General features: G+C 32.5%; 21 protein-coding genes and 3 long non-coding RNA genes across 36 annotated transcripts in view; 11 read left to right on the plus strand and 13 right to left on the minus strand.

Moving 5' to 3' along the window:
- Positions 1 to 1,785: 1,785 nt before the first annotated feature.
- Positions 1,786 to 4,136, plus strand: LOC103495276 (cinnamyl alcohol dehydrogenase 1-like). The gene is made up of 5 exons (XM_008456775.3): positions 1,786 to 2,104; positions 2,208 to 2,321; positions 2,433 to 2,660; positions 2,759 to 3,198; positions 3,661 to 4,136. Exons 1-5 carry the CDS (start codon positions 2,013 to 2,015, stop codon positions 3,855 to 3,857), a joined length of 1,071 nt encoding a protein of 356 aa, XP_008454997.1. The 5' UTR covers positions 1,786 to 2,012; the 3' UTR covers positions 3,858 to 4,136.
- Positions 4,137 to 5,775: 1,639 nt separating this feature from the next.
- Positions 5,776 to 10,970, minus strand: LOC103495277 (uncharacterized). The gene is made up of 10 exons (XM_008456776.3): positions 10,625 to 10,970; positions 9,958 to 10,025; positions 9,801 to 9,826; positions 8,933 to 9,023; positions 8,449 to 8,544; positions 7,235 to 7,303; positions 6,654 to 6,712; positions 6,451 to 6,573; positions 6,292 to 6,363; positions 5,776 to 6,209 (listed from the first exon to the last, which is right to left on the minus strand). Exons 1-10 carry the CDS (start codon positions 10,712 to 10,714, stop codon positions 6,145 to 6,147), a joined length of 759 nt encoding a protein of 252 aa, XP_008454998.1. The 5' UTR covers positions 10,715 to 10,970; the 3' UTR covers positions 5,776 to 6,144.
- Positions 10,971 to 11,495: 525 nt separating this feature from the next.
- Positions 11,496 to 16,618, minus strand: LOC103495279 (protein TIC 21, chloroplastic). The gene is made up of 4 exons (XM_008456777.3): positions 16,125 to 16,618; positions 13,373 to 13,630; positions 12,545 to 12,748; positions 11,496 to 11,971 (listed from the first exon to the last, which is right to left on the minus strand). The coding sequence occupies exons 1-4, from the start codon at positions 16,449 to 16,451 to the stop codon at positions 11,858 to 11,860; spliced, it is 903 nt and encodes a 300-aa protein (XP_008454999.1). The 5' UTR covers positions 16,452 to 16,618; the 3' UTR covers positions 11,496 to 11,857.
- Positions 16,619 to 19,253: 2,635 nt separating this feature from the next.
- LOC103495282 (probable carbohydrate esterase At4g34215) lies at positions 19,254 to 20,720 on the plus strand. Its single transcript, XM_008456779.3, has 2 exons — positions 19,254 to 19,887; positions 20,241 to 20,720. Exons 1-2 carry the CDS (start codon positions 19,333 to 19,335, stop codon positions 20,436 to 20,438), a joined length of 753 nt encoding a protein of 250 aa, XP_008455001.2. The 5' UTR covers positions 19,254 to 19,332; the 3' UTR covers positions 20,439 to 20,720.
- Positions 20,721 to 22,186: 1,466 nt separating this feature from the next.
- LOC127148979 (uncharacterized) lies at positions 22,187 to 23,977 on the minus strand. Its single transcript, XR_007820161.1, has 4 exons — positions 23,289 to 23,977; positions 23,113 to 23,205; positions 22,976 to 23,039; positions 22,187 to 22,370 (listed from the first exon to the last, which is right to left on the minus strand). It is a non-coding gene; the product is annotated as an uncharacterized LOC127148979 (long non-coding RNA).
- An 884-nt stretch (positions 23,978 to 24,861) lies between these two features.
- LOC103495280 (uncharacterized) lies at positions 24,862 to 52,429 on the plus strand. Of its 6 annotated transcripts, none has more exons than XR_001763360.2 (7): positions 24,862 to 25,180; positions 25,278 to 25,421; positions 25,521 to 25,647; positions 25,730 to 25,855; positions 26,510 to 26,665; positions 27,326 to 27,427; positions 52,066 to 52,429. It is a non-coding gene; the product is annotated as an uncharacterized LOC103495280 (long non-coding RNA). The 6 variants fall into 6 exon arrangements; XR_001763361.2 differs by lacking the exon at positions 52,066 to 52,429 and adding an exon at positions 49,205 to 49,402; XR_007820163.1 differs by lacking the exon at positions 52,066 to 52,429 and adding an exon at positions 47,198 to 49,158.
- A 1,502-nt stretch (positions 52,430 to 53,931) lies between these two features.
- LOC103495283 (transcription factor bHLH113) lies at positions 53,932 to 55,720 on the minus strand. Its single transcript, XM_008456780.3, has 5 exons — positions 55,011 to 55,720; positions 54,809 to 54,910; positions 54,651 to 54,713; positions 54,423 to 54,545; positions 53,932 to 54,332 (listed from the first exon to the last, which is right to left on the minus strand). Exons 1-5 carry the CDS (start codon positions 55,335 to 55,337, stop codon positions 54,192 to 54,194), a joined length of 756 nt encoding a protein of 251 aa, XP_008455002.1. The 5' UTR covers positions 55,338 to 55,720; the 3' UTR covers positions 53,932 to 54,191.
- Positions 55,721 to 58,303: 2,583 nt separating this feature from the next.
- LOC103495284 (uncharacterized) lies at positions 58,304 to 61,195 on the plus strand. 5 transcript variants are annotated; one of them, XR_007820165.1, is made up of 4 exons: positions 58,304 to 58,514; positions 59,385 to 59,923; positions 60,387 to 60,534; positions 60,612 to 61,195. XR_007820165.1 is itself a non-coding variant. In XM_008456781.3 (3 exons), exons 2-3 carry the CDS (start codon positions 60,403 to 60,405, stop codon positions 60,933 to 60,935), a joined length of 456 nt encoding a protein of 151 aa, XP_008455003.1. In that variant the 5' UTR covers positions 58,311 to 58,514; positions 60,387 to 60,402; the 3' UTR covers positions 60,936 to 61,195. The 5 variants fall into 5 exon arrangements, 3 of the variants coding, with proteins under 3 accessions (XP_008455003.1, XP_008455006.1, XP_016901682.1); XR_007820166.1 differs by having other exon boundaries at positions 58,314 to 58,514; positions 59,826 to 59,923; XM_008456781.3 differs by lacking the exon at positions 59,385 to 59,923 and having other exon boundaries at positions 58,311 to 58,514.
- Positions 61,196 to 62,131: 936 nt separating this feature from the next.
- On the plus strand, positions 62,132 to 65,175 carry LOC103495285 (uncharacterized). Of its 2 annotated transcripts, XM_008456786.3 has the most exons (3): positions 62,132 to 62,375; positions 63,690 to 63,808; positions 64,889 to 65,175. In XM_008456786.3, exons 1-3 carry the CDS (start codon positions 62,227 to 62,229, stop codon positions 64,894 to 64,896), a joined length of 276 nt encoding a protein of 91 aa, XP_008455008.1. In that variant the 5' UTR covers positions 62,132 to 62,226; the 3' UTR covers positions 64,897 to 65,175. The 2 variants fall into 2 exon arrangements, with proteins under 2 accessions (XP_008455008.1, XP_008455007.1); XM_008456785.3 differs by lacking the exon at positions 64,889 to 65,175 and having other exon boundaries at positions 63,690 to 64,202.
- A 3,743-nt stretch (positions 65,176 to 68,918) lies between these two features.
- Positions 68,919 to 69,542, plus strand: LOC103495286 (zinc finger protein 4-like). Its single transcript, XM_008456787.3, has one exon. The coding sequence runs from the start codon at positions 68,919 to 68,921 to the stop codon at positions 69,540 to 69,542; it is 624 nt and encodes a 207-aa protein (XP_008455009.2).
- Positions 69,543 to 72,792: 3,250 nt separating this feature from the next.
- LOC103495288 (TIP41-like protein) lies at positions 72,793 to 76,721 on the minus strand. Its single transcript, XM_008456788.3, has 8 exons — positions 76,407 to 76,721; positions 75,502 to 75,687; positions 75,221 to 75,311; positions 74,843 to 74,956; positions 74,136 to 74,195; positions 73,993 to 74,034; positions 73,655 to 73,783; positions 72,793 to 73,004 (listed from the first exon to the last, which is right to left on the minus strand). Exons 1-8 carry the CDS (start codon positions 76,667 to 76,669, stop codon positions 72,894 to 72,896), a joined length of 996 nt encoding a protein of 331 aa, XP_008455010.2. The 5' UTR covers positions 76,670 to 76,721; the 3' UTR covers positions 72,793 to 72,893.
- A 1,008-nt stretch (positions 76,722 to 77,729) lies between these two features.
- Positions 77,730 to 81,192, minus strand: LOC103495289 (cyclin-A3-1-like). 2 transcript variants are annotated; one of them, XM_008456790.3, is made up of 8 exons: positions 80,713 to 81,192; positions 79,766 to 80,010; positions 79,603 to 79,678; positions 79,189 to 79,262; positions 79,059 to 79,092; positions 78,835 to 78,984; positions 78,577 to 78,711; positions 77,730 to 78,208 (listed from the first exon to the last, which is right to left on the minus strand). In XM_008456790.3, the coding sequence occupies exons 1-8, from the start codon at positions 80,986 to 80,988 to the stop codon at positions 78,119 to 78,121; spliced, it is 1,080 nt and encodes a 359-aa protein (XP_008455012.1). In that variant the 5' UTR covers positions 80,989 to 81,192; the 3' UTR covers positions 77,730 to 78,118. The 2 variants fall into 2 exon arrangements, with proteins under 2 accessions (XP_008455012.1, XP_050939398.1); XM_051083441.1 differs by having other exon boundaries at positions 77,829 to 78,203; positions 80,713 to 81,166.
- A 1,117-nt stretch (positions 81,193 to 82,309) lies between these two features.
- Positions 82,310 to 87,941, plus strand: LOC103495290 (uncharacterized). Its single transcript, XM_008456793.3, has 6 exons — positions 82,310 to 82,880; positions 83,807 to 84,012; positions 84,366 to 84,657; positions 85,038 to 85,145; positions 86,464 to 86,708; positions 87,514 to 87,941. Exons 1-6 carry the CDS (start codon positions 82,677 to 82,679, stop codon positions 87,626 to 87,628), a joined length of 1,170 nt encoding a protein of 389 aa, XP_008455015.2. The 5' UTR covers positions 82,310 to 82,676; the 3' UTR covers positions 87,629 to 87,941.
- A 1,936-nt stretch (positions 87,942 to 89,877) lies between these two features.
- LOC103495291 (pentatricopeptide repeat-containing protein At1g08070, chloroplastic-like) lies at positions 89,878 to 93,256 on the plus strand. 2 transcript variants are annotated; one of them, XM_008456795.3, is made up of 2 exons: positions 89,878 to 90,342; positions 90,449 to 93,256. In XM_008456795.3, exon 2 carries the CDS (start codon positions 90,508 to 90,510, stop codon positions 91,912 to 91,914), a length of 1,407 nt encoding a protein of 468 aa, XP_008455017.2. In that variant the 5' UTR covers positions 89,878 to 90,342; positions 90,449 to 90,507; the 3' UTR covers positions 91,915 to 93,256. The 2 variants fall into 2 exon arrangements, with proteins under 2 accessions (XP_008455017.2, XP_050939403.1); XM_051083446.1 differs by having other exon boundaries at positions 89,879 to 92,627; positions 92,847 to 93,256.
- A 729-nt stretch (positions 93,257 to 93,985) lies between these two features.
- Positions 93,986 to 95,269, minus strand: LOC107991337 (uncharacterized). Its single transcript, XR_001763339.2, has 2 exons — positions 94,989 to 95,269; positions 93,986 to 94,389 (listed from the first exon to the last, which is right to left on the minus strand). It is a non-coding gene; the product is annotated as an uncharacterized LOC107991337 (long non-coding RNA).
- A 3,272-nt stretch (positions 95,270 to 98,541) lies between these two features.
- Positions 98,542 to 100,311, minus strand: LOC103495292 (classical arabinogalactan protein 9). The gene is made up of 2 exons (XM_008456796.3): positions 99,698 to 100,311; positions 98,542 to 98,941 (listed from the first exon to the last, which is right to left on the minus strand). Exons 1-2 carry the CDS (start codon positions 100,253 to 100,255, stop codon positions 98,858 to 98,860), a joined length of 642 nt encoding a protein of 213 aa, XP_008455018.2. The 5' UTR covers positions 100,256 to 100,311; the 3' UTR covers positions 98,542 to 98,857.
- Positions 100,312 to 104,684: 4,373 nt separating this feature from the next.
- On the minus strand, positions 104,685 to 105,709 carry LOC103495672 (uncharacterized). Its single transcript, XM_008457299.2, has 2 exons — positions 105,374 to 105,709; positions 104,685 to 105,037 (listed from the first exon to the last, which is right to left on the minus strand). The coding sequence occupies exons 1-2, from the start codon at positions 105,593 to 105,595 to the stop codon at positions 104,906 to 104,908; spliced, it is 354 nt and encodes a 117-aa protein (XP_008455521.2). The 5' UTR covers positions 105,596 to 105,709; the 3' UTR covers positions 104,685 to 104,905.
- Positions 105,710 to 109,862: 4,153 nt separating this feature from the next.
- On the plus strand, positions 109,863 to 111,877 carry LOC103495293 (SWI/SNF complex component SNF12 homolog). Its single transcript, XM_008456797.3, has 2 exons — positions 109,863 to 110,287; positions 111,527 to 111,877. The coding sequence occupies exons 1-2, from the start codon at positions 109,976 to 109,978 to the stop codon at positions 111,641 to 111,643; spliced, it is 429 nt and encodes a 142-aa protein (XP_008455019.2). The 5' UTR covers positions 109,863 to 109,975; the 3' UTR covers positions 111,644 to 111,877.
- A 1,386-nt stretch (positions 111,878 to 113,263) lies between these two features.
- On the plus strand, positions 113,264 to 116,122 carry LOC103495294 (pentatricopeptide repeat-containing protein At5g02860). The gene has a single exon (XM_008456798.3). It carries the CDS (start codon positions 113,286 to 113,288, stop codon positions 115,833 to 115,835), a length of 2,550 nt encoding a protein of 849 aa, XP_008455020.2. The 5' UTR covers positions 113,264 to 113,285; the 3' UTR covers positions 115,836 to 116,122.
- A 1,748-nt stretch (positions 116,123 to 117,870) lies between these two features.
- Positions 117,871 to 120,664, minus strand: LOC103495295 (probable protein phosphatase 2C 63). Its single transcript, XM_008456799.3, has 4 exons — positions 119,965 to 120,664; positions 119,288 to 119,661; positions 118,518 to 118,754; positions 117,871 to 118,428 (listed from the first exon to the last, which is right to left on the minus strand). The coding sequence occupies exons 1-4, from the start codon at positions 120,221 to 120,223 to the stop codon at positions 118,150 to 118,152; spliced, it is 1,149 nt and encodes a 382-aa protein (XP_008455021.2). The 5' UTR covers positions 120,224 to 120,664; the 3' UTR covers positions 117,871 to 118,149.
- Positions 120,665 to 124,130: 3,466 nt separating this feature from the next.
- Positions 124,131 to 126,809, minus strand: LOC103495299 (probable E3 ubiquitin-protein ligase RHY1A). Its single transcript, XM_008456804.3, has 3 exons — positions 126,247 to 126,809; positions 125,212 to 125,402; positions 124,131 to 124,697 (listed from the first exon to the last, which is right to left on the minus strand). Exons 1-3 carry the CDS (start codon positions 126,463 to 126,465, stop codon positions 124,319 to 124,321), a joined length of 789 nt encoding a protein of 262 aa, XP_008455026.1. The 5' UTR covers positions 126,466 to 126,809; the 3' UTR covers positions 124,131 to 124,318.
- Positions 126,810 to 128,804: 1,995 nt separating this feature from the next.
- On the minus strand, positions 128,805 to 130,392 carry LOC103495298 (uncharacterized). Its single transcript, XM_008456803.3, has 2 exons — positions 130,210 to 130,392; positions 128,805 to 129,320 (listed from the first exon to the last, which is right to left on the minus strand). Exons 1-2 carry the CDS (start codon positions 130,254 to 130,256, stop codon positions 129,035 to 129,037), a joined length of 333 nt encoding a protein of 110 aa, XP_008455025.1. The 5' UTR covers positions 130,257 to 130,392; the 3' UTR covers positions 128,805 to 129,034.
- A 3,693-nt stretch (positions 130,393 to 134,085) lies between these two features.
- Positions 134,086 to 137,429, plus strand: LOC103495297 (leucine-rich repeat protein 2-like). The gene is made up of 7 exons (XM_008456802.3): positions 134,086 to 134,655; positions 134,786 to 134,918; positions 135,033 to 135,104; positions 135,687 to 135,830; positions 135,915 to 135,986; positions 136,087 to 136,158; positions 136,920 to 137,429. Exons 1-7 carry the CDS (start codon positions 134,577 to 134,579, stop codon positions 136,984 to 136,986), a joined length of 639 nt encoding a protein of 212 aa, XP_008455024.2. The 5' UTR covers positions 134,086 to 134,576; the 3' UTR covers positions 136,987 to 137,429.
- A 689-nt stretch (positions 137,430 to 138,118) lies between these two features.
- The window catches only part of LOC103495296 (probable polyamine transporter At3g19553), a 2,910-nt gene continuing 2,437 nt past the window's right edge, over positions 138,119 to 138,591 (minus strand). Inside the window, exon 2 of the mRNA XM_008456801.3 lies at positions 138,119 to 138,591. This exon is cut by the window's right edge and continues 324 nt beyond it. Coding sequence (XP_008455023.2) covers positions 138,411 to 138,591 — 181 coding nt within the window. The 3' untranslated portion in view covers positions 138,119 to 138,410.

Raw genomic sequence — 138,591 nt, forward strand, 5'->3', positions numbered from 1 at the left:
TTACGGTATTAATTATTTGCAAAATTAATGGGTGACTAAAATACTAGTTAAGATAATAATTATGATATAATCACAATTTTTTTCTTTCTAAAATTAAACCAATTATTAATCTTGAGATACACTAGAAAAATTGCATAAAATTTACAAATATAATATTAATTCATCAATTATCATTTGTAAAATCATTAATCTACTAGAAAATCACTAAAGATAAAATTATAAAACAAATTATTTTCTGCAATTTTGTTACTTGTAAAATTATATTTGTGTAGTTTCTTTTAGTATAAGAAATTATGACTTATCGATGAATAATTAACAAAACTTATTCAACCATTACAAATTTTTATTTTGAATAAAAATAACTTATTCAAGATCAACCACAAGAAATTGTTATTTAAAATACTTTTTTTTTTTTTAATTAAGATGTAATTTTTTTATTAAAAATATTTCTTACAAAAAAAAAATCTTGAAACTACTAAACATTCCAAATTATATGTTTCATTTTTACCCCTCTTATGGGATGGGAAAAAGGAGAAAACATATATACAAAAAGTCATTAATTGTGCACTTGTAATAAGTTTCAAATTTTCTCATGAGAAAAATGATTTCTAAACCTAACCCAAATTGCAAAACAAGAGAGTTAAGAAATATAATTAATACTCTAAAATCCAAAAAAAAAAAAAAATTGCCTAGTTTAGTAATCAAAATCAAATTAGTTTCTATTTTCCCAAATAGGAATTTTGGAAATGTATTTCTAGAATGTAAAGGCCAATATATTTTTTTTAAATTCTTTTAAACAAAAATAATAGAGACGGCTGCTTTATAAAAATAATATGAAAAACTACCACGTGGCCTTAATTCATTTTTGTCCTTTTTTAAAAAAGTTTTAAAAACTAATAAAAATTTTGTATCCTTTTTTTTTTTTTTTTAATTTTTTAGGAGACGAAAATGAAAAAAATAAAAACAAAACAAAAGGACAAAAAATTCAAACAATTCAGATTCGTTTTCTCCACTCTCCGCCGTACGATCCGGCGATCCGCCACATCGGACTTCCGCCAACTTAGGTTTCCACCTACTACCCTTCTTCGTTGCTTCTCATCACTTCCATCTATCAAAAATTTAATCATCTCGACTACCTCGTTATTCCACACATGTTTAAATCTCTATTTTCTTAAAAAAAAACTGTTTTTTTCCGAGGGGTTTGGGGTTCGATGTGAGCTTTACTAGGATCAAGATATTTTCTCCGTCCTTGAAATGGGGTTGCTTAATTGACACACACTTATTAAATTAAAAGTTTAAGTTTTTCTTACTACACTCACCTTGTTGTAATGAAAGAAAAGTGAATGGGATCGATGTAGCATCTACTTACTATCATAAGGAGAATACTTTGGTTTCTTCTACCAAATTGTTCGATTCTAACATGCCATGTGACAAGATATTTTAATATTTTTTTAATGTATATACAAAGATCGGTTATATATTCAAATAGTTAAACATTTTCCTTCTTTTTATTAATTAGGAACCAATCTTTTAACATTTTGGTTGTACATACAATGTCTTAAACAATTGATTACGTTTGAGTTGCTTTTAATAACTAATTGATACACAGATTTAATTAAATTAAGATGTATTCTCGATTAAAAGATAAAATTGTTCAAGAGAATGTGATGAATAAGTATGTATGTGTGTATATATATATATATATATATATAATGGAAAAAGAAAACAAACACAATGTTCATAAGGTAAATAAATAAACATGTGGAATGTAGGCAACATTATTGAAACTATTTATGAAGCAAAATAGATTAGCGTGTGTTAAGAGAAAAAGAAGTATTAAACTAAGAAAGTTTGAAAGGAAAAATTGTGAACCCCATGGCCTCCACTAATTCCTCCCTATTTATAGCCTTCATCCATTGCCATCTTCTTCCTCAAAAAATCATCTCTTTCTCCATTTCTACAACAAAACCCTAAACCTACTCCCCCATCTCTGTTTCTCTTTTCTCTCTATAATGGGTAGCGTTGAAAGAGAAAGAAGAACAACCACAGGCTTTGCTGCAAGAGACCCATCTGGGTTTCTCTCTCCTTACACTTACGAACTCAGGTTAGGAGGACAGTGAAACAGAGCTCAAGCTCCTCTGTTTTTAATTCTTTTTGTAATATCTTCATTCAGTAATAAGTAAAAAAAATGAATTATGAAATTGCAGAGAAACTGGGCCAGAAGATGTTTACATAAGAGTTATATGCTGTGGGCTTTGTCATACTGATGTTCATCAAATCAAAAACGATCTTGGAATGTCCAATTACCCCATGGTTCCAGGGTAAGCAACAAACAAATAATAAACAAACCCAATTTTTCTTTTTAATTTAATTACTCTGTTTCTTGAGACTAATAATAATGGTGTTTTTGTTTCTTTTTTGGGATATTGAAGGCATGAAGTGGTTGGTGAAGTGATGGAAGTTGGGGAGAATGTGAAGAGATTTAAAGTGAAGGATATTGTGGGAGTTGGATGCATAGTTGGCTCTTGTAAAACTTGTGAGAGATGTGAAACTGATAGGGAACAATATTGCAATAACAAGATTTGGACTAATAATGATGTCTATACCGACGGCCGGCCTACGCAAGGCGGGTTCGCCGCCGCCATGGTCGTCGACCAAAGGTAAGCTCTTTGCCGTTTCCTCATAGTTTTCTGTTGCTTTCTCGTAATTTATGATAGAAAATGGTCCATGTCTAAAAAACTCAACCATATGTATGTAGGTTTGTGGTGAAAGTACCGGAAGGAATGGCACCGGAGCAGGCAGCGGGGCTGCTATGCGCGGGGGTGACGGTGTACAGTCCTCTGAACCATTTTGGGCTAAATAAAAGTGGGCTAAGAGGAGGGATCTTAGGGCTCGGAGGAATTGGGCACATGGGGGTGAAATTGGCAAAGGCATTGGGTCATCACGTCACAGTCATAAGCTCCTCCAACAAGAAGAGGGAAGAAGCTCTAGACCATCTCGGCGCCGACGACTACCTCGTCAGCTCCGACGAAGCTCGGATGAAACAGGCCGTCGACTCTCTTGACTACATCATCGACACCGTCCCAGCCTTTCACAATATCGAGCTTTATCTTTCGTTGCTCAAGCTCGACGGCAAGTTGATCTTGTTGGGCGTTATTAATAACCCTCTCCAATTCGTCTCTCCCATGGTCATCCTTGGTGAGTTTCTTTGTTAATTATCTTCAATAACTCCATAGCTTTTCCTCTAAATTTGATTTTTGATATCATTCATTATATATATATATATATATTTCTATCTTTCTAGTTAGGAGGTTTCAAATTTTTTTTGACTAAACTTTCTACTCGCTTGATTTTCAATATTAATTAAATCGTAAATGACATATTTTGTAATAATTATTAGATATGGATTAAAGAATTTGCATCTCTATCCGAACAATTACTTTTTATGAATTTGAGATACTTTATTGTTTTTATCTCATAAGTTTAACGATATAAAACTGTCAGTCACATTGAAACGACTCTTCAAATAATAGAGATTTTTTTTAACAATTTAATTGCATGCTTACACGTGTAATAAATAAATTTAGTTAAATGTTCGAAATGAGTAATAAATTTATTCTTTTATTCGTATTCTTAACACACATATGATTGTTCGAATAGGGAGGAGGACGATCACGGGGAGTTTCATCGGGAGCATGAAGGAAACACAAGAGATTCTTGAATTCTTTGAAGAGAAAGAATTGAGTACGATGGTGGAAGTGGTGAAGATGGATTACATAAACAAAGCCATTGAAAGGTTGGAGAAGAATGATGTTAGATATAGGTTTGTGGTGGATGTTGAAGGAAGCAAGTTTTAAATTAAAGAGAAGAGATAATTAATTAGACTACTTTTCTTCTTCTTTCTTTCTTTTTTTTTTTTTTTTTAAATAATCTTAGGGCTGCTTTTTTTTTTTTTTTTTTTTTGTCTTATTAATTAAATCTCTACTTTTTTGGTGATAATTCTAGAAATTTGAAATGTAGTAATTGGTGTATGAATTTTGATGTGGGAAAGTTTGAGTCTATAGTGTTTGAAAAGAATGTGTTCTTTATTAAAGCTATGGAATATACCTTTTTTAAGCCAACTTTTATAGGCTATATATTATTGGTCCTTAAATCTTGGTTGGATAATCAATGAGCATTTTCACATCACACATAAAATAGTCAAAAAGGGTCTACAAGATAATGAATTAATGTGTAATTTCTTTCTATTTATATTAAGAAAAGAGATTTGATCTTATGTAATCTGAAAAGGTACATAAACTTCTATCTAATTTTAAAAACGATCCATCCAAAATTTCCTTTAGTTTAATCGGTGTTAATTAATGTAGTTGAATATCATTTATAAATGAATCGTAACGAACCTCATAATTTGTTTTACCTAAAGTTAAGAATTTTATCAAATTTAATTATTGTTATTGTTATGATTACCTTTACATCTAAGGATCTTATTGTTGTTGGGTCAAGTTGTAGCCGTTAACGGATAATATTTAAACAGTTATTAGAATCTTTTTTATTATAATTTAAAAAGTTACATATACGAATAATATTTAAACGTATAATTATATATACGGGTAAATATGTATATACGAGTAAATAAATAATCAAATTATTATTTAAAATATAAGGAGTATATTTAAAACATACATATGCACTCACCGAAAATAGATGTAATATAATTATATCACAGTATTATTTAAAATATATACAAGTATATACTGTTCTAGTTAAACCGAAATCAGTTTCTAACACTGTAAAAATTTATCAAATGAACTTTCAATATATAGAAAACAATGCAAAATGGGTGTAATATAATGATTATAAATCAGAAATTAGTAAAGTACGTGATATATATGATAAGCAATGCAAAACAGAAAGAAAAGAAAGTATGTGACATATGTACTTCATTCACTGTAAATTTTCTAAAAACTTTACCAGCATACTATAATTCACAATTTCATGAACAAAATTAATATTATGAAACAAATATGTACTACCAAAAAAACTTGAAAGAGATGAACAGAATAAGAAAGAATAGACAGAGAGAACGGAAAGAGTATATTGGAAGAAATTTTGACTAAAATCAAAAAAGAAAAATAATTGAGAAATTTTTTTAATTAAAATCTTATCATAACTCAATTAATTATTAACATATTGCATAACATATCTAATAAATGATAATCTTTAAATTGAATAAAAATAAATATATTAAATAATTAATAAACTAAATACGTAAATTTTAATATAAATAATAAATATGGAATAAAATATTTATGGCAATGGATTATATATATTTGCAAAATATAGATGTCTCAACTTTTTATATTTTTTTCTTTAATATTAATATTAAATGTAGGTAGTTTTGTTATTTGGGTTCAATATTTGTGTAAATATATAGTCCATTAGGATTTTCGTGAAAATTATGGTAATATTATGTCGAATAGGTAAATAGAAATCCCTATTTAGGCTATTCTAGTTAAGTCCATAATTTTTCATCGACGATGAACTCTAGATAAGACATCCATTTTTCTAACGATGAACAAAAAAAGGGGAAAAAGAACCTACATATTTCTTGTTTTTTTAGTACATATAATTGAAAGAACCTGACACCTCTAAAATGGAAATTGTCGGAGCTAGCTAAACCCAGTTTGACAAATGAAAAGCAGTATTAAGCGAGCCAAATAAATGGTCTCTGAACATAAACAAAGGAATCTGCAGATACATATTCAGAAAGGCTGATGGAATTAAATTTCTTTTTCGAAGTATATATATATTTAAACTGCAGAAACAAAATGTATATTGTAAAAATCATTACATTCAAACAGATCTATTTCATCAAAAATTCAGCCGCATCACCTCACTTGCAGCCGTGACGCACAAGATACCAACATCCTACCCTACCATTCCTGATGGTATCTCCGTTCAAAGGCCGGAAAAATTAGCCACTGAGGCTTTAACGACCCGAACGGACATTCCTCGTTTTCTTTCAAGATGCAAGTGAAAATAAATGCAGTCATTAGTAACTTTGTGTGGATGAAATCTCTTTTGATCTATCAATCGTCCTGCCTCAAGATAAGCAAGCTGGAGTCGAATACGTACGTCGAGAGATTATAAGTTCTGACTAAAGTACATGTTCATGAAATATCTTGAAGGGTTGAAGCCGATCAGTATAACTGCGGGGAAAAAAGGGAAACCAAATTTAATTTAAACACAAGAGCTTTGAAAGGGGGAGTTGTAGGTTTCATTATGACTTACAGATTGGAGTAAGGACAAAGACCACACCAATTGGGTAAAGGAAGAATGTAGTTTTCTCCAAAAATGGCAGTACTGCATTAAGGCATTACGGAAGTTATTTATGGAATCAACAAAAAAGTATAGAGACCAGATAGGAACATGAAAGAAAATATAGCTTACCGTCATAACCTAAAAAATTGACATAATGGTAATACGAAGCGCCAATCATGAAAAGCAAATTTGATAGCAATAATGGAATGAAGCCATGGGCTACCAGAAGCGGTGAGATAAAGTAATGGATCACTGCAACGAAACCAAGAATTCAGACAAGTATAATTGATGCAGGAAAACAAAACACAAACAGAAGCCCTTATCATACTTACCGTAAAGCAAAACAAACATTGGGAAGAAAGAATTGCAGTGCACATCAAATGCGTAGAGCCTAGAACCAACCAGTGAATAATAAATAAACCATATATCAATCCACTAGTTTAGAAGGCTCCAAGGGAAGACATTGTGTAAATATAATATAATATTAAAACCCAAAAGGCTACTAAAATGCTAAAATAAGACCCCCATCTGATGTTCGAGTTTTCTGTTTTTGAACTTTATGCTTGATTCTTTCCAATTTGTCTATTAGTTTCCACCTATCTTGAAAACTCTTGAATTCCTAATTAAATTCCAAAAACAAAACAAAATGTTTTTGGAAACTACTTCCTTAAGTTTTCAAAAGTTGGCTTGGTTTTTGAAAACATAGGTAGAAAATGTAAAACATAGAAACTCTTGAGTGGAGGTAGAGTGTTTCTAAACTTAATTTGAAAAAACCAAAAACCAAATAGTTTCCAAACCAAGCCTAAAAAATTGTAAAAATGCAGTTTAGTTTGAAAACTGATGCTCAACAGAAGTTTGATCGAAGATATAAGCAATCTTGAATAAAGCTAAAAATGAGAGTTGTAGATCTTGCCATTCAACCCGTTGCTCAACTACATGACTGCCTGGTGTCTCTTCTCGAAGGTAAGCATTGGTTAGTAACCTGAAAATATGTTCAAGTAATGTAAATGTTAACTATAAATTACATCAGCAAACAGCATACTTATATTACCAATAAGAATTATATCAGCACACTGAAAAAGTATTTGAACAATAAAAATTGAGGAAGTGTTTGAACTTCATACAAATGCTGAAGTGGTCAACGGAGATAACAATTCAGCATCAACAGGTTGTTAATAAAGGTTAAGAACCATAAAGAAATTGTATCAGAGTTCAAAGGACCTCAACAACGAAAAGGGAAACAGCAAGATTCCCTATTCTAAGCCACATCTCTTTAGCTGATAATAAAATGCACAAATTTTTATTTATTGATTTTTTGTTTTTGTGAGAAAACTTTGTTTTTATTAAGAAAATATGAGAGAATACACAAGCTAAAATAGTCCACAAAAAAGACCAACGAATTACAAAAAAAACCCTAGAAATCGCAGCCTAGAGAGAAATAGAGAATCTAAGTATCTAACAATGGACCAAAAGAAAGAACTCTCACATCCTCTGAGATTTTGTTGTTTCTCTCACTCATAAAATAGCACACACACCCTAAAAGAATGCATAATTGTACAAATTCATGCCCAACATGCGATAACAAGAAAGTAATAGATTTATGGTGTGTTTGGATTACATTTTCAAGTGTTTAATTTAAAAAATAAGTTATTTAAAAAAAAATAGAGTGTATGGAAGCTACTCAAAATAGTTTTTTAAATGTATTTTAAACAATTTTAACAAAAATGAGTTTCTTGAAAAACATTTTTTTCTCAAGTCAATCCAAATGGACCCTTACTGTACCAGCATCAAATTGGGGCCATACCCTCGGTGCAATCATTCATTGTCTAGGAGATATGATCCACCAAAATACATGAAAAGAGAATTTTATTCATATGCCTATACATATCACTGAGTGCAGAAACAAATATCTGAAATTAAACTCAGGGGAGCCTTAGATAAGGCACATCTTATAAGGACGGTTCAAGTCCTAAGAGAAAATCAGGGCACGCGAGAACAATCAGTCAATATGTAGAACATAAGCATTCGAGATGATAGCAAAAGATGAATAATTTTTGTGTAGATAGAAAACAAATTTGTTTGTAAAATCATGTAGTAACATGCACATACAACAGAGAAATAACTTACCAACAACAAGTTGCCAAAATCGCTCCAGTTATTAGCAAATGGAAGATCAGTACAGAAATAACTACAAAAGAGGCATGTGCAGCACTATGATCATATCTGAAATTATTAACAAATTTTGACAATCAGAAAACACAACTAAGCCATAAGTTAGCTTAATATCTTAATAGACAACGTCATACAAAGAAGTTTATAAGAAGAAAGAAAGGTCCAATTATACCCATCAAGAGAAAAGATATCGATTATCACCTTAAGTGTACAGGTCTACATATTTCTTTCATTTTACCTCTTGTTTCAGTAATTTTGAGAGTGTGTCTATTTATTCTTGGTGAGAGAGAGGGAGAGGCTGAACCACCATCTCAAGACTTTCAGTGACTCTCTCACACAGAAACAAATATTTCGGGAAGGCCCTACCATAATAGATGTGTGCTTTTATAATAAAATAAACCAACAAAGTGATAATGCATGGAAGCATGGCTACACTTACGCAGCACAGTAAGCCAGGGTTGCAACAGCCAAAAGAAGACTGCAGATCACAACAAAAGCAGGATCATCACGAGCCCACTGATTCTTAGTTTCTGACACAAGAAAACAGCAAAGAACTTTTCATTCGAGTTTTAATACGGGGAAAACCTTCGTACTACATACATTAGATCTATTGTTAAAAATATAAATATTCTTCTTTCTTTTCCTTTCGGAAAGGGAAACAAATCTCATTAATGCAATGAAATACACGAAAGGGAGGAAGACATCCAAGGCTAATGTGGGTTGCACAAATCCCCTCCTAAAAAATGTTTCTAACTTACACCAATTGCCAATTGAAAATCCTAACAAAACAGAAAGAGGATATGAGAAATACCCAACACAAAGGGGAAAGGAAAGGCCTAAAAACAAATAGGAACTAGGAATAAAATCCTCGGCATAAAAGGTCCATCTCTATGTAAAAATTTAAGAATCAGTCTCCTAAAATTTAATGGTCACCTCCATGGCTCCATCACCTATTTCACCAACTTATGTAAAAATTTATACTATAGCAATAAGCTTCCCCTATGTAAGAACCTGAATATAAAACCCTGCATTTTTAAGAAAAAAATCTGTCTTGAATTTAAGTATATATTCACTACCTTCATCTAGTAACATGTTACAATGGCAGCGATAATCTATGAGAGGAACTAACAATAAAGTTAAAGCGTACAGTGTATATAGGAAAAGATCTAAACAACTTGTAAACTGGATTACACATAAGCGTAAATCCCTTGAGTACAATAACAGATTCTTAAGCACCATTACAATCAGCAAACACACGCACACAAAAAGAGTAAATAAATAAACTATTTGATGTTAGATGTACTTACGCTTGTGATACTTGGTATGCTGATAGCTGCGTCCATAGCAAAATTTCAACAAAAATCCAAATAACAACGATTAGGAAAGGGCTAAAATTAAACTTGAGATATAGTTTGCTTCAGCTCTTACTGAGTGACGACAGGAAAATAAGAACCAATTACTTACACAACTTTTGGTGACGTGCAGAGATGAAGCATTTGCCAGAATGTATATTCGATGTCCATTTGTTGCCACTGCAAGCAGCCAGATAAAGGGATAACTTGTTAAATTCAAGCTACATCAGATGAGAAGATAATTGAAATAAAATTCGTTTCATTTCCGAGGACAATTTCCAACATTTTATTTTGTAACCAAGAATATGACAAAATTTCAAGGACAGAACTAGCCAAAGCATGTTGAGGAAGCAATAAATTATGTTACAAATCCAGAGAACAACTGAAACTTGTTCTCATCACAACCAAGCTCGGAACTATCCAACTATTACTGCTTGAATTCACAAGATCCAAGACTCCACGTGGCACCACGCCGAAATCATCAAAGGATCAAACAGAAATCACGAATAACGAAACAACAAATGATCTAACCAAAAAGAAGCAGGTAAAAATAAATCGCGGAACAAAATTTCAATAAGAACTTTAACAACACTGCTCCAATGTTTACACTGAAGGCATAAAAAATCCTCAAACAACAATAACACGAAATCAGACAATCTCATACAACCTGAAGATGAATGGTTTAACAAATTGGATACGAAAAAGTAGGAGTCTGATTAAGAAATGAAACGGATCTGCTAGAGAATGAAAATAGAGATAATCTAAGGGAGTGAGAGAACCTTGACAATTCGACGAAGGTACTGTAGATACATGGGATTAGTTCGAGATGTAGAGGACGAGGAGCGCCCTCTGGAAGCTGTGGGCAACATCTCTGTGTTGGTACAAATTGAGCGTTGTAGTTTCACCGGCGAAAGTTGAATTGTTGTATAGCCAGTAATTTGGTCTGAGATCTGAGAATTCTCCGAACAAACTATCTCTCCTCTTCTCCGTCGACGAGTTTCAGAAAACGGGCGAAGAAGGTGGAAATGACCCCTCTCTCTCTCTCCCCCCTCTACACTCTTCTCTCTCTCCTCAAATGTTACTACAAAAATGACTTTGGCCCAAGTTTATAAGCATACTCTCAAATTGTTATTTTTTCTTTACAACTATGGGAAAAGTCTTTAGAATGGCCAATCATGTTGACACCATTTGTTCCTTTGTAAATATTTTGATTGAATATGCTTGAAATAATTAATTTTTTTTAGTTCTACTAAAGAAAAGTTATGAAACTTTGGCATCCAAACTCACCATCAACTATTAATTAACTTAGAAAATACAGAGAATAAGCCAAAATGGTTGAATCGAATTTTGAAAACTATTAGTAAAAATTAAATTTAAATTTTGATGTTTGGTTAGAATTATGAAAACGGTATTCAAAAGCTTCTTTTGTTTTCAAGTCTTGTTTTTATTTTTGTTTTGTTCCATCTTTTAAAATATTTTCAACAACTTTACGATTTACAAAATTCTTCATTATTTAAAATAATGGTGAAAAATACATTTAAATATAATAAGAAAATAACTACAATTTAAAATAACATAAAAATAAAAACGAAATCACTAAGAAAGATTAGAATTAAATTTCATAAAACCAAGAACAGGAAACACCAAAGATTCACGTAATTATTTTTCATTAAAGAAAGAAAAAAAGAGGTACATAATAAAATGAATGAGATGTAAAACTCATAGACAGAACCATATTTGAATCTATACTTAATAAATAGAAGAGTTTGAAATGGCCTGCCTAGTCTTCTAATACAAAATACATTAAACTTCCTTTTAAGCTACCCGCAGCAAAACATCTTCAAGGACCAAGTCTCATACAAGAGTACCCCAAGGGGATGAGCGAAACAAACATTCAAATGCCTCTGATTACGCTTGAAAATGAATACTAAACCCGCGAGCTATTCATATCATGTCACCTCTGATGCCGAATTGATTGCTGCATTAACTGGCTAGAAGGATGATGGTGGAGGTTATGCTATTCGGGGTATAGGAATACTATCCGTAGCAGGTAATGTCACTGAGCGCAGTAGCTCTAAGGAGAAAACGAGCCCCAGGAAATGAGAGAGAATAGTGTTTGCAGAAGCCTACAAATATGAAAGTTTGAAAAAGTCATTCGATGGCATCAAGAATCAATGTACATTTTGATATGCCTTATACAAGTTTGATTCATTGGTTCTTTTCTGCACAAGGCTCTTTTGGTTCTTTCCAAAAGAACACATATTTCCTTTATACTCTCATGACTGCCATTAGTTAAAGGAGAAGTAGAATGATATGTTCTAGCAATAGCAATCAATAAAGCATACATAACATTCACTGTTGCCATTGTTAAAACCCCTATAAACTTCTAAAGACACAGTAATGATATTCTAGTTTGAACAAATAACTTGAGTTGAATAATCAGCAAAGTATTTAGATAAGAGAAAAATCATATTTAAAAGTGTACTGTTAAATGCTAAATAAATTTTGATTGATTAAGGACGTGTTTAAGAGTGATTAGAAACATGATGAAAGTGATTTTTACAATTTCAAAATCATTCCCAAACATTTTTTAAGCATGCCAGTTCAACCAATTTTTTCACCTTAGGTTTAACAGCATTTGCCATCTGAAAATCTTTTGGGTTCTCCAGCAAAATAACAATTGAGGGAAAAAAACATACCTGTACTAGGAATACATCCAAAGCAAGAACAGGGCTATTTCCAGGGGAGGCAGCCTGGTAATATGGAATTGCTGAGGAAGTAAGAGCCTTAGCAACTAACAATCCCACCGTTGCTTGCATCCCCAGAATGGCAGCACCCATGCCTAACAAGTTTACTACTATTCCATTTCTTAGGCTATTCACAACATCGGCTCGAGGAGGAGCCTGAAAATGGGATCAATCAATAAGAGGAAGCTTGAGTTCAGTCAAGTTGCTACTTTATTTTGCACGTGCTCATATTTAGCAGATAAAATTATATCAAAATAGCTACTCCAATTATAAAATAGTGCAAAAATAAATGAGGAAAAGAAAGATGCCAAAAGCTGGATGTATAAACAAGTTACGTTTCTCAAGTAAAAGAAAAAAAGAGGATTTGTAACATGAAGGAAATCCGCTGGAGATGAAGTGCCCTGCCCATTTAGATACCAATTTCTCAGCAAGGTGCCAACTTCATGTCGGCCTAAAGTTCGTCATGTTTATGTATAGATAGAGAAATGGTAAGGGAATTGATAAAGCCTTTTGAAATCTTTGCTAGAGTAAAGACGAAGTAATTCAAGTAGTAATGTACAGGTTATCTTGTTTCAAATTTCAAATAGATAAATCCCATAACAAATAATAAGATCTCTTTTTACAGCAAAGAAATCATGTTTATTGGCAGATTAAATTGGATAAGTGAACATGGTCTTGCGGTGTAGAAGGCTGAGGAAACAAATAAAGATTTCTTGCATGCAAAGCCGTAAGTAATCGTGGGAAATCAATTAACAGTTAGAAACACAACAATTATAATACCTTGGAGGGTTGATTTGCAGTACGTTGAAGTTTATCAGAAAGCCGAATGTAACCAAATGACCAAAATACAGAAATGAAAGCTGCCACAATACCACCAGCAGTAGCATAAAAGGTGGCAGGTGATGCAATTTTCCCAGTGATAACAACAGAGAATGAAAGAATAACAGCAGCAACAATTGTGCACACCAACTGTCCCCAAAATCCAAGACTGCCCAACCTCTTGAAATACCTCGATGTCTTCTCTAATCTCTTTGCCACCTAGACCATCAAAGTGACTTAGGTCATTATATGATTAGTAATAATGATAGTGATGCAGTAGTCTAGGAACCTCTCGAGAGAAATCACAAGAAATCATAATTCAAAAGTAGTAAGAACAAAGGTATAGAACTTAACTAAATATGCTGCCAAGTAATCAAAAACTACACAGTAAACCACTTAACTAACCACAAACCAACTCAACTAACAGTATCGACAAATAACAGTCAGAAGCCATGTGAACCAACTTACCACATGGGAGATACAATATTAGCCTAGATGACATGATCAGATAGTTTCTGTTTGTAAGAGTTGTAAAGAACGTGGTAGTTTTGAAGTTTATAATTTGGTGGTCCAATTTAGTCTATTCTAGTCTACTTTGATCTTAATAGTATACATATTTTTGAATATTATAGGCTTACTATAATTTCCGGTATATAACTTCCAATGGAAAATCTTGGTGTTCTTGAGTTTTTCCTCTCCATTTCATTTATTAATGAAATCATTTACCTGTTAAAAATAAATCAATTAATTTTTAGAAAATATATATAACCATCTTCCCTGGTACGAAATCACTCTGTTAGGTACTTAAGCATCTTGGAGAACCACACCCCAAAAGCCTGGCTACTGGAGTGGGAGAGCTAAGCCACTTAAGTACCACATTGGTCTTCCCATTCTAACCAATATAGGACAGAGTCATCCCATACTACCTTGATTCCTGACAATTACCCATCCTCGAAAAACGACGTCTTGGTAGCTACTCCGACGGTACTTCACTCAACCACTCCTGGTTAGAACCCTTCACCGGTTCCACTCCGAAACATCAACAATAGTCTCTGATACCATTGTTAGGTACTTCAACACCTTCGAAAACCACACCCCAATAGTTTACTTTTGGGGTGGGAGAGCAAAGCGACTTAAGTACCACATTGGCTAACCAATGTGAGACAAAGGCATCCCATACTACCTTGGTTCCTCACACACACCTCTTTCACTACTTGGACTAATGCTAATTTGCCCTACAATATGTCAAACGCCCAGACCACTTTCCACAGCATACAGAAATTGATAAGAGCTAGCCTTCAAGAAGATATGGTAATAAGGCAGGGATAATTTTATTATGGACTTCCTCGAGAAGTCCAGAGTATGATGTAATGTACTTAGTATGGAAATATGCTCAGTTTGATGGTCTCAATCATCCTGACACTGTATATGAAATTGATAGGAAAGTATCATGCTCTTTGCAGACCTTACAAATACCACAACATGGGCCAGATGGCTGTCATAGGATCTTGAAGGCTAGCTCTAAAGGTAAATATGAAGGGGCACCAACTGCTTTATTCTCTAGTTCATGCCAGTAATGAATTTAGATATCATAATCCCATCAACTTTGTCAACCACATGTGAGACTCATATTCACTAGCCTTCGTTCAAACAAATATTCAGTCTTATTCAATGTGGGCATCAAACCTCCATCTAATTGAGTAGGTCACAAGTTCTGAAGTAATGATAGTTTAAAAACCATCCCCAAAGCCCAGCAAAACGCTAAAATTTGAAAATTGAAAAAAAAGAAAAAAAGATATTAGTTTTCAGCATTCTCAAGTTCACAAGAGTAAAAATAGTCCTAGTTCAAACTGTCATAGCTCGAACCTCGATATCTTTTAAGAATGTGCAAATCACTATTACTTTTCTAATCACTAGGCGAGGTATAAAGATTTTAAGCCCCAGTGCAATTTTCGCAAAGGCGTAAGTCTCAAGGCTAAAAGTTAGAGCCTTGCCTCAATAATTTTTTAAAACATTGACCTTACCAAAGCCCAAACCCCTCCCAAGGACTTTCCTTATCATTAAAGTAAAGACTCATATTTCTTTCAAGCCAAATCTTCCATAAGGACGGAAAGAAACAGTCTAGCATAAACTTGCCCCTCTATCACAAAAAAGGGGGTGGAATAACACCTCTTCCATCATAGCCCTACACAACCTTTTGCAAACCATCTGAATACCAAAAGACTGCAGGAATCTATCCCTAGTCACTGTACCATATATACCAACAATCCCATAAAACATGGTCCAGACTCTCCTCAACCTCCTTACATACTCTACACCACTAAGGACCGACCATATCAGAAGAAGATTATTTAATACAATCTATAGTGTTACTGCTCCCATGGGAGAACTGCCAGGCAAAATGTCTGACCTTCTTGGAAATTCAAAGCTTCACAGCAAGAAGAACAATGACGAGTGGGAGATTTAGACCCACGAAAGAGAAGAGTTAAATAGTTAAACAGCTAAAACCTTCGGTAGGAATTGCCATCCATAGTTAATCCAATTAGAAAAGAAAAGATCACGAAAATAGTAAACACAAAGGTTCATCTATGACTAAGCATTTCACCCAAAGAAATTAAAGCAAGGGCAGCCTAATTTTCAATTCCACATTTCCTGGTCAATTAAACATCAGAACCAGAAGGGTTGAACCCAAAAGCATTAGAAGAAGGAGAACCTGAGCCAGTTTTGCCTTTTCAGCCTCATCATTTGGGGGAACAGTTGGGGAAATGGGACTAGAAGAAGCGCGTGTTTCCGAGCAAAGCTGTCCTCTTCTATGCTCCAGAGTACCAAAAGTCTTCAAAAGCAACAACGAAGAAGAAGAAGAAGAAGATGATGATGATGATGATGATGAAATGGCACTAAATTGAGGGAGGGAATTGAAGGAGTGGCGGACAGAGAAGGGCCGGCGATGCAAGCGGCTGAGGTGAAAATCCGATGAATAAACTGCGGCGGTGGGCGGGAAGGGACCAGTGCGAGCCACCGGGGAGAGTAGGGACTGCATGATTGAGGATCAAATGCAATTTTGATAGAGCTGCAGGCAGAGAGCCCACAGTGGATGTTAGAGGAGTTAGCCTTTTGCTGGGCTTTGGGGATGGGTTCTAAACTAAATATTTAGCTCAATTGCCTTTTTCTTTTTCTCTTTTATCTGAGGTCTCAGTAGAGATAAACATGATAGACCGAAAAGTCGAATCGACCGAACTGAGGGTGATCGAAGATAAAAAGGGCTTTGGTTGGTGTCAACCAACAACCTTTTTTTCTTAAAGGCTTAAACTTACCTTGACCGACCAACCAATTAATAACCAGCTTGTACTACTTTTGATCGATATTGGTTTGAACATTGAGAACATGCTTTTAAGTCATGGACCTAGGTAGTTATGGGTCATTCTAAAAAAACCTTGTATGCTAACAAATGTAAAACAAGAATAAAAAAAGACTTGAATTCAAAGGAAAATTAAAAATAAATGTGAATCCTCACAACATTGGAATTGAAATACAACTAACAATATCTAAATAGGAAACGTGAAGCTCGACCACTCATCATGACTGTGCAACCACAACTCGACATGGATTTAAAAAACTAGCCTAAAAATTGCAGAGAAGACTAAAAATGGTATGCCCTAAAAATCGAGACAAAAATAAACATATATCAAAAAAATTGTTCTAAAATTGTTTCAAACGTGCATGTACACGACAAGTTTTGTAAACCTTTGTAGCATCATGACACTATAAAATAGCATTTTTATGCCTTAAAGGGTCGTATGAGATGATGTTGATGCTCTCAAGTCCTTCCTTTAATTTTAATCGTCCATAATCCTCAACCAAATTAACTTTTAGACTTTGAATTGCTTAAAATGACGATATAAAAATGTAAAAACATGAGGATGAGTTCCAAAACTAACAATAACACTTTTTGTATACTAATATAGATCTTATCGAATATCAACTCCACAAATAGGTTGATTGGAACAATAAGTAATCTTAATACTATTGAATTCTTTATATAGTTTTTTATAGTATTATAACTCTTATCTTAAGGTAAAAATACCACGATGGCTCTTTTCTTGACTTTCAAGAAAACTAACCTACTTTGTTCACTTTCTCCCTTTTCTTTTCTTCTTTTTCTTTTTCCAATCTTACACTTTTACTTTTCTTTTTCTTAAACGAATGGACTATTTTGAAAATTTGCATAAAAATCTCCCAAATTTGGATGATATTTATACAAATTTCCCGAAAGTTGAGCCAATTTTTGAAAGAAATGTCATTATGCTAATGTAGAAGAAAAGTTAAGATTTGTGTTTTCTTCTAGTATGGTGCGATTTCCTTTTATTTTTCGATTCTGATGCTTTTTTTTTCTTATTTAACAAGATTTCACCCTTTTGCTTGAGAATTGAGCACAACCTCTGTTCAATGATTTCCATGACTAATCTGTCCTAATCCTTAGCGAGATCTAGTCGAAATTGATGGCACTTTCATGTTCCACACCCAAGTCTAGGATAGGAAGATATGGTGTTGGATTCCTCAGTAAGAGTGGAATACATAGTATCCACAGTGTTTGCAAATGGATCAGATGAGTTTTTCTATAGATACAAGTTTGTTTTGGTAATTTCACTCGAACCTGATGTCAACGAAGGGTCATTTGACATTTGTTTAAAATTTTGGATTCAATTCACATTCTAAACCCATTTCTTATAAATGAGTTGAGATAACTTGACTTGGAACTATACATACAAACGTAGAAGAAGAATATCATAGCTTGATCACTTCAATGACGATAGAAAAGACTGGAATAAAGATTTAACATAGTTAAAAATTATCTTAGTTATTGATTCTTTTATTTTTTTTATTTTTTTTATTTTTTGTGAAAGTGGCAAGCCTAAAAGTATAATTTGGAATATTTATTCTTCATAGTTTATCTTTCACATGCTAACTTGGTTTAGATGGAGCATGGTATAGTCTAATATTAATAACAACAACAAAAACAAACAAATATTTTTTTTTTAGTTTTTTTTCTTGTGTTAAACTATATTAATTAATTTAGTTATACTAATACTTTTTTTTGGGACATTTTAAATATTCAAAAAATTAAGAGTACTTGAGAAAAAATTATTTTCTAAAAAATGCATTTTTATTTAAATATTTCTCCTAAAAACTCCTTAAAAGAAAAATAACATATATGTTTGGTAATTTTTTTTTTCAAAAGTATTCTTAGATAAAAACTTGTTTGATTTGTTTTATATATATGTTTGTGGAGATTTTATAAAAGTTCGACAACGATCATCAATGATGGTAGTTTGAGGTGGTCGGAGATAGTCACTGTAAAATGATAATTAGAGGTTAGCGACAATAGTAATTGAAAGTCAAACGATGACAATCATAAGAAAATAGTCGTTGGCAGTTAGTCGATAATAGAAAAACGATTGACAAAAGTTAACCAATAACAATTATCATAAAACAATAGACAGAAATAAGCTAACAATGGTAAAAAAAAAAAGACCAACAAAAGTAGATAGACAACAGCCACGAGAAAATAGTAAAAGAAAGTTGGTCGAGGATAGTTGATAGAGATGGAGCTGAAGGTGTTGGTCAAATTGTTACATACAAATTAAAAAGATCAATCATTTAACACACAAAATTTATTTTTCCAAGAGTTGGTTTTAAAAATTTATCCTAAAAACCACCTTATTTTATAAATTTATTTTAGTTAGTTACCAAAGGTTTTCTTTTTTCAAAACTAACTTATTTTTTTCAAAACAATTCACACGCACAAAAAGCCAAAACACACGTTTCCTTTCAACAAACTCATCCATCATTTAACACCCAACCTCCATGGTTACGGAATATGAATTTAAAACACACCACCACCACATCCTATCATCAAAATCATGGCAACGACGACCGACACAGATCCCATCCACGCAGATCCACCTCCAAACAAGCAGATCTTCATCCTCTCCGGACAAAGCAACATGTCGGGACGCGGCGGCGTCTTAAAGAAGCTCCGCCAATGGGACGGCGTGGTTCCACCAGAAGCACAGCCACACCCGTCGATATTCCGTCTGAGCGCGAAGAAGCATTGGGAGGCGGCGCGTGAGCCACTACACGCCGACATCGACACAAAGAAGACGTGCGGGGTGGGGCCGGGGATGGTGTTCGCGAACGGAGTGAGAGAGCGGGTGGGGACGGTGGCGCTAGTGCCGTGCGCAGTCGGAGGAACGGCGATCAGGGAGTGGGCGCGCGGGGAGAAGCTGTATGAGGAGATGGTGAAGAGGGCGAGAGAGAGTGTGAAGGGCGGTGGGGAAATTAAGGCGATTTTGTGGTTTCAAGGGGAAAGTGACACCACTACTGAACATGACGCTGATGCGTATCGGGGGAATATGGAAGCCTTTGTTGCTAATGTGCGCCGGGATTTGGCCTTGCCTTCTCTCCCAATCATTCAGGTTAGTCACTAATTATCACATATTTGTTCAAATTTGGTTTAATACATTTCTTGCTTTTACATTTACACTCCTCATTTACATTGTGCATATATATATATATGAAATCATAAAAGATATTTGTAAATACACTCTAAAGAAATGCTACAGTTCACCAGTGCCAATTGATGACACATGATATAAAAAAGATTGCTTAGTTTTTCCAACTTTTACCATATAAAAATTACTTAATTCTAAAATTGGTTAGACCCTAAACCTAAATCCTAAGCTGTAGAAGTTTATGTTAAAGGAAAATGAGGGATATAGGGAAATATCAAAATTTGAAAAAGTGTTTATGTGTGGAAATGGGGGAACAGGTTGCACTGGCATCAGGATTGAAGTACATTGAAAAAGTGAGGGAGGCTCAATTGGGGATGAAAATGGAGAATTTGGTGTGTGTTGATGCAATGGGATTGGAACTCCAAGAAGACAACCTCCATCTCACAACTCCTTCTCAGGTCATTTTAGGGCAAATGTTGGTTGATGCCTATTTCACCCACTTTACTTCACCATGAGTAGTTATCTTTGATAACTATTTGGTTTCGTAATGTGTCGCACTTCCAAAGCTAAAGTTTAAGTGTTTAACAATAATTTTGATCAGCAGATGAGTCTACTGTAGATCGACTTCAAGAGCAAAAGTGGATCTCAACTTTGTTATATTCGAAAATTCTTTTGCAATGTGCTATATGTTGTTAACGGTTTTTGCATCTGCTTGCTGTATTTGTAACTGTTCATTTATTTTTAATTTTTTGGTTCCTTAAAAATCACTTATATATATTACTTTCACGTTTGATGTTTTTTTCTCCCTTCTTCTCTTTATCCTCTACTTATATGTATGTTCAAAATTTAAATCAAGTTTTACTAAAAATAAACAGTGTGTTTGGATTATCTATGATAACAAATGCTTTTCAAGAATAATGCATTTTATTTTGAACACTTTATTTAAAATGAATTTACAACTTAAACACTTGTATGTTTTGTTAGATTTTTTTATAAGTATTTATATGCACAATTAGGTTTAAAAACCTATTTTTTGAAATTTTTGTTAGGGTGTTTTTCTAATGAATTATTTTTCAATCTCATTTTTAGTATGTGTTTTGGAAAATTACCAAACATTTGACTAATGATTAAAATAGCTGCAATTAATTGAAATGGCTATATCATTTTTGTTCCTGTATTTTCCCTCCTATTTTCTTTCTTTGTTCAATTCTTTATCCTTTATTTATTTGTGTTGTTTCATCAATAGAATGATATCTAATTATTAATCGTAATTAAATGCAAATGAGTAGATTGGGAGTAGTTTTTATCCATTTATTTTTCAAAAAACTACCTTATAAATAGTCATAATTTAAAATTGGTATCAATTTCATATTTTATAGATTGAAATTAGGGAACTTACCTAAATATAACTAAACTATTTACGGTTCGGGTAACAAAGTCGTTAGCTATTTTAGGTTTGTCATTCCATTTTTTTTTCTTGCGATTCATCTTCCTCTTCTTATTTTGTCTTTCTCGTCTTCCTGCGGTTTCGTCTTTTTTCTTTTTCTTTTTTACGATTTCTTTCCTATCATCTTTCTTATTTTTCCCATCATCTTTCTTATTTTTCAATTATTTATTTATGTCGTTTAATCTTTCTATCGTTTTTCTTCTTTTCCTCTTCATTTTTTTCACTTCAATTTCTTTCCATTGTCTTTCTACTTTTTTTTTGCTGCGATTTCTTTTCATCATTTTTTTACGCGTTTACATTTGGATAACCAAATCTAGATGTGTACAACAAAATAGCAAAATCTAAAAGATCGTGTATAAAGAATTTTGAAAAAAATCATTTAGATTGGAGTAACGAGATGTAGACGATTGTGTAAAAATAATAAAAGAGTGTGTATAAAGAATATTGAAAAAAAAATCATTTAGATTGGAGTATGTCAAATGTAAAAAAATAAATAAACGATCGTATAAATAAATCTAAACGACGGTGTAAATAAATCTAAAGGATTGTGTACCAAAAAATTAAAAAGATCGTGTAACAAATTAAAAAAGAAGCATTTAAATTTGGGTATCCAAATTTAAAAAATTAAAAGATGAAATTGAAAAGATAAATTATAGTCATATCTAAACGATCGTGTAACGACCCAACTCCTTATACTGAATCGAAGTCATTACTAAATATAGAACAAGTGGTTTAAGTCATAAAATTTATTAAAAACGCGTAACGTTTAAGAAATTTTATTTATGAAAATTTAAACAAGGTAGTTAGGCAAAAAGGTGTAATGCGTTCTAAAGTCCTACTCGGGCCCTATCTACATAAAAAGATGATAAGTAATGAAAAGTACTCAAACTCAAATACGAAAGTCTAAAATAAGGATAAGCGGAAGCAGTAGCCCCTATGGCCCTCCACGGTCACTTCGGGTCGCTCGCCAGCTTGCCCTTGCCCTTGCCTCGTCCTCTACCTGAAAATATAAAATGAAGAGAGTGAGTATAAAATACTCAGTAAGGGACCCACTACTAGTCCCACTAGGTGCCTGTTAACTTCCTGTCAGAGTCCTGTAACTGGTACCCAATTTCTGGCACGTTCCCGAACACGTGCAACATGCGCTCCCGTAGGAACGTAACTCTGGTCTTCGGTGCCCCGGCGGACACCTAGGACAGTCGGGATGCGAGTACCCCGTCGAGTCACTCGAGTCATATTTATATCCATGCTAGACTGGTGTCCCGTCGGACCACACAGTCCTCAATAGGTGGTGATCCCGAAGGACACCCATGCAGGTACGACTCTAACAAATTAAGCTAACAGGTACCCTAATTGCAGTACACATACACATGGCATCAACATATAACATATCACATAAATCGTCTCTACACTCTCCGTCTCGACATTCGTCGTATAGCCATAACAGCTCTCGCCACACATAACAGGCTATAGTATAACCATATCGTCAGTTGCATCATACTAACATTTATTTCAGGCATCGTACTGTCTAATTCTTAACATGAAAAATTGGAGCATACATAGTCTCATACCTCTAAACATGAAGCTAGTAGTAGAATCTCTTACCTGGAGATTTACTTGACGAGTCCTAACCGCGAGGCAGTATGCTTTCCAAGCGACGAGGTCCTAACTGTGTAATATGCCAAGATTCGTAATTAGGTCACCAACGACTAACGGTTCAAGACTCATTTGAAATGACTTACCCTAGAGAGAGGTTGCAGTGCTCAAGCCCCTACTGAAGAAATCCCCCGCTGCAGCAGTTACTTGGTCCAGGACGTCCCTTAAGGAGAAATAATCTAATTTAATTCCAAATTAAATCATTTAGTGCCCAAAAATATTGAATCTTACTGGATAATGCCAAAATAGTTGATTTAATTACCAAAATTAGGTGGAAGGGGCCAAATTAGGCTTGGCGGCTTGGCTGGAAGGAGAACAGGGATCGGCTCGGCTCGGCTCGGCTTGGCGCAAGGATCTTGCGCGTGCGGCTCGGCTCGCGACAGTAAGGAGGCGCGGCTCGGCTTGCAGTGCAGGCGGCGCGGGGAGAGCTGGGCACGTGTGGGCACGGACGCGGGTTCGGTTTCGGGTTCGGGCGAGTGGGCGTGGAGCGGTTCCGGGTTCGGGTTCGACGGCTGGAGGCGCGCGAGGCTTAGCTGCTGGATTTCAGTCGGCGCGACGGCTGGCTGACGAACGTTCCGGCTGCGCTGCGTCGGATCTAAGCGGCGCGACGTGGCTGGGCGTGTGAGCGACGGCGTTGCGGACACGGCTGGCTGACGAATCGGCTGCGGCTCCTCAGCGCTGGATCGGAGCGACGCGACGCGGCTGGCTGCTCTTCCTCAGATCGACGCGGCGCGGCGAGTTTCGGCTGCAGACACGGTGCTCGGCTGCGCGGACCGGCTTGGACGATTCCTCCGACGCGGCTGGAAGCTCGGCGACGGCTCGGTTTCGACTGCAGGCTCGGCTGCGCTGCTGAACAGAGAGGGGGGATGCTTGGCGGCTCGGGTTCGCGGCGGCGTGCGGCGGCTAGGGTTTCAATAAAAAAAAAATTTTCCTTTTTCTTTTTCTTTTCCCCTCTTTCTTTCTTTGATTTTTTTTTTCTTCCTCTTTACGCACGAGTCCCAAGGCCTTTTTATAAGAAAAAATGACTCTTTTCTTTTCCTTTTAAAATCCCAAAACAACCCCTCCTCTCTCTCCCCAAATCTCACCAAAACAACCAACTTTAGTTTAATAAGGCTTCCCTAATTATTTCCTATAAAAATAAAATAATAAAATAAAAAGTAATACTTATTATCCTAAACAAATAAGGATTCCCAACCTTAATTACTCGAGAAAATCAAAATGGTAAGGTTCTTCCAATAAATTTAAAAATTCCCATAACCACACTTAATATATCAGACAATGGCCAAAACAAAAAGAAATATCGAATTTGTTGGGCGTTACAGATCGCGTATATATTGAACCATATCTAAATGACGTATATATTGAACCATATCTAAGTGACCGTGTATAAATGGTAGAAATATCTAAATGACTGCGTATCAAACAATAATCAAATCTAAACGATTGCAAATATATTATGCACGCATTATTTATAACATAGTTGACGGAATATTTTAATATACATATTTTATCGTTTTTTTTATATTTTTGAGAACACTCCTTAAATTTTTTAATTTTTATGTCAGGTACATCGTAAATTCGTAGCAGTTAGTATTTATGTTTTTTTCGGAAATTTTACAATGAAAAGCTAAATCTGAATCAATATATTTTTCCAATAGTTCTTGACGGCACCCAAATTAACTATTATCATTTATAATTAATAGGTTTTGATTTAAATTATTATTATTTAGCATTAGTTTTGTTTTATACTTTTAATTTCAAATGAGCAGCCAGCTGTCGACGGTAAACAGCAAGCAAATTGCGTCATAAGCACGCACCCTTTGACCACGGTCTCAAACCATGGCTTTACAAATTATCTCCCTCGCCAATCTCTCCAGCATTGTCTTATTCCGTCTCCATGCACGGTGGTCCGTGCACGAATTAGGGTTTCGTGTCTCGCATCGTGGCTATGTTTGAGAGGGGTAGAGAGATATTGAGAAGGGCAGAGAAATTGATGGCAATCCTGATTTTTCGAACAAGGACGTTGGAGCATCTCAGACACAGATGTTAGCGGAAGTGAAATCCGGCATAATGTCTTCTTTAAATCAAGTGGAGCTCCCGCTAGAGGTTGCAACGCCATCAAATTCTGGAAATCATACTCACCTGTTATCTGAGGTTCGTTAGGTCCTTTATTTCTTGAGGCTTTTCTTATCAAGGAGACAAGGATTAAGTGACAAATTTAATTAAAACATTTTATAAATTGGAATGACAGAGTATCGTTAATCATGATTGTTGAGTGAGGGTGTTAATACAACCTTTTTTGACACTGGCATGGATGCTCAAGAACCTCTTGATGTTGTGCCTGACGCTCTCCGCCATAAACTGGGACATCGTTTCACAACAACGAGTTTATGAGGTTTGCTCCCTTCTCATTGCTTGTAATTTTGATATTTACAAAACCAAACAGATAAGAAGATAGGGTAAACGAGTGTAAATTCTTTGGCATATCCTTCAGGATTTTGTTAGGCTTCCGTTGTAAAATCAAAATAGCCAAGCTGCACAGTCTATTGGTTGTTCCTTCTTTCCCCTCGGCTGCTTCAGCCCCTGAGCTACATGCAGTTGACACATCTGACAGTATAAAGGTTGGACAATTACTATTATTTTTCAATAATAAGTTTGCTCCCGGGTGACGTAATTCTAATTTTTTACGTGCTTATGTTTTAGGAACCTGTATCCTCTACCCAGCACTTGCCCTCACCAATCACTATCGATCGGCTTGCAACTTCTATGTCTGAACCCTCATTTACTACTAGAGATGCATTGGATAAATTTCAAGTTATTTCTCAGAAGGTTGGCGCTACTCTTAAGCCTAACTATGCTGCTTAAACATCCAGTTCCAGTTAACGTAGTTCATCGTCTATGAATAATGCTTGTCTATACCTCATTGTATTTTCATTTGAACAAAGGAGATACAAGGGCTTGCATTCATTTTCGCTAAATGTTTTTGACCTTTCATTTTGATTGGGACCCTTTTCTCATAACGTAGACTTTTGGCATTCAAGGGATTGTTTAGGCCAGGGGATGATAGATATATGGAGAAGGGTGATTTGAGTTGTTTGCTCCCTCAATTTTTTTGGATTTTTCATTGAGTGTTACCTTGTTTTTTTTGGATAAGAGACAAAGAGACCTTTTCTGTCAAGCTTAAGGGATAAAAGTTGTTCTAGTTTCATTTTCCTAGTACCTTAATATTTCCTTGCTTCTCTAACTGAAGCTTGGATTGCACATGAGAACTGTCTTCTTTTTTATGTTTGTAAATTTAAAAGTGTTTTGACTCCTTAAGATGGAAACATTTTAGTTCTTGTTGGATAACGTTTCTTCCAACCTTGTTGACAGTGAACTACAAATGGATTCTTAAGTTTCATTCTTCTCTATTATTACTTATGATTACTTATTTATTCTTCTCTATTATTACTTATGATTACTTATTCAATAATTTTCTTGTAGAAAGTGCTAAGACTTTGCAAGATGTTGAAGAGGTTCCTGAACATAAAGGATTATTACTTTCAAGGACTCCTATTGAACTGAAAGGCGCATGTTGGTCAGTTAAAGTAGTTCTGTGGATTGGGGGTAGAATACTTTCTATGACCCACCTTCCTTCAGGTAACAACTTTATAATTATTTTAATATTTAGCAAGTCAGATAACACGACAGAATATTACTCTTTCTTTTCGTTTTCAACCTTTATTCTTTTGTCATTTTAATAATTGGGAACTGACTCAAATATTTGTATTTTCTCCCTCGCTAAGAATAGCTCTTTGTTCTAAGAGTCTAACCTACTTTCCACCAACGCAGCTGTATATGTTCCATCCCCATCCCCAAGCTACTCTAATGCTTATCTCATCTCTTCAACTCCTTAACTAAACATTATTTTCTCTTAATTTTATCCTTTTATATTCCCAAATTTCCTCAGCTACGCCCTTGCATATCAACGTATTTTTATCATTTCACCTAGCTAACATGGTTGTGTCTAATCACCGAAGTTGTCAAATAATTACATGATTTCGAACATCATTGTTTAAGCTATAGCTTTGTTGTGTTCTGAAAATGATGATGTTTACTCTGACATACTTTTCTAGTTATTTCTTAATCTGAGCACAATTGAATTGGTATTAACATATTATATTTTTTGTGACTTATAATTAAAGTCAAATTCTCACCCATGTTCAACTTAAAAAAGTTTACCATCAGAAAAATATTATTTTAACTGTGTCAACATATGTAACAGAAGAGGTTGACCTCATTTTATATTTGTGAGTGTAGGGATACAATGGCTCCAAGGCATAATTGAAATCAATGGTATGAAAAGTACAGTGGTGCGAAGTACTCATCTGCTGGATTTACGAAGTAATATAGCATCATTAAGTAAATTCTCAAACCCTTGCGTGAATAATCTCAATACTTCATTCTGAATATGAACTCGTAGTATAGAAGTCTATGTTTGTTGACAAGTGAAATAATTGATAAATGTTTTTCTTAAACTTTAGGGGAGTATTTGTTTATAGAATTCAATAAATTGAAATGTATACTTGAGTGGTATTACTTATACATTCTTAAGAGTAGAATAGGAATTTACTCCCAAGTCAAAGCTACATAAATGTTCAAGTTAGCTTTTGTTTGTTTTGTTTTTTATAATGAAAATCCTAGCTTTCATTTGAGATCAAATGAAAGAAAACAAAGTAACATAAGAAAAACCAAAAAAGGGGTCCGAGTAAGCAACAAAGAAGACCTAAAGGGTAATTAATAGACACTTTTATATAACTTTTTTTAGAGAGAAAATAGAACTTTTCATTGATAAAATGAAAAGAAAACAATAAGAAAAAGAAAGACAACAATAGATAAGCGACCACAACCTAATATAAAACAAAGATCAACCATGAAAGATATAAAAACTCCCAATTCAGACAATAGAGTAGCCAACTAGATTAAGTTTAATATAATGCATGAAGAGATTTACCATGGACAATAAATGAATGTTGCCTTGATGCGTGACATTGGACTCAAAGTATTTCATTGAAGAAATTTTGTCATTCTTTAGATAAAGGATTATCAATGTGAACTAAGTGCTCAAGTATTACATTAAGTGATATGTCATAGGCATGGACAAGGGAAGATAGCATTGGATTAAAGCGTGAATTTGGACTATAGTTCTTTATTAAAGAATTCTTCTCATTCTTTGAATAAATGATTAGCCAATTGAACAAAGTGTTGAGATAGTTCACTAAGTGATTTGCCATGGACACGAAGATGGGAAAATAACAATAGACCATGCAACTGAATTAGGAAAAGGACACTTGTGAAGGACTATTAAGTAGAATGATGTATGTAATGAGAAAGGAAGATAAGTTGAGATACATGAATTTTGGATTGAGGAGTGAGATTGGACTACAATTTTTCGATTAAAGAAGTCCTTTCATTCTTTGAAAAAAAGATTAGTCAATTGGGTTAAGTGTTAATAAAAGGCACGAAGTGATCTGCTTTGTTCATGAATTTGGGAAAAGAAGATGATTTATGGAAATAACATTTAGAAAAGGGTCATGGAGATCTATTAAATGGAAGAAACATAAGTTAGGAATGAGAATTTTCGATTAAAGTGTGACATTGGACTTTAAGTTTTTGATTGAAAAACTCTAGGTCATGGATTTGGATATGGTAATATAATACTAGACTACATAAGTTAAATAGAAAAAAATGCACATGGAGGACTATTTATGCCCATGTATGTTGTGAGGAAGGAAGATGAATTAGGTTACAAGAATTTTGGATTAAAGGTCGAGATTAATGAATTGGATGAATCGTTTATATAAGAGATGAAATGTTTTGCAGTGGACATGGATATGCGATAAAAAAGTTTGGTTATACATATGAAATTGGAAAAGGACATGGATTACTGTTGATTGCACAAACAAAAGAAATTTTAGAATACATAAGTTTTAAATAGAAGTGTGGCATTACTTCAAGTTTTGTATTAAAAATCTCTTGCAATTCTTTGGGCAAAGGATTATCAAATTGGATTAAGTACTAAGATAGTGCATTAAGTGATTTGTCATGGACATATGAGAGGATAACAATACACCACGCCACTGAATGAGGAAAAGGATACATATAAGATTAGCTTTTATTCAATTATAAGTTTTTGATTACACAAGTCTTTTCATTTATTGAAATAAGATTAGTCAATTGAGTTTAATGTTAATATAATTCACGAAGTGACTAGCCTTAGTCATGGAAGAAAAAAATGGCTATAGAAATGAAATTGAGAAATATAAACCAAACCAAGGACTATAGACAACAAAAAAAAAGAGAAGTTAGGATAAGAGAGTTTTGTATTAAAGTGTGGCATTGTGTGAGCTTCAAATTTTGGATTAAAGAACTTTTGTCATTGTATGGAAAAAGGATTATCAAATTGGATTAAGTGTGAAGACGACACATTAAGAGTGAGATTAACTAATTAAATTAAGTTTTTACTCGGGATTAGGTAAGATCCTATAGACATGATTATACAAAAAAAGATTTGCTATGCAAACATAATTGGAAAAAGACACATGGATAACTATAAACAACACAAAAAGAAAAGTAAGGATATGCGAGTTTTGGATGGACATTGGATATAATGTTTTGTATTAAAGACTCTTGCCATTGTTTGGAAAAAGAATTACCAAATTGGATTAAGTGTTGGGATGGTGCGCTAAGCTTAAGTTTTTACTTAAGGGATTAGATGAGATCCATGGACATGGTTATAGGAAAAAAAGTTCAATTATGCAAATATAATTGGAAAAAGAGACATGAAGGACTATAGATGACACGAAAAGAAAATGTAGGATACGAGAGTTTTGGATTCAAATATGGTATTGGATGTCAAGTTTACATTTGAGTAACTCTTGGCATTGTTTGTAGAAATGATTATAAAATTGGATTTAGTGCTGATATAGTGCTGTAAGAGTAATAACCAATTGGATTAAGTTTTTGTTTGACAGATGAGGTTATTATTTACCATGGACATGGATATAGGAAGAAAAGTTCGGCTATACAAATGACATTGGAAAAATACACATTAAGGACTATAGACATCACAAAAAAGGAAAGGATAGTGGATTAAGAGTGAGATAAACCTATTACATAAAACTTTTATTTGAGGAATAAGGTGTTTTGCCATGAAGATGGTTATAGGAAAAATGTTTGGTTATACAAATGAAATTGGAAGAAGACACATTGGAGACTATAACTGACACAAAAAAAAAGTTAGAATATGAGTTTTGGATCGAAGTGTGGCATTGAACTTCAAGTTATAAATTAAAGAACTCTTGTCATTTGGAGAAAGGATTATTAAATTGGATAATTCTTAAGATAGGGTATTATGAGTTAGTTTAGCCACTTGGATTAAGTTTTTCGTTAAAGGATGAGAGTGATTTGCTTTGGACATAGATATATGAAAAGAATTTTGGTAATAACATTGTGAAAATACATATAGAGGGCTATAGATGACAGAAAAAGGAAAGTAAGGATATGAGATTTTGGAATGAAGTTTGACATTGGACTTAAAGTTTAAGATTAAATAACTATTGTCATTGTTTGGAGAAACAATTATTCAAATTGATTAATTATTGAGATAGTGCACTAAGACGAAATTTGCCTATTGGATTAAGTTTTTATTTGATGATGAGATGATTAGCTACGGACATGGATATAGGAAAAAACATTAGATGTTCAACTAAAATTGGAAACAGATGCATAGAAGATTGTTGATGATGCAAAAGGAAAAGTTAGGATATAAGAGTTTTGGATTAAAGTGTGACACTTTACTTCAAATTTAGGAATAAGGAGGTGATTGTCATCTTTTGGAGAAAAGATTATCAAATTGAACGAGTGTTGAGGGAGTAGGGAAGGAAGAAAAGTAGAAATGAGAAAATACCAAAATAAAAGACAAGAAATATCAAGAAAAGTGAGACGATGGTGATGGTTATTGATCCGGTTTTTAGCATAGTATTGTACCAAAAAGTCTATATTACCCATCATTACCCTAGAGCCGGACTAGGGTAATGATGGGTAATAAATACATTTTGGTACCATCATCTACTAAAAGCCAAATCAATAAACATGACCGCCTTCTCAATTTTCATGTTTTTTCTTGTCTTTTATTTGGGCATTTTCTTTTCCAGTTTCTTACTTCAACTAGCCAATTGGATTAAGTTTTTATTTAAGAGATATTTGATTTGTCATGGACAAGTATATAGTAAAAAAAGTTTGGCTAGACAAATGAAATTCGTGAAAATCAAATGGATGACTATAAATGGTACAAAAATAAAAGTAAGGATATACGAGTTTTAGATGAAAGAATTCTTGCCATTGTTTGAAGAAATGATTATTCAATTTGATTAAGTGTTGAGATAGTGCATTAAGAGTGAGACTTGCCTACTAGATTAAGTTTTTATTTGAGAGATGAGGTGAATTGTCATGGACATGAATATAGGAAAAAAACGTTTGGATATACAAATAAAATTGGAAACAGTTACATGAAGGACTATAGATGACACAAAATGAAAAGTTAGTATATGAGAGTTTTGGATTGAAGTTTTGCATAAAATAAGTTCTTGCTATTGGTTGGATAATGAATTATTAAATTGGATTAAGTATTAAGACGATGAACTAGAAGTGACACTATCCAATTGGATCGAATTTTTATTGAAGGGGTGTGGTGTTTCGTCGTTGTAATGGATATAAGAAAAAAAGTTTGGCTATACAAATAAAGTTGAAGAAAGACACGTTGAGGACAATAGACGGGCCAAAAAGAAAAATATGGTTTGAGGTATGACATTGGATTTGAAGTCTTGGATTAAAGAACTTCTACAATTGTTTGGATAAAAGTATGAAATTGGATTAAATGTTGAGATAGTGCACTGAAAGTTAGATTAGTCTACTGGATTAAGTTTTAATTAATGGAATGAGATCATTTGCTTTGGACATGGTTATAGAAAAAAACATTGTACAATACAAATGAAATTGGAAAAAGACACATGAGTGACTATAAACGACATAAAAAGGAACTATTGGATATGAGAGCTTTTGATTGATGTGTGGCATACGAGTAAAAATTTAGGATTGAAGAACTCTTGCCATTATTTGGAGAAAGGATTATTAAATTAGATTAGTGTTGAGATAATGCTCTAAAAATGTAATTAGCCAATTCAATCAAGATTTTATTTATGGGATAAGGTGATTTTTCGTAGAGATGGATATAAGACTTCAAGTTTTGAATTAAGGAATAACTCTTGCCATTGTTTGAAGAAATGATTATCAAAAGACACATGAAGGACTATAAATGACACATAAAGGAAAGTAAGGATACATGAGTTTTTATTGAAGTGTGGCATTTAACTTCAAGTGTTGCATTAAAGAACCCTTGCCGTTTGGAGAAAAGATTATTAAATTGGTGTTAAGATAGGTACACTATGAATCGATTTAGGCTTTGTGATTTTGAATTAAAGTGTGATATTTGACTATAAGTTTTGAACTAAAGAACGTTTGCCATTGTTTGTCGAAACAATTAAAAAATTGGATTAGGTGTTGAAATAGTGTACTAGGAGTGAGATTAGTCTACTAGATTAAGTTTTAATTTGAGGGATTAAGTTTTTTGCCATGGACATGGATATAAGAATAGAACGTTTGACTATACAAATGAAATTGGAAAAAGACATGTAGAGAACTATAGACAGCCCATAAAGAAAAGTTTGCACATGAGTGTTTTGGATTAAAGAACTTTTGTCATCCTTTAACGAAATAATTATCAAATTGGATTAGTGTTGACATAGTGCACTATAAAGTGAGATTAGTCAATGGAATTAAGTTTTTATTAAAGGGACGAGGTGATTTGTTGTGAACGTGGATATAGGAAAAAACATTCGACTATACAAATGAAAATTATGAAAAGACTCATGGGGGATTTCCGGTGGCACAAAAGGATAAATCAGGATATGCGAGTTTTGGATTGTAGTGTGACATTAAACTTTAAGTTTAAAATTATACATCTCTTGTAATTGTTTGGAGAAAGGATTATCAAAGTTGGTTGGTTTTGATATAGTGCACTAAGTGTCAGATTAGCCAATTAGATTATATTTTTATTTAAGGGCGAATGATGATTTGTTGTGGACATTAATATTGGAAAAATTATTTGGTTATACAAATGACATTGAAAAAAGACACATGATGGACTATAAAAGGCTCAAAGAGAAAAGTTGAGATATGTGACTTTTGGATTGAAGTGTGAAATTGAAGTTTAATTTAAAATTATCTCTTGCTATTGTTTGGAGAAAAGATTAACAAATTGGATTAGTAATGTTAGTACACTAAAAGTGAGAGGAGCTAATTGGATTAAGTTTTTTTAAGAAGGTGTTTCGCATGGGCCATGGATATACAGAAAAAAGTTTGGCTACACAAATGACATAGGAAAAGGACACATAGAGGACTCAAAGACCAAACAAAAAGAAAGTTAAAAAGATGAATCTTGAATTGAAGTGTGACATTGGATTCTTAGTTTAGGATTAAATGACTCATGCCATTTTTTTTTAAACATGTGGAATGTGGCATTAGCATCACACTTAAAGCTTTTAGTGAAGTATGACATTGGCCATTTAGTTTATGATTAAAGTCTCTTTTTAGTTGATAGTATATGAGACTTAAAGCTCAAAGTACAAGAATATTGTACTAAGAGCAAATGAACTAGGGGAATACAAACTAAAATGAAAACTTAGGCAACAACTAGAAGAAAGCGTGCAAAAACAAAGTCAAAGAGAAATGTAACAAACGACATAAAGCATTTTCAAGACAAAACAACTGTAGAAAGCTAAAAAGATAGCAAAAATTTGACAACTCTTCAAGAGGAAACCATTTGAATATAATAACTTGCACGCTCAAATCTTCAATATGAAAGGAAAACGAGACATGCAAAGGAGAAGCTGCTGGTTGCGTTAGAACGGTTCTTGTAAGTGTCATCCTGAACTCAAAGGAAATCCAATAAATATTTTAGAACAAACAAAAATTGATTCCTAAAGAACTCCCCCGAAAAAACTTCCCTTGGGCAAACAATAAAAATGAAGACCAAAACATAAAAGCCATATCAAGTAAGTTACCATAATCCAGAAGGCTTAAATTTATCCATCCACGCAAGAGAAATTTGGATTAAAGAACTTTTGCCATTATTTGGAGAAAAGAGTATCGAATTGGATCAAGTTGTTATTTAATGGATATGTGTTTTTTTTGTGGATTTGGATATAGCTATAGATATTTGGCTAGACAACTAAAAAAGAAAAGTTAAGTTATGTGATTTCTGTATTGAATAACATTTCTCTACATGTTTTGGATTAAAGAACTTTTGTCATTGTTTGTCGAAAGAATTATAATATTGGATTTGGTGTTGAGATAGTGCACTAGGAGTGAGATTAGCTATAATTGAATAAAGTTTTTATGTACGAGATTTCCCATAGACATGGATATAGGTAAAAAAGGTCAGCGATACAAATGTAATTGGTAAAAAGATACAAGGACGACTATAAACAACACAAGAAGAAAAGTAAATATATTCAAGTTTCAGAATGAAGTGTGGCATTGGACTCCAAGTTTTGGATTAGAGAACTCTTGCAATGTTTGGAGGAAAGATTATTCAATTTGTTTAAACTGTTGAAATAGTGCACTAATAGTAAAATTAGCCCATTAGATTAAGTTTTTATTTGAGGAAAAACGTGATTTGTTGTGGTTGTGGATATAAGGAAAAAAGTTTGGCCATACAAATGAAATTGAGAAAAGACACAAGGACTGTGGGTGGCAAAAAATGATAAGTTAGGATATACGAGTTTTGGATTGTAATGTGGCATTAGACTTCATGTTTTGGATTAAAGAACTGTTGCCATTGTTTGGAAAAAAAATTATCAACCATTATCAAATTGGATTAAGTTATGAGATGATGCACTAAGTGTGAGATTAGCCAATTGGATTAAGTTTTTACTTGAGGGATTAGATGAGATCCCATGGACATGGTTATAGGAAAAAAAAAAAGCTTCGTTATTCAAATATAATTGGAAAAAGCGACATGGAGGACCGTAAACGACACAAAAAAGAAAAAGTAGGATATGAAAGTTCTGGATTCAAGTTTGGTATTGGACGTCAAGTTTACATTTAAGTAACTCTTACCATTTTTTGTAGAAAGGATTATCAAATTGCATTTAGTGTTGATATAGTGCACTAAGAATAATAGTCAGTTGGATTAAGTTTTTATTTAACAGATGAGGTTATTTATCGTGCACATGGATATAGGAAGAACAGTTTGGCTATACAAATGACATTGATAAAATGCACGTTAAGGACTATAGACAACACATAAAAAAAGAAGTATATGAGAGTTTCGGCTTGAAATGTTGCATTGGAGTTCAAGTGTTTGGAGAAAGGACTATTTAAATTTGATTTAATGTTGAGTTAATGTACTAAGAGTTAGATAAACCTACTGGATAAAGTTTTTATTTGAAGAATGAGGTGTTTTGTCATGGAGATGGTTATAGAAAAAATGTTCGGCTATACAAATGAAATTGAAAAAAGACACATGTAGGACTATAGGCGTCACAAAAAGAAAAGTTAGAATATGAGTTTTGGATTGAACAGTTGCGTTAGACTTCAAGTTTTGGACTAAAAAACTCTTGTCGTTTGGAGAAAGGATTATTAAATTGGATAATTCTTAAGATAGGACACTTTAAGTCAATTTAGCCTTTTGTATTAAGTTTTTCGTTAAGAGATGTGGTGATTTACTTTGAGACATAGATATGAGAAAAAATTATGGCAAATAACATTGTGAAAAGACACATAGAGGCCTATGAATTAAGTTCGAGTCAATTTAGCCTTTTGAATTAAGTTTTTCGTTAAGAGATGAGGTAATTTGCTTTGGGACATAGATATAGGGAAAAATGTATGGCAATAACATTGCGAAAAGACACATGGAGACCTATAGACGACACATAAAAGAAAATTAGGATATAAGAGTTTTGGAATAAAGTGTGACATTGGACTTGAAGTTTATGATTAAATAACTTTTGCCATTGTGTGAAGAAACAAATATTCAAATTGAATAATTGTTGAGATAGTGTACTAAGATGAAATTTGCTTATTGGATTAAATTTCTAGTTGAGGAATGAGATGATACGAGAGATTTGGATTGAAGAGCGACATTTTACTTCAAGTATATGAATAAGGAGCTGGTTGCCATATTTTGAAGAAATAATTATCAAATTGGATATGGGTTGAGGCAGTAGGAAAAGAGAAAAGGAGAAACTGGAAAGTGGATAAGTGTTGAGTTTAGGAATAAGGAGCTGGTTGTCATCTTTTTTAGAAATGATTATCAAATTGGATAAGTGTTGAGGTAGTAAGGAAGGAAGAAAAAAGAAAGTAGAAATGGGAAAATACCAAAGTAAAAGAAAAAAAAGCAATAACAGTGAGATTGTAGTGATGGTTATTGATTTTGTTTTTAGCATATGATTTTACTAAAAAGTCTGTATCACCCATCATTACCCTAGAGCCGGACTAGGGTAATTATGGGTAATAAATACTTGTTGGTACCATCCTCTACTAAAAACCAAATCAATAAACATGACCGCCTTCTCATTTGTCTTTTATTTGGATATTTTCTTTTCCACTTTCTTACTTTGACTAGCCAATTGGATTAAGTTTTTATTTAAGGAATATGTGATTTGTCATGGGCCAAGTATATAGTAAAAAAAAAATTGGCTAGTCAAATGAAAGTCGAGAAAATCAGGTGGACTATAAACGATACAAAAAGAAAAGTAAGGATATGCGAGTTTTGGATTAAAGAACTCTTGCAATTGTCTGAAGAAAAGATTATTCAATTTGATTAAGTATTGAGATAATGTACTAAGAGTGAGGTTTGCCTATTAGATTAAGTTTTTATTTAAGGGATGAGGTGAATTGTCGTGGACGTGGATATAGGAAAAACGTTTGACTATACAAATAAATTTGGAAATAGACATATGAAGGACTATAGATGACATAAAATGAAACGTTAGTATTTGAGAGTTTTGGATTGAAGTTTAGCATTGGACTTAAAGTTTTGCATGAAAATTCTTGCTATTGTATGGAGAAAGGACTATCAAATTGGATTAAGTATTGAGATAATGAACTAAAAGTGAGATTATCCAATTTGATTAAGTTTTTATTGAAGGGATATGGTGTTTCATCATCGAAATGGATATAAGAAAAAAGTTTGGTTATACAAATAAAATTGAAAGAAGATACATTGAGACAATAGACGAGCCAAAAAGAAAAGTATGGATTGAGGTGTGGCATTGGACTTGAAGTCTTAGATTAAAGAAGTCTTGCAATTGTTTGAATAAAAGATTTATCAAATTGAAATTGGATCAAGTGTTGAGATAGTGCACGAAAAAGATTAACCTACTGTATTAAGTTCTAATTTTTGGAATGAGAATATTTGCTTTGGACATGGTTATAGAAAAACACGTTGGACTATACAAATGAAATTGAAAAAAGATACATGGGTGACTATAGATGACATAAAAATGAAACTTTCTATGCGAGCTTTTGATTGATGTGTGGTATGTGATTACAAATTTGTGATTAAAGAACTTTTGCCATTTTTTGGAAAAAAACGTTGGACTATACAAATGAAATTGGAAAAAGATATATGGGTGACTATAGATGACATAAAAATGAAACTTTATGTGCGAGCTTTTGATTGATGTGGTATGTGACTACAAATTTGGGATTAAAGAACTTTTGCCATTTTTTGGAGAAAGAATAATCAAATTAGATTAATGTTAAGACAGTGCTCTAAAAGTGTGATTAACCAATTATATCAAGATTTTATTTAAGGGATGAGTTGATTTGTCGTGGAGATGGATATAGGACTTCAAGTTTGGGATTAAGGAGGAACTTTCCATCGTCTGGAGAAAGGATTATCAAAAAACTCATGGAGGACTATAAACGACAAAAGAAAAAGTAAGAATATATGAGTTTTTATTGAAGTGTGACATTGAACTTCAAGTGTTGGATTAAATAACCCTTGCCGTTTGGAGGAAGGATTATTAAATTGGATAAGTGTTGGAATATTGCACCATGAGTTTAGTGTAGACTATGTGATTTTTGAATTAAAGTGTGACATTTGACTACAAGTTTTGGATTATAGAACGTTTGTCTTTGTTTGTCGAAAGAATTATAAAATTGGATTAGTTGTTGAGATAGTGCACTATGAGTGAGATTAGTCTACTGGGTTAAGTTTTTATTTGAGGAATTATGTTTTTTTGTTGTGGACAGGGATATAGGAACAAATGTTTGGTTATACAAATGAAATTGGAAAAAGATACGTGATGGACTATAGACAGCACAAAAAGAAAAGTTGGCATATGGGATTTTTTAATTGAAGCGTGAAATTTTACTTCAAGTTTTGGATTAAAGAACTTTTTTTCATCCTTTAACGAAAGAATTATCAAATTAGATAAATGTTGAGATAGTGCACTATAAGAGTGAGATTAGCTATAATTGGATCAAGTTTTTATTTAGGGGATTTCCTATGAATATGTGTATAGGAAAAAAAGGGTCGCAATACAAATATAATTGGTAAAGACCCATGGAGGACTGTAAACAATACAAGAAGAAATGTAACTATATTCGAGTTTTGGACAGAAGTGTGGCGATCGGCTCTAAGTTTTGGATAAGAGAACTATTGTTGATGTTTGGAGGAAGAATTATTCAATTTGTTTAACTGTTGAGATAGTGTATTAAGAGTGAAATTAGCCAATTGTATTTGGTTTTTTTAAAGGGACGAGGTGATTTGTTGTGGACGTGGATGTATGATAAAAAAGTTTGACCATACAAATGAAATTGGAAAAAAAACACATGGAGGACTACCGGCAACACAAAAGGATTAGTTAGGATATGTGAGTTTTTTATTGTAGTATGGCATTGGAGTTCTAATTTAAAATTAAACATCTCTTGCAATTGTTTGAAAAAAAGATTATCAAAGTTGATATAGTGCACAGAGTGAATATCAATATTGATTAGTGTTGATATAGTGCACCAAGTGTTAGATTAGCCAATTGGATTATGTTTTCATTTAAGAGTGATGGTGATTTGTTGTGGACAATACTATAGGAAAAATTATTTGGTTATACAAATGACATTGAAAAAATACACATGAAGGACCATAGACGACTCAAAAACAAAAGTTAAGATATGTGACTTTTGGATTAAAATGTGACATTGAATTTCAAGTTTAAAATTAAGTATCTTTTGCTATTGTTTGGAGAAAAGATTATCAAATTAGATTAGTGATGTGATAGTGCACTAAGAATGAGAGTAGCCAATTGAATTATGTTTTTTTAAGGGATGAGGTGTTTTGCCTAGCTATGGATATACGGTAAAAAGTTTTGCTACACAAATGACATAGGAAAAGGACACATGGGGGACTCATAGACAAAACAAAAAGAAAATTAAGAAATGAGAGTTTTGGATTGACGGGTGCCATTTGGACTCTTAGTAGAGGATTAAATGACTTTTGCCATTGTTTTTCTTTTTTTGTTATTTTAGACGTGTGGAGTGTGGCATTAGAATTGGACTTAAAAGCTCTTAAGGAAGTGTAACATTGGCATTGGCCACTTTGTTTAGGATTACTGACTCTTATTTACTGATAGTACAAGAGACTTAAAGTTTAAAGTACAAGAGTATTGTACGGAGAGCAAAGAAACTAAGGGAATACAAGCTAAAGTGGAAACTTAGGCAACAACTAGAAGAAAACCTAAAGAAACAAAGTCAAAGAGAAATCTAACAAACGGCGTAAAGCCTTTTCAAGACAACAAATGTAGAAAGCTAAAAATATAGCAAAAATTTGACAACTCTTTTAAGTGGCATTGACATGGGACTTAAAGCTCTTAGTGAAGTGTGACATTGACATTAGACTCTTAGTTTAGCATTAAAGCCTCTTGGTGAAATGTGGCGTTGGCATTGGACTTCTAGTTTAGGATTAAAGCCTATTTTTTAATGATAATATATGATGCTTAGACCTAAAAGTAAGTGTTGTACTAAGAGGAAAGAAACTAGAGGAGTACACACTAAAGGGAAAACTTTGGCAACAACAAGAAGAAAGCCTAAACAAACGATGTTAAGAAGGAACGTTACAAATAGAATAAAGTCTTTTCAAGGCGAAACAACTATGGAAAGCTAGAAACATAAAGAAAACTTGACAACTCTCTTAAGTGGCATTGGCATTGGACTTAAAGCTGTTTGTGAAGTGTGGCAATAACATTTGAACCTTAGTTTAGGATTAAAGCTCAAAGTACAAGAGTATTGTACTTAGAGCAAAGAACTAGGGAAATACAAACAAAAGTAGAAGTTTAGGCAACAAGAAGAAGAAAGTCTAAACAAACAAAGTCAAAGAGAAACGTAACAAACAGAATGAAACCTTTTCAATATGGAACAATTGTAGAAAGCTGAAAACATAGCAAAAACTCGACAATTCTCTCAAGTGGTATTGGCATTGACTTTGGATGTCAAGCTCTTAGTGAAGTGTGACATTGACATTGGACTCTTAGTTTAGGATTAAAGCTTATCTTTTTAATGATAATATATGAGACTAAAGCTTAAAGTACCATACTATTGTACTAAGAGTAAAGGAATTAGGGGAATAGAAACGAAAGTAAAAACTTTGACAACAACAAGGAAAAAGCCTAAAAAAACGAAGTTAAAAGACAAATGTGACAAACAAAATAAAGCCTTTTTAAGAAAAAACAACTATAGAAAGCTAAAAAGATGTCAAAAACTTGACAACTCTCTCTTAGTCAAATGTGGCATTTTCTTTGGACTCTTAGGTTAGCATTTAAGCCTCTTTTTTAATGATAATACATGAGACTTAAAGTTCGAAGTACAAGAAGAGTATTGTACTAAGTGCAAAGGAAATTAGGAAATACAAACTTAAGTGAAAACTTAGGCAACATGAAGAAGAAAGCCTAAACAAAGCTTGTCAAAGAGAAACGTAACAAACAGGATAAAACCTTTTCAAGACGAAACAATTGTAGAAAGCTAAAAACATTGCAAAAACTTGACAACTCTCTCAAGCGGCATTGGCATTGGACTCAAGTTCTTAGTGAAGTGTGACACTAAAATTGGATTAAGTTTTTATATAAGTGATTAAATGATTTGTCAGAAACAAGTATATAGTAAAAAAACTTTGGCTATACAAATGAAATTGGAAAAAGACAAATGGAGGACTATAAACAACACAAAAGGAAGTGTAAGGATATGCAAGTTTTTTATTGAAGTGTAGCATTGGACTTCATGTTTTGGATTAAAGAACACTTTCGATTGTTTTGAGAAATGATTGTTCAATTTGATTAAATTTTGAGATAGTGCACTACGAGTGATATAATGACATGATTAAGTTTTTATTTGAGGTATGAGGTGATTATGAACATGGGTATAGGAAAAAATGTTTGCTATATATATGCAATTGGAAATAGACACATGAAAGACTATAGATAGCACAAAAAGAAAAGTAAGGATATTCGAGTTTTGAATGAAAGTGTGGTATTGGATTTCATGTTTTGGATTAAAGAACTCTTGCCATTTTTTTGGAAAAAGGATGATCAAAGTGTATTAAGTGTTGAGATGATGCACTAAGTGTGGGATTAAGTTTTTACTTAAGGGATTAGATGAGATCCCATGGACATGGTTGAGAAAAAGAGTTGTGTATGCAAATATAATTGAAAAAAGAGACATTGAGGAGTGTAAATGACACGAAAAGAAAAATTGGGATATGAGAGTTTTGAATTGAAGTATGGAATTGGACGTCAAATTTAAATTTAAGTGACTCTTGTCATTGTTTGTAGAAAAGATGATCAAATTGGATTTAGTGTCGATATAGTGCACTAAGAGTGATAGCGAATTGGATTAAGTTTTATCTAACGGATGAGGTTATTTACCGTGGACATGGATGTAGGAAGAAAAGTTTAGCTACACAAATGACATTGGAAAAATACACGTTAGGATATGAGAGTTTCACATTGAAATGTGGCATTGGAGTTCAAGTTTAGGATTAAATAACTTTTGCCATTGTTTGGAGAAATAATTATTAAATTTGATTGAATGTTGAGATAGTGCACTAAGAGTTAGATAAACTTATACAAGTTAAGTTTTTGTTTATGGAATGAGGTGTTTTACCATGGAGATGATTATAGAAAAAATGTTTGGCTATACAAATGAAATTGGAAAAAGACACATAGAGGACTATAAGTAGCACAAATAGAAAAGTTAGAATGTGAGTTTTGGATTGAAGTGTGACATTGAATTTCAAATTTTAGTTTAAAGAACTCTTGCCATTTGGAGAAATGATTGTTAAATTGGTTAATTCTTAATATTAGGGCACTATGAGTTAGTTTAGCCATTTTGTTAAGTTTTTCGTTAAAGGCTGTTGTAATTTGCTTTGGACATAGATATGGAAAAAATGTTTGGTGATAACATTGCAGAAAGACACATGGAGGTCTACAGACGACAGAAAAAGGAAAGTTAGGATATGAGAGTTTTGGAATGAAATGTGACATTGGACTTAAAGTTTACGATTAAATAACTTCTGTCATTGTTTGGAGACTTTGGTTATTCAACTCAAATTGGAAACAGACACATAAAGGATCGTTGACGACAAAAATGTTAGGATATGAGAGTATTAGATTGAAGTGTGACATTTTACTTTAAGTTTAGGAATAAGGAGCTGATTGCCATCTTTTGGAGAAAAGATTGTAAAATTGGACAAGTATTGAGGCAATAGGATAGGAAAATAGGAAAGGAAAATAAAGAGAAAATGGAATATGAAAATACCAAAATAAAAACCAGCTCTTTATACCAAAAACTTGGAATAAGGAGTTGTCATACTTTGGAGAAAGAATTATCAAATTTGATAAGTGTTAAGACAGTAGGGAAGGAAGAAAAGAGAAAGTAGAAAGGGGAATATATCAAAGTAAGAAAGTGGGAAAAGAAAATACCAAAATAAAAGACAAGAAAATAAGAAGAAAAAACAACAAAAGTGGGATTGCATTGATGGTTATTGATTTGGTTTTTGGCATAGGATTGTACCAAAAAGTTTGTATTACCCATCATTTCCCTAGAGCCGGACTAGGGTAGTGATGGGTAATAAATACTTTTTGGTACCATCCTTTACTAAAAACCAAATCAATAATCACCACCGCCTTCACACTTTTTTGTTTTTGTTGTCTTTTATTTGGGTATTTTCTTTTCCATTTTCTTACCTTAACTAACTAATTGGATTAAGTTTTTAGTTAAGGGATACATGATTTGGACAAGTATATAATAAAAAAAGTTTGGCTATACAAATGAAATTGGAGAAATCAAATGGAGGACTATAAACGACACAAAGACAGAAGTAAGGATATGGGAGTTTTGGATTAAAGAACTTTTGCAATTGTTTGAAGAAAAGATTATTCAATTTGATTAAGTGTTGAGATAGTGCACTAAGAGTGAGAGTTGCCTACAAGATTAAATTTTTATTTGAGGGATGAGGTGAATTGCCGTTAATATGGGTATAGGAAAAAATGTTTGGCTATACAAATGAAATTGGAAATAGACAAATAGAAGACTACAGATGGCACAAAATGAAAAGTTAGTATATGAGAGTTTTAGATTGAAGTTTGGCATTGGTCTTCAAGTTTTGCTTAAAATAAGTTCATGCTATTGTTTGGAGAAAGAATTATCAAAGTGGATTAAGTATTGAGATAATGAACGAAAAGTGAGATTATCCAGTTGGATTAAGTGTTTATTTAAGGAATGTAGCATTTCGTCATCAAAATGGATATAAGAAAAAAATTTGGCTATATAAATGAAATTGAAAAAAGACACATTGAGGACAATAGACGACCCAAAAAGGAAAGTATGGATTGAGGTGTGACATCGGACTTCAAGTTTTGGATTAAAGAATTCTTGCAATTGTTTAGATAAGTATTGACGTAGTGCACCAAAAGTTAGATTAGCCTACTGGATTAAGTTTTAATTTATTGACAAAGATCATTTGCTTTGGACTTGGTTATTGGAAAAAACGTTGAACTATACAAATGGAATCAGAGAAATACACTGGGTGACTATAGACGACACAAAAAGGAAACGTTGGATATGGGAACTTTTAATTGATGTATGGGATGAGACTACAAATTTGAGATTAAAGAACTCTTGCTATTGTTTGGAGAAAGGATAATCAAATTAGATTAGTGTTGAGATAGTGCTCTAAAAGTGTGATTAGTCAATTAGATCAAGATTTTATTTAAGGGATGAGGTGATTTGTCGTGGAGATAGATATAAGGCTTCACGTTTTGGATGAAGAAGGAACTCTTGCTATTGCTTGTAGAGTGCACTAAGAGTGACATTAGCCTATTGGATTGAGTTTTTATTCGAGGCATGAGGTTATTTGCCATGGACATGGATATAAGATGAAAGTTTATCTATAGAAATGACATTGGAAAAAGACTCATAGAGAGCTATAGTAAGACACAAAGAGAAAAGTTAGGATATGAGAGTTATGCATTAAAGTGTGATGTTGGACTTCAAGTTATGGATTAAACGAGTCTTGAATTGTTTAATGAAAGAATTATCAAATTGGATTACGTTGAGATGGTGGACTATAAGAGTGAGATTAGCTAATTCGATTAACATTTTTTATAAGAGATTATGTGATTTCGTATGGACATGGTTATAGGAAAAAAAAAAGATTGACTATACAAATGTAATTGGTAAAAAGACTCATAAAGACTCATAAAGACTGTAAATCACAGAAAAGGAAATTAAGGATATTGGAGTTTTAGATTGAGTGTGACATTGGACTTCAAATTTTGGAATGAAGAACTTTTGTCAATGTTTGGAGAAAAGATTATCAAAATGGATTATGCGTTAAGATAGTGAATTGAGAGTAAGATTAACTTGTTGGATTAAGTTTTTATTTAAGGGATGAACTTATTTGCCGTGGACATGAATATAGGAAAAAGAGTTTGGCTATATAAGTAACATTGGAAAAGACACATGAAGAATTATAGACGACACAAAAAGAAAAGTTAGGATATGAGAGTATTGGATTGGAGTGTGGTTTTGGAATTTAAGTTTTGGATTAAAGAACTCTAGCCAATTTTTTGGAGAAAAAATTATCAAATTAGATTTGTGTTAGAGATAATGCACTAAGAGTGAGATTAGCCAATTGGATTAAGTTTTTTTTCAATTGTTGTGATGATTTATCGTAGAAATGGATATAGGAAAAAAGGTCTTGGTATGTAGATAAAATTGGTAAAAGACACGTGTAAGACTATGGACGGCAGAAAAAGAAAAACTAGGATATGAGAGTTTTGGATTGAAGTGTGTCATTTTACTTCAAGGTTTGAATTAATGAACCTTTGTCATTTTTTATTTGGATGATGTTTTTTATTTAACGAATTTAGTGATTTTCCATGGACATGGTTATTGGAAAAAAAAGGTTGGCTATACTAATGTAATTGGTAAAAAGAGACTATAAACGACACAAGAGAAGTAAAGATATTCAAGTTTTGGATTGAATGGTGACATTGGACTTTAATTTTTGGAACGAAGAGCCAATGCTTGGATAAAGGATTATTACAATGAATTAAGTGTTAAGATAGTGCCTCAAGAGTAAGATTAGCCAATAAAATTAAGTTTTTATTTAAGGGATGGGGTGATTTGCCATGAACATGGATATAGGAGAGAACGTTTGGCTATACACATTGGAAAAAGACACATGGATGACTATAGATGACACAAAAAGAAAAGTTAGGATGTAAGAGTTTTGGATTAAGTTTTTGTGAGATCTCCTCTCCTTTTTGGGTGTTCCATTGTGCCTGAAGTGAGCATTGACTTACTTTTGTTGCACCTCTATATTTTGTTTGGACTAATCTTGATGTGTTCAACACTGATCATAGCACAAATATTGTAGTTTCTTGTTCTGCCATGTGTGTAGGGAAGATTACATGAGCGGAAGTCGGTAAATGAACTTTTGAGTGTTGGGAGAAATGGCATCAATGCTATGATTTTTATTTTATTTTATTTTGGAGATCATTTTGCTTAAAACCTAAAATCTTTACTGAAAATCAGAGAAAGGAGGAGAAGTTTGACGAAAAGGACAATATTTGCCGGTATTGCTCTGTGTCTTGAAGGATCTTTAAAAAGGGGCAAGCAACAAATAGCTTAGCTACTAGCAAACCACCCCACATGTATTTATGCGGGAGCTTTCTCTTTGCTTGATATAGGGCTATAAAACTAAGGTTGGCTTGAGGAGACATAATTTTCTCCATCCAAAAAGAACAGAAAGGTTGGTAGAAAAGGCTCTTGAAAACAAAAGAAAAGCCATACTTGAAGGGTGGCTAGAACAAATGGTGTGATGAGGATGTGTGAGAATGTAACTGCCCATTTATTTTATAGATGCTCTCAAACGCCTTAGGAAATGTGGATAGAATATATAAAAAGGGGAGAACCTCAGTTCTAAAGGAAGTTACATTAAAACTTTCCAATTACATAAAAGTTGTTCGGACTATAATTTATGAAATGCCAGAAGAAGTCTAATAGATTCTCCGTTTCTTCCTTCAAGGGTTGGGCCAACAATTGATAGGAGAACATCCATATTGAGCTTCTCCTTTTTGTATTCAACAATCTGAGTTTTCCAACCTTACACTTAAAAAAGAATCACTCTCCTCTATATTACCTTATATGAAGGGATCGAGTCCGGTGAATGAAATGGACCATTTGATGAAGGAAAGTCATTCACCATTTGATGAAGGAAAGAGATGAAATTTTGGGAGTATTGAAGGCTAATTTGTTGAAAGCACAATAGCAAATGGTCAAATATGCCAATGCCAACGACGAGAGGTGCAATTTGAGGTACACGATTGGGTTTATGTGAAGTTGCGCCCATACTGGCAATTCTCTCTAAGCCGTTTTGAGCACCCCAAATTGGCCCCTAGATTCATTTGTCTGTTTATGATTGTGGCCAGAATTGGTCGGATTGCATATTGCTTGGCTCTTCCCAATCCATCGCTTATTCAATTGGTTTTTCATGTTTCTGTTCCTCGCCAGGTAGTGGGTTCAAACAGACCAGTCTTCTCAATTCCAAAAGATTTGGCCGTTAATTTATCTATGCAATTGTCGCTTGTAGAAGTGTTGGGGGTTTGCAAAACAGGAGAAAAGGAGGGAGGACAGCTTAGAAGTCTTGATTCGTTGGGGCGATGGTACACCAGAAAGTGCAACATAGGAACAGGCCACTCTTATTCGAGAACAATTTTCCTGAATTGCACCTTGAGGATAAGATGGCTATTTGGGGGCAGTTAATGATAGACTCCTCATAGAAAAGGTGTATTTACGTCGGGATGAAAGTGGGAAGAAAGAATGATTGAGAGTTAGTAATTTTCCAGATGTGCAAGCCCTTAGAGTGTATTTGTTAAAGTGGGGCCAAGTATCTTAGTATTTGCCTATTTTGGTATAGAATTCTCATTTCTCAATAGAGAAATGTTGAGAGATTGGGGATCTCTCAAATCCTTTCCCAACTGATAAATAAAATTGAGGTTGAGGCCTAACAACTTTCTCACGGTTTAAACTAAACCGTGAATCAAAATCCAAATGGAACGGAGTTTGACTATTGAATCAAAATCCAAAGGCCCAACAATTTGACTTGATGTTTGACGCAGGTATATGGGCTGGTGATGGAATTATTAGATGTCATTACCATTATTAGATCTGTCTTATGGCCTTTCTCATAAATTTCTATATAAATTGCAATGGTTGTATAACAGTTATTGTGCTAGAAAAACATGTATAACACCTCACGTCATGCCCCAATTCGATAACAATTTAGTTTTTGTTTTCTTAATTTTTTTAAAATTGGGTCTATAAATGCTCATTCTACCTTTTAATTATAAGTGCTAAGTTTCTTTTCTAACCGATTAATTTCTAATTTTGATTGATCATTCTTTGTTGGCATATGGCGCTTTATTATTAAAATTTAATACTCTATACTTTAAAATTTTCCTTTACCTCTTTAGACAGAAATTATGGATTTATTTTTTTGTTTACTTTTTCTTCGTACATTTTCCTTTCCTTCTCATCATTTGCTATTTTTTTTTTTAAAAAAAGTAGATTATTAATTTTTGTTTATTTACTATTGGTGGATGATTTTTTGGAGTTGGCTATTCTTCAATTAAAAAATTTCTTAGACCCAACTGCAGGGTATATGTAGTTTGTTATTATAATTGAACCTTAAAAAGAACCTATTCCAAATCTGTCTGCTAGTGTACTTTCAAGTCTCCACAATTTTGGATCGAACATTTCTAAACCCTATACTTACTTTTATCATATAAGCATTTACAAACAAAATTAGAAAAAAGAAATATTTATCAAACAAGTTTATGTATTTTTCAACAAGAAATATGGGTCATTAAATGGGGACTCTAAACAATGTTTGCCAAGTTATCGTTATTATTATTATTATTTGAATTTTCCAGTTTCGTAAAGGAAGAAATATAAAGTCTGAAAATGGGATTTATAGTCAATGGGTGTATGAGTAGGTTATGTTTCTCTTTCTTATTTAGACAATACAAGCAAAATAGAGAGATGGACAAACTAGGACTACGTATAATAGAGGGGTGCAGTTGCGACGAAAATGAGCATGAGTTCGAGGATGGAAATATATAAATATTCTTCCTCGTTCTTGTTTAGCCAACAAAGGAAAAAAATCTACTCCCACCCTCCATTTATCGTCTAAAATTGTGGATTTTCCATCCTGTTCGGGACCCAATCCTTGCAAGATTAATGGACATCTCCACAGTGATACCTACTTAATAAGATATCCTAATGAAGTGTCGAACACATGTTTGACTAAAACATGTTGCCCAAAAGTCCAATTCCATACTTAGTTAATTAGGTAAAGGTCTAATTAATAATATGATTCTTTTGCTTCGTAATCTAATTATAGGTTGGTTTTTGCTTTTTTTGTGTATTCCCTTTTCTAAATGGCAATATATGATTATCATGTTGCGTAGTTCCATTGACTGAAGTTTGAGAATACTTAATGCTTCATTATTATTGTAGATAGCAAATGCGAAAGCTATGGTACAAGTGTGTGTCGTAATTTGAGAAAGCATTACTAGAAATATGAATCATTTAATTTTAGTCAAAAGGAAAAATATTGGTCGTGTCATATGAGTCATGTGGGTGTATCACACAACTTTATTTAATTTATTGAGTTTGGTATATGAAAGGAATTTTGTGGTCTTTTTATGAGCCGAATTGATAGTTTTTGTTTGGTAAATTCCCTATTTGTGACCAACCTTTTTATGACTCATTCATATCTTCCCCTCATCTCCATAATCCAAAATTAATAAATAAGACTTTGGTCTAATTTTATTTTTTTTGATAAAAATAACCATTTAGTCTTTGTGGATCTTTTTTTTTAATTTTCAAAATTTTGGCAATTTAGTATTCTAACTTTAACAAACCAACTTTGTTTAATTAGTATATTTAACCATTTGTAATGATTTAGTTCCTATAGGAATTAAAATTTATTACACATATGTATCGATGAGATTGTTTGATATTTGATAAATAGATGATTCTTGAGGTAAATCATAACACGAGAAGTCTTTTGATTCCCTTATGAAAATTTAGGGGTTTGATCGATAACATTATAAGTTTTACAAGAAGTTTTCTCAAACGAAACATAATAATAGATGGTAACTAATACAACCTTCTATATAAATAACATATTTGAATGCATTTCCTAAGACCCTCTAATTTTTGTTAGTTAGAAGAATAAATACTTCATGAATATTTTTTGTATTGATTGATAAGTATAGTCTACAATGAATGGGAGATAGTTGGGGGAAAAGGATAGGAATTTGGTGTGTGGATAGGTGGAAATGGACGTGGCAATGAATGGTTTGATAAGTGTTGATGTGTGTGTCATTTTTTGGGTTCGAAGGTGCCTCACTTTTTCTTCATTTGTGAGTGTAACCCTTTCGTTTCTATTTCCATTTTTTGTATATAATCTTTTATTTCACACAATTCTATTTGGGTTAAAATCTTTTAGTTTCAATATTTTTGTGTTTTGAGTGCAAAACAAGATGTATTGATTTGTTTATTTTCTCATTGTGTGTACTCTTTTGTTCTACCGATTGCTCCATGTAGTTGAGCTGGAATTGCTTATTTGTCATTAGCTTTACACTGATTTTCCTTTTTGTTTGGAGTAAAAATTGAAATTTTGAAAAGGAAAAATGTTAAGATTTGAAAAGAAAAATATCTATTTTTCATGAATAAAGTAAATAATAATAATAAATAGAGGATTTGATACATTTTGTTGAAATTCTGAACGGATTCCGTAAAATCTCGTGTTTTTATGATTTTCTTAGCTTCCTTTCTTTTTGTCTTGTTGACAGATTTTTTTTTAAGGTAGAAGGGTGTTAACGTTCATTAATTTAATGGATATTCAATAATTTGATTATTATGTTTGTTTTGCGTCCTTATAAAATCATATTATGAATTTTGGATGCTCTCTTTATATACAACACATACACAATTATCTAATGATGTTAGACGTTTGTAATTCTGGACACCTATAAATTTGAGCATTCAAAGGTTACAATTACCTATATTCTAAAGAAATACCCCTAATTCCGTAATTGCATTATCGCATTTATAAAAAGATGTTAATTATTCTCATTATTATAAAAGACGATGTAGTTAATTAGAACATGTTAATTATTCATACTACCCTTTGAATTATCTAATATTAAGGTTATCCCTACAATAATATTTGCACACAATAAATTACTAAGTCAACCCTCATTCATCTCTATGATTATTTAATTTATATCTATATGGTTGTGTTGGGGAAAAAAGCACAAAATTTTCATCTTCAACTCTTTGCTTTTCTTTCCTTGCGTCAAAGAAATAACTCAAAATGAAAGAGAGAGAGAGAGATGATGATGTAATTAACATAAGAAAAGTGAGTTTAGTCCTAAAATAAATAACCCAACTACTCATATTCTATATTTCCTTTACATCCATTGACTAATTAAATTGTTCCCTCAATTCTAACCATATTCTGTATAACATTATTATTTTGCAAATAAGTCTTCATGTATAGTTTCACATCCAAATATTATTCAGCCTTTGTTCATGTGCTCCCTTCCTTTCTCTAATTTTTCAACTTTTCTTTATTTTCAAACCAAAACTATCAAATCGAATTTGAGATAAAAACCACCACAGTGTTTATTTAATTTTCATCATCATTTCACCTCGAAATAATTAACAAAGCAACTTCTTAAAAAGTTTTAAATCGACTCCTAACTCATGCCAACATCGCAATTGACATTAACTTTTATTGTCAACCAACTCCTTGAACCGATCAAAACTTGGACCTCCAAACCACCAAACCAATACGAAATCTTTTAAAGACATTTTTCTAAGATCTTATATCAATGGTAGGAAAGAGAAAAAAAAATTAAACCCTTCCCCACTTCTAACCAAATTGATGTGAAATTATATGTTCACATTTCCAACACCAAAAGAATCAACTTTTTCATCCTTCCCATTGTCAAACCTCAAGAATTTGAAGCTTTTTCAAACCCTAATTTTCAAAACCTCAAATAACAATAAATAATATATATATGAGATAACAAAAGTTGTGTCCTCCGCCAACTTCGGCTCACCTACGCTCCAAAGTCAAAACACCAAACCTTACCCTTTTCTTTTACTTTTTCTTATATAAACACTCATTTCCTTTTCCTCATTTTACCAAACTTATTTACAAATTTCTTCTTCTTCTTCTTCTTCTTCTTCTTCTTCTTCTTCTTTCTCTCTTAAAATTAATATAATGAACTCTAAATCTCTCCTTCTGGGTCTCAATCTCACTGCCATTTTCATCTTCTTCCTCTTGCTTTCCTCCATTCAAGTCCACTCTTCAAGGCCTCTTAAACATCATCATCCTTCTTCTTTGGGAGTTTCTCCGGTCACAAAACTTCACGTATACAAAGATTATTCGGGCCCGAGCCATAGAGGCTCTGGCCATTGAATGACTCGCCGAAATCAAGGATATGAAGATTGCTTGTCTTCTTCACTTTTAAGCAAACTCTTCGTTTTGTAATATTTTTGTTTGTTTTGTTAGAGAAATGATAAATGTGTTGTGTATAGATACAATATTTCATTTGGACTCCTAGCTTTTTCATTTTTTGTTCATTTGTTAGATTGTATACTTAGATTATTCAAGTGTAATTTATTGCCAAGGATATATATTGATATATTTCTATATTGAAGAATCGGAAAAACGATGTATTTGATCTATTATTTTGTAGGGGTGATATGAATATTAAAAATCATGTCACAAAATTAATAATACAAATTTGAACATGCAATGTTGTAAAAAAAATTTATATAGGTTTCATAGTTCTTAAGAATATTTGTTGACATTGATAATTTCATTAAAAAAAATTTCTTGAGATTTTTGTCAACTTTTTCAACTACTCAACTTCCAAACTTTATTTTTATTCAAATATTTGGACAATCTATTACATATTGTTTATTTTATGGGTTTGAACTGTTTATTATATTCTAAGTCTTTGTCTAAAATCAAATGCATGATCTAATTGAATTTACTATATCTAAAGGACTATATTGAATTGATCTAAGAAAAGAATTTGATTACATTATTCTATACTTCCATAAAAAGACTAAGAGCTACAAAAATGTCTCAATTGAATCTCTCATTTGTTTTATTGTTGACCCCAACCAAATTTTGGTTAAAAAAAAACGCATCTAACCTTCACATGACAACAACAATAAATTTGTGATTTAGGAAGAGAGAAGATGCAAAACAAAGAAAAAGGGTGTTGATGCCTAGGTGGTGGTTGTAGTTATTTTTGAAGAGTTGAGTTGATAATTATTACCGAAGAAAGTAATTAAGAAATGTGGAAAATATGAGAGTGACGCAGATAACGAGATGAGAAATGTTAAATAGGGATAATAAACATCTTCAATTATTGATGCATCCAAACGATGGATAATTAACCCTATTTCAATTACATGTTGGTTGTCAAACGTTTCCCAAAAGAATTATATATTATGAAAGAGAAATCAAAACTTCTAAGTTTGAGATCTCATCTCCCAAATTTACATCATATGAAGTTATAATGAAGTATATATATGGGAAGGTGAGATGGACGTATAACTTTTTCTCTTATGGATATGACGTTCGTTTTCTATTCCTAATAAGTTAGGATTAGATCTAAAATTTAGAACATATTACTTAAATTTTGTTTTGGATGGTTAATATGAAAAATGACCCTTAAACGTTGTTAGAGCACTAACATTTTGTTAGTATCCACGTACCAGTTGTGAAGGTTTAGAGCACAGGCACGAGCGCGTCTAATCGCAAGGGAGAACGAGAGCGAGAGTGAGGGAGTAAGAGAGGAAGAGCCTTGATGTGTTAGAACAAACGCTAGAGCAAGGGATGAAGGTGGAGCACAAGCACAAACACAAACACGACGAAGAAGGAAGAGGCGTAGGATTTTTGAACCACCGGGAGGGAAGATATGAATAATTAACACAGTCTAACAATGACAGAGGACCATTCTTCGTTATTTTTTACCAACTGTAAACAACGTTAGGAAAGTAAAAAGTAAAATTAAGGTCATTCCCTATTCTTCTCAAACAAACAAAACCCAAAAGGCAGAAGTGTGGCTTAACCAATGATCCAAATAACAAGTTTTAACAACTGAAACCCCTAAAAGCAGGAAAAAGAACAAACAAAAAACAAAAGAAAGTACAAAAGAAAGCTAACAGCTTTTAACATCTATTTCTTTCCCATCAAACAAAAAAGAAAAAAGAAGAAGAAGAAGAAAAAGTGTTCGATTTACATCTTCTTCACACATCTTCTGCTATACTTACTGATTCATTTTTTAGTCAAAAGTTACAAGTCAAAAAAAAGACAGTACCCCAAGACAACAAACCCAAACCCTCTTCTTCAGTTCTTTGTACACATCAAACTTCAAAATCCAACCATCCATTTCCTCTCTTCTTCTTCTCAAAACTTCTTCCCCATAGCCATGGCTGGAGACCAAAAATCTGCTACTGTACAATTAGCCAAATGCAAACTGCAATCCACTGGAATCAAACACAATCCTCTGCTTTTCAGATCTCCCTCTGTTTCCCCATTTTCTTTTCCCTTATAAAGAAAACAAAAGGGTTTCTTTTTTTAATAAATAATAATAATAATAATAATAAAGGTTCGTTTTTTTAGTCAGAAAGTTCTTACAGTGGCTGATTGAGAAGAAAGCAGCTGACTTTTTTGCAAGTAAGGGCTGCACAAGACTTGAACTTGTTCATGTAGAAATTTGATGTAACCCATTGCCTCGTGAAGTACTGATGCTGTATCTGTCTGTTTTTTTAAAAAAAAAAAAATCATTAACATCCAACAAAATTCATATCAAATTCTCAAAATAATTGGAAGAATCAAAATTAGATGTTCTGTTATTTTTACGACCTTTCCAAAGGGTGAAACCAATTGTTGTAATGCTGTGATTCTTTCTCCTAATTTCTCCTTCCTCTAAAATAAAACAAACAAAACAAAACCCATTTCAGAAATAGAGTAAAAAGAAGAAGAAGAAGAAGATGATGATGAAAGTTATGGCAAAAATAAACCTTTGCATGTCCAGCAGAACAGGGAGCTTCAGGCTTGGTCTTTTTCGAAGCTTCTTTAATGGCTGCCGTTTCTGGGTTTGACCCATTTCTCCTTTTCAATTTCTACAAATACCAACAGTTCAACTTACAATATAAAAGAAATAAACAAACAAACAAGAAAAACAAAGGAAATTAGTTAAAAAGATTCAATTTTTGTATTTACGAATTCAAATTTAAGGCCATTCCCAGAAGAATTTGAAGAGGAATCACTGCATGCGTGGGCTGATCTTTGACGAGATTTAAAACCCAGCTGTGGATGTTCTTGGTCTTCTTCTTTGGTACCGAAACAGAGCATCTTGGGTGGGTTATCAATGGCGAAAGAAGAAGAAGAAGAAGAAACAGAGTAATCAAAGATTTGATGATGATTTTTATCAACATCAACATCATTATCATCATCATCATCATGGTGTGGGGAAAACAGAAGCTGAGAGAAAGTAGTAGCTGTTGTTGGTCGGAGGTGGTCCCCAGCAAAGGATTGATTTTCCGCCATTAATGAGAAGGTTTTGCTTGAAAAATAACCAGAGTGAAGAAGATCAGTGGGAGAAAAAAACGGAAGCTTTTTGTTTCTTTTTTAGTGCCTCTCTTTCTCTTTGTTTTATGTGTGAGTGAGAAGCAGGAGATTACTGTGGCTTTCGGTTACAATGGAATGAGTGGTGGAGGAAGAGGAAATCAATTTTTTCCTTTCTTTTTCTTTTTCTTTTTCTTTTTCTTTTTTTGGTTGGAGAGTTTCGAGGTTTTGGTTTTGGATTTTTATGGGTTTTCGGAGCTTTCTTTGGTCAAATGTTTCGGACCCGAGAAGCCCGTGGGTTTCGATGTCCGAAGCAGAAGCAGAAGCAGAAGCCATTGCCATTGCCATTGCGCTATTGTCACCGTACTCTGTTTCTGAAATGCAAGTGCCTCCTCCTTGCTTCCCCTTATTATTCCAAACATCTTCCACTAAGATTATCCAAAACAATACCTTTCTTTTGATATTTTATAAGAAAACGAAAGAGATTAGCATTTGAGCATGGAATCAAAATAACATCCCCAAGCTTCGCAACAATAAAAAAAGAACATAGAGTTTGGTTAAAAACCTTTTGTATTACGAATTCGGTCCAATAAACTTAATCCAAATATAATTTTATATTAGGTTACATTATAAACTCATCCTATTACAGTTCACCAAATACCCTAGTAGTTGTTAATGTTGTGACGTTTAAATTGGATTGAAACATCAAATTTCACGATGATGAGTTTAGCTTGTGCGGTTGACATGACTTTACTCTCTAAATATAGAAGGTTCATTCTCTCAATCTCATAATTGTTGTACTGAAAAATCAAATTCAATTCATTAATTTTGTACCGACACTTGGAGTCTGTATCCAAACCTGTAGTGAAACAATATAATTTGATTGATGAATTAAAAGTGTTCAATCTAATTGTTTCTGAAAATTATGTCGTATTGTTATAATTACGATTGTCGTTTTTTGTAATGATATAATTAAAAAATTACATTTTTTAACATCTTTGTTTTTGTTACCATTACCGTTATTGTCATATCCTCAAAGAAAGAGGTAATGGTAACAGTATAAAAAAAAATTGACAAAATTCATAATAGAAAAAACAATGTAATTACATTCGCAATTCAAACTTATTACAATTGAATGATATTCCAACTCGAGTGTATCCATTTTTAATACGCTTTGATGGTCTTAAATCAATTTAACTTTGGTCGGAATAAAGTGACAAATATATGGAAGGAAAATTAAAAAGAAAACAATGAAGGATGAAATATAAACATTTGGTGGATTAAATTCATAGGATGCTGTGTTTCCCCGACACCTCGACGGTGGAATGCTCTTTTTATTTGCCTTAACGCCATCCCCCATGTCTCGGCCACTGCCACCACCACCACCACCCCCTCTTCTCTCTTTTCTTTTTTCAATGCAACAAAATCTATGTTCCTATATGGGACATATTACGTCTTTAAATTTTAATTTATTACATCTACTCTTCTCATCTTTAGTTCTATTAAAAAATTATTTTATGTTATCCACCCCCAATAATTATTAAAAATAGTAAGAATTAAGTATAGTTCAACAGTAATTAGAGTGACCCTTCGATCTAAATGTCGGAAATTCGATTCTCCTTCTTTATAATTGTTGTACCGAAACGAGTAAGACATCAATAAATTAATTGGAATAAAATCTATACAACTGAAACAAATAAACTAATCGTGTTTGTAGGAAGAGGAAAAAAGTCTATTAACATATCTCTGGAAATTTAGGGTTATTTGGCACGAAGAGGATCACTTTAAACGAGTAGTGGTTAAACCAAACAACAAACATGTTTTTATGAATTCTATCACACACACATGCATACAATACTATCTAATTGAATGATTGAACAAAAATATAAGCAAACAAAAACAGTCACCATAAATTCGAACTTAAGTTTAAAAAAAATTACATCAGATACTTCTAACGTAGTAACTCATGCACCTCAAATATAAACTTTATAACTTAGACTTAACTTTGAAATCCTAGACACAAATGTTCTAACTTCGAAAAACATATTAATTCTAGACTTCATAATTCAACTTAGTGCTCTAAACAATCTCTTAAGAACTAGTTGGACATTCTTTCCGCACACATAAATGATACTTCAACAAACTGGGTCACCAATTTCTGTGTATTTCTATTTCAGTTTTGTTTCTTTAGTTGTTGCTTGTGCTACTATTGCATTAGATTCATTTGTTTTTCATTAATATAATACATCATCTTAAAACGTTCCCAAGACACACAAATCACAATTATCTAACAAAAATTCTTACAGGGTGTTTGGAATAAGAAGTTGAACAACCAGGAGCATGTAATTATGAAGTCTACGAAGTTGTAAACTCCTGGAACCCACAGTGTAAAAAGTTGATAAGGTATAAAATTGATGTTTTTAATGTGAGACCCACAAACTCCTTAAACTAAACTAGGAATGGAATTCATAACTCCTTAATTCTCTACTCTTACTTACAAATTCCTTAGACCCAACACACCTTTAAAGATTATTATTTCAAAACAAATACAATCATTTAGGAGGATGGATATCTACTTTTCCAAAATTAACCTATTTTTCATTATCTAGATTTCCAAATAAAATGACAAATTATAAAAACAAACTTTGAAGTACGATGATAATTACAATTACATTCATAAACTTTCAATCGTAAAAATTGAACCTTTAAACTTATCGGAATGTTAACATTTGACTCTCAAACTCACGATCATCCTAAAAATTGAACCGCAACTCGAACGAGAGCAGATCGACTACTTGGTTTGTGATTGGAATATTAAAATTAAAAAAATAGAAAAAAGAAAAACTCACATGTGAAATGTGACCAAATCATTGCCATGAATTATTGATAAAATTTTATAAGTAACTTGAGGGATAAGGTTAGTGTCGTTGTCACTGTCAAGAAAAGCAAAAAAGCAAAAAGCAAAAAGAAAACACTACAAAACAAAGAAGATTTCGATCATCTTAGGAATTGCTTTTGTAGTTTGGTCTTCACTCGATAAGCTTCAAACTCCTCGATCTCTTCATTCACAAACACTCATTGTTTGTTGTATTAATGCAACGAGGATCTTCCTTGGCTTCTTCAATCGATTGCTCCAACTTACCAACCACGCTCTTTTAGGTTTTCCACTCTGTTCCCTTTTCCTATTCGATTTCGAGAATTGATCAGAATTTGTTCGTAATTTCTTTCCAATCCACTCAAGAACTATCTATTCATTTTCGTTGCTTTGAATTTTATCATTCGGTGTGATCCATGCGTTCTTCGATGAATTGAAAGAAATGTGGCTAGAACTTTTGCATTGGTGGGTTGGGAAATTAGTGCCAACAAAATAAAGAATGTAATGCTCCTTTTGATATGGTTTTGTGTTTCTAGGTTTTCTCTTTTGCTATTTTAGATTTGAACTTCTAACATTTTCGGATCATTGCTATATCATTGAGAAGTTTCGATTTCTTTGAAAGATTTAGTAATGCGCAATAATTAGGTACATGCTACGATGAACCAAAGTTTTTTTTTTTTTTTCTTTAGTAATTGCTTTCTTTATTTATTTGTGGTAGTTAAAAAAGGTGTCGTTGTAATGTCCATGAGTTTGTTTAATTTAATGTTTTTTTTCTTTCTTGTGCTTTGAGAAAACCTTTTTATCAATTCGATAATTGTTTTGGGGTTTTTTTATAATTAATTTATTGGGGTTCCTATCATGAAGAAAACGGCTTTTGGAAGTTCACATGTTCCGTTTTATGTTTAGCCAATTGAGTGAAAAAAGGAATAAGAAGATTTTCAGTATAATGTCGGGATTTTGAAAATGTTTTGGATTGAATTTCATTCTTTGCTTACTGCTGGTAGAAAATGAAAAACCTTTTTCCTTTGAGATTTTAGTTTTATCCCATGATATCGATTGCTTTTATTATGGTTAGCAGATTTTGTTAATGTAATGTTGAATCCGTGTTGTATAAATGTTGAATTCTTAATATGTCCAATTGTTTGGTTCTTTAGGATTAATGCCGTGAATGAGTTATTGTTGGCATTCTTCTTGGATTACTACCCAGAAGACAGCTTCAAACTTGAAGACTCTTAATTCTGTTGTAGCGAAAAATTGTCAGAAGTCTTGGTCTTGTATATAGGACTTAGTTCACACCATCCCTGGATTAGGATTCTTCTGTTTTTTCGCCCCAAACTCATTGTGTTTACACTTTTTCAAGCATCTTTACATCCTATAATTTTGGCTATAATGATTGGTGATGCTTCTAATATGTCGTATCGAACGGTGTAAGGAGGGGAAATGAACGATAACCCAATGAAATTCTCAGAAACCGGTTATTCATGTAGTTGCTTGTGTTAGCATCTTGGTGGCGAGGGCTACTTTTCTTCCAGGGTCTATTTTAAAGATCCTAAGGTTAAATAATTCTATAATTTTAAACTCTTGTTGTCTTTTAGAATTGGTCTTGCGGTGGGCAAAGCCTTGCCCGGGATTAGCAAAATATGGAGGAAGATAAGAAAAGGCAAAAGCTTTGTAGCTTTTTGTTGGTGTAACGGTAATGATTATTTCAGGTTTAGCTTAACTTAGCATTTCATGTCCTTGTATGGTTTTATAGTTTTATAATCCTATCTTTTTCTTTGTAATTGTCTCTCATTTATTTTAAACTTTGACAATATTTCAAGGTCAAGTTATCTATCTTTCTTGACCTCCTGATACTGGTTAGGAATTAGGATAGTGTTTGTTTAAAGGGACCTTGTGAAAAGTGACTAATGCCGTGTAGTGCAACTTTGTTGAATAGCCTAGATTGTCGACTTTATCAAAAGAGTGCAATCAAGTTATAAGTTGAGACTCCTTGATTGATGTCTAACACTAGACAATATTAGTAGCTGGAAAATACATCAGTTTTGGAGAATTGTCTGTTCTCACGGTCAACAATTTCATTACTTGTATGATACAGAGCTGTAGGAAATTTTAACTTTCTTCTCGTTTGTATGGTTTGATTGGTCGATTGATTTCAGGATCCATAGTTAAACAATGTCTTCATCGGAAATTTACGAGGAATCATATCTAGAATGTTACTGTGGAGCGGCGGCAAAACTAAGAATGTCTCATACAGAAAAAAATCCATTCAGGTTATTCTACAACTGTCCAAAGGAGTTATCTCAAGTAAGCATATACAAATTCATATGCTCTCTGCTTAGTTTACCTTCACTTCTTTATCTTTATGTTCTGAACACTGCCAGCAATGTGGTTTCTTTCATTGGGCTGATGAACCTGAACCATCCGATGATAGACATGCCAATGAACTAGACTTGATCAGAAATGTGTGTATTCGTCTAACAGAAAGGTTGGATGAAATCATAGAGGAACATGAGGATGAGAAAGAAGAGTGGGAAAGGGAAAAGGCTGAGCTAACATTGAAACTGTCAACTCTGCAAACTCAGCTTGATGATATAAATAATAGAATAAGGATTACGAATGAATCGTTTTCAATGCCCCCTTTTGAGTCACTTTCCATTAGGGACGACGACGACAATAACGACACATTAGTTGTATATGCTTTGTAAATAGTTCATCGTAGATTATATGAAGTGAAGCATGAGATCATGTAAAAGACTTAGCTATCTATTTTTGGTACTTGTTGGAGTTTGACTTTTTTGTTTTTTTGGATGACCCCTCAAAATGTTGTTGTTTGAAAGGTAGGAGTTTTCGACAACAAGAGAGGATAGGGTATCTATAGTCTCGACTCTTGGTTGAGTATTAAGACTTTGTTTAATAACTATGTTGTAAATTTTGTTCTATTTTCTAAGAACCAAATATCTTTTTTTCTTTTTTAACAACAATTGTGGGATGGGAATCGTTTAAATTATCTCTAAACTCAAACGAAAGTCCAAACTACAGCCTACATTGCATGAGAGACAAAATGTTGATGTTTTTTTAAGAGGTTGAACTTCTAGCATCAACATTATTGTACACGATTGATGTCGGTTTGTGAATATTGCTCATCTACCCGAATTTTTTATGTTTTTAGAATGTCTTATAAAAATGGACAAATACCAAATTATGTTATACCCTTGAATATTAGGAGTGATATCAATTTAAACCCTAAACCAATAACTGTATCGATTCAAATTCTCAACTTTGTATTAATATTTATGTAAATCCTAAAGTAATAATTGTATCCAATTATTGTCTTTTAATCTCACTCCCTATATTTTTACCCAATTATTTTTAATTCATATGAATTCCCTACATGAATGTCGATTTATATAAAAATTAAAAAATATAATTTTTGTGAACACTTTTCAAATAAATCTTGATATTAGAAAGTCTAAATTGATTCATTTATTGATCTTTAAACCGATAAAGTTATAAGTCTCACACAATATTATCAAATAAATTATGATATAAATTTTTAATTGATAATTGATATATTTATCAAAGTTTAGATTTGAATCAGTATAGAGTTTAAACCGTACGACCCTCAAAATTTATAATCTAAATTTGATACAAATTATTAGTTTATAGTTTGAATTCATAACCGTCCAATATTTCAAAAGTTTAGGAGAAAAAAATCACAACTAAGGTTGGATATTAAAGTCTCTCTTGAAATTTGAAAAGAGTAATGTAAATTCTAATAATAATAATTGAAAAAAAAAGTACAAACCATTTTTTTAAAATAAATAAATAATAAATAATTGAAAAGAATCTACGAAATAATCAACGGACGAAAACTGAGGACACAGGGTAACTATCGTACATCGCACGGCTCCGAATTGCCAAGAAACTAAAACCCTCGAAAAGCCCCAACACCGCTACCGTCCTTACAACATTCACAGCGTTGAATCGGAGAAGACGATGGCTTGGCGATCTGGATCGCTTTCTCGGACGCTAGTTTCCACTGTCCGCTCTTCATCTTCCCGGTTATCTTCATCGGCTCCTCAACTGCGCCCGCCGCTCACCGCTCCTCGCCGCCTGCCCGGCCGCCATTTCTCTGCTGCTTCCAGGTTCCCTCCGTTAAAACCCGCTAGCCACGAATATTTTCACCTACCTCTTTTCGTGGCTATTTGATGCTTAACTGGGTGTGAATTTCGCTTTACAAGTTCTTGCAGTTTTGGAATCTCGTAAAAGTTTTGTTGTTCTATAGTTCAATTATCTGATTAGAAATTGGAGAGAATTCTCACAGCTAAGATATTTTAGGTATATAGACGGTTCTTGATTATAGATATGTTGGCTTGCTTTCTTGTAGTTACTTGTGGAAAGTAGATGAAAAGGAAATGACCTCTTCTATTCTATTTTCCTGCACCATGACTACGGAATATGTTATTGGCTGAAACTAGTTGGCGTATTGTTATGGACAACTTACCTTCCACATATCTTCACAATTGTCTCATATTGTCCACTTTGGACAAAACCCATATACCTTTGCTTTTGGTTAATACCAAACTGTCTCACAGAGATAATTGTACTCATTTATATACCACAATTATCCCTTGCCTAACCAATTTGTAACTTTGGTTACATTTACAATGCATAATTTTTAGTTTGAGGAAATTGATGTCAAAATAATTTATGTGGAAAGTTATTTAGGTAAAATTTTATTTGTTGTTACTTGAATTTTTAGGGGGTGTTTGAAGCAATGAATGATTCATTACAGTTGAATGCTATTATAGTTTGTATTTAGGGTGTAAATTATTTTAGCCTTGGTTATAATAGTATGTGTTTGGTGTGTAAACTATTTTAGTTTAATAAACACAATAGCAAATAGTAAAATAGTAATAGGTGGGCTTAGAAATAGTGTTTAATGTAGCAATTGAAGACTTTTAAAATAGTATTTACTATAACAAGTGGTTATTATAGTCTTAGATAGTTCTTGCCCAAACGGCCTCTTAAGGTTTTCGTCCTTAAACTCTTAGAGATACTTGTACTTGATAGCTCTGAACTTTAAAAAGTGTCTTATAAGTTTGAATTTTGAAGTGTATACTTAATAAATCTTTGATCTTCCAATTTTATATTTAATAAACCTTTAACTTATGAAACATTTTTCTAAAATTTCAATAACTCACTGGCACAAAATTGAAAGTTGAAATCTTTATTAGACATGCCATTATGTTCTTCTTGGCTGTATTCCATAATCCGTATTGACATCTTTCTCACATATGATATGCATATTTCCAATTTATTCCTATGAAGAAAATGCAATTTCCCTTTTCTCTAGGTAAAATTAATAATAGAAAATTTTCAGGTGATTCATTTGATATTATTTGTAAATCTGTGTTTCTTCTTACGTTTACCGGTGTTTTATTGTTTTCGTACTCTAGGAGCTTGGGAGAATTGGGATGCGTACAATCATTTTTGCCAATTTACAGCATGACAGCAGCTTCCTGCCTGACATCCCACCTCACTGTTAATGTTAGGGCTTTTTGCGAGCTGTCTCATGGTACCTTCTGCCGAACTTGTCAAGATCGCTAGTGGTTACTTTGTGAGTCTTGCTTGTTCTAGGACACACTATCTGCACAATACAGTAGATTTTCGCTCTTATTGTTGTTACTTGTCCGCAGCAATGGTTTCTGTTTATGGAATGAAAGGTCAAAATAATCAAGAACACTAAATCGATATGATTAGCTTCTCCCACACATAGCATTTGAGTTTGTTTGGTTGATAAAATCTTAAGAAGAATTTGGGATTGAATTGATGAGCCGAGCGGGAGTGGGGAAGATGTATGGTGCTCAAGGACATTCACTTGTAGGGTTTTTCTTATTACTTTCTATTTTATTCATTTGTCCTCTTGTGCTTTTGATTTTGAATAATACATTGGTCCTAGTATTTTCCAAGGAGACTGAGAGCCAGGAAATCTAGCATCTTGATCCTTGACGGCGATTGGCAGAAAAGTTGCAATGCTAGTGTTAATTTATAGTCAAATTTAAATAGTATTTTGTGCCATCATAATTTCGAGAATATGAACACAATGCACAATTATTCAAGCAATGAAAATGGAGTGAAAACTTTGGGACCACTTAGAGTGTGTCCTTTTTTCTTTTCCCGGAGAAGGGGTTCCCAAAGTTGTTTCTGAATGGACTAAATTTTGAAGTAGGAGTTTTATGTACATTTTCCATCATTTTAAACTCCTTGAGTTTATTTTGCTACACGTTATCTATTTGCTGGGACTTTCTCAACTTAATATTTGAGACACGTAAAAATGTTATATAATCATAATAGTTGCAAAAAAAATTGGAAACCTAAGATCATTTAAATAAATTGCGGACTACCTTAACTCAACTAGAGTCTAGAAGGTCTTGCATTTTTATATTATTGCCTCTTTCTCTCTTAAGACAAAATAGTGAGCATATCATGCTTATTTTAAGTACTTATAAGTTATAACCAAACATCATGTGTAAAATTTTTCTCCAATCACGACATCACGTTAGGTGTTAGGTGTCTGTTTCATGGGTTCAATCAAGATAGAGATGATGTAGTTAAACTTTTTTATTTCTTCTCACAGCTGCGTTGTCCCTTTCAGGTACTTAAATTTCAATGGGATTAAACAAGGTCATGTGCGGCAATATGCGAGTGCAGGGGACTCATGAAGAGTTGATATATCCGGAGCTTATGCTTTGGAAATAGGATAGAAGTGTTCTTTATTATATTATTTATCAGAACAGGGATTAAAACAAGTGCTACATGCTTGTATCACCGGGCTGTTGTTTCTCGTTCATTGTCACTTACTATGTCATTGATTTACAATTAAAAAATTTGTTTGCTGAAGTCTCAATCAAATAGCCATCCGAGCATTGGATCGATACTAAATTTAGAATTTTCAGAGGTTGCACTAACACTTGCTAATTTGCAGATGTTTGGACAGGTTGCAAGGAAACTTTGGTCTCAGTAGCTTTCCTAATTATTGGAATCGCCACACCTTTTTCTATTTGGACACGTTACTATGTGAGTATTGCTGAAATGTAAAACTTTTCTTTTTCCTTTTGGATGGGAAACAACTTCTATTTAAAAAGGCCGTACAATAGGGCAGATAAAAATATATCCTCTACCAAGCCAATGAGATTTAAGGAAAGATACTCTAATAGGCATAGATTTGCATCAAATCACCATTACAAAGTCCTTTGAAAAGGCACATCAAGCAAATGAGAAAATAGCTGGATCCCTAGAAAATTTCACGACTTGACTCAACCCCTTGAGATTCTTGCTCTAATGCCCATTGAAACAAAACCCCATCACACTATATGAAGAACACATCAACCAACATCCCAAATTTGGAGCAACTTATTCTAGCATAAGGCTGCAAACGGGCAGTGAATAAGAGATGGAACTAATCCTCCTCATCCTTCATCAACTATGGGAATAACATGTAGTGAGTTAGGCAGCCTCTATTGAATTCTATTAGTTCTCAGTCTTTATTTGTTTACAAAGACCCACAGAAAAATTCACCTTCCTCAGGAACTTTACAACATCCACAAGCCCCCGCTATGAAGCCAGTGTTAAATATACAAAGCTAGACCGGATCTTGGGAAGAGTTGCTGTGATTTGTCAAGTCTAAACCGGGTGCGTGGTGATTATCCATTGAAAACTAATTAGATAAAAATGGATTGGGTAGTTTATCGTAGAATTAGGAAACTGATTAAACAGTTGGTATCTAAAGGTGAATGAGATTGTTAGACAGAAATCTCTTTCTCTGAAGTAGACACAACTAAGTGGATGTAAATATTAGATCCTACATGAGTTGTTGACAGAGTGAGAGAGAATCTGTTTATGGATTTTTTTACTATTAACAAGTGGTAACTTTGTCGTTTTGAGAGGTCATTCTCTCAAGACTCAAGAGCCAAAGGGCAAACTGAATAAGTGGTCTCTTAATGCTCCTCCAACTATACTTTAACAGGGTACACCATTATATGTCTTGAAAACAGAAAAAAAAAAAAAGCTAAAACAACGGTGGATGATGCCTGTTCGCTAGATAACTTAGATGATGTTTTATATTTTCTCATTCACCAAGTTTTTTTTTTCTTTAAAGAATTCATTCACTAATTTTAGGGAATATGCATGGTATTGTGTATTTTCAAAATTTGTTTTCCAATTCGTATGATTCATATCTGCAAATTTTGCAAATAACATCTTATTGTATTGTGATAATATATAAAAGATATACTTTTTTTTCTTTTCAAAATCATGTTTTTAGATTATCTACCTCATATGTCATTTCTTACTATTATTTATTTGAAGTCTGAAGGATTAAGATTTCAGACTATTACTAAGTAGACCTATTTAGCAAGAAAAGACAACTTCGTTGGCTTCAGTGATCAAGAATTCTTAATTAAGAAAAAAAGGGAAAGTGATGAAAGATGACAAAGTTAAATCTGAATTTGGACATATATGACTGCTGATTATTCACTGTGTTGATTATTGTAAAAATATTGTAAGGTCCTAAAGTGAAATAAGTGGATTAGATGCCAAATCCAATCAAATCATTGACAAGACAATCATTTGGATGTGTTATATATGGTATTGGTAAGTGTTGAAGGAGATATTAATATAATGTAGTATAATATTGTAGCTTCTTGGCTTCTAGTGTTTTCTTTTGGTGATGCCTAATTTTCACCAATAATGTGATGAAGCAGTAGGATAGGTAGGTTCTATTTTGAGTAAGGAGAAAGCACCCATTATGAAGAACCCTATTTTCACACTTCCTTGTACAGAGAAACCTAAATGACATTTTCTCCCTCTTTTTTTTTTTTACCATTTTTACTCTATATTCCAAGATCTATGTGAGCTCTCTCTCAGCCCCAACAAAATATCAAATCAAAAAAAGCACTAAGAATTTCCACCACTACTCCCATTTCTTAGTTGCCTCAATTGTCTTCTTTGTCATTAGGATCATTACTATGTTCAGCTTATGACTGACATTGGTCAAGCCTCAACCTTCAGATGGGTTTTCTTTTTCTTTCTTTTAAACATTGGATGCATTCATTTTGGCTTTCTTTTATCGTCCTTTTGTCCCGGACAATCTCTTTTTTTGTTTATTTAAATATTTGAGTTTTTTTGTGTATAGTTAACGTGTATCAACGAAGATAGATGTGACATAAGATGTATTCATTTTTATTTTTAGCACAAAATTACTCTATTTGAGATTGATTTACTTTTTTTCTTTATTGTTTTTGGTGTTATCGCATCACTATTTGAATATTCTTATTAGATCTCTATAACTTGTATAGTTTACAAGTTCTTATTAATATCTTTCGGTGACTTCCAATTATTTTCATGAGATACAAAAATTGAATTTTGTAGATGATGTTTGGTAACCATTTTACTTTTGTTTTCTAAAATTAAGCCCATATGTATTACTTTAGTCTACAATTTTTTTTTTGTTATCTACATTCTATCGAGCCATATTTCGAAAACTAAAAAGAAAAATATCTTTAAAGAAGTTTTTACTTTTGAAATTTGATTAAGAATTCATCCTTACTCTTGAGAAATATATAAATAAATCATTGTAAGACATGGAAAGAGAATAGACTTAATTTTAAAAAGAAACAAAAACAAATGAAATTGTTATCAAACAGACGATAGATTTGGTAATAATCTAAACTATTTCAAATCCTATTTTGTTAAATTGATGGCCTTTAAAATTGAGTGAACTTTCTTATGTTTTGTGCATGAGTAGATATGTTGCACACAATTATAAAAGGTAATATAACCACAATAATTTTCTCTATTCATACCAAACAAATATACTACAGAAACTTAAATTGAATAAACTTGAGTATAGTCATTATAGAAGGTAATGTAACCAAAATAATTTTGTGGATTTTCCTTCTATAATTACTATATTAGAGAAATATTTAATGAGGTCTTCCATTATTTTTTTATTTTTTAAAAATGAGTATACTTGTGCTCGTTTTCTTAAAAATTTGTTATTTTGTTATCTACTTTTTATCAATATTAACAAGTTGAATTGTTGAATTTTAAAAACTTTAACGCAAATGTTAAGTTACAAATATGTAATAAAAAAGAGGGTATGCTATGAATGTAAAACTTAACCCAATGTTAATAACTTCCAATATTTTCAAATTTCTCTAAAACAAACTGATTAATTAAGATTGGTTGTTTTTGTAAGCTCAAAATCAGAAGAAATAAACGATGAAAATCTATGAATGTAAAACGAAGTCTATTTGACACAATTTTCCATGGCAGGCAACTTCAACACATTGAAAGATCTTGATTTGACAATTATTGGCATATTATTTGGTATTGTCAATTGTATAGCTATAATACTCCAAAAAGAAGAGTCCCATCTCAAAAGTTTCAAAGGCTAATTTTTGGAGAGAATAACTCCAAGATGAGAAAATAATAATAATAATAATAATAATAAAAAGAGTAAACAAAGCAACAAACTTTAATTACACAATCCAATGTCTCCTCAACTCCAAGCCTCACTAAGTGGGGCAACAACCAAATAGAAACAAAACAAACATATATCCAAACTTCACTCTCTATTCTATTCTCATACCACAACGTTATTCCTACTCTTCTTAAGAAAAGTGATGGAAGATAGAGAAGAAACAACAAAATTAAGAGATATCCAAAAGGCAGATGAATCAAATTCCACCAGAATCAATAGAAATGATTCAATAGCAAATGAAAATCTTGCAAAAGGGTGGCTGAATCTGAGCTTGGGTGGGAATTTTCAGACCTCAAATGACAAAGATTATTCTGATTCTCAACCATTGATGAATAAGGCAAACAATTCTTCAGCTACAAAGATGTTTTCTTGTCATTTTTGTATGAGGAAATTCTATAGCTCACAAGCATTGGGAGGCCACCAAAATGCTCATAAAAGGGAGAGAGGAGCAGCAAGAAGATACCAATTTCAAAGAATAATGACCATGATGGGATTACCACCATCGATGAATAATGCAGCTAATAGTATAATGCTTAGATCTTTGGGTGTTAGGCCTCATTCCCTTCGTCTCCATAGCCATGGAGAATCTGCTGCTACTGTTGCAAGGTTCGAAAACGCCACTGTCACCATCGGTAGGGGCACCACGGCCTTTTGCAGTTTGGAGGACGAGTCGTTGATGCACATAACTTGGCCAGGAAGCTTCCGATTGAACACACAACAAAAAACAGAGCCATCCACCACATTGGATTTGAATTTGAAGCTTTAAGCCTTGTCCGGTAACCACTTGGTTTTTTTTTGTTAATTAAGTGTATTTTCTCTTCCTTACCATGATTTTTATCTTTTGTTAAGTAAAAGAGTTTAATTTTGGATCAAATTCTAAAATAAAAAAGCTTTTAAAAACTATTTTCTTTAATGTTCGTTTGGTAACCATTTTGTTTCTTATTTTTGCTTTTTGAAAATTAAGCATATTTTCTACTCATTTCTTTCAATAATTTGCAACTTTCTTAAATATAATGGAATTTTAAAATAAAAGCAAGTTCTTAAAAACTACTTTTTTTATTTTTCAAAATTTGGCTTTTTTTAAAAAAAACATTGAAAAAATAGATAACAAACGAAGAAATTTGATGGTGTAGACTAGGTTTATAAACTCAATTTTAAAAACAAAAATAAAAAACCAGATTGTTGCCAAACGAGGTTTTAGTTTTTAAATTTTAGGTTAGTTTTTGAAAATATTGATTGAAATGAGATAAACAAAACGAGAAATTTAAAAGGTTGGATAACCGTTTATGCTTAAATTTTAAAAACTAGAAACAAAAAATCACAGTTATCGAAGGAGAACTAATTCATGTTAAAAAAAATGAGGTTCTTTTCTTCTATGCTATTTCTAATTAATTCAGTACAACCATAACCAAAATTCTGTTATATTGTGACAATTCTAGTAGCTAGCGATATGAAAATAACATAGGTTGATTACTCTGTCAAGTAGAAGAGGAAAAGTTTTAGTTCAAATATGATGTATAAGCATTGTTTAAACTACTTTTGAACATATAATAATTGTTAATGATGTGAATATAGTTAAAGAGAGCAAGCATAGCTCAATTGGTATATATATATATATAGTATGTTTTAGGAACTTCTTTAAATCTCCACAAGGGTTCCCAACTCGACAGGATCTCTCGGCTAATTATACTTTCTCAACTCCTTTGGCAAAGTGTTCTTCATCGTGTCCACCGGATGTGATATTTCAGTTTGAACAAAGTCTTCTAAGTCTAATTATGGGCTTTTAAGTTGCTTAAAAGAATAGCTTGAATCCTCATCTATAAGGATGTTGAACCTTGAGGGTGTTTCTTACCCATCATCTAACTCGATTGCATTGAAAACAAAATTGCTCGAGCCTCAACTTGGCACACTTGGTCTCTAACTTAAAACTAAAGTGGTCGTTGCTTCAGGTCTCCCTATTTTATTCATTCATCTCAACACCCTTTCTAGATAGGTCGAGCTAGTTACAAGTTTGAAAATGAGACTGAAGAAAAATGAATCCCAAACACCCCTAGCTTACCGCCTAACAAATTATAGCATGACATGTGGTCACCTAATAGCTAAATGATTCTCCTAAAAAGAAGAATGATTGAAGAATTTCACATTATAACCAAGCTCAAAACCAGTTCATTGGGTTTGATGGCTGACGGGTTATACCAGGGATAATCTGGGAAATTTCCTTGGAGTTCTTTAAACCAAATACCCAAAATAAGTTCAACAGGTTTGATGAGTCATACCAAAGATAATCTAAGAACTACCATCGAGCCTTCTGTACTAAAGAAAGCCTAAAATCAACACGATGGATTTGATGAGTCCTTCCAAGAATAATTTGAGAACTAGGGTTCCATTGTTGTCATGAACTATACTTCCAAATTGAACCCCCGAATGTCCAACATAGCACCGTCAAAAGCGAAACCATGATCGCAACTAAGGAGAGTAAGCTGATGCAATGGGTAGTTTATGATGATAAACTAATGTATTTATAATTCTCTAATAAATTAAGTATTGTATAAATATCCTGAAGTACGTATCAATAATATGGGAGGAGAATTATCAGGAAAGCTACATAATCTCTATGGTATCAAAGCATCAAGACTAACTAAAGTCTTTGATCTGAAATTCTCTCTCCTCCTGATTTCTTGTCACTTCTCATGGCAATTGGTGAAACGAATTCCAATTCATCTATGTTCTTGCCCATTAACATTTGCAAGCTCATTTTTGTTCATCTCGATTCTACGAATTACGTTTTGTCGAAGTTTCTGATTTCCCCAACCTTGAAGGCTCATCATCTTTTTTGTCCTGTTGATGGTTCGTACACTGCTCTGAAGAAGGTTATTTGTGATGAACAACAACCGCCTAAGAAGAATCCTGAATTTGAGAAGTGGCAGAAGAAATATCAAGGCCTAATTTCTCTTATTAATGTTGTTGGTTGTCATTCTGCTCAGAAATTTTGCAAACACTTGAGAAACACTTCTCTTCATCCTCACGGTTGAATATTGTTAGCCTAATATTGTAAGCCTAAAGATTAACTAACCTCAAGAACAAGCTCAAAAAGAGAAGACAAAACCAAGGGATAAGACCGAGGCAGTTTGGGACCAATATAGGCCCATGTTGAGATAAACAGGAATTTTAAGGCATAACCCGAGACCTAACTCGATTGGGATCGTCGTTCCACTTTACGAGGCCTGCAAGACTGAAGATCCCCTTGGATATCTAGTTTCATTCTCCATTCCAAATCCGAGTAGGAAACACAAAGCGTTGGGTCAAAGTCAAACCCTCTAATAAATATTTCCTCTACACCAATTGAAAGCTACTTTCAACTCTCATGAACTCTTAATCTCCAAATTCCTGCTGCATCGAAAATATTTGAACAAACTTAAGCATTGGAATTGGTGTGAGCACCACCAAATAGGTGTGTACTTTTTTTCTTTGGTTGGTCACCTTTTCTCTGAATTATAAATATACCATTGAAAGGCACAGGGTGAGCAAAATTGTGCTTCAACAAGACTCAACAAATAAATTATTCAATTTTGAACTCGTGATGAGTTCTTTATAACACCATTTTTTTCCATCCGGTTCTACCAAAAGTAGGCAAATATCATTCCTAGAGTTAAAATGGAAAAGTTGATAACCTGACTAAACAATGACATTACCAAACTGGAAAAAGAAAACGATAATAAATAAAAATTTAGTTAGTTGAGTAGACCATGGGGTTGGGCTATGAATTGACTACTCCATCCTGATCCCAATGGAGAGATGCCTAAGATTCTCTATTCATAGTTGAATTGGAAATGCTTCCTATAGTAGTAGATTCTCTATTCATAGTTGAATTGGAAATGCTTCCTATAGTAGTCTTTTAAAATTAGCAATTTTGGAGGTGTGAAATAGAAGCATTTTACAGTATCCTTTACCTTATGTTATGCGCCTATTCCAGTTCTCATAACATTTATGCTTAAAAAAAATGCAAACCAGTTAACTTATCCAACGTAAGCCTTGGAATAAATATATATAAGTGAAAAACTTCAGCACCAACATACACGATGAAATGCTAATCACTTTGTGATATCAATTTACAAGATTATAATTTACCAGAGACTCTAAGCTTTTGGGTCTTCTGCATGATAATCTGGAGTCTGTCGCAGATGGTGCTCGGATCGTTATAGGCCGCAGAATCAGACGCATATCCTTCCTGCATATCAATTCATTGTCAGATAATGTTTGGATAAAAAAAATCCATCAAATTGTATAAGACAACTGAAAATATGAGCTTCGGGAAGAAAATATAGCAAGAATAACTTTACTATTTGCTCCTATAACATGCACTACGGCATTGCTTTCTTTTTTTTCTGTCTTGTCTCATATGTCAGTGTATATATTATGATTTTCAAATCAAAATCAAACAATAATAATACGGAAAATGATATTAACTGATGCTTAAGCAGTTTTTTAAATAGCTTTTGATACGGTATGTACACACTATAATCCATGGACATAAAAGATTCTTGAACCTAAATGAGTTCATACATCCTCATTTATTTATACATATATAACCGGGAGTTAGAGTTTTCTTCCCATATACCTGGCAGTCTGGCACCCCAGACCCAGAAACATCAAGGATTTTTTATATTTATCTCACCCAAAGAACCAAACTTGAACCTCTAAGCCACTTTGACCAAGAGATTCCAAGCCTTCGCCAACTCAGCTTCCCCTTGGGGGCACAGGCTGATATTATTTAGAAAAATAAAATTTCTGAAGGATTAATATTTTCTAATTAGAGTTTAACGTTTTTCCCTAACACAGCAAGCAAACCTTAGTATGAAATATCAAATGAACTCTTACTTCAGCGAGAGATTGAAACGTAGCCTCTCTCCAGCAACTTTCTCGAAGAATTATTGGATTTTCTCTGTTGCTAAATATGCAATGCATACGAGTGTCCCTCAATCTCATAAGCACTCCATCAACTCTAAGCTGTAGAAGCAAAGTTAGAGAGGAGAAGAAATGGTAAGCCAAAGATCAAGAAATGTACTCCCCATTGTTATCCCTAAATTCCTCCAATTGTCCTAACATTCTCTCATAAAAAAATGCTAAGACAATGACGAGTCAGTGGGCGGAAAATGGTTAAAAAATCTTAGAAGAATGATGATTAAATATTCAAAAAGTCTAAAGTGATAACTTACCCAGAAACGTAAAAGAAGAAACCAACCACTTGGCATGACTCTCTAAAAATTCAAACAAAAAAATGTTAAGTTCCTTGTGATATCATAGTACTTTAGCAAGAACACTATTTTCATACTGGTAACATAATAATTTGGTAACTTACCACTTTCACAGTTAAAAGTGATATGCCATTGTCAGCCAGCTCATCCTCATACAAGATTACCTGTTGTTCCAAATACAGACACATCAAGGAAGGAAAGAATATACCACAAAGGGAGGAGAACTTAAAAAAAAAAAAAAAAAACAGGGGGGAAGGAAAATTCAATTTATACCCCAAAACTTTGGAATATCGTATCGATTAAATCTCAAGATAACAATTGTATCAATTTAAAACCTAAAACTTTCATAAGTGAATCAATTGAGGCCCTCTAGAAGTGATTTATGACTATCTTCAAATATTTTTATTTAAGTTCAACTCAAAATCACTGAAATAAAATTATTCTTCCCTCAAAATCCTACTAAAATAGCAAAGAAATTAATTCATAATTTTTCTTAAATAAGTTGAGAGAAAACAGAGAAAGAGACTAATAAAAGGTCATTACTGCTCATTTGATTCCAACATTCCTTTTTAGTATTACGGCATAAAAATTATGCATTAATGCTCAGAAAATAGAAACCTAACGGAAGGTCTAAATTTATTCACTTACAAAGGTTTAGAGTTCTAATTGATAGAATTATTAGTTTGGGATTTGGTGATACAACCACTAGAGGAAGAGTATAAAATCGACGTTCACCCCTCAAAAACATATACACACAAAACGTTTGTGTGTACTTCTATTTATATGCTCTGCCATATTTAAAACTTTCTACCTCATCATAAAAGAGAATAGGCTCCTTTAGTGAGAGTGAGACTAAATCAATTTTCTCCTTGCAATCCTCCCAGCAGAGACCATTGCTTTCTTCACATGTTTGCTCTCTTCCATGCTGATCATAATAAAACAAAAAAATACTAGTTACTGACACAGCAATTGCATTCTTCAGTTTGAAATCAAATGCCCTTGCAATCATATTCACAGTTCAAATTGATGCTCAATGTCAATGTAACAATGGAGGGGCAATAAAAAAGAAAATTTCAACTCGCTAAAAATATTAACAGGTCAGAAAATGTCCAAACAAACAAAACCTATTCGAGAACTCAACTTAACCAGAAACTGCGCTTCCACAGATATAAAGGCCAAAAGAATCTACCTTCTCTGTATCAGCTTCAATTCTTTCACTTCCACAGTACGGTGTTGTAAATGTATAATCATAATCCAATATCACCTGTTGCGAAGGTTTGCTGCAAATTAATAAAATTGTCAGTTCCTACGATATATTCTATCAAGTAGAAAAACCTTCATCAGATGTGGGAAATATATAAACATATAAACATTGAAAACTGCAAAGTAACGTATAACTATGACTCCTTGACATAAATCTGTTAATTCTTGTCATTCATTAGATCAACAAGAAAGAAAAATTGCTGTTACCTTCTGAATTTCCATTTCGCAGCTGCAGGAACCTCAACAGGAGGCAGAGCTTCCTTTTTCCAACCAGTTAGAGCATCAAAGGCATTAAAATAAATTTGAACTCCAGTTTCTATATGCTTGAGAGCTAACAAACTGTCACCGAACACCATCTCTGGCAAGTGAGACGTTTGAAGTTTCTGTTCCCATCTACAAGCAGATTCAGTGACATTATTCAAAGTGCAACTGTTAATTGACATTCTTGCGTGTGCATGCCTAGTGGATCATCTCATTTGAAACTACAGTGGATGAAGATAGTCATTAACTTTTAGTTTTAGCAACAACAAAAGATCATCCAACAATATTTGTCCACCCTCAATTTCATTTCCTATAGAACTTAAAACCGATCTCTACATCCTCCCAAAAGCATCCCTCTGTCTGAATAGGAAATGATCCATGGACGTTCTATTCATGATTAAGAATAAAATTATATTATATCATCCAAAACCTAAAACCTAGAAAAATAGTAGTTAAAAAAATGCTATATAGAGTATGTGTAAGACATTGAAAGAACGTTATCGCTTGGCAATTAAAACAACGGTTCAAGGTTTAAATTTAAATTATTTCTTAGAAAATCATAGTCAGCTCAGCAGCAACTGCCACTACAGGCCGATAAATCTATTCTCAGAAATTAAAACAAAAACACAACTGAAACTAACGATGAATTTGGATGACAATGATAACGAGAAAAATCAATTCAGGAAAGGGAAAAGCGGGCTCCAAAGCAGGATAAACTGTTTGATTTCATAGCAAAATCCATCTCCAGACTTTCGTGAAGAAGAGAGGTTCAATTTAGAACAACAAGGCAACATTTATTTCAAAAATCTGTAACAGCTACGATTGATAGGGGGGAGAGAAAAAGAAAGTACTGCTCGAAATTGGAGGAGGTAAGAATTGAACGCTTGTGAGTCTCGATCTCCCAACCATGTATTCGTAGGCCTCGCCGTCCGTCAGGCAGGAGCTGAGCTCCGGCGGCTTTCAATTCCTTCTCGTCTGGTTCAACCTCCATTACAAGACGCAAGAGCTTGGCGTCGTGGCTGCTCCTATTTCTTGCTCTTTCTTGCGTCGCGGTTCGAGCAGTTTGACCAACGGTGGGACCGTAGGTTCGTGTCGGTTCGAAGAGGGACCACATTAGGGTTTGGGAGAAGAGAATATGTTTTCTTAGGGGAAAAAAAGGTTGAATGTTGTAAATTAATGAATTGAGAATTTGAAGATGGGATTAACTTTAAATAGTTTAGAATTTCGATTGTTGGAGTAAATTATAATTTAGGCCATCTTTTTTTTAATTCGTAACAAAAATTGCAGTCAATTATATTAAATATTAACCAATTGAATTATTGTTTTTAATCATATTTACTTTGTCATTTTGACTTTTACAAATGTAATCTGTTTACGATTGAAATTGTTTATTTAAGTGCTGGAAAAGAATAAATAATGTAATATTACTATTTTATCCTCTACTTCAAACAAAAAAAAAATAGAACCTTTTATATTTATGAAAACTTTATCAACTCCGTCTCAATTAACGATAGACCTCTATTTCCCTTCTAATTGCATAACTTTTCCTTCTTAAATCCATTTTCTTGCTTATTCTCCACGTCACTCGTAATCATAGTCACTCATTCTGAAAATGTGTACAAACAAGGAGAGGCAAGAGAAGGAAACTTGTGTGATAGTACTCACAAATGGATCATCACAAGAGCGAGAGCAAGACTAGAATCAACATCAATCACATGATTAAAGGTTTTGGGAAGGTGTTTGATCAATTGGTATGAGAATATATAAGATTTGGTAAGGAGTAAATGGTGTTTTTCAAAGAGAAAATTATAAGGAAAATGAACCCAACCCTTGTGATTTATTGGCTTTTATTGATTGGTTACTATCCGCTGTGAACCTCACACAATTTTCAAACGTTATTAGATTGATCGCTTCCACTCCTAAACACCAATAATTTAATAAAGTGGAGACCCATTTTCAAATTACTATTTGATGAATCACATTGGCTCATTTTTCAATTTTTGAGTCATGTTGTTGATATCAACAACATTCTTCATTTAAATATGAATTACACCCCACATTCTACAACAAAAGTCTACTAATACCATGAGCAATTACATCCGTGAAAAGTGATAATCTTTCCTTCAATAAAATTTTCAAGAAAAGTGATAATCTTTCCTTCAACATTTATTATTCGTTATTACCCACCACATAATCCTTTAATATTATTATTCTGGCTAGCATAAAAAAAAAAAAGTTTAAATAATAAAGTCGTAGAAAGACAAATTCCCCAATTCACTTTGAACACGAATAAATGGTTTATACAATTCTTGGATGGAACCTTAAAGAGTAAGGGGGAGTAAAGCCTTCATTATGATTCAATTGGATTCTTACAACAAAGAAGAAAAGCTACAATGAGGAGAAAAAGAGAACTAAAAGAAGAAACAAAAAACAAAAACTACTTCTATGATCTATATCTAACTAAGTACCTAGTTCTCATTATTTGTGCATGGTTACTGTGCATGTCATGCTAGCCAATAGAAGAGGAAGAGGTTAAGCTTCAAGGCATCAAAGAATTAAGTTCTTAAGAACCTGTTGAATGATTGCTGACAATGTCCTCAAAATAATCTGCGGGAATTTCCGAGGGTGAAGATAACTCTGCCACACGCCTGAACTGAAAAAAATGAAAATTATTTATAATTAAGTATTAAATATGATTAAATTACTAATGAAAATGACAACTTCTTTGAATTGTATTTAACCCTTCATCCATGCTCTTAACATTTTTTCATTTTTCTTTAGATCAAGCTTTAATTTCCTTCATTTTAAATCAACAGCCGAAGATTAATTCATGGTGAAGGTAGATTTAATATAATATCAACACTTACAATTTTTTCACACGTAGGTTGAAAATTTGTAGAAAATTTAACAAATAGAAATTGAGTTGTGCATTATTTAAACTAGAAAGAGTTAGTTTATTCTTTTCATATATACATCGCAAGTTTGAAGTAAAATAACTAATGAAATATGTACACACGGTACCTTATTCTCCTTGTACTTGTTTCTGATTGCTCGTAAAGAGCTTCCTTTTCTATTTAATTGCAAGTCATGAATGGCAAGAATGCATTCCTTTAGTTCAGATGGCCTGTAGCCGGTGTAATGTTGTAGTGCTAAACACTGCAAAATGTGGTGAGGCAACAAAGTTTTTACCGTTTGAGACACCAATAATATTTGAATGAAGAACATTACCAAACGTTATCATAAATCGGTTATTAAATGAGTTGCAAAAATATCACTTACCCAAGGATGTTCCCCTGGTTGGATTGTGAATCTAGAAAGAAAAATGGCTGATGCAGCGACTTTTGAAGGTAATAGTTGTGCACAACGGTGATCTAACAAACTTAGCTCCGCAAGATAACAAATCAACAACTCAAATTCCACATCTGGAGCCTGCTGGTAGAGTTAAGTCTTTAGAATCAATAATAAAAAGAGGAAGAATGAAAATGGGAAGATGTCGTGTATACCTTCCAATTTTCTAAAGAAACTTTTGTAAATATTCTGCAAGATGACAAGAATGAGTTAATCACTTATAGGGAAAAGAAGAATATAGGGTTTGTAAGAACTGAATACATGATAGTTGAAAAGCATTCTTGCCTGAGGAAAACTTTTACGGTGGGAGCGCCTTCACAGGTCAAGAATCTGTGTACTTCTCTCTCCATATTCAGTACCTGCATATTAAACAAAACCATATAAAATTCTTAATCAGTTGCCATGGAATTAGTATCTTTTCGCATATGAACCAAAATTAACAGCCAAGTTACATTAACTCAAAAGGGGTATGCAAAAGTAATAAAGTTGATGTCTCAATTATCTAAAAATGTTTATATTGATGTCAATAATTATGTTTCAAAAAATAATTATAAATGATATTAATAACTCATAAACCATATGGAGATTTTCTTCCTTTTCTTGTAATTATATTAGGGAAAACGAGAAGGCAAGATGTGTATAACATCAAAATATTGAAGCGAAAGCAATGCGTAAGCATGTAAAGAACTAATTGAGCACCTGTTCTTTGGTATAAGTATTATCTGTTATATAACAGAAATCTTCAACATGTGGAGGACTGATCTCTTCATGCTTCCTGCAGCACCAATCAATATAACAATGAGATTTTATAACTAAAACAAGAAATATTACTCAATGAAAGAAGTGGGTTCTTGGTAAATACGATGCAATTAGCATGCAACAAACACCAAGAAGTTGTAGATTGTTTCTGTCAACAACATGCCAGGATAAGTATCTGTCCATATGTGATATGGTGAGATATAGGGTGTCTGACACAAGCTTGTATTCCTCGGCAACCTCTACTAACCAATCCACTAGAATTTCTCGCCAACGAGTGAAAGTTAAACCGGAATCACCATTATGAGCGTTTTCGATGTTGTTGGGTAGGAACTTCATGTGTAACTCCATCTGGTTCACGCAAGGGAATAATTAGTTGGATCAAATACAAAACCTTCGTCAAACATTTTGCTTAAACTGTTGAAAGATTAGGAAACTAGCAGGTAGGAATTCAACTTACAAACATGTAAAAGTGTGTATAGACACATTTTAGAAAAACGTTATACTTTGAAGAATAATATTGAGCAAGAAAATTGCGTTTAGAAACATTAATCCATATCGAAGCAAAAATATTCAAGAGAGAACCTCCCCTGCGTCATGATAAATTCCGCCAACACTAATCGCAGAAGCAAGAACCGTAGAAAAATTAAACAAATATCCGTAGCGAGGAACCTCAAGATTTCTATAATAATGTAATCGTAAACAAACAAAATGACGAAACTATTAAACTGCACGAAGAAAAGATATCGCGATCTTCATCTCGTATAACCATTTCACTACACACAAGATCTCGATCTCATAGACCTTGCTAAACCGATATCTAAAATCGAGCCCAAGAAAAGACATCGCAATGCTCAGCTCTTATAAGCACTTCCCTAAACATAATATCTTAACCATAGAGAATTAGCGGAACCAAGAAAGAGTAAAGAAATTGCAATCCTCATTTAACTTAACAACTTCAGTGCACAAAATATCTCAATCGCAGGGAACTAGCCAAACTGATATCTAAAAGAAAGAAAAGAAAAGTCAAGACTCAGAAGCCGAAATCCATACCTCAAGAGATCGAAGGTGGTTATAAATGCTCAACGACGAGCCAGATTTCTCTGGACAATCAACAGACCTTACTTCCGGGAGTTCATCCGTGTCTAGATCCTTATCCGTCATTTCCTGGTCAGAAAAGGAGCACTGACTCGAACTAAAGATCAACGAGTTAGTGATCTCGCCAAGCACGGGTCTCTTATTGGCAGTAGTCTGTTGCAAAGAGTGTTCCTCCGAGTCGCGTTTCTTCGAGGTTCGGAAGGATGGTTTGTGGTACTCCGAGGAGTCCATGGGAGACGGGAAGAATCCGATTCCGAAGGGAGGAGGGAGAATGTGGAAGTTGGGGAGTTTGCCGGAGAAGGCTAACGAAGGAGGGTATGGAGAATGCCGGAGAATCCATTGGCGGAAGAATGGAGATGGGGTGAAATAGAGGAGGAAGAGGAGGGAGAAATGCCGCCATTTTCATGAATTTCAAATCTAAGCGGCCGCCTCTCTCAGTTGGAGATCGTCGCGAAATTTTAGATAAAAAAGTGCGCCATATCATTTTTTATTTTTGCATTACTTATTTGATTTTCGTTAAACTTTTTATTTTCATGCAAACGTACGCAAAATATATATTTATATATATACGTATATGCATGTAATGTATATATATGTGTATATGTATATCTAAATATATATAGACATATCATTTGTATTCGCTTTTAACGATAAAGAGTCTTAATTTTTAATTATTTATATTCTTTAGATTTTATGATTAATTACATAAATATTTGTCTACAATTTCGTAGAATTTATTTTAAACCATTTTTTACTTATTTTATTATTTTAATTTATTTTACTGGTGTTAAAATTTTGATTTAAAAATAAAAAATAAATAGATAGTGGAAACTTCCTGTGAGATTTAAGTTTCAGCGAAAAAACTCTTAATTTATAATAACAAAGTAGAACCAAAATAGAAGAAGTTTATGGATCAAAATATGATTTTTGGGATCTTTTAAAAATACAACAAAATATTTAAAATACAAAAAATGGCGCTGTCAACAAAGTTATATATTTGGTTAAATCTAAATCATTTATTTTTTCAATTTTATTGTTTAATTTGGTTAAGTTTAGGTTTAGTAATTTAGATTTGACTATGGTTAAACGATTTTTTTTAAAAATGTTTTGGTACGATGGAAAGAAAAAAAAAAAAGAATTTTACATATTTATGAACATTTTCCTATTTTTGTAAATATCTTGATTCAAGATTTTTGTTCGATATATTTAAAAATAAACTTATTTTGAATTCATACTTCTTTCTCCTTCTATATGATTATATAAGTATTGTAGTTACTATAGATTAAACTCATAACCTCCTAGTTAGATATTGAGATTACTACTTTCTTTTATTATCGGGCCAGTACAGAAACGCTTTTATGACGATTACATTCGTCACTTATTTGTGCATTAAAGTTGGTATTGTAATGTTTGTTTTTACATGATTCTCTATTCCATAGATTTCCTTTATCCTTTTCCTTGCATTTGAGTGGCCCTTTCCTAAGATGTATTCTTCGGACTTTTAAATAAATAACGATTAAAAGCATTTTTCTCTTCAATATTCTCTTAAAACGAATGACTTCATCCTTAATCCTTAAGCGGAGGCTAAAAAGGCTTTATTTGCCTTGAATCCCAACTAATTCTCCCTCTCATGCCCATTTCAATCTCTTGCCTAATTGTTAATTAATGGGTCAAATTTCGCATTGAATTTCAATTTTGGATCAATCCTATGATTATCTCAATTAGGGGTCAAAATTAATGGTTGACGTAGGAGCAAGTGGAAGACACAATTTTGGTGTAGCAATTGGAGCTTCATCATCAACAACATGAGATTTAATCCCGTGGTTGCAGTTAAATGGTGTAGAAGAAGTAGTCAACACAACCCAAGGTGAAGAAGAGGGAGACAAGAGAAGTGGTTGAGGTTGTGGCTCTATTTGCCTATGGCAGCCTTCACCTCTTCTCTCTCGCTCCCTCTCCGTTTCAATCCCTTATCCCCTTCCTCTCCCCGCCATTTTTCTTCTTCTCTTCTTCTTCCCTCCACCAATTTCACCTCCCGATTCTCTGCCCTAACCATCTCTTCCTCCTCCTTGCACTCCGCCTCCGACAATTTCGATCATGCCAAAAGCTCCCCTTTTTCATCTAAGGTCTGATTCATTTCTGTTGTTTGTTTAACTCAATTTGTCTTAGTTCTATTCAATCGGGATTTTGCTCGCTTGTGGAATTAATTTTCGTTTATTAAGTGGAAGATATGGGTATGCTTGGTGACACTGTATTTACTGTTAAATTTCAAACAATCCTACCAAATTTTGGTTTAAATTGAGTATTTTTAGTTCCTTCTTGGTAAATTGGATTTGCGAATGATTAACTTAACTATGTTGGCACTTCGTTGTAAGACCGTTAACTATTTAGCTTCCTTACGGGTAATGATGTTTAGAAGGGGGGTGCTTGGTCCACTAAGTGGAGTTGAGTCTATGGTAAACATGTTGGCATTAGTAAGTTTTTGGTAAACATGTTGGCATTAGTAAGTTTTTGGTAAACACGTTGGCATTAGTAAGTTTTTGGTAAACATGTTGGCATTAGTAAGTTTTTGTTTGTGATGTAGAGTTGTAAGATTGAGTTCTTTAATAATTTGAGTTGTAAGATTGAATTCTTCGATAACTGTGAAAAGTATATTAAGAAAGTAAGATAGAGTTACTTGATAAATTTGAATAGTGGAGATAGGGGCAAGATTGAGTTCCTTGATAAAAGTATAATAAAGTAAATGTGCAACTCTTGCCTATATACAGCTTAGCAGGAACTCTTACTTTTGTGTGTCATGTATTCTTATTGGTTCGTTCTTATTGCATTTAGTAGATAGTGGATCCCAGTGAACTTTTTTAATCGCTAGAATGGCGCCTTAAAAAGTTAGTTGGAGCTTCTACTTGTTGGTTGGTATGGTGCGTTGGCAAGTATTTTTCCTTTCTATGATTATGTTTTAGATCTAAATTTTAAAGCACTCGATGAATGCTGATGCTTGATATGTTTTCTGTGTTAAATTCTTTTGTTGATGAATATTATTTCCATTTTTCAGAAATCAGTTCTTTCATCTTTGATACAAGAGATAGAGCCGTTAGATGTAAGCTTAATTCAAAAAGATGTTCCACCTACTACTGTGGACGCTATGAAAAGGACTATCTCAGGCATGCTGGGCTTACTTCCATCCGACCAATTTCAAGTTTTAGTTGAGGCTTTATGGGAACCAGTATCTAAGTTATTAGTTTCTTCAATAATGACGGGGTAAATTGACTACCCTAGTTTGTATCTTTAGGCTTCTGAAATTTCTTGATAAGGCAGAGATGGATCAGTGGTCTTCGCTGGCAAATTTGTTTGTTTTTGTTGCAATGGTCAATCTGCTTTAACCGTACTTAATATAATTGCATGATTTCATCTTCATATGCATTTGTTTCTGTAAAACTTTTTTGACATAAGATGGCTACTGATAAGTTTGGTTTAGTTGAGTCATTAGTATCCTTGTTTCTGATTTCAATACATACATGAAGAATGTAATGTTTATTTTTTTCTTTCTAATTTCCAGTACATATTAGCATCTCGTGATGATATCTCTTTTTGTTCTCCTGATACTATTTCAGGTACACATTGCGTAATGCTGAATACAGACTCTGCCTTGAAAGAAATCTTGACTTTGATGATGGAAATAATGACAAACAAACGAATGATAATAGTCGGATTGATTTACATGAAATGTTGCTTGATGGTGCAAATATAGGTAAAATTTTAGATGAAAACGAGTCTTCTTCCAAATGCGAGGAATTGTTGGACAGTTCATCCGACAACATCAATATCCAAGGCATCGGTGAAATTTCTCCTGAAGTTCAACAGCATATCCGTCATTTACAGTTTCAATTATCTTCAATTAAAAAGGTATTTATTCTTGTTAGTTTGGTGATCCTCTCTCTACTTATTTAACAACCCATCTTCAAATGTGTTAACTATAACTCCAAGATGTTGTTAGACAAAGACAATATTATCCATCCGCTTTGGTGACAGCTGAAAATTTTATTTTGTTATTTGCAACTGGCACACTCAATTATTCTGTTAAAAGTAGTGGAGCATTTTTGAGAAAATGGAAGAATCTTTTCATCAGAGATATTAAGTTTTTCAACTAGACTTCTTGTTCTAACTTCTTTCCTCTTTGTTATAATATAATATATTCTTTTTAACTTATATCCCATGAAATCTTGGAATGTTCTGTGTTCCTTTTGTACCGTACTTTCTTACGTTCCTTGGTTAATTTGTTGAAGGAACTCCATGAGGTAAAGAGGAAAAGTGCAGCTCTTCAGATGCAACAGTTTGTTGGCGAGGAGAAAAACGATCTGTTGGACTATCTGAGATCATTACAGCCAGAAAAGGTGAGTTGATTTTTTCAGAACTATCAAACTTTTGGCTGTCAATTTAAGATATTCTACATGGTGTGTACAGAGCAGACATATATTGCTGTTTGCATGTTAATTGAAGTTTTACTTTAGGTTATTTATATGAAGTTTCATGTATCCTCCTTTTAATTTATCGAGGATTAAGGATTAAGGTCTATGCATCAAAACGTTAGGGGTAGTCTGCACATTCTTACAACAGGTGATACAAGACAATGCAGGGTGACAAGGGCCAAATGTTGGATTATATTAATATTAATATTATTTTTTAAACATTAATGTGGTGTCTTCCATCGTCTGTTATAGTTGAACTTATTATCTAATAACCTCTTGCCTCAACTTGTTCTGCAGTAGGGATTACTACTGCTTCTATTTGATTAAATTCTTTACATGTAGCAGATGGTCATCGGTCATTATAATCTTGAAATCTTATCATATGGATAAATCAAAGAGAAGTTCAAACTATTAATGGTATAAGCTTCTAGATTTATCAAAGAATCCAAAACTTTTAACAACCACAAGGTCCTCCTTTCTTGGTTTTCTTCAATGAGTATGAAATGTCTGCATTACATGTTTATCATTTTTCTTCTTACTTGAGTCATTGGTCTATTGGTAAGGTGTGGCTTTTGGACTCGCTAGTGCAACTTATCAGGTTATTATAATAAATAACAGAGCATGATTTTTGTTGCTCTTTTTACATTTGTGAAACATATATAGATCATCAAGACTTTATTTGACAACCATTTTATTTTTAGTTTTTAAAAATTGTTCTTGTTTCTTACATCTTCTTTATCATTTCATCTTTCCCAATTACACATTTGAATTCTTAGTTGAATTTAAAAATAAAAAAATCGAAGTTTTTAAAATCTACATTTTTAGTTTTGAAAACTTGGGTTTTACTAAAGGATCTATGATAATAACACAAATAATCAAAAGGTTGAAGAAGCATTTATAAGTTGAATTTTCCAAAAACCCAAACCCAAACCAAACCGGGTCTTAAATTATGGTTTCTTTTAAACAAAATTATTTTAATTGTATAAGATTGCATGCCTTTGTATGGTATCGTGGTGGTTCTTTGGGTCCCCATTCGCTCTTTCCCCCAAACATACCCCCAAACCCACACATAATATTTGTGAATACTTGGATGCGTCGTATAATTCTTCCCCAGAGAACGAGTTCAATTTACTGATCTGTTCAACCTTCTTGGGAGGGGGTGAGCATGCAAGAGATGGTGGATCATATTTATGTTTTGCTCCGTTATGATTATTACTTAGTTTGATTTATTTATGATAAACAGGTGGCTGAGTTGTCTGAACCTACATCCCCTGATTTAAAAGAAGCCATACATTCTGTTGTCCATGGACTTCTCGCAACCCTTTCCCCAAAGATTCATTCCAAAGTTCCTTCTCAATCAGAAAATATTGGAACAAGCACAACAAATATTGGTAATGAAGACTGTGCAGAACTTGTTGAGAATACTTCCCTCCAATTCCAGCCTCTCTTAACTTTAACTCGAGACTATCTGGCTCGTCTACTTTTCTGGTTAGATACCTTCTTGTTTTCTTCCTTTTTATTGTGTGCTTGTTACGTAGGAGCAGCACTCTGTGCACTTAATATGAGTAGTTTCATTAATTAGATGTTTAAGATGATGGGCTCAAACAGAAACTATTACCATGCAGTTTATTTTTGTTGAGGTTCTCACATTTGAAAAGATAGGACCTCGATATGCATAGAGTTAATCCTCTCTTTGTTGATCGGTTGTAATCTAATTTGGTATTAGAGCTCATGAATCCCAAATGAGATTTAAATTATTTAATAAAAAGAAGTTAGAAAAGAAAAGAATAGGATCAAATAATGGTGAATTCAAAGAAGCACTATCTTGGGACGACGGTTGGAGATCTCACGTTGAAATGATGGAAGAACTTTGCAATCTTTAAAACATACGTGGATTACTCTTTTCTTTGCAAACTGGCTGTGAAATAGAACCCCATACTTATCTAATTGTTTCCATTCGAAGCTGTTTTCCCTGAAGCCAAAATAGTGACAGATTTTGAAAATGCTCATGTTATAAGGAAAATTATCTCTCAATAGATCCAAGAAACCCCTTCCCACGCCTGGAGGTTGAAGCGAGTTTGCTCATAACAGTTCTTTTGAGAAATTCTCTGTAGATTTATTTATTATGCATTTTTAATAATCTTGAACCAAATGTTGACATCAAATAGAAGTTGATTGAGTTAGATTCTGGTACTTTGGCGACCTTGCTTCAACATGATCTACAATTGCATCCTTGAATTCTAAGATTCTAGTATTTGGTGTAACTTGATATATTTCACTAATTTTGTTTAAGGTGCATGCTGTTGGGGCATTATCTAAGAGGCCTGGAATACAGAATGGAGTTGATGAATCTTCTTTCCCTTTCAAGCAATGTTGAAAATGCAGCAGGTGGTGGAGGTGACCAATAAATCATCTTTGAATTATAACTTCTCTTCAACATTATTGGTTTTGGGTGGCAGTGGCAGAGAATTAAAGATCTGTTTGATATCTCTTCTGGAAGTATATATACAGCTTTCGAGTAAAGGTAACTACTTTTTTCCTTTTTTTTTTTTTTTTTTTTTTTGGTGTGGTTATTTTATTTTACCTCTGTTTTCATTTTTTTGCATTTTGTTTGGCACCTCAAAAATATTGTAAAGTACAAATATTTACTGTCAAATTGTAGTAGTTGGTAGTGACTCAGTAGAAGAAGTCTAATTGGTTAAAGGTCTTTTTTGTTTTTAAGTTGAATCATCTTCCTACCTTCTTCTAATTCAGCTTTGTTAATCCTCTAAGCTAAATGAACTTTGGGCTTATGAATTTTATTATTTTATTTCATATACTAATTGCTGTGGATCATAAATCCTCAATCCAACCACATTATATGAATTTAGGCTTCTAAAACATAGACTAGGTTTTATTTATTGAAGTTATGAGATGAACATCACATCTAAGTACGATTCGAATGGGTTAAAGCAAAAGTTAGAAGATCAATTCTCTACTTTTTAAAGTCTATGTTGTACTTAAAATTTTTCTAAATTCTGTACTTTTAATTTGACAGGGATCGAAGAGGATCTTCCATGGAAATTATTTTATTTTAACTATTCAACTTATAAGTTTAAATTAGTAATTTAAAATACAATTATTTCTTAAAAGAGGAAGGGATAGTTACAAATATAACAATTAGATTTAAAACATTTGTATATATAATAATATTTTTAAAAATTACAAATATAACAACATTTGTTAATATTTAACCATAGAAGCCTATCATCATAAATTCGATTAAAAATGTTGGTAGACTTTACTATATTGGTAACTTTATTCCTTAAATTCGGAATATCCCAACATAGACATAATTATTTCATATAGTTTTTAAAAGTTTAAATTTCAACTTGCAACATATTTTTTTTATTTACATATTTCAAAATTTTAAGAAAATACTCTTTTTTTCCCATTTTTCACCTCCACATGTTTAAGTAAATAAATAATGTTCTATTTATTTATTTATATTTAAAGTAATTCATTTTTACTTAAAATTCAAATTATATTAAAACATTTGTTTGTTTGTTAAAGTTATTATATACTATTTGTCTAAATGTAACGAAATGTCAAAATTGATTGAAAAAAAAAAGGAAGGTAGTTCACTAGTTGAATGACACCATATTTATTAGTTCTTACCAACATTTTTATTGGACGTTGAGTGGAAGGACTTATAAGTTACTTGAAAGGACCATTAAGAGTCATCGACTTATTTTTCAATCTGATAAGTCCAGAAGAAACGTGATTCTATCATTGTAATAAAAAGAAGTGCAACTTACCGTTTGAAATATTTAGAAAGATATGTTATATGTATCATCATTTGCTTTTTTTAAGTTTTGAAATGTTTGGAATTTGGTATAAGATTAAAAGAGCTTCTTAGGAGCTTAGCTTTTAGTTTTCCTCCTCGATTTTGTTTTCTCAAAATAATACTTAACCTTTTTTTAGTGAAATTTTGAGATTTTTTTACAAAAAGAATCGTAATACAACTTAGGACGAGAAATTTGAACTCGAAATCTCTTGTCCTTCATATGTATGTTGAGCAGAGCTCAAGTTGGGGAAATTTTAAATTTAAAAAAAAAAATTACTAATTTTTAAAGCGATTTTCAAACTTTATCCTCGTTTTTATAAATAATCCTAAAATATAAATGATAAAACAAATAAATTAGTAAAGAAAAATAATATTTATAAGCTTAATTTTCAAACAAAAAAAAATGTTATCAGATGAGATTGAGTAGTTTTTTAAAAAACATTATTCTCAAAATAACAAAATAAACTAGTATATTTACAAAATAAAACAAAATATCATATTTTATCATTGATGAAACACGATAGACCAAAACATCACGATAGATACGGGTAATAGTCTATTTTTTCACGTCTATCATATCATATATAAATTATGATATTTTGCTAAATTTTCTCATAACTTTTTCCTTCTAAAATAAATTTTCTTTTAATTTTTTTTTTGAAATTTAGTTATTTTGATGCTAAAGCAAGAAATCAAGCCTAATTTTTTTAAAAGATAAATGATTGTTAATTTGAGGTTTAAAAAATAATAATATGATATTAAATTACCTAATATTTAACTTTAAAATATCAAAATATTTTGAATAATTCAAAGTATTTCAAAGGGATTTTTGAAAATGCCAAAAAAAAAAATTATTGAATTATTTCATTCGTTTTAGAATCACTCCCATGTTCTCGGCCACTGCCAAAGTTCCCATCGGATTTCCGGTGGCGGCAGATGATTGTAAAGCTCTGAGTATGCTTCTCCTTCTATACTTCCTTTAATGGATGAAGATTATTCTCACGAACTGTTCGATGATATGTCTCAGAAGCCAAAGAACAAATGATTAATATCAAATCTTATGCCATGCGCTGTCTGTTTGTCAATCCTGAGTTCATCAATCTCTCCGACCTCCTTCAGGGCCGCATTAACAATTCCCATCTTCGTCAAATCCATGCCCGAGTCTTTCGTCTGCTGAAACATCAAGACAATCTAATTGCAACTCGACTTATTGGCCATTACCCACATTCTGTTGGACTCAGAGTTTTCAACCAACTCATACGCCCCAACATATTTCCTTGCAACGCCATTATCAGAGTACTTGCTGAACACAACTCTTCGTTCCTTGCTTTATCCATCTTTAAATCTTTGAAGCACCTTTCACTTTCCCCTAATGACTTCACTTTTTCTTTCCTTCTCAAAGCGTTTCACCGTTCCTGCAATGCTCTCAATGTGAAACAAGTTCATACCCATGTCCTTAAAATGGGTTATTTTGGTGATTCGTTTATCTCCAATGCTCTTCTTGGAGTTTACGCGAGAGGCTTGAAGGATATGGCTTCTGCACATAAGGTATTCGATGAAATGTCGGATAGAGAAATGGCTTGTTGTTGGACTTCTTTAATTGCTGGCTATGCCCAAATGGGTCTTGCTGAAAAGGCAATGCTGATTTTTGTGACGATGATCAAAGAGAATATGCAGCCGGAGGATGACACCATGGTTAGTGTTCTGTCTGCTTGTTCCAAGTTTCAAATTGCTGAAATTGAGAAATGGGTTGTAGCATTAAGAGAATTGGTTAATAAATTTGATTCCAAGAGCTCTTGTTGTGACTCAATTAATATTGTTCTTATTTATCTAAATGGAAAGTGGGGGATGGTTGAGAAGAGTGAAGAAAAGTTTAATGAAATTATTGACAAGAAAAGTGTACTTGTTTGGAATTCAATGATAAATGCATATTTTCAGAACGGTTTCCCTGTGGAAGCCTTGACCCTTTTCCGTCTAATGGTTGAAAATCCCCATTGCAAGCCCAACCATGTTACAATGGTTACTGTCATTTCGGCTTGCGCTCAAATAGGAGATTTGCAGCTTGGAAGTTGGGTTCATGAAGTTCTCCAACGTAGTGGCCGTAAAGGTATTATTGCATCAAACAAAATGTTAGCCACCGCATTGATTGATATGTATTGTAAATGTGGTAGCTTGGAGAGGGCAAAAGAAGTTTTTCATCAACTAATCAACAAAGATGTAATCTCCTTCAATGCCATGATCATGGGTCTTGCCGTTAATGGCAAAGGTGACGAGGCATTGAAGCTTTTTGCCCAAATGCAAGAGATTGATATAAGACCATCAACTGGAACATTTATTGGCTTATTATCTGCTTGTAGCCATTCAGGGTTTCTAGAACAAGGGCATCAAATCTTTATTGAAATGACTACACAATATTTAATATCACCTAGTTTAGAACACTATGCTTGTTACATTGATCTCCTTGCTCGGGCAGGCCGCTTTGAAGATGCTCTTGAAGTTGTTTCAACCATGCCTTTTGAACCTAATAATTTTGTTTGGAGTTCTCTTCTGAGAGGCTGTCTACTCCATTCGAGTTTTGAGTTGGCACAATATGTTTCCAAGAAGCTTGTTGAAGTGGATCCTGAAAATTCTGCTGGCTATGTAATGCAGGCAAATTCATTTGCTTCGGATCGTCAATGGGATGATGTCTCGGCTTTGAGATGGTTTATGAGAGAAAAGGGTGTTCATAAGCAGCCAGGCCAGAGTTGGATCAGTATAGATGGAACTGTACACGAATTTTTCTCGGCAACCAAATCGCATCCTTATGTTGATTTATTATATAGTACCTTGAATGAGCTTGATAAGCAAACGAAACTAGTAATCCCATAGAAAAAACTTCACAAGGTATAGAATGCGTTTATCTAGCAATCTTTTTACCCTACGGAGCTTTATTTTGATGCTCAACATGTTCATTATTTGTTCGTACACAATTGAAAATTCCTTTTGATTATCTGGGACTGGGAATACCCCTTGGAGGAAATCCTAAATCCAAAGCTCTTTGGAAAGAATGATTAGGGATTTATTTTGGAAAGACAACAGAGTGGATGAGGAAACTGTTAGGCCTCCAATACTTCTAAAATATTCATGAAAAGGTGAAAACAGGAGTTTGTAAGAAAGGGTGGGATCACATGACATAATTTTCTGTATGGGAGTGAGCGTGCTCAGTATATATACTTTTTGTTTGGATAATCGTATTTTCATGCTTCTACTCTGAGAAAGGGGAGAGAGCCAGCCCTCTTGAATCGACTGGGAGTTTGTACTGTCTTAGGGCATTTTCATCGATATCATAGTCCCAACTTCTATGGGTGGCATGGGCATTGCGAATCTATCTACGTGCAACCATGCTCTCCTTGCCCATTAAGGATGGCGTTTCATGGTGGAGAAGATGCTTTGTGAAGGAAGGGTATTGCTTCTAACCACTGATGCAATGAACGTGATTGGTGGCCCTCAATGAAAGGATCTCTTACTTTAAGGGGTCTTACATCCAGTTAGGAAAAGTATTCATCCCTCGAGAGACTGGCATAGAATGAAGCTTGACAAAGGTAATGAAATCTTGTTTTGAGAGGGTAAATGGTTGATGGATGTGCCTGTGTTTGAAGCTTTCCCTAGACTTCATTAAAGTTGATGTCTCCAAATTGTCTTCAGTGAGTCAATGCTGGTCAGTGACCGTTATTGACTGGAAGCTGAATTTTAGAAGAAATTTACTAATGTGAAGGTGAAAGATGGCTATTTTATTTTATCTCACTTGTTGTCAAGTGCAGGCCGAGGGATAGAGACAACATCAAGCTGTGGACCTAAGAGTGTTACTAGTTACAAACATAATAGGTAACGTGGTCGAGTTTGAAAATTCAGGATCCAAAAATTACTAAACCCAAACTTTAGGACCAAAAGTGTATTTTTTTTCCCCTAAAAACTGACATTTGATTGACCCTAAAATGCTATCATTAACAAAAGTTTTGTGAAGTTTAAAAAAGTGTGGCTATATGTACTTTTGTTGACCATGAGGTACCTTCACGCAGAGCATTCATGTGACGTAAAGAGATAATTATGATTAATGTATTCTTGATAGTAACCCATTGATGTTGTTAAGATTTATGCTACGATGACATATTGTCATTATTAACGTTATGTTATGTTAACGCTATGTTATGTTGATGGTGGTGGTTGTTCATATTGATATCTTGACATAAAACCAAATTCTATGAGTTGTTGACAAGGTTTACTTCTCCAAACAATTATATTGTGAGAGTAGCAAATGTTCTTAATAATTTTCTTTGTACTACTTTGGTAATGAGTAATCACTCGAACTTGTCACTCTAAGAATGAAAGATCATGTCAATTATTGTTGAGCTAAGCATATTTTGACATTATAATTTGTTATACACTTTTTGATGTACATTTTGACATTATAATTTTTTAGTGTCATGTCATTGATAAAGTTATACATTGTCAATTATTGTTGGCTCTTATCGTTATACACTCTTTGATTTACGAAGAAAAACTTTCAAAGTATCTCAAGTTTATACAATGTTTGATTGCTTAAGTTATAAATTGTGAAAAATGTTTGTTAAAATGTTGATTAAAATTTCAAATTTTCCATCTCTCTCGACTCAAAGTTTTGATTTGATTAGTAATTTAAACAAAGTATTAGAGTAACTCTTGACCATAATCAATTAACAAAATCATAACTTGTGATGCTTAGAAGAAGTCTAAAGTACTTTAATTAGCTTAGGAATTATTTATCATTATAATTACACACAAACAACTTTTAAAGCTATTCCTAATAGAAGAATTTGTATAGAAATAATACATAACATTACTGTCCTTATTAATTGAATTTCATTCATCAACCACTGAATCTTTAGGTACATAAATTAGAATATAATGAAATAAAATAATTAAGGCAAATCATAAATACACATTGTTTATTATTATTATTAAAAAAAAAAAAAAAAAAAGCACACCAAATCTCACAATTCAAACTTTGAAGCATTTAATATTCATATCAGACACAAAATTATTTTGGTCTCATTTCATTTCTATAGTACTATTTTAGGTTGGCTTATATTATTTGATTTCATAATAATAAGGGACAGACAATAAATGCAAACGGTCTCTTAAAAGTTTAAGGGCATTTGGCCCTGCCTCTAATGGTGTGAACATGGCTATAGCAAGGGCAATGGTGCTTCCCATAACTCCCTGGCACACATTTACATTTGCTGCAACATATTCTACAATACTTCATGCACCGACGCTTCAGCTTCGCTTTCGAACACCTCTTCCTACACGGTCTCGTGCACCGGTCTGCCCCCCAACCCCGAGCACATTTTACATTTCATCACTCGTAATCAATTTTGCTTACTTGAATAAGAAAATTACTTGCATATGATACTAAATCTTAAGGGGATGATTACTATAGTTTGAACTCATCGTGGGTCGTCATTTAGTACATATATGCTTTGTAAGATTTAGAAACATGAACTTTGGTCACGTTTTACATAATTATATGTTGATTCTAGTGGAGAAGAGTTGCAAGTTGTTAGATTTTTATGCATTCTCCCTACGTTATATCTAAGTTGTTAACTAGATCTGAACTATATAATTACTTAGACATACCATATTTTCATAATAATCTCTAGGTATGATTAAAATGGTTTGTGTGATTTTCAAAATCAGTTTGGAAAATAGTTTTCACCATTTAAAATCAATATTAATATTATATGAAGTTCAATTGTTTTCAAGTGATTGAGAAGTGGGTTGAACAGAAAATGGGATGGATTGGATTGAATGTTGAAGAAGAGAGGAAAGAAAAGAAGAGAGAGAGAGAGAGAGAGAGAGAGAGAGAGAGAGAGAGAGAGAGAGAGAGAGAGAGAGAGAGAGAGAGAGAGAGAGAGAGGAAGTACCTGAATCAGCCATGGCAGTGTCCATGAAAGAAGCACTTAAGAGAAGGAAACAGAAGAACAAACCAAGAAGCAAAAGCTGAGTTCTCATTGTGTTTTGATCTTTCAGATGAGAGAAATGAAACCTCAGATTTGTTTCTTCTCAACAGAGGAGGGTTTGAAGAATAAGTGCTTTTTAAAACACCAAACAGAGTGAGTGTGTGTCTCTCTCTCTCGGTTAAATTATAAATCTTGACCTCGAAAAAATTAATTGTTTTTACATATAACCGTGAAGATGTGTGTTATCGTATCTCTCACCTTTAAGATAAAATGTCATACCAACTAACGTTATATTCGACCATGATTAATCATCTCAATTTTCGTTTCTATATATTTCTGTTGAGATCCAAAATTCAAACTTTCATCCCTTACCTTTATTGTTTATATAAGAAGTTTTTAATTAGCCTAAAAAAAGAATTAATCTCATTAATTATTTATTAGAAAAAAAAAGCCTACGTTTATTGAAAAAATGATTAGAAATAGCAAATTGGTAAAATATTTATAAAATATAACAAAATTATAGGTTTTATCAATAAAATGTCTATAAGAACGTCGATAACCTAAAATTTGTTTATATTTTTGAAATATTTTAATTTATTTTGATATATTTTAATAGAGTAATTATATAAATGTAACAAAAACTCAAAATATTTATAGTCCGTACAAGTTATAATAAAATAAGAAAAGTCTACGACGCGTGATCATTTTTTCATAAATTGCATATATATGTCATTGTGATTTATTTCTTCTTTAAGATTTATTAATCTTGGGTCATCTCAGTGTAATTAAGACCCGAAATCGAATAATTAAAGATAGAAGTCTTTCATTTCAGGTCATCTTGAGATAATGTATGCTCGAGATCGAGTAAAATGAAGGACAAATTCTTTCATTTCGGGTCATCTTGATGCCACTAAGACATGGGATACAATAACTAAAGGAGGAATTCTTTCATCCGAGACATCTCGGGACATGGTATGCCCGAGATCGTATACCAAAATTTACACGATCGTGTATCGCTCGCGTGTTGACCGAAGTAATTTTGGTATTTTGCATTTAGGCCTATGAGCTACTTCCGTTTTCAAAATTATTCTACAACGTAAATATTTGGTCAATTTGTTATATTTTTTAAAATACCACATTTTAATATTTGTTTTAATTGATTATTATTTTAGAAGAAAAAAAGAAAAGGAAAAAGTATAAAATATAGGGGGGGGGGGGTGGGGTAAGAAAAAAATGAATGTAAAGACAGAGAGAACAGCTGTATTGGGTGGGTGAGGAGAGAAAGAGGAGTTGTGTCGGTAGGGACCCCTCCAACTCTCTCTTATTTTCATTTTTTGTCCCTTTCTTATTTCTATTTTTGCTAAAGTACCCCTAACTCTATACTTTATTTCCTTTTATTTTCTTTCTCTCTTTTCTTTGGTAATATTCTTTTCTTATAGCGTTAAGTTATTAAAAGAAAAGCTTTTCCGATTTGTAATTTTCTGAAAATCTAATTCTTTCTCTATTATTATTACAACCCCTTTCCCAATAAATTATACCATTTTCGATGTCGTTGTTTTGGATTTTATTTCAAAAATATCGTATGTATAATTATTTTGGTTAGGCATCCAAATTATCGTAAGTGAATCAATTTAGATTGTTTGTTAAGATTATCTTTAAAGAGTCTTGAGTCAACGAATTAATTCTTTCACGTGTATGGAAAATGTTGGGTTAACGAAATGAATGATTTGACTTGATGTAAAAACTACTTAAAGAGGACATTCAAATAGAAACTTTTTAGAGATTTATTTGATAAAATTATAAGTTTCTTATAATATATGTTTATTGGAATGAAACATAATGGACAACACAAGTAGTTTCGATAAGTTCTATTCTCATGGCTCACTCAATTGTCCAAGGTTTTGAAGGTTTAGATCAATCATTTTGTAATGCCTGAGGTTTAGGATTGTAATATATCTTAGATTCAAGATTGGATCGATATTTGAGATATAGGTTCATTTTTATACAACTTGGTAGAATGTGAGTCGTTTCAGCATGTGTTATATCTTCACTCTTCTCACATGCATCTTAGGTAAATTTATCATGACGTCGCCTAGTATGAAATTGTTGCAAACCAAACAACGTTTAACTTTGAAGATGCTTAAGCCACTAACCACAAATACATGCCTTGTTAGTAGGGGTGAGCATGGTGGACCGAAAAACCGAAACGAACGATCGAAACAGAACGAACTGAGGTTGGGCGGTCAGAATAGTACAATCGACGGTCGGGTTTCGGTTCTTGAAACTAAAAAATCGAGTTGTCGGTTGGTCGGTTTGAACCATATGGTCGGTCGATCGGTTTGAACCAACCCTGTATTTTTTTAAATAATATATATAATTATAAGTTTAGGTTTAAAAAGACAAATAAAACAAAATAATGCAATTCTTAATTTTTAAAATCGTCTATCAAAGAAAAATTTGCTCCAACCATAGACCACAATCCATAATATTTGTAAAAAAAAATTCAAAGATCAAAGAAAAAAAGAAATTAAATCTATATATTTCACATTTCAGAAAACAATGGAAGAAAGGAAAAGAAAAAAGAAAGGGAGGAAAAGAAAAGAAAAGAAAGTAAGAAACATCGAAAGGAAAAAAGGAAGAAGAAGGGGAAAAAAACCCGACCAAAACCGATCGACTGATCGATTGTCGGACCAGTCGATTTTATTGGAAACAGCAGTTGAAGTCGATTTTGCAACATATGTACCGATTTGTGGTCGGTTCAGGGGCGGTTTCGTCGAAAAACCGACCCCGATCGCTCGCTGCTCACTTCTACTTGTTAGTATAAATATAGTAATCATTAATACTTTTAAACATTTATGGACCATATTCTTTGATGCATGAAAGATCCTATCTCATTCGAATGTAGTTTCCATTAATTTATATACTTGCCGGTATTTCAATTTTATACTATATGTCGTAAAAGTCAAATACACTTTTTTCTGAAAACAAAGAAAAGATAAGAACATTACATTACTATTAAATCATGAATAATTGACCCAAAAACTTAAGTTAGAAAGAAAAAACGAATTTAATTATATACGTGGAAATCAATATTAAATATGAAAACAACACTGCACAAAATTTTAGAAGAGAAAAAAAAAATAAAAAAGCAGTTTAATTTTTGCAATTCAATAGATTTGAGTATGGGTTGAACTGCCAACTCGAAAGGGCAATGGGCTCCAAGTTGGAACCACGTCTCGGGTTGTTTTAGGTTCAAAATTGTAAGAGCAATGAGTTGGTTCGACAAGAAAAATAATACGGGTCGAAAAATGGGTCAGTTCGAATTGGTTTCGAGTAAGATCAAGAACAAAAAAAAAATACTTTTTAATGATAATCTTCTATCATAATTCTTTCGAACTTTAGTAAAATTTTAAAATATTTAGTTACGATATTCTTAGACATTCGATTCAAACGATTCAAACTCACGACTTTAAAGAAATCTAAATTTAAAAAGAGAAAGATGAGAAGGTATAATGGATGAACAAATAATAATGAAATTGAAAACATATATAAAAGAAGGTTCCCTTTAAATAGAGTGTAGATACAAAGATATTTTTGCCTCAAAAGAATCCCAAGCAAAATGGGTAATTAGAGAGAGAGAGAGAGAGAGTACTCCAAAAGGCTAATAATAATAATAAATCAAAAGTCCCAAACAAGACATGGGCTAATTAATAGTAATAATCAAAATGAAATGAAATATAGAGCCATCCCAAGAAGAAAGGAAATAATGAAGAAAAAAAAAAAGAGGCAAACACATAGAGACAGCAAAAGGAAACCCTTTAATTTTCTTCTCCCTAAAGCATCAAAAATACATATCCCATTCCAATCACTATGCTCCCCACCATACTCTCCTTTCTCCAAACTTTCTCCACTCCACTCTGCAATAACAACAACGTTCATCCGTTCAATATATCATGTCAATTATAATTACTAACTAAAAAAACATCATCTAAAATAATCGTCAAAAGAAAAATAACATTATTATACATCTTTCACTTATAAAGTTTATACATTCCGATCCTATTAAAAAAGTGCGGTTTTTTTTTTACATAAACAAAACTTATTTGAATTTTTTTAAACTATTATTTATAGCTTAAAATATCACAATTTTACTATTAAGATTTTCAATGTAACTAAATTTTAAAATTTATACTTGTACTTTATTGGATAATCACTTTTAGTTTTTTTCTTCTTAATTTTATTAATTAAATTAGAATAATTATAAAATAAAATGAATTTTTAAAAAATAAAAAATTGACAAAATATTTATGTTTTTAAATCATTAAGATCAAAATTTTTTAAACTTAAACTATTTATTTTATTTATAAAATGTAAATATTTTATTAATTTTAATAATAAATGGCGAAATTTAATTATAATTATCATAAATCTTAAATCATTTTCTGCTTTTAGTATTAATGTCTTTCGATTAAAATTAAAATACATTTGATTACTACAAGTACAACAATGTATATGTGGTTTGTAGATTTTGGTGGAGGATTGAATTATATATGTGTGTGTGTGTGTGTGTGTTCTAAGTTTTGCAACGCCAAAATCAAAACTTAGAGTCAATTTAAGTTCATATAATAATAACCAGCTTTGATAAAAATGTAAAAAATGCGGGAGAAACTTACATTGTCGTTCTGAGATGGGGTAGGAGATTGATCAGGGCCTGCAGGTCCTGGAGCCTCCACTGACGGCGCTGGCGGGCTCGAAACTGGAGCCGGACCCGGAGCTGCTGCCTTCACCTTCTTCTTGCTCGGTGCAGGAGCTGGCACTGCCGTTGGCGGTGATGCCAATGGTGCAGGCGGTGGAGTCGCTGGGGGAGGGGATGCTGGTGGAGGAGATGCCGGAGGAGGAGAAGCCGGTGGTGGGGAGGCCGGAGGAGGAGATGCCGGTGGTGGGGAAGCCGGAGGTGGAGTCGCTGGTGGTGGGGATGCGGGAGGTGGAGACGCCGGTGGTGGGGATGCTGGAGGAGGAGTAGCAGCTGGAGGGGGAGTTGCTGCTGGAGGGGGAGTTGCTGCTGGAGGGGGAGATGAAACAGGGGGAGGAGTAGAGGCGGGAGGAGGGGCGGAGGTGGTGGGAGGAGAAGGGGTGGCGGTGGGAGGATTCGAGGGAGACTGAGCTCCGGCGATGGCGAAAGCAATGGAGATGAAAGTGAAACACAACAAAAAAGCTCGAGGATCCATCATTTTTCTTCTTCTTCTGGTTGTTCGAGGATGACGATGAGCGTTTGAGAGGGAAATCAAAAGAGGGGAGAGAATAAATAGAGAGTATAGAGAGCATTTAGGAGATGGAGGACATTTTAGGTAATTTACATACATTTTTCTTTATAAACTTTCCATTGAGGCACATGTGGCCAACCGCTATTCGCTACCAAACATATCTCACGAATCCCACTGTCCATTGGCCCACATATGGTGTGAGTTTTTATCAACATGAAATCTACTACTGCCATCTGTCTCAACTTCTATTCCAAGTTATTAAAAAAAAAAAAAAACCTATTTCCCGTCCTCGTAGGTATATTAGTGAGAACAATTATTCACTCAAAATTCTCGAGTGCGTTAGATCAACATGATACAATTCAAGATGCATTCAAATGTGAGTGATAATAACCGTATGTAGGTATAGCCTATATCTTCATGTAGTCCATCATCATTTATCACATGATAAGAAAATAACAAGTTATTCTTAAAAAAGAAATTGGTTTTTTGCCACCCCGTCATGTTCTAAAATTTGATGTAGAGATTTAATTAACATTCAAAGACATATTTTGTCGATCATAAGTGTATAAAAGTGAGAACATAAATATTGTAAGGTATTTTGAGGTGAAACATAAAACAATTTAACAATTTTTGTTGTCGCTAATGGAAAGAATTGTTGGAATTGATAATATTGAGCTCGCATTTTAATTAGTACAAACACAGTTAAATATATCGTCTATTTCATTCTTCCACTCAAACGTGTTACATAAACAACACAAAATGCATTTAGGTATAGTTTAAATTTTAACGAGACAAATCTTTCAACTTAATTATAAGAGACTTTTTAAGTAAAATACGCATATTCAACTCAAAGAACTAAAAATGGTATGTCATTGTAGATTAAAAAGATATTTTTCGAACGAAAGTATTTATAAAGAAAAAATTATTGTTCGCAAAAGAGCTTTTTTCCTTTTAATTATGTTTTACCAATATCGGGTGGAAGTTTGAATATATCCCTACCCTTGAATTTATCCTAAATACTCGAAATCAGTTGAGTTATGCTTGATTCTTGTATAGTTTCAACGTTAATTGACATGCTATGGTTCAAAATTTCATACTTTTCTATTCTAATAAAAAAAATTAAGTTTTACGAATAAAAAGAAATACTCAAAAGTGCGTTATGGATTGCACTCGTACTTATACAAACACACTCTAATTTTACTATTAAAAAAATATCTTTACAAAAAAAGAAAAAGTTCAACGTAATTAACGATGATTGGATAATTAGATGCGTCACGTATGAATAGTATAACCCGAAAAAGCCCTAGCTTAATATCTCTTCTTCCCAAATAACACTGAGTTTGTCTGTCACATCCCATTTCTTATATATATAATTTTTTAAAACAAATAATTTGAGAAAACAAAAGTGAAAAGAGAGAGAGAGAGAGAGAGAAAGCATTTCTATAATGTCCAATGGGAATGGGACCTTCCACGTGCTGATCCATAATTAGAACAAATTCATGTTTAAGTTAAATTATTGCTATCACCAAAAAGTTTCCTTTATTATCATTATTTTTTGTTGTAAATAATTTTCTTCAAAAAAAAAAATGTAATTAACTAAATCGTTGGGAGTTAATTTATTAACTTAATCAACAAGTGTATAACTATAATTATATCTACATTCTCTAGTAGTACATTAATATGCATGTTAACAAATTAATTATTTTTTTATTATTTAAAAAAATAACTAAACATGAAATAATTTCAAAATTTTAAAAGATTTAATAGAAATTAGATCCGAAATGGAGGGATGAAAAAGGATATTTTTAACTATGTTTGAGACTTTACTTTTAATACAATCTCAGTTCCCACATCCAACCAATTATTACTATCATGAGAACAAACAAAGAAAGAGCCAATACGGTGCGCTCCATATGGGGAAATTGAAATGATACGCAAAGTAAGACGGAGGGTTGTTTGGTGAGGAGTTCTAGCTACGTGTCATGCGATGATTGGGTGAAGTCGGTGACGGTGACGTGTGAAGGTCAAAGTGTGTAATTAAAGCTTTGTTTAGGGTAATCATTTCCCTTGAACCCAAAACCAAAACCAAAACCAAAACCAAAACACATTTGATTAATATTTAACTAATTCATTAACAGCATCGTCCCCACAATGGTAATTTCCCTTTTGTTAATTACAATTATAATCATTATTTTTTCTAAAGATTTCTTTTGATAAAAAAAAAATAATAATAAAAGGGTAAATTAAATGATTAGAGTTATAATTGAGATTCAAAATAAAAAGAAAATAAAATTACAAAATATTCGTTAGCATATTCAATTAAAATATATGGTTTTTCTAATGTCGTTTTAGAAACGATTAAAATCAAGAGTCAGTTGTTGCCTACTTATCGATCTCTTTTGGGTAATTTTTTAATGTTTAACTTGTTGATGTTTAAGTTTGTGATGAATTCCTCGATTGTAATGTCTAAAATTTAGGTTAACTTTTTAGGTTATGAAATTTTATGCTGTTCTTTTAATTCATTTTTATAAACTTGAATCCAAAAACTTTATATTTACTATTATTTTTAAGACTTATTTTTCAATAAACAAAAATAAGCTTGACTTTACGCAGACAATTTTTTTATATTATATTGTTTGTAGACAAGCATGTTTTTCAAAAATAAAATATAAAATAAACTATTTTAAAAAAAAAATCTAGCCTTTTAAAATAATTAAATCATTTTTTTCATATTTAAAATCACTCCAAATCAATTAAATATTTAATTGTATTTTTATATAATTCTAAATGGATAAAATATTTAAAAATGAAAAAAATGATTTTAATCTTTAAAAATACTTTCAAAGTGATTATATAAAAAAAGCTAGTGAATACTTTTTTCACAATTATTTAATATTTCTTGCCTTTTCTCCTCTTTCCTATGCATAAAAATATATAAATCAACCAAGACGACACAACCTCACAATTACGAGCATCATAAGTAGAGTTATATTTGTGCGTCCCACCAAATTATCCAATTACAATTTGAAACTTGAGAAATTGTTCTTGTTTCTTCTTTTAGGTATGGGTGTTAAGGATGGAATGCACCCAATTATTATAGTCGTGTGCGATCAATCATGGGTATCCAATTTTAATATTTTTCTCCTTAATAACGCCCAAGTATAAGTCGAACAAGAGGTATAGTCTCAAAAAGGATTGAAGTCGAACAGTACAAACGATTTGTATCAAGTTTATTACTAATTCTCTACTCATATTTACAAGGGTTAAGTGGCTGAACAAATATTGCAAGAATATATTGAATGTTTAATTTATCAATTTCCATTCCATCATTTAATTTAACCTTCAAACATATATAACATATACGTGAAAGGACGCATTTGTTCTCAATACGTGAAATTCGAAAGTACGAACTTCTACATAAATCATATATGAACTGTACAAAAAGATGAAAGAAAAATAGAGTAAATGAAAAAACTTTATATTTGTTACAAAGATAACCTTAGAACCACAGTCTACTATACTAACCAACTAATCAGTTATGAACATTAACGAGATATACATATCTACAATAGGTGAAATGAGGATCGAACTTTAAACTTCGTAAAAATTTTACTTCTATTTCAAATATGCTTTATTTAAACTTTACAATACGTAGACATACAACAAACTAAGGTTTAGAACTTTTGATGAAAATCATATAATTTACAAACAACAATATGTCAAGAAAATAGAAAAGAAATGCTTAAAATAATAAAAGGAAAAAGGGGAAAGCCAACTTAGAGTGAAAGCAATGGGAAAGCGATTTCAGTTAGGCTGTCTAATCAAACCTATACATATACATTGCCATGCATGATGTTACCTCTTATCTTTCTAATTTTAATTTTCTTTTTTCCAATTTATTTATTTTCACTTTTACTTCAACTTTAAATTTTGTTTAATTCTAACATGATCTGTTCTACACTTTCAATTATTTGATTTAGATCACAACATATTAGAAAATGCATAGAATATCAAGTAATTAAATTAAATGAATTTACGTATTCTCCTTTCTATAATGTTATTTATTCTAATACTTAAATTTCATGAGTAATTGTCACCTAGAATGAAATAAATATATTATCTTTCCACAAGAATGATAAATATTAGATTTTAAAAATAAATTCAATTTTATAAATTTTAAAGAAAGAAAATTGACATATATATATAATTATTTATTTTACTGTATTTGTTGGTTAATTAGTAAAGGAATGTCTCAAATATATTTAAATCAATTTCATATAATTTTTTTTAAAATTAAGATTATTAATGCTAAACTTAATTAATTAAAATATGAAGCATTATATTATAATGAGTATGATATTAAAGCAATTGTTGTGCAAGCAAAAAATGAAATAAAAAAGAACAAGCTCTAAAATAAATGATTAATATTCTTTAACAATGATATGCCTAACCTAAGGAATAAATCATAGTTCACATACTCACATCTATACAAATAACATTTCCCAATAAGCATTGTTTTTGCTAATTATTATATGTGTACTCCAAACAACCTTCAAACATATAGATATATAAAAACAATCTATATGTATATAATATATTCCTAAAACTATTCCTACTTTAAAAGTACTTCCGATGATTTGGACTTCTATCACGTTTAGTTGATGAAATTACATTTCTTCTATATGGACGACATTGAAGAACAAGCCAGTGACGCTTAATGGCTTTTTCAAGCAACTTGCGAATTCTTCCCTGTGATGTAAAAAAAACATTGTCAGGGACGAGTAATGATTATTCTTTAAACATCTTGACGATGAAAGGTAATGATATAATATTGTCTTTTCACTTGAGGTGAGATCATATGCTCTCGTTCTATTAGTTGACCTTTCCCCTTATATCTAGCAACAATGTGTACCGTTGGCTTTATGTTTGACATTCTCAATAAATATAGTTACGTTGTTATACATTAAACACAACGAGCGAGTATATAATATTTTTAAGGAATAAGTTAACCTTTTGTGATTATACTAATTCTTAGATTAAAATGAAAAGGAATATATTAATTAAGGAGGAAAATTAAAAACAAACCTTAGCAATAGACATGGCTTTTTGGACAACATAATTCCCATATTGATTTGTACAAATTTGGATGAATCGATCTCGATGGTTACCCTCCAAAATTTCAAAGATAATGTCATAGTTAGAGATATCTTCACAACAAGACAGACACACTTTTCCACTACATTGCTTCCATACTTGTCCATGGAAAGTTCTACAAATTTGTGTGTAAGCTCTTTGATTACTCTCCATCCTATATTTGTTCCATCTAATTGAATCATAAATTGGATAACATAGTTCCTGCAATTAACACTTAACATATAATCAATAATTAATTCAAACAATAACCCTAGCTATGCATGCATAAGATAATGAGATGAAATTACCCATAAGGATGTTTTGAAAGATCATATGCATCTTCTATCAACGGAGTGATTAGAACTTCTCGAAGTTGTCTGAAGTTATTATTGGAATATTCAATGCACTCTTGGACTATACAACAACCGGCTTGTTCTCTCGCCAACTCCAAGCAATTTTGTGCTACTCTGAGTAAGATCAACTGCATTCATGTGATAGTATATATATAGATCCCCTTATTGTTTCTTTCTTTCAATGATTTTAATTGATTATAAAGACTCATTACCTCATTAGGTTGTGGGGAAAAGCTTTGGAAGCAACTCTTTATCACTCGATGACCACCTTGAAAGTCTTTAGCCAAAGTCAGTAGATGCGGACTCATCAACAATGCAATCATCCATTGTTGACAAGGGTATTTGAGATGAGAGATTAACGTCACCACAACTCGATATCTGTATAATAGTACAAAAAGATTAACGACGAAGATTAACGAATCAATTAGATATGCATCGGAGAATTAATTACAAATGAAAATAATAAAAAAGAAGTAATATATATGAAGAACTAACCCGAGATAATGAAGAGAGATAGGTAGAAAGTGGTCTCGTGAATAAGTGGTTAAGGAGAGAAGAAGATGATTAATGAAGGTTGGATGGCAATGAGGTGGTTGAAGAAGATGCAGAAGAAACTTATTTCCAAGTGGATGAATAATCACCCAATGAAGATGTGTTGTTGTAATTAGTTGTTGAAGAACACTGAACAAGTGACGATTATTGTTAATATCGCTGTCATTAGCGTCGTCATTAGAAATCATTGGGTTATCGTTATCTTTCATTAATAACATTTATAAAGTACTTCTTTATAGAATTTTATTGCTTGATCGAGATCACCAAACTTTTAATTTCTTTATTTTAGAAAGAAATTTAGAGACGTGTTAATGATACTATGTTGCTATATTTATATTAATTCGATGATTACTAAATTATATTTGGATTAGGAAATTGTTTAAAACAAACTTAGAATAGGAAATGGAAACATCTCAATTAAAAATTCTAATGCTTTTCTTTTTTAATATACCATATATTAGGCCTCTTAATTTCAATCATCCTTTTAAATTTATAATGGTTTGGTTTCAATTTTGGTTTAATTACTAGAGTTAATAAAATTTGTTAATGGAAAAAATTCAAAGAGGAATAGAAAACAAAAAAATCAAATCTTCTCATAGATTCTACTTGAGATTTTTAAAAATAAAGATAAATGGATAAACTGGTTCTAATTTTTTAATTATTTACGTCAAAGAATTGATTTTGAATTTTTAAAATTATTATGTTTTGTAATATTTAAATTAAAGAATATATGTAGGAATAATACCGAAATTTAACTTTTGAAAATTATGGTTGAACATTTTAATTAGATTTATATAAAATATATCGATGTTTTCGGTATGGTGTATTTCATTTTAAATCTGTGAGTGTCTGACCCTATATAAGATTTTGGTGTCAAAGATAAACTTATAGAAAATTAACTCCTAACCAGGCAGTTACATCTTTGTTTTTTTAGAGTGTATTAAAAATTGTTTTTATTTTATTTTTACAAAAATGACAAATTTGAAAAAATTATCCTAAAGTATGATAGGAGTAACAATTATACTTTTAAACTTTTAACATACCACAATTAGATATATAAACTTCTAAAAAAGTTGTTAAAATTGAACCTTCAAACTTATAATAATAATAAAAAATTGGGCACGTAAATGATAAAATCAAACCATCAAGGTTATACAATTATGTAAGTTTGAAGGTTTGATAGCTCAATATTTAAATTTAAAAGCTTAAGGTATAATTGTAATTACTATCCCTAAGGTAGTTTTTAGCAATTGGGCTGAAAAAATTTATTCCATTTGATTGAAATGGGTCTAATTTTTATTTGATTCTTTTAAAGGGTTTATTTGGCCACCAAACTTCATTAAATCTAAGTTCATTAATTAAAATAATCAACTAGATCATTCTTTACGATTTAATGTTAAATTAATTCAATTCCACCAATTACTAACGATTTGCACGATGACTTTTGTTGTCTTCCTCTTTCTCCCTTTCTCCAATAATGTTTTCAACTACCGTTGTCGACAATATGTTTTTCAACTCCCTTTCTCCCTCTTTCTTCCTCTTTGATTATATGTTCTGACAACCACCTCTAACATCCAAGTCCGAGAACAACCCTTGTGTGCAACTACTATTGCTACGACATGCTCATGCACTATCTTGTGTGTAACAAACTCTAACAAAGTACTCAAAACCATTTTCTTATGCTTAGAATGTAGTTGATTTTATTATTTATTTATCTAAATTGTAGGAATTTGGATTGAAATTGACTAATTACAGTACACAATGATGAGAATACCCCGAGAAAATAAAAAAAAAATTGACCTAAACAAAGAAAGGGGTGAAATAATGTTGGAAAATATTCGATCGACGTGACTCTACAATTCGAGACTGCAAAATAGGGTGGTACTAGTGATATTAGGCTATCATATATTTCATGTCACTAATATTCGAAACGGGTTTAAATTAACTTCAAACAATTAAGTTTATTCGAAATTGTTTTGAAACATATCAACACGATTGGTTTTCAATAATGATTAAAAATATATTTTTAAGTGATTTTAAAAATGACAAAAGTTTTACAAAATATTGATCGATCTTGTCGATCAACATAAATGGTTCTTTCTCTACGAAAAGTATAACTCAACTATCTTTCCTTTTATTTATTTATTTATTTTTATAAATGTCAAAATACTAAGATGTAAAAAACAAGAATATATGGATGGTTTGGGTTTAAATGACAAAGTCAATAATAAAATTTTTGACATTTTGGCTCTTCCATTAATTATAAGGATGGTTTGGCTTTAAATGGCTTTAGTCAATCATAAGATTTTTGACATTTTAGAAGATATAGATTTGAATCACCATGTCCTTATAGTTAACCTGATATTCGATACATCGTGTTCTCTAGGTTAATCCAACTAAAATATTATGGCTACATATACCTATTTATTTTATAATTGGATAATTGTAATGAATAACAAGTAATAGTTAAAAGTTAAGTCACACCTACATTTGTAAATTTGTAAGTATTTCAAATATAGTAAAATCTATCGGTGATAAAGTTTTATTGTTGACAAACTATGCAATAGACTTTTATGTCTAGCTAATATGATAGACTCTTATTAGTGATAAACTGTACGTATTGTGATATATACTACTGACAGATCCCTATTGGTGATATGATCTATCGTTTATAGATTATAAGGGGTTGTTTGGGGCTAATATAATCATGATTATCAGAGAATTTGAGGAGTGTTGGGAATATACATGATAAATCAAGAGTGGAACAAAATGTCATTGTGAGACATGAAGTCTATGGAAAAGAGAGTTAGGTTGAAAATTGTGAGAACGAGAATGAGTTTGATATTACAAATCGAATAAAAAACATTCAATTTAAACATAAGTTTTGGATTACGTTACATTACAATCTCATTCCATTATAGACCCCAAAGCAAATCCTTGAGAGCTATGTTTGCAAATTATTTGTATTATTCTGTATTTATTTGCACGTTGGATCAAATTCTTATATTTACAATTGTCACTTCTAACTTTGCATAAGGTTCTCTATATATATAATCGAAACAAATAACTTTAACTATACCATTGCTTACGCATTGTTATTTTTTACGTAAATAGCCTTATATGTTATTACTTTACATAAACATTACGAGACATTTACATTTTCTACTGTTGCTATAGTTTAAGCAAATTAAACTTTCAACTTTTACAAATCTAATTAATGGTCTAATTTTATTTTGTCCTACCATCACTCATTCTTTTCCATATTATATAATATAAAGTATATTAAGAAAAATTAAGAGGCAAAAAGATTTAAACCTACTTTCCTAAAATAACAACAATAATAAAAAATACTAATAATAAATAAACCCACCAACCCTAAACTTTCACTTCCCACCTCCCCATACCCCATTTTCTTCTCCCTCACATTCTGACCAAAGCCCAACAGGCCCAATTCAACACAGCCCAAAATAACTCTAATTAGGCCCATAGCCCAATAACGACGTTATTTAAATTCCGAAGAACCCGAATGGATTAACGGCAGCGCGCGTTCCGAAATTCGAGCTTCTCGAGTTATCGCTCTTACCGCTTCACCTTCTTCGCTTTATCCATTTTTTGAGAACAACCTTTCGTCACTCACTTACTTCCGGCCATGGCTTTCCTCTCCACCTTCATCGCCGTCAAACCGTCGCTCCTCGTCGTCAAACCCTCCCCCACCACCTCCTCCTCCTCCTCCTCCCTCAAGCATCTCAATCAACTCCCTCTCCCTGATTTGCGCTTCCCCCGCACTGTTACCTTCGCTTTCGCTTCCAACCAGGCCACTGCCCCCCGCCGGGAGCCCCGTGGCATCACGAAGCCCAGGAAGATTTCACCGGAGTTGCAAGCACTTGTCGGCGCTCCTGAGATTTCCCGCACCCAAGCTCTTAAGGTCATTTGGGCTTACATTAAAGAAAATAATCTTCAGGTAGAATCTCTCTTCTTCTTTCGTTTTCCGTTTTTCTTTTTCTTTCCGTGCTGTTTTCATTACTTTTCTGTGGTGTGTTTTTTTCTTCAGTGGAGTTGAAAGTTTATGGGGCTTCCATAGTTTTCCAAACCCTCATTTCTGAACAAGACATTGGATGTTGGTCTTTAGAACTTTTCTTGCTGTGTTCTTTCTGGAATGCGGTTTAATGGTTATTAGATGATGTTTCTTCGTCTCTTAATGCTTTATTTTGAAGATTGTTTCGATGTGGTCTTTTTTTATTAGTGAAGTTTGTATAAGAAAATGGGAGATGTTTGCTCTGATTTGTTGGGTTCCGAGGAGGTTGGGAGATATATTGGCATGGTTTGAATATTTCTTGTTCCGAACAATGGTTTTGGATTGTTGGTCTTTAAAATTTTCTTGCTGTGTTGTTGTTAGAATGTGCTTTGATGATCATTGGATGGATGTTTTTAACAACTCTTAATGCATTATTTTGAAGAGGCTTTAGATGTGGCATGTGGATAGTGATGCTTTTAGATTAATTGACATCCTTGTTATTGGGTTTGAGGCTTTTAAGGTTTTTGAAGAGCTTTTTCTGTTTTGGGTTTCCAAGTTAACTCTTTTCTGATTTGTACATTGGTTTTCAAACACTTGGAACAGTTCTAGTAAAACATATGCTTGTTTCTCGGTTTTCAATTTTTTCGTAGATTGAATCCATCCATTTAAGTGCTATTGTTAAAAACATAAACACCTTCTATTTGGATAAGATATACATCTTCTGAAATTTAAATTGGCAGAAGGTTCTAATTACAGTATTTCTTTCTGTACTCACCACATGCTCTCATTGCAAAGTTTTTACACTAATTCCTATACGAGCTTTATCATTCTCTTATTTGCTCTCTCCGTAAACACTCTCCCTCTTTCTTATGCAACTCTGTTTGTCTAAAAACTCGCTCACCATTTTTTGTTCCCTAGCACATTTCTATCCTTAATTGAGTTCTGCATATATAATTGACCTTTAGCTTGTCATGTATGTTGGTGATATCTACTTCATTTCCATGAGTTCTCTTACATTACTGCATTAAACCTGTCCTTTCGTTGGTTAAATACCGCCTGGTGTTTCATAAAAGAACATAAATTGGTTATGATAGTTGATGTCTTACAAATCAGCGATTTGAAGCACAGAAACTCCGGGTCATTTCAATTTGTTTTTCTTTTAAATGATATTCTTTATTCTTTTAGAAACCAAGCGACAAGAAAGTCATAGTTTGCGATGAGAAACTGAAGAACATATTTGGAGGGAAAGATGAGGTTGGATTTCTGGAGATTGCAGGTTTAATAAGTCCACACTTTCTATAATTATTCGAAGTATGGAAGATAGACATAATGGACCTTCTTTTGAGTCCATGAAGATGAACTTTTTTTTTTCCTTTTGTTGTGGGAGGCTCTCAACTCAAGTATTGCTCACTGAATCCTGTAGTTCAGAGCCCACATCTTATGATTAGTAGTTAAATAGAGAGAAAGAAAGCTTTTGTAAGAACTATGATTGGTGGTTTTATGTAGAGATTGTTATATGGAAATCTCTTTTAATTATGAGTTTTTGGGTATAATGTTTCACTTTTGTATTATTCTACATGCTTGCTTTTTTTGTGCTTCCATTTGCTATGGTCTTGATGATTTAGTTGCTAATGAAACTGTATGCTTTTAAACACTATTTGTCTTTTTAAATGCTAGTTTATATGCAAGTACAAATTCACATAAATATTGTATTTGAGCATTGAGATTTTATTATCATTATTTTTAAAAGAAGTAAATTTTGGCTCCTAACATGTCGTGGTTTGAATTTTATGAAGAAGTTAGATAGAATTTTTGGTAAAATGTCTATGTAGAAGGATGCTTTTAGAAAAATGATAAAATGTTCATGTTTATGGACTTTTTTACCAACGGAAATATCGATATGTTGTAAAAATTTATCATGGTTACATCAATGTCATAACCATGGGTTATATAAAGAACGAAGTTAGTAGAGACTCAACACGATCTACCACCCTTGCTCGTTGAGGACTTTCTTTTATTTTTTTTTTTTCCCTTTCATTTTGCGTTTTAGAATGTCTTCAATTCGATATGTAATACTACAAACGATCTAGTATCGGGTCTTGTTGCTTGGTTAGCGAGCTGAGGTGTAGGTGGTGCGCTCGCGTGGAGGTTCGGGGGTAACGCTCGCAAAAGCTTTTCAGTTTTTGCAATTGAGTCTATGTACTTATCGATGAGTTATTTACGATTTTGATTTTAGGATTTAGAGAATACACTACAACCTAGTGTCGTTGTATTGTATTTTAAAAAATTCTCTGACAAAATTGTTCTTCCTATTTATGGATGTAGCTAATACATTGTAACATTGTTAGTGAATTATGTATATATCTTTGTTGATTTCTATACGTTTTTGATTGGTTAATTGTTAATTTTGTAAGAGTGTTATTTTTATTATATATTTAAAATATGATGGGATTATTATTATATAAATAAGAAAATTTTGATTTCTTAGTAAATACAAGGTTATGTTTAAAATTTTATTTTAAATCATTGCAAGTGAAAGAACTAAAGCTTTATTTGAGAAAATTATACATTTGGTCACTGAAATTTGAGTTAGTTATAATTCCAACAATCTCAATCGATGTTCTTCATATTCATCCGATGAAACCACCCTATTAACTTTTCTATATCCAACTAAAATAATTATACATGTTTTCATTTGTCTCAGATTTTATAAAAAACAACTAAAGCCAAACTTAAAATCAATTGGTGTCAAGTTCGATGTTGAAATGATTTTCTAAAATTTGAGAAGTCGAGGTCGATTAAAATTGACTAAGAAAAATAAATTTACGAGTTTTTTTTTTTTTTTTTTCTTTTTATTGTAATTTTAAAGTTTTTGACTTTTGCTAATTTCCCAATAAACATCTCAAATATCTTCATCTTCAAAATCGGGAGAGACCACAACTTTATGCTTAAACCCCCCATTCCAAAATCCCCAACTTCACATTGGCCAAAAATGGCGGACAAGGTTGCTCTTCCCCTCCTCCTACCCAATCCCCCACCCTCCAAATCCCTCTTCCCCGTCTTCCACCACCAATCCCCTTTACCCTCTTCTCCGCCACCTCCACCACTCAGTTTTCCTCCGCCACCACAGTCGCCCCCCTCTTCCTCATCATCCCCCTTAGCCCCTCTTCTCCAAGACCTCCTTCCCCACCAACACCCCTCTTCTTCCACTCAACCCCATCTTCCCAAACCCACTTTCAGAACCCGCACCCGAATCGGTCGGTCTCGTGACCCGAACCGCGGCAAGCCATGGTCACACCACCGTCTCTCCACTCAAGGTCAGCGAATTCTTGATTCTTTACTCAACCCAGAATTCGATTCCTCCTCCTTGGATGAAATTTTACTTCAATTGTTTGAAACCAGTCCCGATGGACTTAATTTCACCTCCGACTCTGTTTCCTTCGACATTTTGGGGATAATCAAGGGCTTGGTGTTTAACAAGAAGAATGAATTAGCCTTGGGTGTTTTTGATTTTGTTCGTAATCGGGAAGATTTTGCATCCATTTTGAGTAATTCTGTGATTGCTGTGATTATTAGTGTACTTGGTAAAGAGGGTCGGGCTTCTTTTGCTGCTTCTCTGCTTCATGAGCTTCGAAATGATGGGGTACATATTGATATTTATGCTTATACTTCTTTGATAACTGCATATGCTAGTAATGGGAGATATAGAGAGGCTGTGATGGTGTTTAAGAAACTGGAAGAAGAAGGTTGTAGGCCAACTTTAATTACTTATAATGTTATCTTGAATGTCTATGGCAAAATGGGAATGCCTTGGAGTAAAATTTCTGCTCTTGTTGATAGTATGAAGAGTTCTGGGGTTGTCCCGGATTTGTATACGTACAATACACTTATCAGTAGTTGTCGTCGGGGGTCATTGTATGAAGAAGCTGCAGAGATTTTTGAGGAGATGAAAGCAGCTGGGTTTAGTCCTGATAAGGTTACTTACAATGCATTGTTGGATGTGTATGGGAAGTCCCGGCGGCCTAAGGAAGCCATGGAGGTTTTGAAGGAGATGGAAGCAAGTGGGTTTGCACCTAGTATTGTCACTTACAATTCGTTGATATCGGCTTATGCTCGGGATGGTTTGTTAGATGAGGCTATAGAGCTAAAGTCGCAGATGGTGAAGAAGGGGATTAAGCCTGATGTTTTTACTTACACCACATTGTTGTCTGGATTTGAGAAGACGGGTAAGGATGATTATGCAATGAGAGTGTTTGAGGAGATGAAAGCTGCAGGGTGCCAAGCGAATATATGCACCTTCAATGCGCTGATTAAGATGCACGGTAATAGGGGTAATTTTGTGGAGATGATGAAAGTTTTTGAAGAAATTAAGATATGTGAATGCGTGCCTGATATTGTTACTTGGAACACTCTTTTGGCAGTGTTTGGGCAAAATGGGATGGATTCGGAAGTTTCGGGAGTGTTCAAAGAGATGAAAAGAGCAGGTTTTGTCCCCGAGAGGGACACTTTTAACACTCTTATTAGTGCCTATAGTAGGTGTGGTTTTTTTGATCAAGCAATGGCCATCTATAGAAGAATGTTGGATGCGGGGGTGACTCCCGATCTGTCTACTTACAATGCTGTTTTGGCAGCCTTGGCTCGGGGAGGCCTTTGGGAGCAGTCAGAGAAAGTACTTGCCGAAATGAAGGACGGTAGGTGTAAACCAAATGAGTTAACGTATTGTTCTTTACTTCATGCCTATGCCAATGGCAAAGAGGTCGAGCGAATGTCTGCACTTGCTGAGGAAATCTATTCCGGCAATATTGAACCTCAAGCTGTGCTTTTGAAGACACTGGTTCTGGTTTATAGTAAAAGTGATCTTCTTACAGAGACTGAACGTGCTTTCTTGGAACTACGGAAACAAGGTTTTTCGCCCGATATAACGACGCTAAATGCCATGGTTTCTATTTATGGTAGGCGGAGGATGGTTTCGAAAACAAACGATATTTTGAACTTCATAAAGGACAGTGGGTTCACTCCGAGCTTGACAACATACAATAGCTTAATGTACATGTACAGTCGCACCGAGCACTTTGAGAAGTCAGAGGACATCCTAAGGGAAATTATTGGGAAAGGAATGAAGCCTGATATAATTTCATTTAATACCGTTATTTTCGCCTACTGCCGGAATGGTCGTATGAAAGAGGCCTCACGGATATTTGCTGAAATGAAGGATTTTGGGCTCGTCCCTGATGTAATTACGTATAATACCTTCATTGCAAGCTATGCATCCGATTCGATGTTCATAGAGGCGATCGATGTGGTAAGGTATATGATCAAGAACGGATGTAAACCCAATCAAAACACATACAATTCTCTAGTAGATTGGTTTTGTAAACTAAATCGTCGGGACGAGGCCAGTAGTTTTGTCTCAAACCTTCGCAATCTTGACCCATATGTAACAAAAGATGAGGAATGCAGGTTGCTGGAGCGTCTAAACAAGAAATGGCCATAGACTGGTAGCAACGAACAATCAACTTGCTTCATGGGAGATGCCGGCTTCTCAACTGAAAGAACCAAACCGCCCAAACAAGGTGCGGAAGGTTGACTCTGAGAAATGGTACAGAAAGTTTTACTCTTTTTATGGCTTTATAGAAGACATGATGCTGTATCAGATTGGGAACTTGGTGCCCATCTTATGGGATTTAGCATAATTGTATCCATATTCTATATGAAGAAAGTGTAGAAACTCGCAACATTTACATCTGTAAGTAAAATCATACAAGCTCTGCCTTTTAGGAACTCTGTTACTCTTGATATCTTGTCTACTGATACCTTGTCAGATTGAATATATTTAGGATTGTATAGATCTATTGACCAGGTAATTGAACAAATGATTATGAATCTATGTTAGATGTGTACTGAAGAAGAATAAGATTTAAATTCTAATATACTGTTTGACTAATTATTGAAATTTGAAACATTGTTTGAAATTACATTATGTGTAGTTTGCATGTTTATAGGATTTGGAACCAAAAAAAATATTGTTTAGAGTGACCCTAGTTTAACTTTCGACCAAAATCTCGACGCAACAAATTTCGGTGGTGGGAGTCTTGATTTCTCCCCCATTTTTCGAAATTTTCAAATATTTTTAAACGATTAAGATAGTAAATTAAATTAATGGGTTCGTTTTTGTTGAAGGAAATTAATCATTTCCCCAAGAATACAAACTTCGTTAATTGTTTGCCAAATCACCCCCACAATCAGCAAAAATCAGTTAATTTACTAACGGTCAAAATAGTCGAGACATCATTTAAAATCATTTTTCAAATCTCAAAAAATAGAAATGTTCTTATTCTAATTTTAGGAATCAAATGAATACTAAGTGCCAACCTCAAGGACTAAAAGTGTATTTTGGGCTTAAAATTTGTTTAGGTAAGATTTTCAAAAGAAACTTGTGTTTGTATAACCTCTGTTTCCAATTTTCGATCCTTTGATTCTTTCTCTATTGTACTTATTTAAGCCCTAGATGGCAACTTGTCCTCAAGTAGTTTGTGTCAGTTTTGATTTATCGATCACTTTAAATCTATTCTTTGTTGATTTGTTGATCTTAATCAAAATTGATTTTCTAGATTGGTCTTTAATTTGTCGATCTTATCATTGGTCTTTAAACTTTCGATAATTTGTTGATCTTATCAAAGATCAAAGATTCGATTATAAAACTTTAATCTTGTGCTCTAGAATCTAGATGACTCCAACTTATCTTCAAAGTTTTTAGGTCTTCAAAAGAATGTTTTTTAGTCAAAGTCTCCTAATTTTCCAAGTCTTCAAGAAGTTCAAAATTCATAGGTTTTACCTATTCGAAGAAAATAAATGGTTGAGATAATGCTTTCCATGTAATATGGTCCAACCTTTTATATTCGAACAATGAACTAATATATATTTAATTAATTTAATATTTAAATTGATACAACTTTTAAAATTTAAGGATATAAATATTACATTCCTTTCTACTCTTAATAATCAATTTGCGAAGGAAAAAAGAATACTGTCGAAATTTTCAATTGTGATGTCCTCCGGCCCCACCAACAAACTTAGTCTTAACAAATGGACAGCAAAATACCATCAAAGAAAAGAAAAAACAACATCAAACAGTTGTATTGGAAAAGAAAATCCTCATAGATCTTTAGCAAGTGGTAGTTCATGAAAAGAATTTAAAGTTTTATTCAAGAGAGATAATATTAAAAACATATATACTTTTTATAAAAAAATTCCATACATTTATGTATATTTTCAAACATAACGCGTTTGATGTGAACTTTTACCTTTTCTTTTAATTCATGAGAGAATTGGTCAATTCAGGTTGTTTTGAACCTTTCAACATTCCCAATTTCAAGTTTTATTATGCTCCAACACTTGAAGATCTTGGCTATATACCATGAAGAACATGTATCGACACACGAGCGAGCGTTCCAAATCGATATCATCTTGTTTTAAGAATGTCTAGAGCAAAGGATGTTCAAACAAAACATGTAAAAGAACTATAGAGATGATGTAAAAAGTGGGAAAAAAACTGCCTGCCATTATTGAATCTTATAACCTCTTACAAGTCAATGGAGGGAAAAAAAATGAAAAAACAAATCAATCAGAAACCAAGGGGAAAAAAGAATCTAAGGCAGGAGATTTCCATAGAAGTTAGTGAGACTTAAATTTATCTACATTAATAAACTTGTGTTTCTTCTAATTGGATGAACAACCCTGTCCCATCCCCCCTACCTAACATGCCTCCTATTTTCTGTGTGTATCAATAATTTGCCTCCCAAAATCAGTTAGTTTTTCAAAACATTGTCTGAAGTTTCTTCCTCACCTTCATAGTTTGAGTTAAGAGAAAATATGTCAACAGGTGCACTAGTGTACCCGGCAACAGTGTTCTTTGTTCGATTGGTGTTTGAGCTTCTGTTGTGGTCGAGATACACGACGACGACAGTGATGTCATCGTGGAAATGACGTCGAATCCCCTTTTCGATCTTCTTTAAGTCAGAGTATCTCATTTCCCGCTTCTTCGCTGCCTCGTGGAGGGCAGCACTGACTAATCTCTTTGCAATCCCCTAAAGTAGTCAAAGAAAGAAATATGATTAAAAATATGGTTGGAGGTTTTTGTAAATGACATAAATGGGAGTAGTTTCTCTAAACTTACAGCTCTAGGGTTCTTGAAAACTATTTCCACTGCTGCTTCATCGGTTAGTTGTTCCCATAGGCCATCTGATGCAAAGATGAGGAATAAGTCTTGGGGTTTAAGCTCTCGTGTTAGGATTGATGGTTCTGCAGTCATTACAGGTCGTTTTAAAGGAACGGGGTTCCCAAATTGTTGGAATATTGGATCCCGGTTGAACTCAGGTTTCTTTAAATAAACGTCGCCAATAGATCTTGAAACCTGAACTTTCAAAAGGATAAGAATAATACAAAAGAGATTAGCAACTCAAACTCCGATAAGCACCAACCATCAGTAATCACATTACAATAAAAGCTATAAGTATAAGTAGAGAAATTCGACGAAAAAGCCAGTTGGCATCTGAGTTCCAAAGGATTTACTACTAGAGTTGAATAGCAAAAATATAAAGGTCAGGCAAACATCAATTTGATAAATGAGAAGAACATCCCAACAGGGAATTTGATGTTTAACCAATCAAACAAGCTGATATACTTGGTGATTGATCTAAATTATAAGGATGAAGTATTTTGCATATGAAGAAGGCTATGCATTTGCATTGTTCCTTTCTACCATTGCAGCTCTTTCCGACAAAAAGAAGAGCAGAGTTCTCATTACCGAGTCACATTTGACATATTCAAAGAGACCTCAACAAAACTTTGATTATTAACCCATAAGAGTATTAACAATAAGAAAGCAACAAGATTTGTTTTATCAAAATTTAGAAGCCCATTAAACTTCAAGAATGCAAAATTTACCTGAATTATGCCTTTTATTCTCCATACTCCACGGGTATAGACAACTATATGAGAATCATCGGGATGAAGTGCTATAACTTCTTTCCTAACTTCATCAACGCCAACGTTGTGATCAGTAGACAATCGTTCTGCAACTACCGGTGTTATCTTATTGCCCGAACCTCTACGGCCAAGCACGGCTCTCGAATCACCTAGATTTGCAACGTACAACTTTGTATTTGAAATTGCACCTACAAGACAGCATGATCCGACTGAAGCAATCTGCGGATTTGCAGGCAATGCCCGTTTAACCAAACGCAAAAACTCCTCTTCTGTAGCATTGAACGCCTTCTTAATAACATCCTCCGATAGTCCACCTTGTTCTGAAGCAAACTCTGAAACAAAACACAAAAAAGTAAATTCAAATGAAAATTTTCACAGGGTTTCTCTTAATCCCATCCTCTCGTCCATTCAAATTCCAAATTATCAATGACCAAAAACACTTCATGATAACAAACTTTTTGTCTCATTCTAACACAGAACAAGAAAAAACAAAAGAACAAAAATCTACCAAATCCAAAAAAATCTCCAGAATTCAAAAGCAACCCATCCGCTCAAACAGAATCAATAAAGAAAAAAAACGAAACACGCAAACAAAAAAAAAAAAACACGAAAGGGAGTCATGAACAGAGACTCACTATGCATATAAGGAAAAAGATGCTTATTCACAAAACGAGAAGCCTCAGGCCCGCCATGACCATCGTAAACACCAACATAAGTAGCAGAAGGAGACGTGAAAACCTGACTCTGATCCTCAAGACAAGAATTAGCCTGAACAACAGCGATCGAGTAATCACCAGAGGCATGAGGCTTCAATTCCGAGTGCCAGAGCAATCCATCACCGCTCCACCGGCCAAGAAACCGCTCGAGCGGCCGGAAACACGACCTCAACATCATGGGTTTCAATTAAAATCACAATCAAAGAGTGAATATGATCAGAAAATGGAAGAAAGTGAGGAAATGAAGATATGGGACTTGATGGGTATGTTTGAATATGAGATGGGGATTGTTGAAATTTAGGTTAATGGGCATGAAAATGTTTGAGAGAGAAAGAGGAGAAGAGGCAGAGTGGGGTTAAAGGGGAGAGGGGAAAGTGGGAAAAGAGAAGAAGTAGTATCGCGTAAGTGGAAGGAAGGAACAAAGGAAAACTGAAAATGGCAACCATTTTCATACTCTTCCGCGTAAATAAAGTGTCCATTTTTTCTTTTTCTTTATTTTCCTTTTGCCTTCTTCCTCATTTTAATGACATTTGTTGACTTTTCATCTTCCTTTCGCTATTTCCATCCTTTTTAACTTTAAACAAAAACAAACTAAGTTTTAGTTTCGTTTGTTTCTATAGAATACAAGAGTTTAGTTTTAAGTTTTAAAATCTAACTTGGTTAGTATCATAAATCATTTTAGATCAAAGGGTACAATTGACATTTTAAAATAACAAAATCAAGAAGAAGTTGTCCCAACCCAAAGTCACACTTGAAACCTCGTATATAACCTGAGGAAGACCCCCGATCGAGGTTAACCTTCATATGAGGTAACCTAGACTTTTGACTTCTTATGTTATAATTCTGTTACTGGTTAGACATCAAAGTCTCTTTCTTTGTTTTGCGGGACCTCTCTTCCTCGAATTACAAATTAACAGTTGGTTTCACATGAGGGTCAGGTACATTTTCTTTTAGCCAAAATTTGGTTTCAAGAGAATTTCACTATTTTCTTTTCATCATTGTTACTTAAATTAAGGTAAAATTATAACATTGAAAAATTTAGAGATCAAACTAAAATAAAACTCGGAATTTAGATTGCAAACGTAAGATTTTAAAACCAAAAGACTAAATGGAAAACCAGTTCAAAACTTAGAAAATAAAAGAGTACTTTTGTTGTTCCCTTTTCTTCCTTATTAGTTTTAATAGATCGTTACTACTTACATACTATTGTCATTTGAAACCTTAATTTAAATACATGGTAAATAACCTCGAAAACGTAAAAACATATATCGAACTGAGATGTTTATAGTTTAAATCTCTCTACCTCTTAATCATGCATAAATGATATATTTACGAAACTTTACACCAATGAATGATTATTTATGTCATTTAACTTGCGAAGTTAGCTTCACCTAAAAAATCACTTTTTTAAGTCTTGATATAATATGTAGACCAAAGTAAATGTTTAATTAGGAATGTTATGAAAAGCATATACATATGTAGTCATATACAATTGTTGTATCCTATAATATATAAAATGGGAAACATTCATAATTGTCACAATCAAAATTATTCACAAAATCAACACAATCAATACCAAAGATCATTTAATTTTCCAACCTAACACTAAGACACATTTTAATAACATAATCACTTTTTTTTAAAAAAAGAATCTCATGACTCAACAATTAAGAGAGTAACTCAAAAGATTATGCTTAATTAACTTGAATTATATTCCTAATTAAACTCTCAAATAGAAACTTCATATTATTAATATGTGAATCATATAGAGATATAATGTGATTTTAAAAATTATGTTGGATTATTCTTTATTTTTTATATTTGAAATGTTATTTAAAAAAAAAAAAGTATTTTGACATTTTATAGAACAATTTCTTTAGGGTATATATCTAATATATTTTTATGAGTATTTTATGTTTTTTTTTTAATAACATGTTTTTAATATAAATCCTCTTTTTTTATTTAATAAAAAATTGTTTAAATTAAATAGTGAGAGACAAATTTTATATTAATTCATTCTAAGACTTTTTAAATTGGAATGTTTGATTGAGTTCCTAAAATTTTACATTCAACATTTTTTTAATAATTTTGTTTTTATTTTGATTTTATTTAGAAGTTTAATGTTATATTATATCGATTTGTAATATAACTCATTGTATATATCATCTATACAATTTAAATATAGTTCAATTAGTGAAAACGTTGAAAGAAAAAAGAGTTTAAAACCTTCTTCCTTTTTGTTGTTCTACTAAATAATAAAAAAGAAGATTAAATTGTAAATTTGGTTCTTATCGAAGAAAATAAAAAATTAATTTCTTAATTCTATAATTAAAATTAAAATCGAGTTTTATCCAATCATAAAAATTAAATTTCAAGTCTTTTAGGAACAAAAAAAAAAGGTAATTGGAACAAAAAATTATAATTTAATTGACCTAATTTTGGGCAGAGCATTTTTGAATGTTGAAAAAGGTTAGTCTTTTAGGAGAGAATTTGAATTAAGTGAGAAAAATTGAAATGTTCCTCTCTCTCTCTCTCTCTCTCTCTCAAATTAAATTCCCAATTGCACCTTATTATTATATTCTTTTAATTATTTTATTAATTAACTTAATTAATACACTAATTAAGCATCAACTTTTTGGAAAACTATAATTAATTTCACAAACAAATAAATCCCCTTTTTCTCCATTATACACCAATTACAAAATTTCCATTATATTAAAAAAACAAAATAAACTTTTTTTTTTGACTTGGTCCATTTAGAGAGAAAAACTTCATTCTCTTAAAAAAAACATTTAAGAGAGAGAGAGAAAAAAAAAGCTTAGTCCCCAAGTTATGATTTTGTGTACAATAATCATCAATGATTATTAAGGGAAAGAAAAAGTTGGAAACTTAATATGAGAAGTAAATGCATTTTTTTAAAAAAAAAGAAATGGAGTTACCAAAAATCAAGCAATTGATAAGAACAAAAATATTATAAGATATTCTTTGCAAATAATATTCACATTAACATTTATTAATACATTTTAAGATAAGTTCAAATCTTATGCTTCTTTAGTTTCATATTTATTGGCATTTTAGTGTTTGACCTTCACAAATATTGTTTTCAATTCTCATATTAATTTCTCTTAGATTTAATTACAAATTTTTTTGTATGGTTTATTTCAATTTTGAACTAAAACTCATAAGTATTGTTCAATAAAGTCATAAATTTTAAAATTTGAATTTATTAAATCTTTTAACTTTGAAAAATATTTAAGTTTTGAATTTTGTGTTTTATAAATCGTAAAAATCGTTTGAAGGAAGGATTGGATTATGGAGGACTAATGTTATAAAAGGATGTTTTCTATATGAAAACTTTATTTTTTAATAACTTCGTAGAGACTTTAAAAGTAGATTTGACCTAAAAAAAAAATTAAGTATAATGTGAATGAACGATAAAGATGTTGTTTTGTTTCTTTGGAGATAAGGGGACCATTGTTGTGTATTGACCAATGACTCAAAGAGAAATAGGTTAGCCATTGAATTTTGAATTTGAGTAGGTGAGTCTAAATGAGATCAAAATGTTGTCTACTATTCTTTTTGTATCTTTTTCTCTAAAAAAAACTAAAACTTTTTGTATTTATATTTTAGTTTTGCTTCGATTCCTTTACTTTCAAAACTGTCCATTCGATCTTTATATTTTCAATTTTAATTCATTTAGGTTACGTACTTTTTTTTTCATTTTAATCTCTTTATTTTTATTTTTAATTTAGTTACATCATTTTTAAGGGATCAAAATGCTCACTTTGTAATCAAAATAAATCAAACTTGAAATTATAAGGAAGATTTAGGGCGAAAGTGTTTGATTATAATAGTTGAGTTATGAGGTATTTATCTTCAAAGACAAATTTTCAAAAGCTTTATTATATTTTCTTTCTCCAATGAATGGCCAATCATTGGCTGTAGTTTTCATTCATTCAATATTCGTCTCTTTTAATATTCGTCGTGTTAATTCATATTTTCATTTTTCTTCTCTACTTTTTACCTTTGTCGAAAAACTTCGATCAAATATAAAATTACATGAAACCATGAAAAAGAAGAGAGAGTTGTGGAAGCAGTCAAACCTCTTTGGCTATTAAAATTGCCACACAATTTGGAGTCAATACAGGACCTTAAAAGGATACAAGTATGAACATCATCAACTACAGAAGTATAAAAGATTAATACCACAACTTCGAATAATAAAGTCTCTAAGTTTTCTACACAGACATGAAATCCGAAGTTGCGAAGCGTGTTAGAAAATATTGGTTGATGGTGAGATATGTTGTCGACAATATGGGCATTCTCCACAAGTTCTAATCCATCGGTCCAAGCAAGCATGGTGAAATTTGTGCTCACAAGGTAAATGGATGAGCTTATCTCCATCTGTGAAACTCTCTAGACATATACTACAGTCTGTTGAGGTTATTGTCATCACATCGTCATCGATGATACGATCTGTATTGATAAAAACCTCAAGTTGTAAGCGGTTGATTGCATCCTGGGAAAGACCAGGAGGCCTCTTGCTAGGTACAGCTACTAATCGCATCCTGTCAGCATCGATGAGGGATATCCTCTGCGATCGACTTGTTGAGATTTCTGGATTTCCATTTGATGCTTCGACAAGTGCGTTCCTGATGAATAAACTAATTCGGTTAGCAATACACTACAGCGCTGGGATCTATTCTAGCTTTCAACATTCAGATGGTGACCCAGTAACAATTTATCTTTAAAAGTATAGGACAGAACTTGTTGAAACTTTACAAGTTTATTAGAATTGGATCCTATTTCCTGAGTATACAATACAAACCAAATCCCTATCAACAAAAGAAAACCATACAAATTGATTCATACCACAGCATATGTTTACGAGCATTCTTTTAAGTATTCAAAATCAACTTTGATTATATAAAAATCAAGTTTAAACGTGTGAAATCAAGCATTAAATTGATTTTTGAAACTTTGAATGACTAAAGATGACATGTCTCAGAGTGATTATGATCCTGAGAAAAGTGTTTCTAACAATTTTAAGATTGCTTCCAAACATGCCCTTAAAACTAGAGAGATAGCATGGAACATTCTAATTGAAGTCACAAAAGTTTTCTGAATAGTGATGTGAAAAACAAAGACATGACAATAGGAACTGACCTGCTCGTTGGAGAAGAGGCACCTCTCAATCTCTCGAGAAGCCTTTCTCTAGCAAGTAAAACAGATCCTGGCAATCTGGAATCCCCACTTAACCCAGACCTCAAGCTATTCTGAGTATTTCCATTGATATTATTTCTAGAACCAACGCTCGTAGCTGAGTCAGACTGTGCAGGCGATCGATCAACGGAAAGCTACAACGAAAACATAGTGTTAATGCCTCCAAACTAATTGAAGATAACATTCAGACAGAGATGACAACCCAGAAAAAAAACAACAACAATAATAAAGAAAAGCATTCTTAATTAACCAAATTACGTCTCCATGAACACATACCAATTAAATCATGGTTTAATAGCAAAGTAGCATTTAGAAGCTAATAAAACTTGAAAAGTTATATCCATCGTCACTCTCAGTACCAACTTCTGCAATTTGATTTATTCTGGTTCTAATTATTTCACAGCAATGGAAAACAGAATTATCACTGAAGAATAACAATAATCAAATCAATAGCTTGACTAGAGATCAATTTGATAACCATTTGAATCTATAGCCAATTTTTTTTTAAAAAAAAAAACAAGCTTCTAAAACCTATTCCTTTAAGCCTGGATTTTGAAAACATAAACAAAACAAAGAAATCCATAGTTGGAACTTGGAAGCAACTTTAACAAGCTTAATTTTCAAAGCCAAAAAACTAAATGGTTATCAATAGAGTCGTTTGTTGGATCAATCCATAGCTAAGTACAAATGACATTATTCTTAGGACATGAACCAAATAAAACCATACCAACAACCTAAGCTGATAAATTAGGGCAAATCTGATATTTTCAACATATTCCCAACAGATTCTACAGTTTAGAGGAAATTTTAAGTCGGAAACGCTTAAAATTTCCCAATCGAAACCAATTATGAACAGTTCTCCCAATTCCAACTATTCTCAACCGGTTAATATATACTTCATCGAAGTAAAAAAAAAAAAAAAAAATTGTCAAGTAACATAAGCCCAGAATCTAGCAAATTTTGTTTAATCCTTCTTACAGGGTTAAAAAACCGGGGAGATTGACGACGTTCTTGCAACGAGGAACGGCGGAAATCGCCACAGGAGTTCAAATCGCGGCGGTGATTGGCATTGTGACCATGATGACGGCGTTGATACTGAAGATTCCGATCGGGAGGCTCAGAATCAAGGCCCAAGTCAGAGTCAGTACGACCAAATCTGTACCTCCGACAATAAAACAGCTCCGAAGCGCTCGTCATGCACAAACTCAGCCGGTTCTATGCTTGTTTTCACTCAAAATTTAGCGTAGAATCTGAATTTGAATGAATGAAAAACGGAAAGGGTTTGAAACTGGGAGGAAATGGAGTCGAAATTTCGTAGAAATGTGGATGGAAGTTGAAGGTAATGGAGAGGAGATTTGCTTGGTTACTTGCGGTAGAGGACAGATTGAAGTAATAATAAGTCGAACGTGGATTGGATTGGAATTGGAATCGAAGAACTCAATAGATGAATTAGTTCTTATCTTTATCCCTTTGATCTTTCATTTATTTACTTTGTAATAATTTTAGAGCTTAGAACTAAGATGTGATTGTCCGTTTGGTCGTATTAAGTCTTAGGGGAATTCATGGGGTAAGTTAGTAATATTAATTCACATTTTCTTCGATCTAGAAATTAAATTGTTCGATCTCTATTTTTATAATTACAATTGTTGTACTAAAAATAGTTAATTCAAAAAAATATGTGTTTGAATTTTATAGTTTCTCTAAAAAAAATATCACTAAATTTTATATACGAATGTTTTGTTAAATACAAATGTATTTATATATTATATGATATTATAAAAAAATAAGTATATAAATTTTTTTAACATAAAACAATTCCATAATTAAAATTTGTAATAGTTTATATCCTTTTTAGTATTTAGTTAGTTAGTAACGATGATTAGTTTTATAATTTATAAATATATTTTCTAAAAGAATTGTTTAAATTGAAACTTAATTTATGAACATGTGCAAAATCTAAATCAGATAATTCATTTAATTTCTTCGATCGTTAAATCTATAACTTCGAGGAGAGATGTCCACATGCAGATAAAGAAGTAGAAACAAAAGTGTGGTATTTGCCGTAAAACCTCAGATGATTAAGTTAGTATTTAACAAAGATTCAAAACAAGTTATAAGAGAAGGATTTACCTTATTTGACGTGTCATTCAAACAGAAAATCTAGTACCACTCTAGGTTACGTAGAACAATACTAACTCGTTTTATTCATAATTTGACATCTTACGAAATGATTTATTAATTTATTTTGTAGATTTTACATAATTCTTAAATGTTACTGTTATAGCAAGAAAACACGTAGTTTGACTTTTTTTAAAAAGGTCCAATCAAACACGTCTTCTCGAAAATAAAATTAAAAGGATACCATCATATAGACCTATGAGCTAAATTGTGTGAGATATTTTGAAAGATATTTTACAATAACCCATTATGGTTCTAAGTTCTAAATAAAAAGAAATAAACAACAATGATGGTTATGAAAGAAACAATAATTAGAGGTTACTAATAAAGCAAATATGAAAATTGATAGATGAATTGTTTGTAATGTCCCACTAGCAAATTAAAAGAATATGTGATTGGGCAATAATAGATTTTAGCCTTTTATTGACGGTTCCGAGGTGGTTAACCTAATTACGTTTGAAAATTAGGTGGGACTCGTTCTAATCTTTGAACTATTTTTCAATTTGTCGTGGATTATTGTTGAAATCATTTTGAGTTACTACTTCGTTAAAGCCATTTAATTAATAAGACTGTAGTAAGACTTGGTTATCAATGTTATTATAATGCTATTGGTAAAAAGATATTGAAAAAACAATCTAAAGTTCTGAGATGCTTCGACTCGTGATGAATTTACACAGAATTGACATCGATCAAGTAATCTTGCACTATGGAGGCTCCAACATGGCACTTTCTACTTCATTTGTTAGTGGTGGCCGCATTGGTCTTTGTTGCGATTTCTTTTGTTGTCTTTTTTCTTAAACTTCTTTCTTTTTGGATAAAGAAATCAAAGAAAAAAGAAATCTATGATTAAAAAGAATGGTTGAGTGAGAGAATATGATGTAAATTGGAAGAAAATTTTTTTATTAGTAGAAGTTGGTGGGAAAAAAAAAACTCTAGCTTTGGTAATTACCGATGTTATTTGCCCAATAACAGTATCGATCAGATAAAAAAAAACAAAAAAAATTTATGTTATTTGCTCAATAACAATATCGATAAAAGAAATCCAAGTTTTTGTGCTAGCCATAAAGTTAAAAGAACAATACAAATATGAGTGGACGAGTTTGGAAATGTGAGACATGGTTGAAACTAAAAAGGTTCACAAGTATGCGGTTTCAATTTTTTTGAATATAAACAACCTCAATCGTAATAAAAATATATTTACAAAATTTTAAGTAATTAAACAGGTTAAAAAATAATCTAATTATCCTTGTAACTAATGTCCATTAGGATTGATTCATTAATTAAAATTCATTATCTTAACATCAATTTTAATTACGAAGTTGGTAAATGTAACCTAAATTGAGAGACGAGCCTCAGTGTTTATAGATGTTTAAACTTTCGAATTATTATTTCTTCATTTTATTGTTCGATAGTTTACCTATATGTAGTAAACTAATTTACATTATTCCAATGTCAATTTGGGTCTCTCTTATCAACAAAAGCTCACAAGCAATACGTTGTCAAGCCATTAATACATCGTTTTCATTGTTCCATTGACAACCTTCTTTCCTAATAAGGCTCAATCCCGACCCCTAAAAACAAAGGCAAATCAAGACCTCGAAGAGGTATTGTTTTCATGGTTCAAGTCGTCGACATCATCAGAATCCCGAAACCAACAAAGTCGAGAGAAGGAAGCTGCATTCTCGGGGATGTCCTTCATGACCCACTCATGACCTTGAGGGAAGTAAATTCCAGTGCGAGGATGAGGCACCCAAGTGGAAGAGTTATAGGGCAATGACTTGGTTTCTGTCTCATCATCTTTTTTATTTAGGACTTGTTGGCTTGTGGAATCAATTACAAGGCTCCTGAATTGCCGTTTCAATTGCTTCATTTTCCTGTCATATAATTCATCCGTGGGTCATTCAAAATTCTATTGATGATAGATATCCTTTTATCCATTCATGTATATCAATATCACCAATTAGATGGATTTGAAATTTTGTTACATTTGAAAATGCCCCTCGATAATAAATTTATTATATTTACAATTTTTTTTCAATTCAACATATAATAATAATAATAATAATAATAATAATAATAATAATAATAATAATAATAATAATAATAATAATTAATTGCATGCTAATTAATTTAATTTAAATTGAAAAATGCCTCTCTTTTTTTTTTCTTTTTTTCTTTTTTTGTGAAGCACTTAAGCTGAAACCTCATACTATACTTTTTCATAAAACACTATTTTCAACTCTTAAAATCAATTTTGAGTGGAAACTAAACTTTCATCCCAACAAAAAATTCCCTTTTAGTAATCCCCAAAAGCACTATGAGTAAAATAAAAAATAACCCAATCATACTTGAAATGGTGAAATGAGAACTATGTTTAAAAAAGAAGCAGCAAAGAAGGGAAAAAAAAGTTGAACTTTTTTCTCATCCACTTTCTTTTTCCAACCACTTTCTCATACACTACTTTTTTCTTTTCCACAACCACTTTCTTTTTTTCATATAGACTTTCTAATTCCACAACCACTCCCTCTTATAAAATGGATGTTTATTAGATCAACCAAGACAAAGTTTGTGTAGCACGTACGTTATTATAGTTTAATCCGTGTTTGGACCGAATCTATAGTTAACCTATTTTAAATAATATAAAGTTAATCTAAACCGACTCTTAATTGATTTAGACATATACCCACGATTAAGAGATGATGAACGCTACATATATAAGAATAACGGAATCAAACCGAGGAAAAGAGGGAAGATTAGTTTTACCTAAGAAACAATGGATTTGCTTGGAGAGGGATACGAGTTCTTGACATATAATTATGAACTAAATAATTTGGAAGGGAAATTATGAAAAGGCAAAAAGAAGAAAAAAAAAAGGGAACTTTGTGAGAAGTTTCTTAATGGAAAATTCCAATTTATAGGGCTTTTGAGAAATGTATTCATGAAGGACACATGAGAAGTACTTCTTCATCCTACTCCTCTTCTGTCCCTATCATTAGAATAATAATCTTTTTCCCAAATCCAATGAAAATAATTTCATTTCATCATTTTATATATATTTTTTAAAAGCAAATAATTACTATAAATAAATATAATAAAAAGTTTATATATATATATAAGAAAAGAAAACTTATAGAGGGGAAGAAAATTTTCAAAAAGTTGGATGGGAATGGGTTCTTGTAATGTGTGGCTTTAAAACTTTGATTTAATGTTCATCTAATTCTTTGGATGCCTTTGTAATATAAATGTTAAATTGGGGTTTTGTTTATTCTTCTTGTTTGTGTCACCAAAATAAGCAAAAAAAAAAAAAAAAATCCATTTTTTCTTTATATGAAGATTACTCGTGGTTTAGTTTGTGTTATTTTATATGATCGATAAAACGATATTTTGATACATATGCTTTTGAATTGGTTTGACTTTAGCTTCTAGTCTCTACGAGTTGTGAAATTAGATTTTATTTCTTAAGAAAAAAAAAGATAACCTAACGAGGTTTTGGATTTTCGAGAATATATTTCATTCATTCTATATAACAAATATTAACCTTGAATAATTAGATTTAAGATCTATCGAAAGTATAGGACTAAAATGGAAACTACAAGAACTAAAATTGAACCAATATCAAAATACGACAACCGAAGTATGTTATTTACTGGTGCTCGTTTGACCATTATTTACAAATTTTTGTTTTTGTTTTTGTTTTTTTTATGTTTTTTGGAAAATAAAAACAATTTTATGTTTCATAATTGTTTTTATTTCCAAAGAATAGAAAATCACAAAAACGAACTATCTACGATCTATAGAAAAAAATCAATAAATTACAAAATTTATTTACTTGATTTTCTTTAATGAAAGGTAAATATTTTATCAAATTTTTCTATTTTTGATCATTTTTCTAAAAAAATTAGAAAAAATGGAAATGACAAACTCATCCCAATAAATATTTAAAATATATATAGATGTTTGAAAATATCGAACTCTTAATTCTAAAAATATCGAGAAAGGTATCAATAAAATTTTGATGTCCATCTTTTTAGAAACAATCTAAAAACAGAAAGAAAATAAAAAGAGTCGATAATTATTTCATTTTCGTTCTTTTAAATTCAATAGGATTAGTATATTTACATTAACGACATCTTGTTATTTATTGTTATATCTCGTGAACTTTTCTAGCCATATAAAATTTTGGATTTACTACTCATATTGATATCAAATCTATGTAAGTGTGAGAATATCGATAGAAATATTGACATGTTTCAAAAAAAACCTTTCTTTTTTTGTTCGTTTCCTATTTTTCTTTAAAATTTTAAAACTAATTAAAAAAACAAATTAGTTACCAAATGCAATCGTTTTTGTACATAAAAAATGACAATGAAAATATTTATCTCATAAAATAAAAATTTAAGACTATTACTTATTAGCTCTAAGAGCCTATCAAAGATAAGATATATCGATAATAAGAGAGTCTATCATATAATTGTTATATTTGCAACTTTTTTGTAGAAATGTTGTTATACACCTAACTGTTAGCTTAAGTAAAACAAAATTGTATTATCAATTTTTGAGGTTAAGAGTTTAATTCTCGACACATTTAAATTAAGATATATAATTTTATCGCGAAGATCTAAATTTTGAATCCCTCCAATCCCACTTGTGGACTTAAAAAATTCTCAAATTCAATAAATTTATAAAAATATTTTGTTTCTTTATTACGTTAGTTGAGTTATGTTCATTTTGACTGTATATAATTTAAATTATGTTCGTTGTGAGAAAAAAAGAAAAAGAAAAAGAAAATTATGCTACTTTGATTATGATTTTAGTATGAGAAGATGATAAGATAATAATTAAGAATTGATTCTTGAAGACATTATAATTATTATCCATTAATCATGACATTAAATTCAAAGGGCACATAGAAAGGCATTTAACCACTCTAAGGTCACCTTCCTTACTTCATTTTCAAGAATCCAATAGCCATAAAATTCTCTTTAAATCATATTATATTCTTGATCTCCAAAATTATGTTTAGGGAGGATTAATTAAATTGTGTGAGCTCAAAGTTTATAAATCAACTATTTACAATGATTATTAATAATTTCCTTGAGAAGTGTTCTTCAAAAACTAGCAAGAATAGTTGGAGAAGAATGATGCAAATTAAAATTTGGTCCATTTGTTCCTAATTAGGGTTTCGGTTGGATTTGAGATTTTGAATCATAATTAAATCTATGCCTACGAGAGTGGTATCAACTTTTTGTTATGAGAATTGCAATTAAATGTGATTGTAATGTTGTGTACTCTAATCTCAAGGGAGGTTTATTCTGAATATATAATTCAAACTAGTTCTACGTTCATAAAAGAGTTCAGTCGTGTCTATTAATGATTAGGTTTAGGTTTTGTGTTGTCAATTATTGTAGGTGAAATTGGACACAATAAAATATAACAAAAGTTAGGAAAATAGGTAGGACTTAAAGTTCAAATAAGTTCAAATGTCGACTAGTGATTAATCTAATCATATCTAACTTTTTGTATGTAGGATAAGAAAAAATTAATCTAATATTAATGATTAGAGATAAAGGTAAATTATATCATTTTTTCTATAAATACATTATTATAACCTCATAATGGGTAACTTGATCTTAATCTTGAATTTAGACTTTTGACGTTGCTTCTACAATTTATTGTATTTCATCTCTAACTTTGAACATTAGAGTTTCTTTTTTTCTTCTTCTTCTTTTTGTAGATATTCTCTTCTCCAAGTTATAAAGTTACTATTGCTACCACTAGCTTGTTATGGTTTGTTTTTTCTATTTGAAATTTGATATCGACAGTTAGCGTCATCTGTGAGAAAGACTATATTATACTTTTCTATTCCAAACGGAAGGAAAATCAAAATCAAGTTGAGCGTCTTCACAATCTAATTCTTTGATAAAAACCATTTATTCATATAACTTCACATGAGGTAACTTAATCTTGAACTTCAAGCTTTTAATATTGAACTCAAACTAGTTTCTTCTCCAATCTACGGTTATCCATCTCTAACTTTGACATTGTAGCCATTTTTCTTTATTCTACAGGCTCTCTTCTCCAAATTACAAATCTACTCTCGTTGTCATATGAAAGTTAGATACACCATTTTTATAGGAAAATACTTAGGTGCATTTTAAATACCATATATCTTTGTGCATTCTACCAAAATGTTCAATCATAACAACATATTTTATTTTTTGAAATGTTTTATTGTTCTTTTTTATATAAGTGATTAGAGATGATGCACAAAGATGTATACATTTTAAGATGAACTTTCGTATTATCCTTTTTCATACCCAAAATTTGGTATGAATGGTATCAAAATGTCGTAAACACTAAAGTTCAAAAATTTCATTTTTCTAGACATTCAAACAAACAAACAAAAACATGCTTGAACTTGCATAACATACAAAAGAGGTAAGATATGTACTATCCATATATTCCATACTCTAACCATCCACTGATTTACCAAATAACAATGACCAAAGAATCTTTTACCCAAAACAAATAATTATATGAAAATTTGTAAAATTTACAAAGTTGATAAAATATTTACAATAATGTGTGTATATATATAATGGAAAACCAAATAAGAACACATAATTAGTAATTCCACAAATTGGGTCCCACTTCAGACCCAAAAACTTGACTGTCCAAAACCCTCTCTTCTCAGTGTGTTCTCAAAGTTCACCGGTTCCGGGAAGACAAGAAAGCTTTTTTGTTAGTTATGTTAACGGTGGTGGGTCCCTACCGCCTCCACACCACCACCATTCACGCGGCGGAGCTGTTTCTCACCGACCCACCAATCAAAACCCAACACTCACATTGCACTTCTTCTTCTCTTTCCTTCTCTGTTTTGTAATCTGTTCTGCTCTTAAAAAGTTTCTTTTTTTCTTTTTTTTTTCTTTTTCTTTCTTTCCTTCTTTCTGATTTCTCCATTTTTCCTTCTTTTCTTTTCTTTTGACTTGACTGATCGATCTCTTTGAGTCAGATTCCTCTTCAATTCCCACTGTCTAGTCTTTTTCTTTTCTCTTTTCATCGTTTTTACTTCTATTTCTCTTCTGGGGTTTTCTTCTATCTCTCTGTTTTTTGCTTTCTTCTCTCTCTTTATGGCTTATTTTCCTCTTTTCCTTCTTTTTCTCCTTCTCGGTCTCTCTCTTTCGCCTGTAATTTCCACTAATTCTGAAGGTAAAGTTTGAATCTAATTGAATGCCTGTGAACTGTTTGATTTTTGCCTCTATGGACTTCCTTCGACTTCCCTCCCTCCCTCCTTGAGTTCTTTTTCTTGTTCATGTTTTGGTTGATCTTCTGGTTTCAGGAAATGCTTTGCATGCTTTGAGGAGAAGACTGTCTGATCCCACCAATGTGCTGCAGAGTTGGGACCCTACGCTGGTTAATCCTTGCACTTGGTTTCATGTTACCTGTGATTCTGATAACCATGTGATCCGCTTGTGAGATTCTTCCCATTCGATTTTGCTTTTCTTTTGTGTTTGCATATGGATTTTATGATTTCCTTTAACATGGAACTTTGTTGGAATTGAACATGTTTTTTTCTACGATTCCAGGGATTTGGGAAATTCAAACATTTCTGGGACTTTGGGGCCTGAAATTGGCGACCTCCAGTACCTTCAATATCTGTACTGCTCTATATCATTATCATTTTGAGAGTTATTTATATATGTTTATATTTCTTTTATGTGAGCTCTGCCATGTTTGATATCTCATAAAATTTCTTTGTGAGCTGACGACTTGTTATCGCCCCTATAAAAATTTGAGATGCACGTAAACTGGAGAAACTAACAGAAAAAGTATAATATTTGGGTTCTATGGTAAGATTTGTGAACATGTTAGGATTTCTTGAACACAATGGGTCTAATATGTGCTGGATTGCATAGCTAGACAGGTTATGGGGTTGTTTCTCTGAGAATTTCATCCAAAAAAAAAAAAAAAAAAAAAATTACAGTTTTTGTTGTACTTATCTTTTCATTCACTTCAACTTATGTATGATAAGGTATTGAATCCTTTATAAGTTAGAAACTCTACGGCTTAAAGAACAGAAAACCCTCTGATTTGCTTAAGTGTTCCTCTCATTTGTTTCCCAATCAACGAATTAAATTGGGTTAAATAGCTTGAGATCTTAGCCTTTTCTATGGCAAGTCAATGGTTTTGGTATACTTAGCAGCACTACTAACTTTTGTCTTGTTTTTCATGCCCTGCAGGGAACTATACAGGAATGGGTTAAGTGGGAAAATTCCTACAGAGCTTGGTAATTTAAAAAACCTTGTAAGCATGGATTTGTATGAGAACAAGTTTGAAGGAAAAATTCCGAAATCTTTTGCCAAGCTCGAGTCACTCAGATTTCTGTAAGAAACTTTAACACTGTTGAGGAGAAGTTTTGCTCAACTTTCTGAAATACATATCTAATCGGGTTCAATTTGTGTAAACAGACGGATGAACAACAACAAGTTAACAGGATCGATCCCAAGGGAGCTTACATCACTCTCTAAACTCAAAATTTTGTATGTTTGGTTTAGAAACAACTACTGCTTTGCTTTCTAGTGTTGCCCTCTCTCTTCATTTTATGGAAAACTAACGTTTTCTCTTTATATTCTCCTGAAGTGATGTCTCAAACAATGATCTCTGTGGAACAATTCCAGTTGATGGACCCTTTGCTACTTTCTCAATGGAAAGGTGAGTCTCTTTTGATTTGTGTTTTGCTCTTAACACATTATATGAATTATTAAACTACTTCGTAACTAAGATCATTGATGTCATTTATTTTTATATATTATATGCATATTTAGATTTGTACCAATTTACCTATACGTAAGAATGTCAAATTCTATTCTGGCATAATTTGTGAACCTAAATACTTGAAGCACTGGTCGGACACATATTACTCAGAAAACACAAACACAATTATTTATTGCAATATTAAGAGAAGTTACAATACAGCAATAGCCCATTAAGAGGGTTATCTCTCTCCTAAAGCCCCTCAATGGAAACTCTCTAATATGATTCAACGCCTCTAAGGTCCCTGACACCCTCTATTTATATTGAAAACACCCTAGCTTATTATGACTATGCGCTTCTACGAGTCTTCCCATATATCCCTTAATTAACTTTCACAAAGTACTATTATCATTTTATCCTACAAATATTTGACACATACCAAGTTTTGAACTCTTGAATTTGTGTAATTAGTACCTTACTCTTGTCTATTGTGATAACAAGTATCTGTCGGAGTATTTGAAATGTCTCGGATGAGTATCCATGTTACATTGGTCATATCGAAGAAGAACGCCATTTTAAATGTTTGTTATAGCTGAAAATTTCTAGCCACTACTTCCCTTTTTTTCTTGCTTGTCGCCATGATCAATCAATCTGGAATCTCATAATACACTCCCAACTGACCTTGATCGATCAGTTAACTGTACTTTTCTTCACTGCAGCTACATAAACAACAGGCTGAGTGGCCCGGAGTTGCAAGGACTTGTACCATACGACTTTGGATGCTGAACTGAGCTCTAGCTCATTGATCCTAAGATTCAAAATAGCATGGCTTGGACAATGGACGGTATCAGGTTTACGTTGAAATTATTGTTCCTGTGGTAATTTCACTGCATGTATTGAAAAATATAGGAAGCAAAATAAAAATGTATAAGTTTCAATTCTCAATGACAACTAACGAGAATCAGTTCTATTATATAGTCGTCCAACTTTGCTATTTCTTTTTTCCCATTTGTTGGGAGGAGAGAATATGCTCAATATTAGTAATAGTTCACTCTTCAAGCTTAAAAGTTAACATACCCATGCAGAAATGGGAAGTCTGGCAGTTAGCCAACTAAATTCATATTTCAGTTTTCAATACTTTCTTCCTTTATAAATTATATATAATTTAAAAATTGTACGATGAGACTTGATTTCAGTCTGCCATATAATATTGCTTCCATCTTTTATAATAGGGGTTTTTGTATGGATGTCGTTAAACTTTTATGAATATAATTTGGACCCATTTTTTTAAAAATAAGGTTTTCTAACCTTTTGTCCCTTCACCTTCTAGCTCAAGTTCTAACTCACCTTTTGACTCATCTTCTTATTTCACTTTTTGGCTCTTCTTTTATTCATGGGCTCTTGACCTCTGTACTTCATTTGGTGTGTGAAAAAACTCCATTTGTTGTCGCTGACCATCTTGTATCGTCGGAGGAAGAAGAAATGACCATGTTTCTTGTCAGTGATGCCATTATCAGAGATGAAATAGGATAGAAGGAGTGAAGATGATATAGAAAAGGAATATGAAGAAGAAGGCAGGAAGAGGGATTTAGAAAGAAATAGAAATATTTTAAGAAGTTTGAAAACGGTTATATAACCTTATTTTGAGGAACATTTTCTTTTGGTTGCTACTTGCACACGAATATATAGGTACAAAAAACTTTTATGAATATAGAGATATAAAATTATTTTATGCCTATTATGACCACATTAAATATTACAGTAAGTATATAAATATAATAAATCATTAAAGACCTGTGAAACTGACAAATTGGAGATACACCATTCAAGTGGTTTAAAAACATCTTTAGAACTCAATCGAGGGTTTGTTTGGATTGATATTTCAAATGCTAAAGAAAATTTGTAATTGAAAAGAAAATTCCAAACGCTTTAAGCTTTATTTGATTCTAATTAAAATGATAATATTGCAGAAAACTAACCCTTTCTTTTGTGTTACAACCGTTGACGTCATATCAACCTTTCAAAAGAATATAAAAACAATTTTGTACATAAATATGTTTACATGACAACATGCAACTTCAATATTTCATCGATCACGAACATTATCTTCTCAGAACATTGCAGAAGTGAAATTTCCCTTACGAGTAAGCTTTGAAACAGCATGTCCAGCACATAGGTTGATTGCGTTGAAATCAGGTAATCTATGGATGTTATTGCTGGGCTATATTCGAAGACGAAGATTCTGAAAGAAGCCGAACCTCTGCCTCGTTGGGAACTTCTTGCTGCGGTTGCGGTTCAACCAGCCTATCTTCCACATCAGAAAGAGTAGTATCTTCTGGCTGTTCCGAAATAAATTTAACCCATCTTCTATTCTTTGCTTGCAAAAGAGTA

This window comes from Cucumis melo, chromosome 1 (assembly GCF_025177605.1).
Source record: "Cucumis melo cultivar AY chromosome 1, USDA_Cmelo_AY_1.0, whole genome shotgun sequence".
NCBI lineage: Eukaryota > Viridiplantae > Streptophyta > Magnoliopsida > Cucurbitales > Cucurbitaceae > Cucumis > Cucumis melo.

Bases quoted from the DNA above. Each gene is read 5' to 3' on its own strand.
- LOC103495672 (XM_008457299.2), bottom strand. From the start codon at position 105,595: ATGGAGAGTAATCAAAGAGCTTACACACAAATTTGTAGAACTTTCCAT. The intron at 105,038-105,373 runs GTTTGTTTTTAA...TTTACATCACAG, and splicing joins AAGCCATGTCTATTGCTAAG to GGAAGAATTCGCAAGTTGCT.
- LOC103495295 (XM_008456799.3), bottom strand. From the start codon at position 120,223: ATGATGTTGAGGTCGTGTTTCCGGCCGCTCGAGCGGTTTCTTGGCCGG. The intron at 119,662-119,964 runs GTGAGTCTCTGT...GTTTTGTTTCAG, and splicing joins TCTTTTTCCTTATATGCATA to AGTTTGCTTCAGAACAAGGT. The intron at 118,755-119,287 runs GTAAATTTTGCA...TTGAAAGTTCAG, and splicing joins GAATAAAAGGCATAATTCAG to GTTTCAAGATCTATTGGCGA.
- LOC103495284 (XM_008456781.3), top strand. From the start codon at position 60,403: ATGTCTTCATCGGAAATTTACGAGGAATCATATCTAGAATGTTACTGT. The intron at 60,535-60,611 runs GTAAGCATATAC...GAACACTGCCAG, and splicing joins GTCCAAAGGAGTTATCTCAA to CAATGTGGTTTCTTTCATTG.
- LOC103495298 (XM_008456803.3), bottom strand. From the start codon at position 130,256: ATGTCAAGAACTCGTATCCCTCTCCAAGCAAATCCATTGTTTCTTAG. The intron at 129,321-130,209 runs GTAAAACTAATC...ATTATATGACAG, and splicing joins GCAAATCCATTGTTTCTTAG to GAAAATGAAGCAATTGAAAC.
- LOC103495299 (XM_008456804.3), bottom strand. From the start codon at position 126,465: ATGACGAGCGCTTCGGAGCTGTTTTATTGTCGGAGGTACAGATTTGGT. The intron at 125,403-126,246 runs GTAAGAAGGATT...TTTTCGTTGTAG, and splicing joins CTCCCCGGTTTTTTAACCCT to CTTTCCGTTGATCGATCGCC. The intron at 124,698-125,211 runs GTCAGTTCCTAT...TTTATTCATCAG, and splicing joins GCCTCTTCTCCAACGAGCAG to GAACGCACTTGTCGAAGCAT.
- LOC103495282 (XM_008456779.3), top strand. From the start codon at position 19,333: ATGGCAACGACGACCGACACAGATCCCATCCACGCAGATCCACCTCCA. The intron at 19,888-20,240 runs GTTAGTCACTAA...ATGGGGGAACAG, and splicing joins CTTCTCTCCCAATCATTCAG to GTTGCACTGGCATCAGGATT.
- LOC103495285 (XM_008456785.3), top strand. From the start codon at position 62,227: ATGGCTTGGCGATCTGGATCGCTTTCTCGGACGCTAGTTTCCACTGTC. The intron at 62,376-63,689 runs GTTCCCTCCGTT...TTCGTACTCTAG, and splicing joins CATTTCTCTGCTGCTTCCAG to GAGCTTGGGAGAATTGGGAT.
- LOC103495293 (XM_008456797.3), top strand. From the start codon at position 109,976: ATGGCTTTCCTCTCCACCTTCATCGCCGTCAAACCGTCGCTCCTCGTC. The intron at 110,288-111,526 runs GTAGAATCTCTC...TTATTCTTTTAG, and splicing joins TTAAAGAAAATAATCTTCAG to AAACCAAGCGACAAGAAAGT.
- LOC103495288 (XM_008456788.3), bottom strand. From the start codon at position 76,669: ATGTGGTCCCTCTTCGAACCGACACGAACCTACGGTCCCACCGTTGGT. The intron at 74,957-75,220 runs GTAGATTCTTTT...TATTATGATCAG, and splicing joins TTGAAGCTGATACAGAGAAG to CATGGAAGAGAGCAAACATG. The intron at 73,784-73,992 runs GTAAGTTATCAC...TTGCTTCTACAG, and splicing joins TTCTTCTTTTACGTTTCTGG to CTTAGAGTTGATGGAGTGCT.
- LOC103495291 (XM_051083446.1), top strand. From the start codon at position 90,088: ATGATTAATATCAAATCTTATGCCATGCGCTGTCTGTTTGTCAATCCT.
- LOC103495286 (XM_008456787.3), top strand. From the start codon at position 68,919: ATGGAAGATAGAGAAGAAACAACAAAATTAAGAGATATCCAAAAGGCA.
- LOC103495289 (XM_008456790.3), bottom strand. From the start codon at position 80,988: ATGGACTCCTCGGAGTACCACAAACCATCCTTCCGAACCTCGAAGAAA. The intron at 79,263-79,602 runs GTGCTCAATTAG...TTTAATATGCAG, and splicing joins ATACTTATACCAAAGAACAG to GTACTGAATATGGAGAGAGA. The intron at 78,985-79,058 runs GTATACACGACA...CTCTACCAGCAG, and splicing joins TTTCTTTAGAAAATTGGAAG to GCTCCAGATGTGGAATTTGA.
- LOC103495292 (XM_008456796.3), bottom strand. From the start codon at position 100,255: ATGATGGATCCTCGAGCTTTTTTGTTGTGTTTCACTTTCATCTCCATT. The intron at 98,942-99,697 runs GTAAGTTTCTCC...TTGTTATTGCAG, and splicing joins CCCCATCTCAGAACGACAAT to AGTGGAGTGGAGAAAGTTTG.
- LOC103495283 (XM_008456780.3), bottom strand. From the start codon at position 55,337: ATGGCGGAAAATCAATCCTTTGCTGGGGACCACCTCCGACCAACAACA. The intron at 54,714-54,808 runs GTTTATTTTTGC...GTTTTATTTTAG, and splicing joins GTTCTGCTGGACATGCAAAG to AGGAAGGAGAAATTAGGAGA. The intron at 54,333-54,422 runs GTAAGAACTTTC...TTTCTTTATAAG, and splicing joins TTTCTTCTCAATCAGCCACT to GGAAAAGAAAATGGGGAAAC.
- LOC103495290 (XM_008456793.3), top strand. From the start codon at position 82,677: ATGGCAGCCTTCACCTCTTCTCTCTCGCTCCCTCTCCGTTTCAATCCC. The intron at 82,881-83,806 runs GTCTGATTCATT...TCCATTTTTCAG, and splicing joins GCTCCCCTTTTTCATCTAAG to AAATCAGTTCTTTCATCTTT. The intron at 84,013-84,365 runs GTAAATTGACTA...ATACTATTTCAG, and splicing joins GTTTCTTCAATAATGACGGG to GTACACATTGCGTAATGCTG.
- LOC103495297 (XM_008456802.3), top strand. From the start codon at position 134,577: ATGGCTTATTTTCCTCTTTTCCTTCTTTTTCTCCTTCTCGGTCTCTCT. The intron at 135,105-135,686 runs GTACTGCTCTAT...CATGCCCTGCAG, and splicing joins CTCCAGTACCTTCAATATCT to GGAACTATACAGGAATGGGT. The intron at 136,159-136,919 runs GTGAGTCTCTTT...TCTTCACTGCAG, and splicing joins GCTACTTTCTCAATGGAAAG to CTACATAAACAACAGGCTGA.
- LOC103495279 (XM_008456777.3), bottom strand. From the start codon at position 16,451: ATGCAGTCCCTACTCTCCCCGGTGGCTCGCACTGGTCCCTTCCCGCCC. The intron at 12,749-13,372 runs GTATTATAATTG...TCCCATTTTCAG, and splicing joins CTGCAAATCAACCCTCCAAG to GCTCCTCCTCGAGCCGATGT. The intron at 11,972-12,544 runs GTATGTTTTTTT...TCATATTTGTAG, and splicing joins TGGATGTATTCCTAGTACAG to GCTTCTGCAAACACTATTCT.
- LOC103495276 (XM_008456775.3), top strand. From the start codon at position 2,013: ATGGGTAGCGTTGAAAGAGAAAGAAGAACAACCACAGGCTTTGCTGCA. The intron at 2,105-2,207 runs GTTAGGAGGACA...ATGAAATTGCAG, and splicing joins CCTTACACTTACGAACTCAG to AGAAACTGGGCCAGAAGATG. The intron at 3,199-3,660 runs GTGAGTTTCTTT...TTGTTCGAATAG, and splicing joins CTCTCCCATGGTCATCCTTG to GGAGGAGGACGATCACGGGG.
- LOC103495277 (XM_008456776.3), bottom strand. From the start codon at position 10,714: ATGTTGCCCACAGCTTCCAGAGGGCGCTCCTCGTCCTCTACATCTCGA. The intron at 9,024-9,800 runs GTAAGTACATCT...TTCTTGTGTCAG, and splicing joins GCATACCAAGTATCACAAGC to AAACTAAGAATCAGTGGGCT. The intron at 6,713-7,234 runs GCAAGATCTACA...GGTTGGTTCTAG, and splicing joins GTTGAGCAACGGGTTGAATG to GCTCTACGCATTTGATGTGC.
- LOC103495294 (XM_008456798.3), top strand. From the start codon at position 113,286: ATGCTTAAACCCCCCATTCCAAAATCCCCAACTTCACATTGGCCAAAA.